The 141,589-nt window shown below is 52.1% G+C and overlaps 1 protein-coding gene and 1 long non-coding RNA gene across 4 annotated transcripts; both read left to right on the forward strand.

Moving 5' to 3' along the window:
- Nucleotides 1-809: 809 nt before the first annotated feature.
- LOC102451977 (ST14 transmembrane serine protease matriptase) lies at nt 810-51,724 on the forward strand. 3 transcript variants are annotated; one of them, XM_025183716.2, is made up of 19 exons: nt 810-1,240; nt 22,108-22,267; nt 23,023-23,150; nt 23,715-23,785; nt 25,132-25,292; nt 26,467-26,502; nt 27,124-27,361; nt 31,002-31,141; nt 31,523-31,620; nt 32,874-32,983; nt 35,773-35,903; nt 37,378-37,482; nt 40,401-40,508; nt 43,744-43,857; nt 44,223-44,345; nt 44,791-44,977; nt 46,948-47,222; nt 47,881-48,017; nt 49,179-51,724. In XM_025183716.2, exons 1-19 carry the CDS (start codon nt 1,142-1,144, stop codon nt 49,338-49,340), a joined length of 2,583 nt encoding a protein of 860 aa, XP_025039501.2. In that variant the 5' UTR covers nt 810-1,141; the 3' UTR covers nt 49,341-51,724. The 3 variants fall into 3 exon arrangements, with proteins under 3 accessions (XP_025039501.2, XP_075772494.1, XP_075772493.1); XM_075916379.1 differs by lacking the exon at nt 810-1,240 and adding an exon at nt 17,709-17,830; XM_075916378.1 differs by lacking the exon at nt 810-1,240 and adding an exon at nt 20,109-20,446.
- Nucleotides 51,725-125,029: 73,305 nt separating this feature from the next.
- Nucleotides 125,030-126,939, forward strand: LOC142824447 (uncharacterized). The gene is made up of 3 exons (XR_012899323.1): nt 125,030-125,133; nt 126,027-126,270; nt 126,756-126,939. It is a non-coding gene; the product is annotated as an uncharacterized LOC142824447 (long non-coding RNA).
- The last annotated feature ends 14,650 nt before the right edge of the window (nt 126,940-141,589 follow it).

The following is a 141,589-nucleotide window of genomic DNA, read 5'->3' on the forward strand; positions in this document are numbered from 1 at the left end:
CTCTCAGTTCATGCTTTTGTATTTAATGACCTCCTTTAATTCATTCATTTTTAAGAGACCCAAAAAAGAGGTGCTGAAGGCATTTGGATCCCTGAAACTGTTACCAAGTAAATGCCTTCCCTCAGCTCATCAGAGTTTAGCTGCACACAAAAGGGGTACTGCTTTAACAATTCCATTATTGTTAAACTGTACAACCTCCCTATTGTGGCTGCAGTGATATGAAGCTGTTTTATGCTGGCACAGCTCTTCTCGTACATGAAGGGGAGTCAGCTAAACAAGTCTAATTGGGGGTTTTCTCCTTTTTGCTCCACTCATCTGAAGAAATGGGTGCAATGAGTCTGGTTTAAAAAGTTACTCCTTACCAAAATAAGTGACACTGGTACAAAACACACTTGTGTGAGAGAGATCCACATATCCCCAGATTTGATAGGGTTTTGCGGAAGGTGGAAATAAAGTTTTTTCTGATGCTTTGATTTACTAGCTGGCTGGGTTCCTTTCTCATGCATAGGTGTTTACTTCTATGCTGCTGAAGGGGGTTGGTGTGTTCCTATACATCTAATTAATTGAGTAGCCAAGAACTTTTCTAGTTCTTGACAATCAATTATCTGCACCACTCCCCACCAGCGTGTGTGGTACCCCACAAGGCACTACCAGCTCCACGTGTGCCACAGGGATAGAGGCGCCAGCAGCAAGTCTGCAAGAGAAGGGAGCTGCGAAATGAGCCTGTCGCAGGGGCAGGGCCTCTCCAGCGGCTTTCACCTGCTGCCAGGAGGAAGGCGAGAGAGGGGAGGGGCCAAGGCGAGATAATCTCGTGTGATCGCAGAGAGAGAGACCTGGCCACACCTTGAAACTACCTGAGCCCAAGGGGGAGAGGAAAACTCCAGACAAACAAGGCAGGGAGGCGAAAAGGGGAACGACGGCCCAGGGCCCCAGTGGTGGGGTGATCGCAGGGGAAGGAAATACCCAAACCGCGGCCTCTCCGCTACTGGCCGCACCCGGCCTGCGAGTTTCAGTGACACCGATCGGCCCTGGGCCCTGGGCAACGAGGCCCGCAGGACGGACTTTGAACGCGGCACTAACTGCGCTGGGACCGAAAACTTCCACGAGTTCGGGGCCAACGTCACCCCCGTCTCCCGGGAGCATGCGGAGCTCTCGGCTCTCCGGAGAGAGAGACACGAACGAGTATCTGCCCTCCCCGGGAGCCGCGGACCCAGGGCTGAAGTACAACACTAGGAGAGAGGTGAGTCCGGGGCGGGCAGGCTCGTTCCAAGGGCGCCTGCTCCCCCGTGCAGCCAGCGTCCTGGGGGTTGTCTGAGCAGTGACTCGGCGCCACTGCTCCCCCGGCTGGCGGGGCGAGCGAGCCGCGACTAGGACTGGGAGGAGGGGCGGGAAGTGGCGGTCGCTATTGCAGAGTGACTGGCTGGCGGGGCGAGCGAGCCGCGACTAGGACTGGGAGGAGGGGCGGGAACTGGCGGTCGCTATTGCAGAGTGACTGGCTGGCGGGGCGAGCGAGCCGCGACTAGGACTGGGAGGAGGGGCGGGAAGTGGCGGTCGCTATTGCAGAGTGACTGGCTGGCGGGGCGAGCGAGCCGCCACTAGGACTGGGAGGAGGGGCGGGAAGTGGCGGTCGCTATTGCAGAGTGACCGGCTGGCGGGGCGAGCGAGCCGCCACTAGGACTGGGAGGAGGGGCGGGAAGTGGCGGTCGCTATTGCAGAGTGACTGGCTGGCGGGGCGAGCGAGCCGCGACTAGGACTGGGAGGAGGGGCGGGAAGTGGCGGTCGCTATTGCAGAGTGACTGGCTGGCGGGGCGAGCGAGCCGCGACTAGGACTGGGAGGAGGGGCGGGAAGTGGCGGTCGCTATTGCAGAGTGACCGGCTGGCGGGGCGAGCGAGCCGCCACTAGGACTGGGAGGAGGGGCGGGAAGTGGCGGTCGCTATTGCAGAGTGACTGGCTGGCGGGGCGAGCGAGCCGCGACTAGGACTGGGAGGAGGGGCGGGAAGTGGCGGTCGCTATTGCAGAGTGACTGGCTGGCGGGGCGAGCGAGCCGCGACTAGGACTGGGAGGAGGGGCGGGAACTGGCGGTCGCTATTGCAGAGTGACTGGCTGGCGGGGCGAGCGAGCCGCGACTAGGACTGGGAGGAGGGGCGGGAAGTGGCGGTCGCTATTGCAGAGTGACTGGCTGGCGGGCTTTGAGTGCTCTGCTCCGCCCGTGCCCGGGAGAGAAGCTGTCGCTTTTCACAGCAACACAATTGCTGCCCGTTTTTGGTCAGGGAGGCGGCGTGAGGAGGACTCGCAGGACAGTGTTGGAGGGCTGGTGGTGCTGACGGTGCCTCCTGGCTGCGTTAGCAGCTGGTGGATTGTGCTGTCTCGAGACTTCGTCTGAGTGAGATGGCAAGGCCTAAGTCCATGTAACCCTTCTAGGCTTCTTGGGCAGCTTGTTCAGAGGTGGTCAGGGCTCCAGCCAGCAGCCTCAATCACAGCTCGTTGTAGGAAAGATTGTGTTCATGAGCAAAACTTGGTGGCCTTGCCTCTTGTGGGAACTGTATGGCTTGTCCAACCCAGAGCTGAGGATGCTCTTCACCAGAATAATCCTCATGGGCCAGCAGCATGCAGGCATCTGGCTGGTAGCACAATTCCAGTCTCTCCATTCCAATGAACTTTGGGTTGTTTGGTGACCAATTCACTGCAGGTTTCTGCTGTGTCTGATTAGCAGCTGTTTCTGCTCCTTCAGTGTGTGACTTCAACATGGGGCTTGGTAAGGCTACTGTGCTGACAACATGCAGAGCCATAGTTAAACCTACTCTGAGCAGGACGATAGACCCAAGCAGACACTTGGACTCGGAAACATTACAGCCAGAAGGACCATCATGATCATCTTGTCTGACCCTTGTGCATATTGCGGGTGAGGCTCTGTGGCCTGCACACTCCTGAATTCTGGCTGAATCACTGGCGTTCTCAGATCATAATTTGAATCCACCATTGACTCTAGTTCAAACCTGCAGGAGACCCATGTCCCATGTTGCAGAGGTAGGTGAGACCCTTCCTGTGGTCTCCCCCAATCTAGCTTGGGGTGGGGGATTCCTTCCTGACTCCAAATATGGCTTTCAAAACTCATGAACCAAACTATTTGAGACCTTTGCTATGCAAAGGCAAATTGCTCTGTTTATGGCTGGAAATGACTAGGCAGTGTTGTGAATTGTATTGAAGTGAATGCATAGATTGTATTGGACCAAATTTTCACAAATACAGTAAAACTCCAATTGTCCGGCATCCAGTGGTACGGCACTCCTGATAGTCCAGCACCAACTGGAACCCAGAAGTGCTCCGGACAATTGAAGCTGCTGTGAGCCACATGGGCGCTCACGGCTGGAAAAGGGAAGGGGGGAAGAGGATTATACCCCTGTGACGGGTCTGCCAGGACCCACACTGTGACCGGGTGGGGGGTGGGTGGGGAACGGCTCAGAGAGGGGCGAACCCTCCGCCATTTTGCAGGAAGGCAGGGCAAGCCCCGTGCCGCTGCCGAGAGTTTCCGGGAGGGGAGCGGGCTCCTCGGACTGCAGTAGTTATTGTTGAGCAGAGGAGTGAGGGGTGGCGCTGCGGGATCAACCTGGCAGCACCCCAGCTGCTCTGCTCTGCAGCTTCCCCAAGTCCGCTGCTCCTCGGTTTCAGCAGCGGCAGCAGTGGACTTGGGGAAGCGGCGGGGCGGAGCAGCTGAGGGGCTTCCGAATTGGTCCTGCAGCACTGCTCCTCACTCCCCTGCTCGGCGATAACTGCTGCAGTCTTCTCCCGCCTCCCTGCAAAATGGCAGAGGGTTTGCCCCTTGCCGTGCCATTCCCTGCCCACCCCCTGGATGCAGTGCGGGTCCCAGAAGACCCGTCATAACCCCCCGCCAGAGTACCTCCCGATACTACGGCATATCTGATAATCTGGCACCACCTAGGTCCCAAAGGTGCCAGATTATCGGAAGTCAACTGTACTACTTGGTATTCAACCAGATCTGGGAAGTGCACGATTTTCATCCATTGAAGGGTTATAGAGACATATATTCACTGGCCTTTTGAGTGAAGTCTTGTCCAATAATATGAGATCAAGAAAATCAAGCGGAGACAAGTAGCTAATATGAAGACAACAGGATGGTTCAACCAACACACACATTTGCCCTCCCTCTTCTTTGTAGGCACGGAAAAGTTTGTGACTGAAAGAAGGTGTGCGTTTGCCAATGGTGTTGGCTGGTAGCAATCCAAGGTGTGTTAGGCTGTGCTTTCAAGGTAAAGAGTAGTCTATTCAGCAAAGAGATTAGGGGATAATGAAGGCACAAACTAGATCTTTTGGGGGTAGGACTAGTTTTAGTTAACAAAGCTCCATGCTGATTAACTCTGGCTCTATATTGCAAAGCTCACTTTTGTCAAAGATCACTGTGAAAAAAGTACACAGGAGTGATACAGGAAGGAAACTTAAAATGCAGATACCCAAAGGATCTTTTTCATCCAGGAAACTCTAAATCCTGAGTCCTTTCAGTACTAGTCTGACAAATTGTGTGCCTACTAGCCTTTGGCTACAGAGAAAATGTTTGTCCAACAGGAGCAGTTGGTTTTGGTGTTACCATGCCTATCTGCTTCAGAATCATGATCCCTTCTTGCCATTAGCATAAAAATTATAAATGGTAAACGTTTTTGAGAGAGAGATCTTTCTGTTTTTTCAAAACTTTAGGGTTCCCTTTCAAGCTTATCTCTGCAATAAGGGGGTCTTCTAATAGGTGGTCTGAATCACAGAATCCTAGAAATAGAAGGGATCATGAGATGTCTTCAAATTCAGCCCCCGTGCAGTGATGCAGCACCAAGTATACCTGGATCTTCCCTGACTGGTGTGTCCATCCTGTCCTTGGAAATCTCCAGTGATGGGGATTCCACATCCTCTCTTGGAAGCCTGTTCCAGAGTCTAGCTACCCTTGTAATTACACAGTTGTTCCTAACATTTAAACTAAATCTTCCTTGCTGCAGATTAAGCTTGTTACTTTGTGTCTTACTTTCACTGGATGCAGATAAAAATTGATTATGGTACTTTTTATAACAGTCCTTAATGTAGTTGAAGACTGTTATCAGGTGTCTCCTTAGCTCTCCGTTCTCAAGAATAAATGTGCCTGATTTTTTTTTAACTGTTCCTTGTAGATCAGGTTTCCTAAACATGACCTATCTCATGATCCCTTCCATGTCTAGGATTCTGTGACTCAAACCTGTCCTTTGGGCTCTCCAGTTTGTCCTCATCTTCCCTACTGTGGCACCCAGAGTGGACACAGTCTATGTGGGGCCTTACCAGTACTAAGTAGAGTAATAATTACCTCCTATATCTTATATACAATGCTCCTATTAGCACATCCCAGAATATTTAGCTTTGTTGCCACTGCATCACATTGTTGGCTCAGACTCAATTTGTGATCCACAGATCCTTTTCATCAGGATGAACACATTGCCAGCTATTCCACATTTTGTGGCTGTGCATTTGGTTTTTCCTTCCTCGTTGTCGTACTTGTCACTTCACTTTTTTGAATTTCATCTTGCTTCATCAATGCTCCAATTGGCCAGTCTTTTTTGAATTCTGATCCAGTTTCCCAAAATGCCTGCAACACTGATGCCGCCTGCAAATTTTCTAACTCCCTCTCCATTATACAAACTGTTAATAAAAAATGTTGAGTAGTAGCAGATGCAGGGCAGACCTCTGAGGGACCCCGTGAGATGCACCCTCCCAGTTTGACTGCAAACGATTGGTAACAATTTGTTTGGAAAGCCATCAGTTGTGTACCCATACAATAGTAACCTCATCTAGACTCCATTTCTCTAATTTGCATATGAGAATGTCATTGTGGGTCTGTGTCAAAAACCTTGCTAAAATGAAGCTGTATCACATCTGTTGCTTCCCTGGCCAGTTACCCCAAGAAAGAAGGAAATTGATTTGGCTTGGGTGATTGTTCTAGGGATGTATCAAGTCATTACAAAATGTAACCATGAACACTGCTAAAATCCTAGTGGTTACAAGGTTACACGGGCTATGGACTCTTCAGTGTAAAGCTTAAATACAGCCTTTATACTGCAGAGCCCACAATGCAGCCAGCTCCTTGGGAATGGGGTGAGCAGCCAATGAGCCAGCGTGTAACTAATGCGCAGGGGTCTCCAACCTTTTAAAGCACAAGATCGCTTTTTGAATTTAATTGCAATCCAGGATCTTCCTCAAACACCTCTGCCCCACCTCCTTCCTTACCCCTTCTCCGAGGCCTTGCCCCATCTCACTCAGTCCTCCCTCCCTCCCCCATTCTCCCTCCCTTTCACCCGGCAAGGACAGAGGATTGGGGCACAAGTTCTGGTCTTAGGCTAAGAGATTTGGAATGTGAGAGGGGCACTGAGCTGAACCTGGGGCAGGAGCTTGGGGTGCAGGAAGGGGTTCATGACTGGGGCAGGGGATCAGATTTGGCTCCAGCTGGACACTGCTTATCTCAGGTGGCTCCTGGGTGCAGTGGGGCTAACACAGGCTCACCCCTGCCTTGTGACCCTGCACTATTCCCAAGAGCAGCCAGCAAACCCCCTGCATCCCAAGCCCTGTTGTGCCACCCTCCGTTCTGTGAAGATACAATACAGGCAGTCCCCGGGTTACGTACAAGATAGGGACTGTGGGTTTGTTCTTAAGTTGAATTTGTATGTAAGTCGGAACTGGTACATATTGTAGGGGAAACTCTAGCCAAACATTTCTCCAGAGCTCAGTTTTGTTCTCCCTCACCTCACTTCCCTCAGTCCTTTATTCTCAAGCTGAGCTGTCTGCTGAGAAAAGCCGCTCTGTGTCTCCCTGGTCTGCTGGGGAAGGAGGGGGGCGCTAGCTTCGCGTCTCCCTGGTCTGCTGGGGGAGGAGGGGGGCGCTAGCTTCGCGTCTCCCTGGTCTGCTGGGGGGAGGGAGGGGCGCTAGCTTCGCGTCTCCCTGGTCTGCTGGGGGGAAGCAGCTAGTGCGGGGTTGCCTCACCCCGTTAGTAAGTAGGGATCCGATGTAAGTCGGATCCCTGTAACCCGGGGACTGCCTGTACAGGGTAGGAGCATCAATACATCAGTGCCCCCTCCTATCTTTTCCCTGCTCTGTACTATAGCAGGAGGCTCCCAGGGAGGGGCAGCTCCAAGGCAAAGGGCAGGAGATTTGCAGCAGTGGGGGGAGGGACAGCTGACGTGCTGCCCTTGATATCCTCTTGGCCAAACCCATCAGGATCACCTGTCAGAGGCTCTAGCATCTACCAGTAGATCCCAGTCTAATGGTTGGTGACCACTGCTGTAATGGAAACCAATAAACTGATGCTTATTAGTTAACTGTGTAACCAGTTACACTTTTACATTCCTAATTTGTACTTGATAAATCTGTATTGGCTAGAGTTATAATTCTATTCTCCTCTAGGTCAGTGGTCCCCAAGCTGCTTTTTTTTTGGTTTATTTGTGAGTGATACCTCTCCTCCTTCCCCACCCTCCCTCAAGAGCCATGGCCAGGAGGCAGTAGCAGAAGTTGGAGGGAAGTGGAGCAGAGTGGGATAGGATGGTGCTGTCTGCCTGCCCCCTATGAGTGTTGCCCTAGGTCAGGCACCACTGTGTCTCTGCCCCCCCCCCCCCCCCCCGAACATTCTGTTGGCCCCACAGCTTGGGGACTTGCAGATTGATTGATAGTTTCTTTTAGTATCTTTCTAGGTTCCAGGAGTTAGGCTGGCTGGATTATAATCCCCCCCCCCCCTCCATCCCCTTTAAGGATAGAGCAGAGAGTATCTGCTAAATTACCTGCCTTGAGGGGTTATTCTTTTTTTAATGACAAATTCTTGGGGGATGACACCAGATTGACTCAACTGTGTCCTTGGTGCTAGCCTGCTACAAATGATAATGGAGACTTTGCTATTGCTCTGAAAGCTACCATTTGAGCTAGTTCTATTGGGAACAGATTTCTTAAGTGTAAATCTCTGACAGCTGGTACAGATGGCACAAGGATAGAAATTCTATCTATTCTCTCTGGGTTGGTGTCTGATGCAAAGTGCTTGCATCAATCTTCTGCTGTTTGTATTAATGGATCTGAACTGGAACCTGGATACTTCCCTTTTAAAAAAAAATCTCTTTGGCAAAGTCTAGCCCTGACCTTCATTACTCATGGAGACCATTTCTAGGGATTGAATTGTTCTTTGTTTGGCAGTGCAAATGATCTGAACACCTAATCCGGATTGGCTGCTGTGTACATCTGTTGCCTTTTGTTACTGGTTAAATAGCATCCAGTGATTAATGGGGGAATATCATGAACATATTCTATCTTGGGGTGGGGTGGGGCACAACCAAGATTTATATTTATGCTTAAGAACTCGTAGAGGGTGCTTAGTGCGGGTCTCAACCAGGATGCTGCTGGTGCCCCCAGAAGCTTACATGAGAGCAGCATTTCCCAATTTTATTTGGCCACGGAACCTTTGGGGGGAAACTGGCCAATCCTCCCCCAAAAAAGTGAAAAAACTGTCAGCAAAGTAAATAAATAAATACAAACATGAGGGAAAACTGGTTGACCATTTGGAAAACACTACACTGTGTGCACCCTTTTAAAAAAGGCTCTCCTCCAACACTGCTGTACAAATATATTCCAACACAACTGTACAAACATATATTTGTACAGCAGTGTTGGAGAGCCTTTTTAAAAGGGTGCACACAAGTGTCTGGGCCTGCTGCAGACTTAGAGGTGTAAATTTGAGTTTTAAAGTTAAGGGCATTTCACTGAGTTAGATTGGAATCAGGATCATAAAGTGACCTTTTAATCTAAAGCATGTTGAAGCCTTATGCGAAGTTCTAATCACATGGCTAATGCAGCCACATCTGGGGTGCAGGGCCACAGCTAGCTGGCATGAAGCATGCTTACCAAAGACAGTTGAGTAGGTAAACCTGGCCTGGAGCACGAAAGCAAATCTTTAATGTCTATGCAGCACAGACTGAGCCCTTACCTTTGAAGTCTCTTCCATGAAAATCCTCCATGATGGGACGCAGTTTCTCATCTGACTCGGAAGGGCAATAAGGATGAACTGGCCATGTGGGGAAAAAGCAGCATCTAGGCATGGCACACTTGGTTCTTCTTACCAGATTTATACTTGTAGTGATTCTTACTATTCTATTTCCCCCTTTGCCAGGAAGGACAAGGATGCGCTCTCTTGTGTCCTGCAGTTAATTCCTTCCTTCAGTTAATCTCCATTTTATAAACTAATTGCCTTAACAAGGATTTGAGAAGGAAGAAAAAGTGTGACTGTCCTGAGGCTGTTAAGTTTCAGGTGTCCTATCTTCAAATGTGTTTGTTCTTATCAAAAGCCTATTCTAGCCCTGCATGAAAAGGACAGTAGATAACCTCTTGTGTTATCCTTTGATAACAGCAGACACAGTTTATGAAGGACCTGGGTGCTACCCTGTTATTGAGCTGGTAGTTTGCTCTGTGCTAACAGCTGTTAGGTTTGGGTTCTGTAAAAGGAAACTGACCTCCTTTCTAGAGCCCTGCAGATCCATGGGTATCTGCTTTATATCCATGGATCATTTTTGCAGATACAAATTTTGTACCTAGAACCCTGAAAATTTGTGGATATCCACTTCATATCTGATGGTGCAGATAGCCACAAATCATTTTTGCAGATGTGGCTGCAGATACCAATTTTGTACCTGTGCAGGGCTCTACCCATTTCACTCCCATAACCCCTGCTATAATGTACAGGTATCAGGACAATTCAGGGGGTGGTAGCCACTAGAGAAGCTGCTGGTGGCCGCAATTTGAGAAAGATAGTATTAAAGTCAATATGGGAACACTAGTGCTTGTGTGTGTGAAATTTAGACCATTTTAAGTTATTCGCCCATTTTGCACATGTAAATTTTGTTAGCTTTTGAATTTTTATCAAGTCTAGGGATATGTAGTGCATTTCTTGAAGCCATATAGTTGTCTGAGAATTTTTGTTCTTAAAAATGATAAAGCTGAGATGCTAGCCTCTGTAGTTACCAAGAAAAGCTTGAAAATGTGTCCTTAAAGGCTCAAAAACCAGAGAGTAAATAATACATTGGGGAAGGAGGTTATTACATTGGTTTGTTTTAAATGTCATGATTTCGGGGAGTCTCACTCGTGAAGTTGTTTTTTGTGGGACTGACTATTTTTTAAGCAGAACTCTCTGATTTCAAAGGCGAATTCTGAAAACTCACTTTGGGATGCAATCCAATGTGACTTAACCACTATTATTGTTATAATGTACAATATTAAATCTCATTGTAATGTTTTTCTGATTTCGACTGTAAAGCTGCAGGATAAGGTTTTTGTGCTGGGCCATGAAAACCAGATACACTGATTTCACTTTAATAGAACCATAGAACTGGAAGAGACCTCAGAAGGTCATCAAGTCCAGCACCCTGCTTTAGGCAGGACCAATCCCAACTAAATCAACCCGGCCAGGGCTTTGTCAAGCCGAGACTTAAATACCTCTAAGGATGGAGACTCCACTACTTCCCTAGGTAACCCATTCCAGTGCTTCACTACTCTCCTAGTGAAATAGTTTTTCCTAATATCCAACCTGGACCTCTCCCACCACAACTTGAGACCATTGCTCCTTGTTCTGCCATCTGTAACTACTGAGAACAGCCTCTCTCCATCCTCTTTGGAACCTCCCTTCAGGAAGTTGAAGGCTGCTATCATATCCCGCCTCACTCTTCACATCTGGAGACTAAACAGACCCAACTCCCTCAGCCTCTCCTCATAGGTCATGTGCTCCAGCCCCCTAAACATTTTGGTTGCCCTCCACTGGACCCTCTCCAATGCGGCCACATCCTTTTTGTAGTGGGGAGCCCTGAACTGGACACAATACTGCAGATGGGACCTCACCAGTGCCGAATAAAGGGGAATAATGACATCTCTGGATCTGCTGGCAATGCTCCTCTTAATGCAACCTAATATGCCATTAGCCTTCTTGGCTACAAGGGCACACTGTTGACTCATATCCAGCTTCTCATCCACTGTAACCCCCAGGTCCTTTTCTGCAGAACTATTACTTAGCTGGTTGGTCCCCGGCCTGTATCAATGCTTGGGATTCTTCCATCCCAAGTGCAGGATTCTGCACTTGTCCTTGTTGAACCTCATCAGATTTCTTGTGGCCCAATCCTCCAATTTGTCTAGGTCACTCTGGACCCTATTGCTGTCCTCCAGCGTATCTACCTCTCCCCCTAGCTTAGTGCCATCCGCAAACTTGCTAAGGGTGCAGATGAAATCCGTTCTTTCTTCTGGGAGGAAGATACACATGGCACACGCTGTGCAGGTAACAACAGCGGACCCATCACCATCCATCGCTGCTGTCCTGGAGAAGGGATTTAAAAAGAAAGGCAAGAGAACCTCCCGCCCTTCCCAACTCCCTCTCTAAACTCCGTTAGCACTCACCTGTTCGCAAGCTCCTTGATCACTTGCCCGCTGCCTTATAAAGCTCTGGAGTGCCTGAAAGCCCCTCCCCCTACCAAGGCTCAGCCAATCAGCAGAAACTTCTAGAATTCAAACTTTAATTAGAAGCCAACAGTTTCCACCTGCCAATCACAGGCAATCACACCCCCTACCAATCATAGCCAATCACAGCATAAACTCCATGAAGGAGAGAGGGAGGGGGCGTGGAAAAGCCTCACTCTCAAACACAGGGGAAAAAAAACAAAACCAAAAAACCACACATCAACCCTCACTCACAAACACAAGCTCAACACACAGTAATAAAGCCTCAATAACAACACACGCTTCCCTCAAGAGTCCTGTATCTGCTTCTCCTTTACCTGGAGAACTCCCTCTCTAAACTCCCTGTTAGCACTCACATGTTCGCAAGTGCACAGGTGCAGGGCTACTCAACATGCGGCCCACAGCCCATTTGCTGGTGGCCCGTGGTGCAGTTTGGGTTTACATGGGACTCAACACACAGCCTGCGGGTGGGATCCTGTGAACATGATTTCCACTGGAAACATGCTCCACAACAGTGAGCATCTCCCAGGTGAAAGGCGCAAGCGGACAAGCTGGCTGAAACTAGGGTTGCCAGATGGTTTCAACACTGGACACACTTGACATTACATCTTATTTAGAAAATACCAGACATTTATATTTTCTCATTTATATTTTCTCAATTTGTTTCCTGAACAGAAAGCTCTAATACTGGACTGTGCGGTTCAAAACCGGACACTTGGCAACCCTACCTCGAACAAACGGGTACAGGATGTTGGCGTTTCTAGCCCCTAGGGAGCAGGTTTCCGGAGTGCTGGGGGCATTGTGTGAAGAAGCTATTTGCATATATATTTTCACGTACATGCAACCACACTTAAGTTGCAGCCCTCAGCTCGTGCTGTGAGTATCATTGTGGCCCCTGGGACCTCCAAAGTTAAGTAGCCCTGCTTCAGTGGTTAGTTACTGACTAATCACTTCGCTTCCGGGCTCTGGGATGTAGCACTATAAGTGCACCTGTATAGGCTGCAGAGGATGAGCTATTTCAAAGGGATTGGGCTGCCTATTTCTCCTTCAAATGAATATGACTAGTTTAACTTGAAAATCATGCCCTTACTGGACCAAAAAGCCTGTTTCTGTTAGAATTGCTGACTCTGTGTGGGAGAAACCTTAGAGATAAAAATGCAGCTGTTACTCGACAAGTTATGGGAAGTTTCTTACTGCACATTTTGACCTGGTTGTCTAAAGTCTAATTCCTAGTAAAAACCAGGAGAGTGTTGCCATTGACTTCACTTGGAGCAGCACCAGACATTTGTGTTTCAAACACGGGCTTGGCCCTCATTTGTCTGGATGCGAGTCTTTTTGGAAATACTGTCTCTTGAGCATGTGTGTTAATTGGGAATTCAAGTGTGATCTGTTTCTTTAGTGGCTTGGCACATCCCAAGCCTGCCTGGGTTGGATGGCTAAGCGTTGAATGATGCAATGCTATTTTTGCCCCTTCTGACACCTGCCCCCGGTCAGGTCTGTATTACAGACTTCTGTCGGACCTTGATATGTTAGCGTGGGGTATGAGGAGATGCAATCCCCGACCGACATAGCTGTACCAGCCAAAGTCCTTAGTGCAGACACCATTGTACTGTCAGTTGTGCAGTTTGGCTTATACGAGCTGCATCCTCACTAGGAAAGCTTTGCCATTATCGCATACTAGCACAGCTGTGCCACCAAGACCTTCCAAGTGTAGATCTGGTTCTAGGCTGAATATCTGGTGTTAATTTTACCAACTGTTTTTAAACAGGAGTGATGTGGGTGCAGGCCCTTGGAGTCACTGGCTGAGAACTGGAGTTTAGAATTGAAAGCCTTATTTAGTAGATAACACACATCTTTCTTGAACAAATGGTCCTGAATCAGATGCCAGCTCCACTCCAGCAGTGCTGCTTGGTTAGGTGAGACCTGCCTTCTCCAGAGCTTTCAGCCAGGCCTCTGCCTTTCCACTCCTGATATGTGCTGGGCTCTCTCCTTGTCCAAACACCCTTGCCTTAGGGCAGGGCTGGTCAATACGTAGCCCACGGCGCATTTGTTTGCGGCCCGCGGTGCAGTTTGGGTTTACACGGGGCTCAACACCTGGTCTGCGGATGGGAGTCAAAACAAAAAGGAGTCAATATAATCTGTTGAAATGTGTTTTAAAAGTTAAAAATTCTTGGACTGTCATTGCTCATTAAAAGTGGTGGGTGGAAATTGGGGGGTAACTATTGCATTTTATTAATATCAGCAGAACTGACTTAAATGGAGCCTGTGTGTTGTGTAGTCTGGCCTTAATCTTTGCATTCATGTTCATCAGTGTAAAAGAAGCTGTTTGCATGTATATGCATAAGTTGCAGCCCTTGGCATGTGCTGAGAGTAACATTCCCCCCCCCCCCCCCCGGGCTTCCAAAGTCAGGTAGCCCTGCTTTAGGGGCTCTCTCGCTACATGCATTGCTAGCACCTCAGATGCTTGCAGCCATGTTCCTTGTAAACTGAGCATTAGTGCAGCCACTCAGGAGACATTCAAATGCCACCCAGCTGATTAGCAGAGTGCCAACAGCTAGGTTTTGTATCTACTGTATCTCCTTGCCTTTTGCCAGCGTGGATCTCATGTCTGTCCTCAGGCCTCTCTGCCTCCCTTGGGACATCACCAGCCACGTAGCTGGCCCTTATCAGAACTTTGGTGGGTGCTCTGCTGTGGTGCCGGGTTCATGGCTTGGAAATGCCATGTTCAGCTCCAGCTTGGGATTGGGGAAGAGGGACTTGTATAAAAATCCATATTCATTTAACTTCTCCTGTTCATGTTGTAAGAAGAGCTGGGGGAGGGGTGGCACGCAAAGACATGTCTCCTCCCCAAGTGTGGAGTCAGGGGGTGTCAGGAGCAGGTCCCCTACCAGCCTGGCATCACACACTAGGCAGCTGAATAGGTTATTGCATGTGTAGTGTCTATTCTTACTGTTGCTATGTCACATGGCCTAGCTGCTCAGAATTGTACAGGAACAGCTGGCTAGGACTCGCTGAGCCTTCCTTTCCTCAAACAGCCCTCTACCCACCTCAGCTAAAGAGAGTCCCCATTAGCTGCTGGCAGTATAGGGCTAATGTCACATAGTTGAGCACTTCTAATGCCATCCAGCAGAGGGCAGTGATGTGTGCAAACAAATGAGCCAGTTCATTTCCCAAACCTTGTGTAGGGGTGGGGCAGGGGGATCGTGTTTAAATCCCATTTGCTGTTAGGTCAGGTATTTGTCAAATTGTAGCAGCGTGTTGGCCCTAACATTGAGCAGTGGCTGCTTGCTCTGTGAGCATTCAACTGCGCTGCATACCCACCCATGGGTGGCCTGGCAGCTAGAGAGCTGATGCCTCTGATCTTGTACTTATCTGAGTCACCATAGAAAAAAAGCCTCATTCTCGAAATACAGCCTGAGTGGGGCATCCCGCTAACTCCCTGCCTGCCTGCGAGGGCGTCTCCTTTTCAATAAAACCTTCCTAGTTCCAGGACCTACCCCCTCTCCCTGCTGTCCAGGCTTGCGCAGCGTGAGTCACCGCTGGCTGCCCCTGAAGTTCTGGTTTTTCTAGACAGGCGACAATTCCTGTCTAAAAATACCTTGAGCAGCCAGATCTGGGAGAGGCTCGCTACTAAGGGAACCACATTCCTCCTCCTTGGTGCCTCATTTTACCAGCAATTGAATAGTTGTGCCGGGGGGAAGGGGAAAGCCCCTACCCTGCTGATGTTTCAGACCACAGCATGGTCCAGCACCCATCTCTGCTAGGGTGCACAGGGAATCGCATTTCCCTGCTTTCGGGTGTCTGAATGTAACTGCAAAGCTGGCTGGGCTTTCCTGGATGAGAATAGTGGCCAAGACAGCTGATGCAGCAGGTTGGTCTTGAGAGCTGGTTTCTCCAAAGAGAAACAGAGAGGGTCTTCAATCACTATTACAAACCGTTTACACTCCAATCCCTTTCCAAAGTGTGTGAGTCCCCTAATCTCCCACTTGGCCTTGGGGAAGCCTAAGCACAGAAGAAATGATTTGCCCAAAGCCACGGAGGGAGCTGATCAACCAAGACATAGAACCCAGGAGTCCTGACTGCTTTAATCACTAGGAGAGGGGGGCTGGAAGCCAGGAGGTTTTGACTCTGTCATATGTGCTGTAGTCAGTGGAGTTTACTCCAATCTCATAGTGCCCTGGGAACTCTACCACCAGAACCCTCTGCATTCCTGGGCCCCGTCAGAGACTCATTTCCTTCATTCTGAAGTTAGCACCAGGGAGAGGAATAAGCTACGTGAAAACTTTGTGGGAAAGTTCCCATAGAGATGGCGGGACTCTCCCTACTGGCACACCTCTTCTAGTCTAGACTAGGCAGGCCTCTAGAAACCTTGCAATGCAAATATGATTTATCTGGAAAGTGTTAACGTGATGGGCCTTAGAGGGGAAAAAGGGAAGATGAAATATACAGTAAGGAACAGTCTTTTGAGAATTTTAATCAAAGAGATGAGCCTTTTCCATCTCTGTCATCTAGCAGTTGTCTTCACATCTATCCTGTGTTCAGGAAAGGCTGGTTCTGACTAGTGGTGTTCCCAGGGACGGTGGTCAGCACTCTGAATGGGTTACTCCAGAATGAAGAGCAGGATTGGAAATGGCAATGCCAGCTGGGAAGATGGTCCCCCAAAGAGCTCAGAATGCAATCTGCATAGTTTGAATCCAAATTTCTTCAGGGTTTGGGACGGGGGAGGGTGTCTTCAGATAAAGGGGGTTGACTTGATCCAAGGCCTGCTGGGAGATGAGGTGAGACTCCCTAATTCACACCAAGACATGCGACATATAACCACCCCTGACATCTGGTTTTTCAATGACCTCTAATGTGTTAATATTCCTACAGTAGTAGGAGGATGTAAAGTACTAACAAAGTATTTTTAACTATCACATTGCACTAGTGTTAGTCTGCAATCAGATTTACATTTAGACTGGGGTGTTAGAGAGTGTGACAAAGAAGGGAGGTGGGTCAATGTGAGAAGTTGGAGGCGCTGGAATCATTGATGCCCAAAAGCCCTGTTTTTGCAGCTATAGAGTCCATATGTCCACTACTATGGAATTGTGTGAATCTTTGGGGTCTGGCACACTGAGTCCTTCTCCTCCCACAATTTTTCAGTTTGGCCTCCAAACCAAAAAAAGCAGTGATTCTCTCAGCTGTAATTTTGGGTGTTTAGTATTATTGACACCACCATTAGCATATACGAAGAAAGCTAGCATGATACCAGTATGATTTTCCTTGTTACAAAATCTGTTTTTCAGGGAAAGGAAAAATTGGGTTAGAAGACTTGGCTTGTGAGGGCTTTTTTTTGGGGGGGGGGGGCTAACTTGCTTTGATCTTGTTGAAATTTAATTTTGTGTGACCTCTTCCTTCCTGTTGAGGTAACGGAAAAGGAGGAGAAATTGTAGTTTTCTGCCTCCACAAAGAGGCCTGAAGCACCAAGTATGGATTAAAATGACAAATAGCCTTATGTCAGGGAAGTGGTGTGAAGGGTGAATAGGGCTTGGTGCCTTGCCAGGCTGCCCAGAAATTGACATGACACCCCACCAATGGCAGACCAATCCATCTATAGCGTGTCTAGCAGAATGTTCCCAGTCCTGTTAAAAGCTGAGTTGTCAGGTAGCATCGAGAAATCAGATCAAATGAAACCAGCCCACAGATTGCACAATAGCTACAGCGGACTTCTGACCATAAGCAGAGAGAGCTATAAAGCCAAGATTGGAACAGGAGAATCTGCTTCCAGTGCCTGAACTGAATGTACTTGGGGGGGGGGGGGCTAAAATCCTTCCATTGAGCATTCATTGCATGGGAGCTGGTGAAAGTGCCCCATCACAGTGTCTATAACATGAGGCACAGAAGTGCAAGCTGCTTCACCCCTGCCTTACCATTACATAAAAACAGCCAGACTGAGTCAGACCAAAGGTCCATCTAGCTCAGTATTCTGTCCTCTGACAGTGCCTGATTCCTTGTTCTGTTCACTCCCTCTGGGCATTTAAAATTGGGAAACACTGGTCTAGAGCAACAATGGGCAAGATATGGTGCATGGGTCAGATCTGGCCCCACAAGCCTTTTAATGCAGCCTCCCCCTCAAAGCGACTGGCTGCTCCTGTGGCTGTGTGCTGCAAGGGGAAGTGGGAGAGGCTTTGCACGCTGTTCCCACCCCTAGCCATAGGAGCTGAGCAATTTTGCTGGAGGCGGGGTTAGCATGCCACGCTTCCCCGCAGCACAGAGCCATGAAACAAAGCGGTCTGTGGCTGCTGGCAGGCAGGGAAGCCTGCTTGAGAGTGCTGCTGGCTAGGAGCTGCTTAGGTAAGCGTCTCCTGGCCAGAGCATGCCTCTGGCACCCCACCTGCTCCTGCACCCCAACTCCCTGCCATCCCTGCTACATCCCTCCCCCGGGCTAGAATCCTCTTCTGCAACCAAACCCCCTCCTGGACCCTGCACCTCAACTTCCTGCTTCTAGTCACTACCCCCTACTTCACTCAAACTTCCTCTGAGACCCCATACCCTCTCCTGCACCCCAGTCCCCTATCCCAAGCTCTCTTGCATCTGACCTCCATCACAGACCCCACACCCCCTCCATAGAAAAGTGTGGTCCTTAACCATTTACAAATCTTGGAGTGGCCTCCCCATCAAAAATTAATACCCACCCCAATCTAGACTGCAGGGCTAAGGCTTAGATCTCTTGCCATGCCCTCTGGAGTGTGCAGGCTTGGGTAGAGATCAGTATATAACAGGGAACACAGCAAGAGTAAAACCAGGCTCCTCCTTGCTTCAGTGGCTCAGCGTATGGAGTGGGTGCAACCTCCGCTTGACCTGGGGCTGAGGAGAAAGCGAAGCGAGATGCAGGACATAGCCCATGCCCACTTGTTCCTCTCTGTCCCCCTCTTTCTGTAATCTCAGAAGGAAATTCACAGGCTGTTTCAGGGCCCTTTGGTGGCCTGGCTGAGTTACTTCCTGCAGGTGCGTGGGTGAGACGAGCTGGAGGCAGGGAGTGTGAGAGTGAAACGCTCTGTGTATTACTGAAACTCTCCTGGTATGTGACACCAAGTTCAGCAACGCCTCTCTGCAGCCTTTCAGTTTCTGTCTATTCATGCTGCAGCTGAGTCAGGCCCCAGAGGTCTTCCATGTACAGGAACCTTTCTGCTCCTTGACCCTGCTCTGGCGTGCATCTGTGTGGCATTCCTTTGGCATGTGTGAACCCAAGAATGATTCAGCTGGTTTGCTGAGCTACTGTGGGGTGGGTTGCTCAAAGACTTGGCTTAAATGTAGGCTGAAAAAATTCATAGCTTAACTCTTGGTGTCCTCTTCTTGGGTAGGAGATCCCTGTATGAATATCTATCGGCAAATGGCAGAAACAGTGATGTCTAATGACTGGCACTGGGAGGGCTCAAATCACAGCCTTGCTATTGCCTGACAAGTCACATTGCCCCTCAGTGCCTTGGTTTCCCCAGCTAAGAGAGGGTGCAATATGCTAGCAAATTTTGCTACTACTAGTGCTCTTCTATTCTGCATCTGCTGCTATACATTCCTAGTGTCCCTGATAACCAGCTATGAATAACTAGCATCTGTCCTCTGGTCTCTTGTCTCTCTCATCCAGTTTTGTTTGGGGCTTGTTCATCCCCATGCAGCTCTGTGCGCATTGGAGGCGGCAGGCTGAAGAGTTGTGCCTGGAACTTGAAGCAGGAAGTGGTGAGGTTTGGGATAGTCCTTAATGCCCATGGGGGTTTGTTTTGCCATCTCAGTCAGGCCCCGGCGGAAGCTCTGTCTTCTGCACAGGCTGGTGGTGATTTTATGTGCAGGCTGGAAGCCGGAATGGAGACAGGATGAGAGTGCTCTGACTTCCTGCTATTACAGTGCAGCCTGCTCATATGGACAGAGCTCAAGGAACCACTCCGGCTCCATATGGCACCCACGCCCTAATGGAGTATCTGTCTACTGTGGTTCTGTGCTCTCGATTAGTGCGCTCCTTTGTGCTCTCCCAGCATCCCACATGAGTTCTTGTTGGAATTTATGGCATGAGTGTCTCTCTGAACCTAGAACATATTTCAAGACTGTAGTCTCTTTCAACCAAGAATTTCAAAGCACTTTACAACCATCTCTCTCAAACTCACGATGCTGTCGTGGCGATCCCATTGCCCGGTGAGTGTGAGTAACTTGCCAAAATCACTAAGAAAGCAGGTGACAAAGGCCAGGGATCCTACTCCTGGTTCCCTGTGGTAATCACTATTTTCACTTTTTTCCATCCCCCTCTGAGTGCTTTAGTGGTCACATGTATCACACCTTCTACATTTCTTTGGTCTCTCTTTGCACAACCACAGCTCCTGACTGATGGGTTCATACACTTGTTCTGGTTTCACTTTTGATTTCCTTGAATTGGCATTGGATAGACTTGAATTTTTGTGAATTCTGGAGCTTCTGCAACCCAAGAAGCACCTTGACTTTCCTGCTCCCGAGGAAGTGTTACAAGTTATTTATAGTTTGGTGCATATTGCAATATGCACCATGCTGTATGTGATGCAAGCATATTGCAAAATTGTTTTGCATAACTTCCTATTAGTTTCATTAGCTTGAAGACAAAGTTCTCATTTCTGTATATATTTTAGAACCACCTGTCTGTGTCTCTGCAAGTCCATTTGTTCAAGAACTTCTCCTAAACAGTAAGAGCTAGGACCACCAGTTTGGTATGCAGCTTCCCCTTCTCCTAACTTAAAGCAAGGTCAGGGTTTGGTTGTGCCAGGAAAATGGGAAGTGCCTGGAATAGCAGTTTTCCATAACATGGAAAGGGAAGGGGCAGAGAGGAGGGATGCGATAATGCACAGTCATGGCTGGGGGCAGTGAGCGCAGGGGACAGCTATACTGCAGAGTGACCACCCGGGGCAACCACACTAGGAAGCGAGTGCCAGCTGGGGACAGCAATGCCTGGTAAGTCTTCTAATACAGCTATAATGGAGTTAACTGCTTGATTTTCTGGCAGAGTGGATCTGATAGGGTATTCGTGTTCTCTTGGGCCCTAGTGGTTGTAGGCATATTTCAGCAAGGATCACGTCAATGTTATCCCTGCAGTGCTAGCGAGTGACCTTTTTAATGATGGGTTGTATTATTGCATGGGGGGTCCTTGAACTCTCCGCAGTAGTAGCACTGCTGCGACAAGATGGAGGATCTTGGGGAGAAAGTGCTGAGTGCAGAACAGAGCTCAGGTTTCCAGCATTGAGGTGGGCTAGGAGAGGAGGTTAAAATACACCCCCATCAGTGGTGAGGGAGCATTTTCCACAACTGCTGTGGCACTGCCCAGGGATCATTACTGAAATGAGATGTGGGGGGAAGGGTCCGAGAGAACACCGTATTGACCAGCGAGATCCAGGAATTATATTATTGTTTCCCTAGGTAGAACTGTTGGCTGTTGTAACAATTAATGCTTTGTCTGGTCTCTGTGTCAGTAAAGTTATCGACCTGTTGAAACTTCCTAATTAAAGACATTGGTTAATAAATAAATTAGAGAACAGGGTCTTCTAGTGCTTCACTGAGGCTCTGAGACAGTGGTGGACAACCTGTGGCCCATGGACCCCGTCTTCTCCCATGCACCTCTCGCACGCTGGGGCACCGGAGCCCTGTACTTCCTACTTCTCTTCCTAGCTAGGGTTGCCAGGTGTCCGGTATTCATCCAGACAGTCCGGTATTTTCACTTCCTGTCCGGTAAAAAAAAATTCAGAAAATACTGGACACCTAAGATGTCCAATATTTTCTGGTTTTTTGTTTTTTTGTTTTTTTTCTTCCTCCCCCATCCAGGAGGCGAAAATCTGGGCACCTGACAATGCTACAAACACTCAGCACCTGGCCGGCCCCCAACTCCTTCAGCCCCCGCGACCCCATGCTTACCTGATTCCGCAAGGCTGCTGGCATAAAATGGCTGCTGGCAAAAGACCATGGGGAAGCAATGACTCTGAGTCTTAGTGCTCAACCGCTCCCTTGTTCCTATCCCTGCACTCAGTCTTAAAGGGGACATGCTGTTTTATGCTAAATTTTTTTCTCAACTTTGGTCCCTCCCCCCCCCCCCCCTTTTTTTTTCTTCAACAGAATTTTTTCCTGGTGGCTTTTTTTGAGGGGGAGGGGGATGGGTGTTCGGTATTTTTGTTTCAACCATCTGGCAACCCTATTCCCAGCATTTGAGTACATTAATTGCCTGATTCATGCTCCATCTGCACTACTCCTGCTCCCTTAAAGAGCCTGTGCAACTGCACACAGCTGATTCACAATGTTCCAGCTCTGGGGAGGAGCAGGCATGGAGCACAAATCAGGTGATTTGCATCATTCCAAATGTGCTGGGAAGAAGCAGGAGGAGTCGGACGTGTGCGGCTCCAATGCCCCAGGGTGCAAGAGATGCATGGGGAAGAAGAGCACTGGGGGGGCCAAGGGCCCACTCTCTGTCTTTGGTTGCCCTTCACTTTTTCTGAGGGGAACCAGGACTAGAACCCACAGCTCTAGAGTTCCACTCCTGTCCCACTGCATTCAGAAGCTCTGGCAATGGGGCGTGGTGGGCCTGTAGCAATGGGCTCTCACCCTGTGTCTTCTGCTCCCCTTCCCAGGACATGAACGGCATGGAGGAGGTGGTGGAGTTCCTCCCCACCATGAATGCCAAGAAGGTGGAGAAGCGCGGCCCAAAGCGTTGGATGGTGGTGACTGCTGTGCTGCTCATCTTCCTGCTCATCTCCCTGATGGTGGGCCTCCTGGTGTGGCACTTCAAATGTGAGTGTGGGGCGTGGCAGCCCTGGATCTGAGGGCTTTAATTACCACACCTGCTCCTAAATGAGCTGCCCAGAGATGATGTTTGCTACTTTTTGGATCCAGGGGCCCCATTGTTTCGGCCCCTGCATAAACACCAAGGAAGAATCCGTGCTTGCAATCAAAGCTGGCCACCTCTCTGCTTGGTCTGTCCAGCACAACTCAGTTGCCCTGCCTGGGAGGCAGGTGCAGCAGCCGGTCCTGCCTGGCATTCCCCTCGTTGGTGGCTCCTTGGTGACTGACTCACGAGGTACTGTGGGTGAAAATGGGGGGCCATTCCGTGGGTATCTGGCACTGGAGCATCCCAGCCCCTCCTCTTTCCTGCCTCTGGCATGCAGCATTCGAGTCTCCTCTGGGCTGCACTTTGATGCCCATGTGGCTGTATGTGACTAAACGCCTGTTGTCAGACTAGATCATCTGGCGACGTTCTGGCCATAGCTCCATAGCTCAGCATGTGGTGGTTTTCCAGTGGTTAGAGTCAGAGGCTGGCTACCAGGACTCCTGGGTTCTCTTCCCAGCTCTGCCCCTGCCCTTTGTAAGCCCTGCTTCAGAATTTGGGCCAGACCCAAGAACCTCACTTCGTAAAACCAATTCAACCCACTGATGTGCCTGGGCTGCGAATTCCTTGGTGCAGGAAATGGGGGATACTCATCTCCCAGGCTCCCTTGCTCTGACTGCCACACAGACATCCCTTCTCTTTCTGACTTGGCGTTTCCCAGATCGGAGAGCTCCCATCCAGAAGGTTTACAATGGCCACCTCGTGATTCAGAACTGGAACTTCATTGATGCCTATGAGAACTCCAGCTCCCCACAGTTTGCTGCGCTCTCCAAGAAGGTGCAGCACACGGTAAGGGACTCACTCACTCAGCTCCACTGTCTTCCACCGCAGAACTTGTCTGTGGTGCTTGGTCCTGCACTATGCCCTGCAGCCCACGTGGCGCTTTCTACCCTGATCCTTTTGCCTGGCTTCAGTAACAGGCTTCTATGTGTCCACCCAAGCTCAGGGCTGTGGAAAGGGGTCATGGCGCCAGCTGTGTAGGACCCTGTTCCTCAGGTACCAACACCCCTTCCTCTACATCCAATTGTTGAAGGATCACCTCATACTGAAGTTCCTTTCTGAGACTTTGGAAGTGCCTAAATAAGGACTCTGGAGCCTTGTGTAGGTTCCCAGGCTTGCAAACTTTGGCTGTGAGGTTAGGTGCTTTGTTTTGTGTGTGTGTGTGTGTGGTTTGTTTGCTTGCTTGCTTGCTTGCTTGCTTGCTTGCTTGCTTGCTTGCTTGTTGGTTGGTTTAAACTGACTCTGTCCTTCTAATATCCAGACCTGCTAGGAATTGAATTGCTCCTGATTTGTTTCAGTGCTTTTCTCTGTTAATGTGTGTGTCTCCCCCTCCTCCCCCCCCTTTTTTTTTAGATTGAAGAGATTTATAAAAATAACCAAGACATTGGCCCTTATCACAAGGAGACAGTCATAACAGCATTCAGGTGGGTGCAGCATCCCTAGTGTTGGGTCCTGGGAGCAGGGAGCTGGTACGCTCTAGAAATTAGGGGGGAGGTAAAAACTCACCTTTCCTAGGGTATTGAGAGACAGCCCCACCTCACTGCAGCAATACCCCTGGGCTTCCCCCATGCCTAGACAGCAGGTCTCTGGTGCAGCTGCCTTTTGTTTTAGATTGAGAGCAAGAGTGGTTGTAACCCATTGCAATAAGTCGTCTTTCTAACACATTGCTTCTCAATTGGAGGCCTCAGGAATGTAGCACCAGACAAAATGAAGGGGCATTGGTCTGTGATGGGCCTAGTTGTGGTATTGAGGGGCAGACTCTCTACGGGGTGACTCACTCTGGCAGGGCTCTTCCCGGAACACATCTTCTGGCAAAGCCATATTCATCCTGTCTGTTCAGCTCACCACCTGCCCCAGGAGCCATAGAACCAGGCTGAGCAAGAGGTGAGCTGAGCACCCTCCTTCCCTGCAGCCTCCACTCCTGGGCTCTGAATTCAGACTGGTCCAGGTGTGGAGCAGGGCGAGCAGGATGATCGGGGAATGGAGAACCTCCCTAGGAGAGGAGACACGAGGAGCGTGGTTTGCAATAACTGAACTAAAAGAGCACTCACCATAAATACAGCAGAAGCTTAAATGCCAGTGAGGAGTTATTGAAGGTGAGCACCCATACTAGCACTAGAACAAATGGCTTTAAACTGGCCATCAGCAAGTGTAGACTTGAAGTTAGAGGAAGGTTTCTAACCATTAGAGAAGCAAGTTCTGGAACAGCATCCCAAAGGGAGCAAATAAGAGAAAACAGGCTCAAGACTGAGATTGCTGGCTTTGAGGGGATGGTGGGATGGTATGTAGCCAGCCTACAACTGCTGCTGGCAAATAACACTGGCTTCTGGAGATGGGACAGGAGTTTGGGAGATGCGGAGTTACTACAGGGAATTCTCTCTCAGGTGTCTGGCTGACGGGTCTCCCTCACATACTGGTCACTGTATTTGGGATGAGGAAGGAATTTTCCTGTGGGTTAGATTGAGAAACCCTGGAGGATCTTTTTCACCTTCCTCTGCAGAGTGGGGCCTGAGTCACTTGTGTGTTTAAACTAGAGTAAATGGTGGGCTCACAGTAACTTGATTTGAGGGTGTCAATACCTCAGCCAGACACCCTCTGTTACAGGAGGGTCTGTTACAGGAGCAGTTGTGTGACTCTGGCCCGTGACGTGCAGAGGGTCATGAGGGTCCCTTCTGACCTTAAAGTCAGTGAGCCTGAGTTTTTGGATCCTGTCCCCCTATTCCCTGGCATCTGCACACTGTCAGTATCTTTTCTCCCTTTCCCCCTGCAGTGAAGGCAGTGTCATCGCCTATTACTGGTCAGAGTTCATCATCCCGGCCTACAAGGCTGAGGCCTTCGACAAGGCCATGGCTGACAAGCAGAGCCTGATCCAAACAGTGGAGTACAAGTCACGGAACCTGATGCTGCAAGTCAAATCGATTGTTGCTTTCCGTGAGTCCTGCCTCCATTGCCCTTCTCCCCAGGGTCAGGGAACAGCCATATTCCCCTGGGGATTCTAGCTCTGCAGGCTTTTTTGGGAGGTGGAAGAGATCCATGCTTAGAGGCCTGGGAGTTGTTCTGCTCTGAGCTTTGCCATAAGCTTGCTGGGAGTGGGGGGAAGCACTCTTAAATGGGAGTTTATTTTTTGGCTTGAGAGCTCATGTTCCCTCGGCTGGGTGTGATGGGCCTGGGTACTGGGACTGGCTGGGACTCCCCCAACCCTAAGCAGGGTTAAACTGCATTTAATTTACTAATCGACGGAATTACCATCGGCTAGTCGATAAGGGGGGAAACTGCAGAGCCACAGTGGGGTTAGCTCTGGGAGCTAATCCTGTTGTGGCTCTATCTCTTTTAAATATATTAAGAGCTACCTGGCCCTTAATACATTTAAAAGGGTGAATCGCAGCAGGGGGACCAGGTATGAGCCAGGACAGTTGATTCCAGCTAATGTCCAGCCCCGCTCCTCCGTGCGTCTCCTTTTCAAATGTATTAAGAGCCTGGTGGTTAAGGCATGATTCCTGGCTCGTACCTGGTCCCCCCCACTATGCCTCTGCCTCCCCTGCCCTCCATGGAGATGGTGCTGGGAGGAACCAGCTCCTGTTCTCTCTCTTCCCTCCCCCCTCCCCACCATTGCTGTCTCTGATAGAGGCAGCAAGGGAGGGGGAAGCGACAAGTTGAGTCACTACTCATCTGTCTGATGAGCTTATGCTTATCAGATCGTCAACTAGTTGCTTACATCCTGAGGGCAGGCTCCAGGTTATGAAGGGGGAACCCCAGCTGGAATCAGGTGTTGCTTGCAGGGAAACCTAGCCCTTTCCCTTCTGCTGCTGGAGAGAGCTGGAGTTCCTCCTTCAGGACGAGACCTGGTGCATACATGCAGTGAAGTGCAAGGTCTCAGCGCTGAAGCATGTCACTTGGATTCTACAGCCGCCAGACCTGACCCTCACTCCTGTGATGTAAGGCACAATGCCAGAGTTGCTTGTTTTGGGGTCCGGGGACTACCTTCCCTGTCTCTTGCTGTCGGGGAAGATACTCTCCCCCTGTCAAACACAGGCTGGCTGGCTGCTTCTTGCTTGGCATCTGTGCAGTGAATGTGTTACTAATGAATTATGTTTTTCTCCTGTAGCTGCTGATCCGGATATAGTTCAATCTTCACGGGACAGTAAGTGTAACTCTTATTCTTTCCAGCATATATTGCCCCTGAATTGAGTTGTATGTGCTCCTCTTTTCCAGTAGGAGCATCCTGGTCTGGGCTGAAGAAGGTGGTTGTGTTTGCTAGGAGGGTTTAATTCACTGCCAGGAGAAACCTACAGATGCCTGTGATCCCAAATGCATGACTCCCTCTCCCCCACCCCTTTCCCTGTGAGTCTATCCAGGGGATTATCCAGAAGGAGCAAGTGGCCCTATCCTAAGTGGCAAGTTTTTTGCCATCGGTAGCCCAGTTTTTTCCTATTTATCTAGAACAGTAACAACTTGCACTCATCACTGTGTTCTCTCAGAACAATAGGCATCTCCTCTGTAACAATTTCCAGAGAAACTGGGCTGTACATGCCAGGGAGTCTTTAGAAATGTAAAGGTGCACAAAGAAAAGTTGTTGGAGCTTCCTGGCCTCTTATCCCATCCCTGAAATTAGTGGGGGCAAGAAGGAGGATGCTGATGCACCTTGGTGCTTCTCATCTCTTGCAGTTTAAAGCAAGAATTCCCAGTTTACAGTGTGTCTGCTTTCCCTTCTGCGATACATTCACTGACATCTGGGCCTTCTCCTCTGCCCTCCTCTCTGCAGATAGCTGCAACTTTGCCCTCCATGCCAAGGAAGGTGAAATCACCAGCTTCACCACCCCAGGCTTCCCCAACAGCCCGTACCCGAACAACGCTCGTTGCACTTGGGTTCTGAGGGCTGATGCAAACGCTGTCATCAGCCTAACCTTCAAGACTTTTGATGTGGAGCCGTGCAATGCTGGGATCGACGTCGTCAAGGTCTACAACTCCCTGAGCCCTGTGGACCCCCATGCCCTGGTGACGTGAGTGACTTTGGTGGGGCTGCCTCTTTCCGGAGGAGGGAAGGAAGGTGGTGTCCATTCACAGGCTTCTGAAGGGTGTCTACTTGGTGACTGGAATCCAGTGAAGTGCCCCAAGGGTTGCTTCTGGGTACAGTTTTGTTCAACATCTTTATTAATGACCTGGATGAGGGGATGGATTGCACCCTCAGCAAGTTCACAGATGACACTAAGCTAGGGGGAGAGGTAGATACATTGGAGGGCAGGGATAGAGTCCAGAGTGACCTGGACAAATTGGAGAATTGGGTCAAAAGAAATCTGATGAGGTTCAACAGAGTCCTGCACTTGGGACAGAAGAATCCCAAGCATTGTTACAGGCTGGGGACCGACTGGCTGAGCAGAAACTCTGCAGGAAAGGACCTGGGGATTCCAGTGAAGCTGAGAAGCTGGATATGAGTCAACAGTGCGCCCCTGTAGCCAAGAAGGCTAATGGCATATTAGGCTGCATTAGGAGGAGCATTGCCTGCAGATCTAGAGAAGTGATTATTCCCCTTTACTCGTCACTGGTGAGGCCACATCTGGAGTACTGCCTCCATTTCTGGGCCCCCCCGTTACAGAAAGGATGTGGATGCACTGGAAAAAGACCAGTGCAGGGCAACAAAAATGATTAGGGGACTGGAGCACATGATTTATGAGGAGTGCCTGAGGGACTGGAGATTATTTAGGCTGCAAAAGAGAAGAATGAGAGTGGGGTTTGATAGCAGCCTTCAAATACCTGAAGCAGGGTTCCAAAGAGGAAGGAGAGAGGCTGTTCTCAGTGACTGACAGACTGAGAAGCAATGGTCTTACGTTGCAGCGGGGGAGGTCTATGTTGGACATTAGGAAAAACTATTTCCCTAGGAGGGAGTGACGCACTGGGATGAGTTACCTAGGGAGGTGGTGGAATCTCCATCCCTAGAGGTTTTTAAGTCCTGGCTTGACAATGCCTTGGCTGGGATGATTTAGTTGGGGTTGGTCCTGCTTTGGGCAGAGGTTGGACTCAATGACTCCTGAGATCTCTTCCTATCCTATGATTCTAAATGCCAAGGAGCGAGAGGAATTGTTCAGGGTGCAGCAAAGGGGATAGGTAACAGTGATGCTGAACCATAGTAATCTTGTGCTGAATAACAAAGGAATTGTCCTGACAGCCCAAGCTGCTCTACTGGAATTAGCCTCTGAAGGAAAGTAGAATGCAGAGTCTTTAAGGCAGAGACTGAGTCTGGGACACAGTGGCGCTGCTGTCAGAGTCATCCCATAAGTCTGGAGTTCTGATTTAACAGAGTGTTGGGCTCAGCCCCAATACTAACTGAATGGGGTGAGGAAAGGGAGGGGGAGCAGAGAGTTTGCAAGGCGGAAACCAAGGTGGCAAGAGAGCTCTTGAATAAATAGGTCATTTGAAGCCTTCTTCCTGGGAGGATTAAGATAAGAATTGTGTTGAGGTGGCACTTAGAAGCCCCGGTTTGGGCTCTGCCCCATCTTGGCAGGCACTAGACAAACAGAACGAAGAGACAGCCCCAAGCTTCTTTTTAATGCATGTTCCAAAGGCAGCAGTGGGTTTTTGCCTGCTGAACAATCACGCTGCAGTTGTTTGCAACCTGAATATTATTACTGTAAGCCTCTGCAAGTGAAACTGGCTGTTTTGTTTTGGTCATTCAGGAGAATAACGCAATGAATGTGCAGGTACCTGGATTTATGTCGGCAGAGGCATGTAGATTAGACACAAAGGCAAAGTCAAATGAAGCCACGATTTAAATGATCGCGGCTTCATTTACATTTACATGGCTGCCGCGCTGAGCCGACAAACAGCTGATCAGCGCGCTAGTCTGGATGCTCCCCTGCCAACAGGGCTTTGATGTCGGCAGGGGAGCATCCAGACTAGCGCGCTGATCAGCTGTTTGTCGGCTCAGCGCGGCAGCCATGTAAATTTAAATGAAGCCGCGATCATTTAAATCGCGGCTTCATTTGACTTTGCCAAAACAACAAATCTACATGGCTCCGTCGATGGAGCCATATAGTTTAGACGTACCCTATTTGTCCAGCTTCGGGTGGTGAGTCACGCTTTCAGGCTTTCACTGAGCTCTTCTTCAGTGACAACTGCAGTTGCTCACAAGAGAAAGTGGCTTTTGTTTCTTTCAATGCTATTTGATGACCCAGAGGAAGAACTGACTCTTCCACTCCCAGTAATGGGTTCCATGTGTTGTGGGATAGTTCCCTTGTCCCTCACCCAGGGGGCAGAGAGCCCCTGGGCCTCCTGGCATCACACCCCATGTCTCCTGCAACACAGATATGGCTATACCCCAAAGCGCCTCTTCCCTGGGTGGTACAGCCCCCCCCCGGCCAGAATCTATAGCGGACACCCTGTTCAGCAGGGCAGTGTGGCTTACTGGCCAGAGTCTCTAGGAACGCCCCCTTCACCAGGGCAACGTGACCTAAGAGCCAAATCAGTAGTCCGGGATGGTGTCCCCTCCCTCTCCACAGGGTCCCAGTCCATGGCCCTGTCAGTGGTGGGCATGTCCCACCACTAGCTCAGTGGGGAGTCCACCCAAAATATGCTAAGCTCTCAGGGACTCCTGTTACCTTCCCTAGGCTACTTCCTACCCTGTCCAGGATTGCTGGCATCTTCCAAGCTGGGCCTTTCTATGTCCGGTCTCTGTTGACTGGCCTCTGCGGCAGCATCCGTCTGCTGCTCCTCCTCTGGCCGGCCGCCTGGTCTGGCCTCAGAGGCGGCTCGCCTGCAGGAGCTTGAGCAGCACGTCCTTCTTCCTCAGCAGACCACCCAGGCTAAGCCGCCTCCTAGACTTTTATACCTGGGCTGTCATCCGAGCATGCCCAGCAGGATGGTGGGGTCAAGACTTCTTCAGCCAGGTGAGCCTGGTTAGGCTCCGCTTTTGCAATGCAGGGCTGGTACACCCTGTCACACCCTAATTTAGGGAACCACTGTAATGGATGGGGCAGTATTGCCTAGTGGACACAGCTGGGGATTGGACCCAAAGGGTACGTCTAGACTACAGGCTTCTGTCGACAGAAGTTTTGTCGACAGTATCTGTCGACAAAACTTCTGTCGACAAAGAGCGTCTAGACTACATTGAGTTCTGTCGACAAAGCAGCTTGCTTTGTCGACATGGTAGTGTAGACGCAAAGGACAGTTTACATGCAATAACACCTTCTGTCGACAGAAACTCTGTCGACAGAAGGCGTTATGCCTCGTAAAATGAGGTTTACCAGCGTCGACAGAACTCAGCGGTAGTGTAGACGCAGGTATAGTTTTGTCCACAAAAGTCCACATTTGTCGACAAAACTCTGTAGTCTAGAGACACCCAAAGAGAGGTGGGTTCTCTTCCTGCCTTTTCTACAGACCTTGGATAAATTTCTCCCCTTTGTCCCAGCTTTGTGCTTCAGTGTCACCCACTGTAAAATGGGGATTACGATACGACCTTCCTTTTGGATATTATTATATGAATGAGCTAATGGTGTCTCTCTTTAAATCTGGGATTGCTTTTTCTGGGGTGGGGTTGGGACTAAACGAAGGGGAGTGCTGAGCTCTGAAAAGGGCATAATGTAGTGCTGGAGCTCTTGTCTCCACTCGGTTCTGTTGTGCAGCGCTCTCTGTGCTTCCTCCTCCCAGACTGTGTGGCAGTTACTTTCCATCCTACAACCTGACCTTCCTGTCCTCCCAGAACGTCATGCTGGTCACGCTGACAACTGACGCCAAGGGGCGGAACCCTGGGTTCAAGGCCGAGTTCTTCCAGCTCCCAAAGAAAGAAAGTAAGTGGGGGGCGGGGGGGGCGGCTCGGGAAAGTCCCATCTCATGAAGATGGGGGAGTGGGAGCAGGCCCTAGTCATGATGCTGCCAACTGCACGTGAGACCCTGACCCTTCCTGGCTCTCCGAAGCTCATGTTTTACCCACAATGCACTTGGATTCTTTAATGATGCCCCCTCAGGAAAAGAGGGGAGGAATTATGTTGGATTAGATGTGAAGACCACCTAACTGGTCTCCTGGGTCATATCCAGGCCTCTGGGATCTCCAGAGATCAACTTAACCTTGTTAAAGGTTGCTCTGCATGTCTGTTTCTGCCTTGGTAATAGCCCATCGCTGCCTTTGGAAGCCCCAGCATCTTGATTTCCCTTTCCCACTTCTCTTCTAGCCTGTGGTGGGACTTTGAAAGGAGGAAATGGGACCTTTACCACCCCTTATTTTCCGGCCCACTATCCGCCGAACTTGGATTGCATCTGGGACATAGAGGTGAGCGTGCTGGACAGACCTTTCTGCCTGTCATGGCTTGGTAGAGGCAGGAGGCCTGCTGGGGTCAGCTTAGCCCATTGTTTAAGCCACAGCAGGGAGGTCAGCTGGTGATCGCTGAGGCCAACAGGTTAGCAAGATGCACAGAGTTGACGCTTATCCTCTCCGCTGTGTTTTATGTGAACAATAGCATTGGCTGTGGCTTTGCACAGGGCATCAGAGACCTCAGGGAACAAGCCAGCCTCTGATTGCTGGGTTTGGGAGGTAATAAAAACCTCTCCCTGGGTAGATTTTTTTTTTTTTCCCCATTGTGGATGGTCCTGTACTTCTCTACCACACACCTGCTAGTGGCCACCCTCAGGGATGGGATGCTAAAGTAGATGGGTCCTGGCCTGACTTGATTTGTCCATTTCTATTTTGATTTCTCCTTCCTTCAATGTCTCCCTAATTTGCTTTGTTCAATCCTTGTTCTGAAGGACTTGGGGATGGGGGGTAGCTTCCCTGACCATGCATGTCTTTTCTCTGAAACTGAGCAGGTCAGCTGGATGATGGGGAACTCCTTAGCAGCAACTGGCTCCGTGTGGCTAGAACTAAAGATACGACTTACCTGGCAACTTGTGGGAATTATCCAGACCAGTAGTCCCCAACCTTTTGGGGCTACCGGGAGCCTGGGGGCGGGGCCGTGCATGTGCTGTGTGCCCAGGGCACAAGGTGCAAGAATGGCTCGGGTCAGCCCTGGTCACTAGGCGGCAGCACATAACTGCCCCGGCGGGCACCATGGTGGGGACCACTGAGCCAGAGCATACAGCTGGTAGACTGACTGTATGGCTGGCCAGGTCTCTGTGCATAAATACCTGAAATGCTCCCCCCTTTTGTAAACCCTCCCACTTCTGTGCAGGTGCAGTGTGTTCTCCTACCCACCTTCCTTATGGCCCAGCTCTGCTGTTGCGCTCCTGCCAGGGCCACTGCTTGCAGCCTGGTGGCAGAATCCTGGCTTCCACACAGTTGGCAGCTTGCACAAGAATTCAAAGACCTGCAGAGGCAAAAGAATGCCCCCCACTGAGACCCAGAGCACTGGGCAAATGCCCAAGAATGTTCTGCTTTGGCCTTTTGTCATGGACTCATGCTCCACCCCCTAAATCTTGTCCATCCTCCCACGCAAGTTGGTTGCTCCCTTTCTGTTTAGTCACTGTAGAAGGAAGGAAGAGAAACCAGTTCCCATGCTGACTTAACTGCCTTTTGTCTTGCCCTCTCAGGTCCCCTCTACAAAGAACGTGAAGGTGCGGTTCAACCTGTTTTATGTGTTGGAACCTGGCGTGCCTGTCAATACTTGTACCAAGGATTATGTGGAGATCAGTGGTGCAAAGTAAGTGCCGGGCACTGTGGCGTGACTCAGACACAGGTTGGGGTATGGTCAATGAAACTAATGGTGGCGAATGAAACGGGTCGAATGACAATCTTTTTCATGAAACGCATCATTAGACAATGGAACTCTCTGCCACAGGGTTATTGAGGGAAAAAATGATTCTAAATAGGATTGGGCATTTCTCTGGTTTACAAGAATATCCAGAGCTGTTACAAGCAGATCCTAGCAGACTTCAGAAGAGAGAGAACCTTTACTTCGGGGCTTAAGCCAGTAACTATTTAGGATTAGGGTGAGACCTTCTTGGGGGCAGGTTCTTACATCTTCCTAATGTTGGGCTCTTGCACTGTCCTTTGAAGCATCTGGCACTGGTCACTGTTGGAGATGGGATACTGGACTGCATGGACCTGCCTTTCCAATGTCCTGTGGAGAATGGTGGAGTTACACCAAGCCTGGGCGAAATACAGCCCGTGGGCCGCATCCGGCCCACCACGCCACTGGATCCGGCCCGCAGAGACAGTGGGGAGCCCCCCACACCACTTAGAAACACGGCTGCAGGGTGCTTTCTCTTTGAGTCTGGAGAGGAGGGGGGAAGATTCAGATGCTGCTCCCACCTCTAGCACAATCCTATTGGCCAATGGGAGCTGCCTGTTTGAATGACAGGCAGCCACTCTCCTGCTCATTCACTCAGGAGCATGGCCAAGCAGGCAGAAACACTCTGGAAGCAGGCTGATTTGGCTGCTAAGTGGTATGTCTCCTGGCCAGAACCTACCTCTTGCACCCCAGCCCCTCCTCTTGCAAACCTCTGTGCTCCACACTCCTGCCCTGCTACTCCACGTGCACCCATACCCCTCCCAGATCTGTTACCCCAATCTCCTGCCCTAGGTCACATCCCAAAACCTGCACCCCAGTTCCCAGCCCTAAGTCCACAACTTCCTCCTTCTACCCAAATTCCCTCCCAGATTCCATTCTCCCCCCTGCACCCCAGTCCCTTATCCCAAGCTCTCTTCTGCACCCAACCTCCATCCCAGACCCTGCACCTTCTCCATTAATACCATGGAAGAGTGTGATCCTCAAGGACTTTACAAAAATCTTAAGAGTGGCCCCCCTGTCAAATTATTACCCACCCCAGGGTTACACTATAGCTGCTGTGAAAATCTGGCTCCCAGACTGGTCACTATAGCTTGGTATCTCTAGTTGACTTTGAATATCAGATGCTGTCTACAAAGCTTAAGACTGTCAGATGCCAGTTAGGATCCAGATAGGATTGATTTTTATCACTCACAATGAACAGCCCTGTGCTTTCAACCTCAGTAAATGTTCTAAAAGGGAAAAAGCCCATTGCTATGATGAAGAGGAGGTGTGCTCTGTGTTTCTGTAACTAATACGCAATGGCAGATGAATAGAAATTTAAAGCACAGTGTGCCGAAAGCCAGACCAGCTGTATATGCCACAAGGACCACTTGGTTATGTTAAGTTTTCCATTATTTTGCTGATGGAATTGAAAGCAACACCTGCTTGCTGCTTTGCAGTGCCACATAACTGTCTGTTGAATGCTTGGGTCAGCTCGCTAAGGCTTTTGGAAATGTGTGGGGGATCAAAATCTAAACTTGGACCTAAATTGTACTGCTAGCCCTTGGGAACAGTTATATTGTGGGAGCATGCCAGCAGAGATTCAAATGCTGCCCTGCTGATTAGAAGAGTGCCCACAGTCTTTCACAGATGGCAGCATGTATTTATATTGGTGGTGCACATAGCATATACCTTGGTGCATGCAATAATTTTATTCTGCACATGGATGGAAAAATAAGAGCATTGCTGAGGTGTTCCTGCCATGGACCAGGAGCCCTTTGTGTCAGGTGCTGTATACACACGGGAAAAAGAGTCTGTGCCCCAAGGGGCTTACAATCTGAATATGAAAAAAGAGACAACAGGTGGCTCCAGCAGCCACTGGACCTCAAGAAAGCAATGTGATGACCATAGTGTTCAGTGGGAGGGGAAGAGGTGTGTCACACATCTGCTGCTAACAGTTCTCAAGATTTTTGCAGGCCTTATATCTCACGTGGGCCATATCACACAGGCCCTGGTCCCCACCTGCCACTGATGCAAGCATCTTGATTTTGAAATTCAAAGTTTCAGCTTTGCAGCTCTGCAGCTGGGGGAGAGGCATCTAAATTTGGCACCCTGCATGGAGCTATGGCCACCCCACTAATCCATACTGCAGTCAGCCTGGCTACGTCTACACTGGCCCCTCTTCCGGAAGGGGCATGTAAATTTCACTAGTCGTCGTAGGGAAATCCGCGGGGGATTTAAATATCCCCCGCGGCATTTAAATAAAAATGTCTGCCGCTTTTTTCCGGCTTTTAAAAAAGCCGGAAAAGAGCGTCTAGACTGGCCCCGATCCTCCGGAAAAAGTGCCCTTTTCCGGAGGCTCTTATTCTTACTTCGAAGTAAGAATAAGAGCCTCCGGAAAAGGGCACTTTTGCCGGAGGATCGGGGCCAGTCTAGACGCTCTTTTCCGGCTTTTTTAAAAGCCGGAAAAAAGCGGCGGACATTTTTATTTAAATGCCGCGGGGGATATTTAAATCCCCCGCAGATTTCCCTACGACGACTAGTGAAATTTACATGCCCCTTCCGGAAAAGGGGCCAGTGTAGACGTAGCCCCAGTGTTTAGAGTAAGTGGGAATGAAAAGAACCTGTTGGTGTCCTGGGCCAATGAGTGCGTGTGTGTCTCTCTTTCTCTCACTTCCATACTGTAACAGTTTCTAAATCTGTACTCTCCCCACCCCCAGGTACTGTGGAGAGCGCTCCAAGTTTGTGGTGGCAAGTACTAACAACAAAATCACAGTCCGGTTCCATTCAGACCAGTCATACACAGACACTGGCTTCTCCGCAGAGTTCCTGTCTTACGATTCCAGTGACCGTAAGTTGAAATCCACATGATGTAAACTTTCAGGGGAATTTGGTTTATTTTCTTAGCTACTGAGGAGCAAGTGACACAGTTGTGTTATTGCTCTGCCCTTTGACCTCTAGCAGGCATCTGTTTAATTGTTGCTTGGGCCATCAGTGAAATGAGTTTTGGGGCAGATGGGCTATCACAGCTCAGGGAGGACAACTCTTCACAGATTTGGCTTACTGCTGTAGTTGTCCTGTACATTGGGTAGCACACATTCATTGTTCACTGACAAAGCCCTGGGAATTCCCTAGGGATCTATTTTCATGTCCCATTTTTAAATAGTGCAGTTCTGAGGTACATGCAGGTTATTGTTAAAGATGGGCCTTGAACTGGACAGCCCCAAATGCTGGGAAGTACTGAGCCAGACTGAGTGTTGAGACTGTGAATGGGCTGAAGGAAACCCTGCTTGGAATTGAATGAGATCACCTCCGGTCGCCAGTGGGGCTAGAACACAAGACCTCAGGCGTTGGCAGTATTTCAGTGAAAGGATAGTCCCTGTTCACTGGGAGTAATTAGCAGATTGTAGTTGTCTCTGCACCCAGCACCAGTGGGAGACATAGAATCATGGAACTGTGGGAGTGTGAGGGACCTGCACTCAGTGCACTGACTCATTGAGCCCAGGAGGGACAGATACACTTGTGCTTTGTGGGAGCCTGAATCGGGATCCACTCTGTTGTTTGAATCTTGTCTCTAATGATGTTCTCACCTAATGTCTCACTTTGGCTTCTTCATGCCAAGTGTCCAGTGGGTGGAAACAGATGTGATGAAATGTAAGTATCAGGCTTACTCAACTGCTTACCAGGTAGCTGGTTGGATGGCCAGCCCGGGCAGGGAGGAGAAGCCCTGGCTGAACCCAGCTGGCCACGCTAGGGCTGGCAGACAATGCCACAGACCCAGCTTTTCTGACTCAGCCCATGCAGGTCAGAAGAACTTTGGCTCCAGCTGTGCTGGGGCAGGCAAGCAGGACTCCCATGCTAGTGCAGTCTGGATGACTCAGTGGGACCCCAGTCCTGGGTACATTGGGACAGACAGGTGGGACCCTACTGTCAGCTGTGCCAGGGTGAGCCGGTGGGACCTCAGCTGCTCTGGCTTGGCTTGGGTGGGCCGGTGGGGCCTCTGCCATGCCAGGTAAGCAGGTGGGACTCCATCCCCGGCTGTGCTGGCCTGGCAGGTGATGCCCCCGCTCAGACCACTCTGGGCTGGCGGAACCCTGGCAAACAGTTAACCAGTTAAAGGTTATAACTTTAGTTGTTTAACCAGTTAACTGTTTAAACTGTTGTTCAATCCCTAGAACACTCACCCATGTTAGTCCAGATGTGACCTCAGTGCAGCATGCATGGATAGAGAAATGGCCATGCCAAAAATCAAATGCTAGAAGAGCTGGTGGTGACTGGCAAGGCTCATGCATGTTGTACTTTTTCTTTTCCCCTCCCTTCTGCAGCCTGTCCTGGCAAGTTCACCTGCAAAACTGGCCGCTGCATTGACAATGCTATGCGCTGTGATGGCTGGGTGGACTGTACGGATGCCAGCGATGAGCGCTCCTGCAGTAAGTCCTTCCTTTCGATTCTCTTTGCAGGGCCCTGTGGTGGGAGGGAACTCTTGGTTTGCTCAGGGCTCCCCAACTGAGCAGAATGGGTTAATGCATCAGGGCTGGGGATTGATGGCCATGCTTGGTAGTCTAGCTGCAGGACTGGAAGTTGCCCGGATTGGGGTGTCTCTTAGCATCTGTGCATCCAAACCTGCAAGAATAAAGCCTAAGGAAGAGAGATCTTAGTGGGAAAATTCCTTTCTTCATTGCTAGGGCCAGCAATCATCTCATCAGAGCCACCATCCTGCTGGAGGTGAATTTAGACATGGGTACAAATCCAAGGCTGACTGGATGGCTCCAGCAGCCAATTATGTGGCCCATGGAGTGCACCCCCAGCAGATCCCACCCTCCAGGCTTCTGAGAGTTTGGGTAATTGCACTGTTGCAGTCTTAAAGTGATATACGCAAGCTGCTCCAGCTCTTTACATGCGTAGCAACTGATGCAAAGGTGTTGGTGCTGGGTCCTGTAATTCAACAGGACAGGAGTGAAAATGGACCTGGGTGCTGAAGTCCATAGAGCAGCTACTTTCATCCCACCGCCCAGCTGAGTGGGTTGATCTGAACATCTTGAACAGTGCAGACGTGGGATGTCCAAAGATCAGGGCTTCTTGGTGCTGTGGCTTTTTGTTTGGGTCAGACTTTTCGTCTTGTTTCCAAGAAGAAAAGTCAAGCCCTGCTGGCTTGGGGAACTGTATAACTGGGAAGAACCTCGAGATGTCATCAAGTCCAGTCCCTGCACTCATGGCAGGACCAAGCACCATCCCTGACAGATAACTATCTAACCTCTCTTAAATATCTGCAGCGATGGAGATTCCACAACCTACCTAGGCAACTTATTCTAGTGTTCAGGAAAAACTTCCTGTCAGGGTGGTTAATGTTCAACCTAATCCTCCCTTACTGCAATGTAAGCCCATTGCTTCTTGTCCTATCCTAAGAGGTTAAGGAAAATAATTTTTCTCCCTCCTGGTTGTAACAGCCTTTTAGTACTTGAAAGCTGCTTTTATCTCCTCTCTGTCTTTTTTCCAGACTAAATAAACCCTGTTCTTTCGGTCTTTCCTCAGAGGTCATATTTTCTAGACCTTTAATCATTTTAGTTGCTCTTCTCTGACTTTGTCCAGTCTCTCTCTGCTCTCTACATCTTTCCTGAAATATGGAGCCCAGGACTGGACACAATACTCCAGTTGAGGCCTAATCAGCACAGAGTAGAGAAGAGGAATTATTTCTCATGTCTTGCTCCCAACACTCCTATTAATGCATCCCAGAATGGTGTTGGCTCTTTTGGAAAGTGTTATATTGTGGGCTCTTATTTAGCTTCTGGTCAGCTAGGACCCCATGCCCCAACCAAATATCAGGAAGCTCCTGACGGAAACAGTTCCTCCCCCCAGCCCACTATAGACAAGGAAAAATCAGTGGTTTGATCAGTCTGGAATCCCCTTAAAGTTTGTGAGCCTCCATTTGTATGGTTATGATACTTCCTGCAACGAGCTAATGACGGGTGACTTCCATTCACTAGCTGCCCTCCCACCACTGCCCGTTGGGTGACTTCCTGCCATTTAATCCTCACTGATTCCATTTTGGGGTCCCAGTCACCTGGCATCTGCATGCCCTGGGGTCTGGCGTATCCTCATGCCCAGGGCACTGCAGTGTTCTTTATAGTTCCTTCCTGTTATGTGTGTTTGTGAATTGATTTTTCTCTTGGACTCATGGGTGATGGCATTAGCCATGGACTAAAGTCCAGGAGAGGAGATTGGAGCCTCTGGGTCAGGTGTCATTGTGTTAAATGACTAGACTCCACTGCCTTGGGAGACAAGTAGGGTCCTGTCAGCCCATGGATGCTCACTGCCACCTCTCTTTGGCTTGAGGGGATGAGTGGGTGTTGGGTGCTCTCTCAATCTGAGGCTCTTTTCAGGTGAATTTTTTTCTTATGTTGAAAAATCTGTTCTCCAGTTCTTCTCTGCTCCCTCCCACAGATCTGTCTGCGCTGCTGAGCTTGACCAGTTAGAGGCACAGCAGCGCTGCACGTGTTTACTGCCCTCTCAGGAACTATGGCCAGCTGAGTCTTGTTTAGTTTGAAACACAGTTGACTTTCTATAATGGGTTTGGTTGGTCTTGCTTCCTCCCAGCTTTTCCAGTGCATTCCAGAAAGCATTTCTCCTGGTGCTTCTGGTGCCCGTCGGCATGTGTGCCTGCTGGGCATTTGTTCCCATGTTGAGGCTCTATGGGATAGCTCTCTGAATTTTTCCCAGAATCCCCTAGGACAAACACTTGGCAGGTGAGGATGCCCAAACTGAGTGAAAGAAGTTGCATCCTGGGTGCCACTCAGTCCTGCTTCTCATAACTTGCTCAGATTAAGACGTTGTGAACAGGCTACATAAAATATATCTGTGTGGGTAGCCAGGCTTTGGGGAATTTTCAGGACACCAATTTCCTATGCTATCTGTGAGGCTGGTGCCAGGTGCTGAGCTGACTGGGATGGCCTGGTGTTGCAGAATTTTCCTTCTCAGCCCCAGACGTTTTAGCCAATCTTGTCCCTATCGGATGTTGCAGTGACTCCTGTTGCTCCTTCTTAAGGTTCTTTATCCTCCTGGGTGTTCCCTGACTCCGGGGGCTTCCTGTGCAGTCAGTTGTTCTGGCTTGTGTCTTTCTCAGGACGGGTCCCAGCATGGGAGGTTGCTGAGTACCTTCCACTCCCATGGGTACAGATACAGGAAGGACTCTGTAGCATGTAGGGCCTTGTCCAAAGTGTTCTGTGTGCATCTCCAATTTAGAAGGACCTGCTTAAAGGCTACTGGCTGAAACCCAACACCAGCCTGTAGCTGTGAATCTTCCAGGTGAGCAATGGCACCATGCATCATTTCGCTCCCCTTCCTTCCTCAGACTGCACCGAGAACCAGTTCCAGTGCAATAATGGCTGGTGCAAGCCACTCTTCTGGCTCTGCGATGGTGTGAACGATTGTGGGGACCACAGCGACGAACTGCAGTGCAGTAAGTGACTCACCCATTGCTTCACCCTGGCCATTAAATCACAGCATTTAACCTCAAAAGGTTAAACCAGAACACCAGAGGCCACCAGGTCCAGCACACAGCTGGGGGGGAAGTAGCACTGAGAACCGACTGCCCTCAGCCCCGCTTTCTGATGGTGTGGAGCCACCCCCCACACACACCTTGACCTGGAGTGGTGACCCTGGAGACAGGCAGAGGAGTCTGGCCAGGAGGGAGGGTGCAGGAGCTGGCTGGAGTCTTGGTGTGTGTGTGTGTGTGTGTGTGTGTGTGTGTGTGTGAAGAAGATGGGGGTACAAAGTCTGGGCATGAGAGGGATGTGAAAGCACCACCTCCTGATGCTTCCATTGACCTCAATTTGGCCAGTGGGAGTAGTGGAGAAAGCCTCTGGCAGTGTGTTCGTGCCCCTGGGGGCTTTCTTTCCCCACCAGCAGGAAGATGGCACTGGCGCTCCAGCCTCTGTGGTGGAGGAGGGGGTGTGTGAGTGGGACTCAGACCCATAATCCCATGTTCTGGAAGCTGATGCCTTATCCATTAGGGCAGTAGGCCCCACCAGAACATGGGGCTGATCTCCTGCCTATCCCAGGCTGCTAACATCTCCCCCTCCCACAAATCAGCAACCACAATTAGACCAAAATATTCTAGCCCCCCGAGAACAAGCAGGACCGAGACATGGATATGTGTGAACCACTGGTGGGCGGAGTGCAAGAGCTGATGAGGTGAGACCTTGATGTGACGAGGTGAAATTGGGGTGACTCTGACTTTAGTTTGAACAAAGAGAGGGAAAATCAGCTTTACCTACTCCCTCACCCCCTCAAATTAGTGTGACTGACTGGAGCTAGCTTAATATTTGCGCTTTTCCAACAAATAACTTCATTTAAAAAAATGAAGCTTTTCCTGTGTTCTGAGTGCCCTAACACAGTGGTTCCCAACGTTTTTTTACACCGTGGACCAGCAAACCCATTCACAAACTTTTGGTGGACCAGCAACTTTTATTTGCATATTCATTAAATAAAATGTTACCTATCTGCCAACCACTCACCCACTGACCCTGTCTTGTCACTGCATACCTATCCCTCTGCCTCCAACCCCAGAACCCTCAGACCCTGTCCAGCCAACCCTGGTACTCTGTGTGTCTGTATTATTAAACCTGCCAAACCCATCATCTGATATCCCCCATATGCCACAAAACCCATTACCTCAGAGGTCTGTCTTGCCAAGCCTGTCATCCCAGTGTCCACCATCTCCCGCTTCCCAACACCCTCTGCTGCCAACTTCCTTTTATCAGCCACCTCTGTCCTGCCTGGTGCCTGTCCTGCATCCGTTGTCACTTCCAATCTTGGCACACTGTGTCCCAGCGATCCCTGATTTAAATTGACAACCTCTCAATTCCCTGGATCCTGCCCTACCACTCCAAGTCCTCCCTAATCCTGTCCCAGTACCTGCAGTGCCCCTTGCTCCATAAACTCCATGCCTGCCTGTTGTGCCAAACCCTGATCCTGCCTCACTGCAACTGCCTGTTGCACAAGCTCTGAGGCCCCCTGACCCTGCTCAGACACCCTCAGCTCTGCTGCCCCCTGAGACAGAAGCACCAGCTGCACCACACCTGGCTCCAACCACTGACCCACTGCAACCCACCCCCTTTTGCCCTTTGACCTCTAATCCCTGCCCTCCCCCCTTAACTAAGCCTCAACCCAGCTCCTTGCTCCCCAGTGCCTAACACCCTATGCCCCGTACCCTTTGACCCTTTAAACTCTGACCTCTACATCCCATGCCAACACCCTCTTGACCTGTGACCCCACCACGCCCCCTCCCCACCCCCACACTACCCAGAGCAAGGCTGCCCCCTTTAGGGACCATGGTTGTTGCTGCCATGTGGGCAGGGGGAGTGGCCATTGGTGGTACGCATGCTCCTTCCTCCTTGCCTCTCCCTTCCCAAGTGCATCTCGTGCCCCCGTGGGTAGTGGCAAGGGTGAGGGGGAACATGGAGCCCTGGCCGGGCCACCATCTTTCCTGGGTGGGACAAAGGAGAAGGGGAGAGGTGCCGCCTCCTGCCACAGCCTCAGCCCCAGAACTGCCACCAGGTAAGATCAGCCACTAGAGTTGCTGGAGCTGAAGCCAGCTGCTGTGCAGTGGCGCTGCTATGGCCCAGTGGCCAGCAGTTCACAGCCTGGCACCAGTCTGTGAACTGGCCGTTGGGATCTGCTGTCCTAACGTAATTAATTCATATCATTTATACTATTGTATTAAGTCCCAGCAGTATTAAAATCAGTTCTATGGGAACTTTGTTGCCTGCCAGTCACTTGCCCTTTCTGATTTAGGAAGCACACCTTCAGCCTTCTTCAGAGACCCTTTTAAACCAAGAGCACCTGGAAAGTTGCCAACTATATAGGACAAAGTGGGAGTAATATATAGTGCTGTGTAATGAATAAACTGGCTTGGAAGGACTTGATTTTTGTAAATATCGGTTAATGTCAATTTCACCATACACACAAAACACAAACAACTGTTTCCATCAAGGATGATCAAAATGTACAGAGAGGCAAAGTAAGAGAAAATGGTGCTTGAGAGTGGTTTTAATTTAGAGTTTTGATTCAAGGGTGCATTCCTTTGTATATCATTTGACAGGAGATGGTGACAATTTAGTTGTTTTTTTTTTTATAAAGCTTTATCTTTTTGCATCTCAAAGTCTGTTATTCAAATAACTATTGTCCATCTCTGGCTTCCAGCCAATGAAAATTTCAGCTGATAAAAATAGAAGAAAAAATGCTTCAGAAAGTAATTTTGCACACCTGCGAAAAGCAAACTTGATAAAAAGCTTAAAAATAAATGTCTATTACCCATTGAAATGTGTGTGTGGGGGGGGGGGGGGTTGTTTTGTTTTGTTTTTAAATGACAATTGAATTTGGCCAAGCCTGAGGATAACATGATGCTTTGTAGAAAAGGGCAGAAAAAAAGAGCTTCTGGAGATAGATTCCTAGAAGATGATGGAGAAATACACAGGAAGGAACTAGAATAGATGTGCTGGGTTGGAAGAGTTAGTCTAAGCTTTAGGGAGCCACAGGGTCTGAGCAAGTCCTGTAGCCTCAGTAAGAAATCCCCTCTCTATTCCTGAAAGCATGGCCCTGCCTTCTCCATCATGTGGCTCACTTAAAGCCAGATCCTTGGCATTTTGTGCCCTCCTTGCCTTTTCTGAGCTGCTGCTTCCTCTCTCTTCCAGAATGTCCAGATATGCACTTCAAGTGCAGCAACGGGAAATGCATCCTTGAAACCCAGAAATGCGATGGCAGGGATGACTGCGGGGATGGGAGTGATGAGGGCAGCTGTGGCAAAGGTGAGACTAAGTGCAGAAGGAGACCCGTGAGAAGGGCACAAGACCTGCGTGAGATACCTGCAGGCCCCAGGAAGGGGCTGCGAACAGGGAGTTCTACAGAACCACGACAGTGTGTCCAGGTGGGGTTCTCTGAGCCATGATATGGCACCAGAGGTGGGATTCCCTTTTCCCACTGGGGTGGCAAAACCATGAAACAAAGTGAGGGGCTCATGTCATTCTGAGGCCCTTCTCCTGGGAAGGAGCCTAATGGACTGTCCCAGCCAACATTGCTCCCAGCCTCGCCTCCTCCCCCAGAGCTAGTGCCTGGCTGGTTCCCCCACACTGTGTAATCTGGAGCTAACACCTCTCCCTTCGACTGCCTGCAGCGGAGGCCGTCTCCTGCAAGGATTACACCTACAAGTGCCGCAACAACCTGTGTGTGAGCAAGACAAATCCTGAATGCGATGGGGAGAAGGACTGTGCCGATAACTCAGATGAGCAGAACTGTGGTAGGTGATGCTCCTTCTCAGTGTGGGTGGGAAACATTTCTAGCACTCCCTTAAATTAGGGCTTCACTCCCGTGAGACCTCCTAGTGATTATATGAAGCTGGAAAGGAAACATGGGATAGTTTGGGCTCCAAAACAGGTACACTGTACCTTTTGGAACTGATTTTGCTATTTTCATTTTGTTTGACTGATTTTTTTTATTTGTTTTTTAAAATTAAAAATAGTTCATGTAGGACCTACACAAATGCTTTTATTCGCCCACTGCTGCCTCTGCCATTGCAGTTTGTAAATACTTCTACTGCAATGATTGCTCCAGTGATCAGTAGCCAAATTGATTGGCCCATTAGATTCCCCAAGGGATGGGGAGGGAGTTGGATGAAATTGGCAGCAGGTAACTAACAGGAGTGGGGTTTCTTTTTCCTCTGGTCTTTCGCTCTCTCATCTCAGACTGTGGGATCCGCTCTTACAGCAAGCAAAGCCGAATCGTTGGTGGGTTGAACTCCGAAGTAGGCGAGTGGCCATGGCAGGTCAGCCTGCATGCGAAAGGCCAGGGGCACATCTGTGGGGCATCGCTGATATCGGACACGTGGCTGGTGTCAGCAGCACACTGCTTCAAAGACGATAGACAGATGAGGTTGGTGTGTGCAGTGGGACTGAGTCTCTGCTGCTGTCTAGGGTCGGACAGCCTGGGTGCCATGTCAGATGGGAAGATGTTAATCATGATGGCGGATCAGACCAATGGGCTCTTGGGTCCAATATCCTTCCACCAATGGAGGCCAGTAGCAGCTGCCACCTACCCATCTAGGTCAGTGGTAGGCAACCTGCAGCCCATGGGCCACGTGCAGCCCTTCGGGGTTCTATGTATGGCTTATGAGACATTTTGTGTACAACTGACCAGATTCTGCTGGTCTCCATCCATGTGTAGGGTTTTCTTCCCCTATGAGCAGGGCTCGACAAATCATTGAATCTACTCGCCCATGGTGAGTAGATTTCAGCAGGTTGCCACGGTCACCGGCGGTGCGTGCATGCGCAGTGCGGGGCTGGCGAGAGGATTTCGCTGCCGTTTGTCAAGCCCTGCCTATGAGTATTACTAAAGTGACGCACACCTAAAAGCCTGAACATGTGAAGTGAGGTGCATGCTGACTACACACAGCATTGACTGTGAGAACCGTGTGCTCTTTTTGCATCCACTCACAGCGCTGCTATGGTCCAACTGGCACACCCTGCAAATTGTAGGTTCCCAAGCTCAGTGAGCAAAAAAATCTTGCAGCCCATTGAGATGGAGGGACGCTCATGTTGTCTATTCACTAGCCTGGGTTTCCCATCGCTGGGCTAGGATGCTGACTCTGGGGTGGGGATGCTTTTTTTTTCCTTTCTAAATGTTGAATGGACACTTTACATCCTGGGCTGGGCCGAGTCCAAGTAATGGCTCCTGCCCTATTGTTCTCAGATGGAAGTTTCTATGGACTGCCCTCTAGGTCACTGGGGATGATAGGTACACTGCTGCTAGTCATGCTCAGTGGCAAGATCCTCTGCTGCTCTCCAGTGTCCCATTATGGTGGATCATTCTTGGCAAGAGGTGATTCTGCCATTGGTGTGGTAGGGGCTCCCACAATTAGTGTTCCCTGTAAACTGGGTGCTTGCGCGGCTACCAAGAGAGGTTCAAATGCCACTCAGCTGATTAGCAGAGTGCCCATAACCTGCAGCAGATAGCAAAACTTCTTCCACATATGGATAAAAAAATTAGAGGGAACATTGCCCACCATGCTTAGAAAACTGGAAGTGTGTGAGGTTTATCGTGTCGCTGGTCACTGCTGTTGAAACAGAGTCTTGGCCTTCCCTACCAAGTAGTTGATGACAGGAAAGCAGCAACTTGAAGAACTAGTCTGCCAAACAGCTGGGAGTCAGGACACCTGGGGTCTGTTTCCAACTCTGCACTTGACCATTAACGTGGGTGTGCCCACCAGGGAAAGAGGATATTACTCACACATGTGAAAAGCTCTGTGAAGTCTTAGGGTGAGATACTGTGGAAGCATATGGCATTGGTATTGTACAGTTCATATAATAGGGGGCTTTGCAGGGAAGCTCTGTGCTCTGCAGACTAGCCTGACAGCCCCAACAGTGCTTCATGGTATTGGTCAGAAAACGGGGCTTCTTTTCCCTTCAGAGAGAAGTTCAATTTTGGTGAAAAAATCAAAATGGAAAGTGGTGCTTCCTGGAGTTGTAGATTGGCTGCCATACACTCCTTTTTCTTCTAGGCTAGCCACCTTGATCAGACTACATCTCCCATGCTGCACCCCTCATCCTGAGAACAGTCTGTTGCATCATGGGAATCAGTGGCAGTAGTGTATTAATGGGAGATGTGGCTTGTCTGCTTCCAGGGGGCATCCTGACAGGATAGCTCAGAGTCCAGGTTCAGTTTTTAGTCACTCATTTGACTATAAAAATCAGAACTTTCCATGGAGAGTAGATGCTATTTTGTGGAAATGTGATTAGTTGAAAATCCAATTTCTTTTTTGTAATGGTTTTGATGGAAAACTTTTGTCCAATCTGAGCCCTACCCCAGAGCCGTCTCATTGTGCCCTATGGCATGTCTCTGTGCAGTTACTCGGATGCCATGTTGTGGAAAGCCTTCCTAGGGCTCCGCAACCAGGGCAACCAGAAAAACGAGAAGGTGCAAGAGCGGAGCATCAAACGCCTCATCCCCCACACCCAGTTCAACGAATACTCTTACGACTATGACATTGCCGTGCTGGAGCTACAGAGTCCTGTCACCTTCACCACCACCGTCCGGCCTATCTGCCTGCCTGATTCCACCCATGACTTCCCTGCTGGCAAGGAAATCTGGGTGACTGGGTGGGGGGCCACCATAGAAGGAGGTGAGGGGGTCCTCTGGGAAGGGGGGTCATCTGGGAAGGGGTGTAGGAGTTGGGTGCCTATGGGTGCACTGGATGCCACTTGGCTGATCAGAGGGTAGCCCAAGCAGGGAGGGGAAAACCCTACAAGGGCTTGGTAGATCCTTTTGGAAGCTCCTGCAACCCATAGGCCACTCTTGTGGGGGCCCTGTGCTCAGAGTGCAGGCATTTCCAGTGACACTGAGACAGGATGACATGGGACTGTGCAGAGGGAGTCCTGTGTCTGCTGCCGGACTCTCCCCCCTCAGTCTGTGCCACACATGCTGCCCCAGCCTTTGTAGCTGGTTTCAGATCCCACGAGGAGCCTGGGACACAGCTGTGGGAGAGGTTGAAGTGTAACTGCAGCTGGCTGTCAGTGGTGGCATTGAGTCAGAAGGGAAGTAGGGGGTGTCTGTGGGGCACTGCTGGGTTCTGATGGCTGGAGTTTGGGATGGAAAGGGGAATGTGGGTCTGGCTTTATGGGAGGGTGTGAAGGAAGCCTTTTGGGGAGGAGAGCAATTCTCACTCACAATTGTGTGCACACTGAGGATGAGGGGTTGGGGCAGGCGCTCTCCATCCCAGACTCTTTAGACATGGAGGGCTCTCCTGGCCTTAATGCTGCCCTCCCTGCTGGTCTTTGCAGGTCCTGGTGCCACAATCCTGCAGAAGGCAGAAATTCGAGTGATTAACCAGACCCAGTGCAACATACTGCTCACCGACCAGATAACGTCACGCATGCTGTGTGGAGGAGTCTTGACCGGGGGTACTGATGCCTGCCAGGTAGGGGCCTCTGGGATACCAGGTTGTGCTAAAACCCCAGGTGTGGGGGTTAGGCTGGGTCCAGCTTGGTGGCTTACTTCATATCTCCATAAGCCTTGGTGCACTCTGGGTTCATAGGGGCAGAAGGACATCTCTCTCCTTAGTGGAGATTTTATTTCCTTAGTGTTAATCAGAGGGAATCGCTGGTGTTTTGCTTTAACACTTGGTACTTTGGACGGGGTATGTGGGAACAGAGATGCTATTTGGCTTTGGATCCAGATTTCACAACATGAGTCTCCACCATGTGCTTGTCGGTTCCAATCCAGCCCCAGCTCCTTAGTGCTGGAAAGCTGTTGCTGTTTGCCCATCTCTCCTCGCCTACCTGCCCAGAACCCAAGTCTCTGCCTGCTACAGCCAAGAGTTCCCCCAGGCTAGAGCCAAGAGAGTGTTCATTGCTACTGCCTGGGCTGCGTGCAGGTTATGTTCCGGGTTACCAATTCATTGCAATTCACCAGCACAAACGTCACTGATTCCCATTCCCTAAACACCTGCAAAGTCACAAAGAGAAGAGAAATCAAAAGGGAAAGTTAAGGAGCTTTAAAGATACCACCATCACCCTAGCCAACCTTGGAAATACTCATGTGAAAACTTCCGTAGTGTGGAGTGAAAGTCAGCTACCCTCAGACCTCCTACCCCCCACCCCTAAACATACTTGGGTGGAACTCCTAGAGACATTCCACATCCCTTCCCAAATTCCTTGGCTGGGTAAATGACTCTACATGAGCATGTGGATATGCTGTTACACAGAGGGTGAGAATGAGGTGGTAGGGCAAAGAGCAAAGCCCTTCAACTCAAAGGAAATATGTTACTGTTCCCCCTAACAAGCCCTCATGTTGCCTTGCAGCCAGGACAGAATCCTGCCTCATGGCATGCCAGGAAGTAGGGCGGTGTTGTACGTGTGGGGAACAGAGTGACCGGTCATAAGTACTTCCGATGAGAAGGTGTTAGTGTGAATGACCATTGGTCTCTTCCACCTGGCCGGTTCGAAGGCTTGGGAGAGGGGCGTGAGCAATCCTTCCCCATATTCATGCCTTGTTCTTCAGGGAGCTGTCCCTAATGTGAAACTATGTGTTGGTCAGTGATCCCAAGGTGGGAGCTCTAACCTGTTCTGTTTCCATGCAGGGGGACTCAGGTGGGCCGTTAGTTAGCGTGGAGAAAAACAACAGGCTGTTTCTGGCTGGCGTGGTCAGCTGGGGAGACGGCTGCGCTCAACGGAACAAGCCTGGAGTATATACACGAGTCTCCAAGCTGCGGGACTGGATCAGGCAGCAGACCGGGATTTAGGAGGGCTCCAGTGAGGGGCTCTAGAGACCAATGGACATGCAAGGCAGCCGGCACCTCTCCAGTTCGGCTCTGGGTCTCTTTCAAGCCAGCAGTTGAAGATGCTCCCAGCTGATGTGAAGTGGATGAGTGGTTTTCTTCCTTCTCCCATCGTACTGGACCAGTGAGGCACCTGGCCGGTTTGAAGGCTTGGGAGAAAGGAGTGAGCAACTTGAATCCTTCGCCATATTCATGCCTCCTCTTCAGAGAGCTGTCTTAGTGAACCTAAGGGAGACCTAGGAATCTCACCTCCTCCCTGTCTCACCTCAGCATGAACTGTGAAGGACAGGCATTCTGGAGGGAGTAGGAAAAACCCCTGCTCATCGTACCCCAAAGAGTAGGGTTGGAGACAGCCACAGTGTGGTGCTGCACAAAAGACATGCTGGTCTGTATTTAAAGTAGGTCTGTATAAGTGTGCGTGTGCATGCGTGTGTGTGTTTCCAGAGGCAGAGTCAGAACTGTCTGACACCTGGCAGGTGACGTCACAGCTGAATCCTTTTTCTCCCTCCCTCAAATTGAGACGCTTGACAGACACAAGAAATTTCAATCTCCCATCTGCTCTAGATGGCCTGTTGGGTCTCGACACCTGCTGAGATGGCATGGGAGGGATATGCACCTTCCTCTCCGAAAAGGAGTACTTCTTAATCCTCCTAGACCTGCTTGGCAGCCCCCTGGTTCTGGCTATAGAGTTGTCAACTTTCTTGACTGGATGCTGTTTCTGCAAATGGCACCTAGTTGAAAGAATTGGCAACCCTAGGTTCGGATGGGCTTGTTTTTTAAACTGTGTCTAATTCTTTAGTTTCAGGAGCAGGTTTAATTGTTGAGGACCCCAATTCTCCCTGATGATAATGCTGCCTTGAGCTGGTTAGCTGTCGGGAGTGGTTGCCTGTTGTTGAATTATACCTGAGTGTCAGCAACTGACCCCGCTTGAGGACCACTAGACAGACCCAGCATGGGAGGGGATGGATCTAGATCCTGCAGCTCCTTTTGAGGCAGGCTGTGCCTAAAGCCTAAATTGGTGATTTGGCCCTCCAATTTCAGCCCGCTGCTCAGATCCACACAAGGCACTGCTTTCTGGGACTTGTCCCTCTGTGAGGTGGCTGACTCAGCTCCACAAGGAGCAGCGCTCTAGCATCTGGGGGTTGCATAGCAGAACTCCCTGTGGGCCAGTTGCTATTAAGCTGTGGTCTGAGCTCACCCCATTCCCCTGTTCTCCCTGCTTTTCACAAGAATAGCTTAAATGTAGCCACTGGAGAATGTGTGTGTGTGTGTGTGTGTGTGTGTGTGTGTGTGTGTGTGTGTGTGTGTGTGTGTGTGAGAGAGAGAGATCGAGATAGAGATCCATCTTCTGGCCTGTTTACAGGCCAGATTGGCATTGCCACAATGTGCCTTAACTGTAAGAAGTGAATTGTAACCTCGCTAACTGTCTGAAACCCCATTGCCCTATCTGCGGGACGTCAGTCCTTTAGCTGGCTGTTCTTTAGTCCTTGCGAGAGGCTGCATCCTTCGGTGACCCGGGAGATCATGGAGATGAAAGGTCCCATGTAGCAGTTGCTCTTCAGGTTATCCAAAGTTGGCCCCATGCAGCATTCTGAACATGGAGTCAACCCTGTAGCCCTTATGTTGACCAGTGGACATACTGGGTGATGCAGGTTCTAGCATGAAACCCGGTACCGGTAGTGCCTGTGAGCAGGGCATTGGCAGGGTATGGACGGGGGGCTCCAATAGGCTTTCTGACTCATGACTGCAAGCCCTGCTTTCTGTGTGTGTAGTGTAATGTAATAGAAGCTGTTCTGTGATTGGCTAGCATTGCTGTGGGGACTGGGTGGGTGTAGGTGCCTATGAATGGCCCCCTATGCATGTGTGCTATTTCCCTCTTTCTGCCAGTTCCAGGCCCCAATCCTGGAGCCCAGGGCACCCTGTTGGGACTGGGAGGGGCTGATAAGAATGTAAAAGCTCAGTTGCTTGTTTGAACAGCTTGGCGCAACCCTAAAGAGAGTGTTGCCATTTTAGGAAATGCCTCTGCCTGCCTTTGGCCCTCGAGACAAGCTGGGCTGAGGGAAGGAAAGGTTTTTTAATCTTGGGTTTTTTGTTTGTTGTTGTTGTTGGTTTTTTAAAAGAATGTTGCAAAATTATTTCAAATATGCTGATTGATCCATTTTTTCCTTCTGTATATACTGTGCCCTGTGATAGTGTTGTACATATGTCAGAGTGAAGCTGAGCAGGGGCAGCCTTTTTTGTCGTCTCTTCCTTCTGCACTTCTTTGTTGTAAAGTCATTTTTGTAAAGATCCAAATGAAATGGCAAGGCTTGAAGAAAATCCATATTAAACTGGGGATTTTTGTATGACTGAATGTTTCCTTCATTGATGCCCCCAGAGATCTCAAGGTTCTTTGTAAGCTTCATTTGTCTGATCTCAAGGCCCTCTGCAAGGGAGGGATTGTTGTGCCTGTGTCAAAGCGGAAGAAACCAAAGCACAGAACAGTGACTTGACCCAAGGTTGTGCAGGAAATGGGTGGCAGAATTTCAGACCTAACCTGATAATGGGTCCTAGAAAGGAAGCATGGTACAGTGATTGGGGTATTGAATGGAGACCTGGGTCAAGTCTCTCCTCTGCTACAAATTTTCTGTGTCCTTGGGCAAGTCACTTAATCTCTCTGTCCCAGTTTCCCAACTGCAAAATGGGATTGCAGCTCTGTCCTATATCAGAGGGTATGTCTACACTATAGTGTTATTTCGAAATAACGCGTCTACACACAAAATGCATTTTGAAATAGCGTTTTGCTATTTTGAAATAGCACGTCCACACTGAGTGGACACTGAATCACATTTAAGGCCGAATGGAATCAGGTCAGGAGTTACTTTGTGTGGCTGCTGCCTGAGGCTATCTGAGGCCTCAGCTTTCCCTGCTTGCTTGCCTACCTCGATGAGGGGGACAGCAAAGCATTTTGTCTCTGCATGCTCTGGTTGCCCTCACTGGTTGCAGACACCACAGCACTCTGCAACATGAAGCTGGAGCTGCCTGTGGGCACTCTGGTGCTTCTCTTCGACGTGTTGCTGCGAACCTGGCTGCACTTTCTGCAGGCTGCCATCCGGGAGGTCCATTGGGGGGCTGTCAGTATCCAGGAGGCCCTGCCGGGAGAGCTTCCACCCTGAGGAGCACGAACAGTCTCCCTGGTCTGCCCCACTGGGGGCTTGAGCCTCATTCCTCCCTCACATCCTTCCACTTATCTCCCCCCCCCCCCCCACCTTCTTGATGTAAAATAAAATACGCGTTTTTTCATAAACACAAACTTTCTTTATTTAACAGAACGGGGCGGGGGAATGAAACTCTGAGACTGGGGAAAGGAGGCAGGACAGGGGTAGAGGGAGGATGGGAGAGGGGAGGGGGAAACCTGGGAGGAGGGAGCTGGAAGGGGGAAGCTCAGGGCTCAAGGTTGGGGGTCTTGCTGAACCAACTTAATTTTCATGCAAACCTGCTCCTGGGTTCGTATGTGGCCTTTGGTGGCCAGGTTGGCAGCTATCCTGCCATAGACAACCGCATTCCTCCGTCTAGTGCAGAGATGACGAATGTTGGGGGCATCCCCCCCAAACCTGAATAAAATTCATGATCTCCACCCTAGTCCAGGAAGGCACTTGCCTTCTCCGGGCCCTGGCACGCTCCTGGGAGCTGGCAGACTGTGCGGAACTTCCTTGCACAGAGCAAAATGCAGTCGTTCATGCCCACTGACAAGATAACTTTCAGAAGCTCGTGCTCCATTTTGCTGCATGATCCCTCTTTTGAAAAGCGTTTTCAGCAAGACCAGTCGTGTTTATCACTGTGGTCGTTAGAAAACTGACTAGCTGCGTATAAAATTCCCCATTTCAGTTTTGCTTGTGAGACGCTTTTCCACACAGTGTCTTCAACTTGCTCAGAAATGAGTGAAAGTCCTGCCGTCAGTTCTACAAACCGCAGCAACTCAGTTTACATACAGATCAGCTCGAGACATTGGTACAGGAACCACAATGCTCATTATGTTTCAGGAGACGATTTTCTGAAGATCTAGCCCTGTAGGCAATGTCCCTCATAGAAGGAGTTGTTTTGAATTGATTTTTAGCTGTAGCTGAGATGTTTGCACCCTGGGCCATTTGAACACTGTGACCAGCTGCATACAACATTCCGCTAGATCAGTTCTGCTTACGAGACGCTTTCTCTCGAGGTTTCTGGTATTGCCTCAGAAATGTGTGAAAAGCCTTCCGCACGGTCTAGAGAAAGCAACAGCTCTGTTCAACTACATCTTTTGGGTGGGACTGTCATACATGGGGAGAATTTTTCCCGCAACTGAAAGCTTTCAAAAGCTCTGCATGAGCCCTCATCTGGAGACAAGTTCAGCAAACTGTACGGAGTTTGCCCATATGCGACTTAACAAACTGTGGCTAGCTAGAAACACTTCATTCAAGATTCCCCTACAGCACTTTTGATTACGAGAGGATTTTTCAAACCATTTTTTGCATTGCCTCGGAAAGGTGTGAAAAACTTGCCAGGCGCTACAGAAACCGCAACAACTCGGGTCAAGCCCATGATTTATATGGCACCTTCACGTAGAGAGAAAAAGTAAAGTTTTCATGCTTGCTGAGAGGAAAGTTGTCACAGGCACTACATGAGTCTTGATTCGGAGCCTTCTTCCAGCGAAAGGTATGGAATTTGGTCGAATGTACATTAAAACACTGTATCTAGCTGCGTACATTTACGTTAACATTCCCCTATGTCAGTTTTGGTTACGATTCCGTTTTTCCTCCCCCCCAATCACTTGAATACCTCAGAAATGTGTGAAAAGCCTTCCCCAGGTTCTGGCGAACACAACAACGCATCTCAGCTACGCTGTATGTGCGGAATTTGCTTGCAGAGAGCAAAATGCAGTCGTTCATGCCCACTGACCAGATGACTTTCACAAGCTCGTGCTCCATTTTGCTGCATGATCCCTCTTTTGAAAAGCGTTTTCAGCATGACCTGTCGTGTTTATCACTGTGGTCTTTAGAAAACTGACTAGCTGCGTATAAAATTCCCCATTTCAGTTTTGCTTGCGAGACACTTTTCCACACAGTGTCTTCAGCTTGCTCAGAAATGAGTGAAAGTCCTGCCGTCCGTTCTACAAACCGCAGCAACTCAGTTTACATACAGATCAGCTCGAGACATTGGTACAGGAACCACAATGCTCATTATGTTTCAGGAGACGATTTTCTGAAGATCTAGCCCTGTAGGCAATGTCCCTCATAGAAGGAGTTGTTTTGAATTGATTTTTAGCTGTAGCTGAGATGTTTGCACCCAGTCTTATTCTGGAGTTGCAAAAGCAACAGGGAGTCCTGTGGCACCTTCTAGACTTTCATCTTGCATGCGTCTGATGAAGTGGGTCTTTGCCCATGAAAGCTTATGCTTCAATCAAACTGTTAGTCTAGAAGGTGCCACAGGACTCTTTGTCGCTTTCGATTTTAGATTCTAAAGGACTGGCCCAGCGTGATCTTGTGGGTAAGATCCATAGGGGAAACTGACCAAGAATCTGTGGCTGGTTCTTTGGGACTGGAAAGACCCGTTCAGAGTAGCTGAGATTGGGTTCCATAACCCCTCACCTGTGTGCAGGCCCAGGGCTAATTGTGGCACAGGGAAAGCTGGGGTGTCTGAGGGGTTTTGTTCGTGAGGCTTCCTGCTGGCTGGATTGGCAGCCGAAGTGCTTGGTGTGACCGGATTGTGGCCTGTTTGGGAAAGGTCTCCAGTCTGGGGCTGTAAGGAGCCCTAGTTTTGAGCAATTTGCCCTGAGCGGACGCCCTCAGCTGTGCCCAGTCTGTCACAGAGGCCAAGGGGGTAACTGTTACCCAGAGTGCGAGCCCCCTGTCAAGGGTCCAAATCTGTCGGTGGGGGCACAAAGGCGGAGTGTAGAAGAGTTTTTATTTACAACTGCTGTAATTGTTTCATCTCTCCCTGCCAGCCCCTCCCTACCGTAGATCACGATCGACTGGTGGATCGCGAGGCCTTGACCAGTTAATCGCGAGGCATTCGGGTTCCCCCCACCCCCTATTTTCCCCCAACCCTGTGAAGCCCCACTACCTACCTCCAGCGTAGTATCAGCTTCCCGCGGGGTGGACGGAAGTCCTGCCTGCAGCTTCGCGCCAGTTCCAGAAGTGTGCTGGCTGCTCCCCTGCCACAGCTCTGTGGTGTGCTGCGCGCGCTGCGAGGGGGCGGCAGATCTTGGCTTGCCCTGTCATTTGAAAAGTGATCTTGGGTGTAAAAAGGTTGGAGATCCCTGCTCTAGCACATGGGGAAAAATGCAGCAAGCGCCTCACATGCAGCTGTGAGGAGAGTGTAGCGCATTGTGAAGATTTAAAAGTCTCAATCAATTACTACGTGATGTCTCATAACAGTTCAAGTATTTGTGTTATCTCTTGCAGTGTGTCCCTGAAATGCATTTCCCATCCTTCTAGCCCATTTTAATGGGAGCTTTGTTCCTTTAGAAATGTGATTTCCGTTGCAGGGATGCTCCTGGACTAGGGGATGGGAAAGGCCCCTCTGGATGAGAGGCAGGGTGTCCAGGCAGCCAAATGTGACAAGGTGAACTTCCATCTATCAGAATTGGCTTCCCGTCTCTGCTTGCATCAACAGCTAAAACCGTTAGAAGCCAGATCTGACCCCCACACGTGTCAGAAACCGCTACAGGGAGCCGATTGTGACGGCAGCTGTTTGTGATGTCACACCAGCCCCGCCCCGGGACTGGGGAATCATTGAGTAGCCGGTGAGAATTCACGAGGTCCGTCGACTGCTCCGTGAACCGATGTTGATCAGCCCCGCCCCCACCAGTTCTGCATTCCCTGGCCAGCACCCGTGCCTCAGTTTCCTGTCTCAACGCGTGGGCGTCCAGTGACGTTAATGGGCAGCTCTGTGGGCGAACGGCCTGTCACGAAGGGGCGTGTCTTTCCTGCGGGATCGGCCAATGAGCTTTCCGGAACGGACGTTAATAGACTGCTTTGTAGGCACGTGGGCAGTCACTATAGGGGCGTGTTCCGGCTCTGCTGGCGGCCAATAGGCTGTCCGGGGCATCTCCTGAATCTGAGGAGCCCAATAAGCTGACCCGGGATGGATCTTAATGGACTGGTCTGTCCGTGAATGGGATGTGACCGAACGGCGTGTTTGGAATCTGAGGAGCCCAATAGGCTGAGCCGGGTGGATCTTAACAGATGCTCTTTCCACGAATGGGCTGTGACTGAAGGGTGTGTCCTGACTCTTCAGAGCTCAATAGGCTTATCCGGATGTGTTTTAACGGATTGGTCTCCCGGCGAATGGGATGTGACTAAGGGGCGCGTCCTGACACTGCTGTCGGCCAAAGGCTGTCCTTGGTGGATCTTAACGGACTGCTCTGTCCGCCAATGGAGCGTGACTCAAGGGCATGTCCTAAAGCTAAGGGTGGCCAATAGGCTGTCCCGGACTGATCATAATAGACTGTTCTGTCCGAGAATGGGCTGTGAGTAAAGGGCGTGTTCTGAATCGGAGGCGCCCAATAGGCTGACCCGGCTGCATCTTAATGGACAGCTCTGTCTGCGAATGGGGTGTAACTGGGGGGCACGACCTGCCACTGCTCTCGACCAATAGGCTGTGTCGAAGGAAAAGCCTCACTCAGTTTATGCAGCTAAACAGAGTTTTATTGGCCAATAAAAGCACAGTGAACCAAACGTGGTCCCAGCAAAGCCGGGCCCAGTAAGGCTGGCTAATACAATCAATCCTAGTATCTTTATACCCTTAGCCAAATAGTCTGACGTCAGAGCATCCAATTACAGAAATCCTCAATTAAACTTGGAAAAACAAAGCCTTATCAACAAGATGGCGGACAGGTACGAGGGAGTGCATCTCCTGTCCTAGCCAGCTCAATTAACACGTACCAGTAGCTCATCCTGTAGGCCTCTTCTCACGGGGTGACAAAGTTCACTCTGGTCTACATGCTTGAGAGAAAAGCTGAAATGGTTTCTGTTATACAAGATGGCTTCTAGCTAAATATGAAAATGGTTTCTACAGCTTCTACAACTCCCCCTTTTAGCCTTTTAAAGGCTAACCTTGAAGCCATTTCATGCCTCTATTTTCATCAAAGTCTTCATATACATTTCTTGTTCATCATATTTTAACATCATGAGTTCTACATTCCCTTTGGTAGGGGTCTGTCTTGTGTTTTCCAGAATACAAGAAATACAGCAATAAGCACAAAAGTATATAGCCAATACTAAAACTACTCCTTGCAAAATCCAAGTTCTCACATATTCAAACCAGCCTCCCAACCAACACCAGAGGGTCCAGTTTTCCTCCTGTCTTAGGCTCTCCACAGCTGTCCGGGATGGATCTTAATGGACTGCTCTGTCCTCAAATTGTCTGTGACTGAGGGGCATTTCCTGGCTGTGTGCCAGCCAATGGGCTTTCGGAAGACAGAGTTGGCGGAGGATTGTGTCGCCCAGTGGGCTGTCAGCAAAGGGTATCCTGCCTCTGGTTCGGCCAATGGTCTCTCCCCAGGCGCCGGTAACGCACGGCCCTATCAGCGAATGGGCTGTCGCCGGGGAGCATTGGCTGACTGGGCGGCCGGCACCGCCATGACAGGAAGGTCCGAGGAGCACGCGGGGGCGCGAGCAAATCCTGGGTCCGAGTGCGAAGCTGCACCACCCCTTGGTGGTGTCTGGCCTGGGGGAAGAGGCAGCGCTAGGGAAGATGGGGGAGCTGGCTGGGGGTGGGGTGTCTGGCCTGGGGGAGGAGGGGACATGAGGGAAGGTGAAGGAGCAGGCTGGGGGTGGGGTGTCTGGCCTGGGGGAGAAGGAGGGGGGTGAGGGAGGGTGCAGGAGAGGGCTGGGGATGGGGTTTCTAACCTGGGGAAGGAGGGGGGCGAGGGAAGGTGCGGGAGCAAGCTGGGGGTGGGGTGTCTGGCCTGGAAGAGGAGGGGGGCGAGGGAAGGTGCGGGAGCAGGCTGGGAGTGGGGTGTCTGGCCTGGGGGAGGAGGGGACATGAGGGAAGCTGAAGGAGAGGGCTGGGGGTGGGGTGTCTGGCCTGGGGGAGGAAGGGGCGTGAGGGAAGGTGCAGAAGAGGGCTGGGGTGTCTGGCTTCGGGGAGGAGGCGTGAGGGAAGATGGAGGAGCAGGCTGGGGGTGGAGTATCTGCCCTGGTTGAGGAGGGGGCACGCGGGAAGGTGAAGGAGCAGGCTGGGGGTGGGGTGTCTGTCATGGGGGAGGAGGGGGGCGAGGGAAGATGTGGGAGCAGGCTGGGGGTGGGGTGTCTGGCCTGGGGGAGGAGGGGACGCGAGAGAAGATGGGGGAGCAGCCTGGGGGTGGGGTGTCTGGCTTGGGGGAGGAGGGGATGCGATTGATAAGTCGGTGGAATGTGCATTAAAACACTGTCTCTATCTGCATACGTTTAGGACAACATTCCCCTATGTCAGTTTTGGTTACGATTCCGTTTTTCCTCCCCCAATCACTTGAAGTACCTCAGAAATATGGGAAAAGCCTTCCCCAGGTTCTGGAGAACACAACAACGCATCTCAGCTACGAGCTATGTGCGGATCTTGCTTGCACAGAGGAACATGCAGGCGTTCATTCCCACTGACAAGACGACTTTCACAAGCTCGTGCTCCATTTTGCTGCATGATCCCGCTTTTGAAAAGCGTTTTTAGCAAGCCCAGTCGTGTTTATCATTGTGGTCTTTAGAAAACTGACTAGCTGCGTATAACATTCCCCAGATCAGTTTTCCTTCTAGACACTTTTCCACACAGTGTCTTCAGCTTGCTCAGAAATGCGTGAAAGTCCTGCCGTCCGTTCTACACACGGCAGCAACTCAGTTTACCTAGAGATTAGCTCGAGACATTGGTACAGGAGCCACAATGCTCATTCTGTTTCAGGAGACGATTTTTAGAAGATCTAGCCCGGTAGGCAATGTCCCTCATAGAAGCAGTTGGTTTGAATTGATTTTGAGCTGTAGCTGAGATGTTTGCACCCTGGGCCATTCGAACAGTGTGACCAGCTGTATACAACAGTCCGCTAGATCAGTTCTGCTTACGAGACGCTTTCTCTCGAGGTTTCTCGTATTGCCTCAGAAATGTGAGAAAAGCCTTCCACACGGTCTAGAGAAAGCAACATCTCTGTTCAACTACATTTTTTGGGTGGGACTGTCATACATGGGGAAAAATGAAAGCGGTCATTTTCCCGCAACAGAAAGCTTTCAAAAGCGCTGCATGAGCCCTCAGCTGGAGACAAGTTCCCAAAACTCTACGGAGTTTGCCCATTTGTGAGTTTATTTTGCTGCATGATCCCGCTTTTGAAAAGCGTTTTCAGCAAGCCCAGTCGTGTTTATCACTGTGGTCTTTAGAAAACTGACTAGCTGCGTATAACATTCCCCAGCTCAGTTTTCCTTCTAGACACTTTTCCACACAGTGACGTCAACTTGCTCAGAAATGCGTGAAAGTCCTGCCGTCCTTGCTACACACGGCAGCTACTCAGTTTACCTAGAGATTAGCTCGAGACATTGGTACAGGAGCCACAATGCTCATTCTGTTTCCGGAGACGATTTTCCGAAGATCTAGCCCGGTAGGCAATGTCCCTCATAGAAGCAGTTGGTTTGAATTGATTTTGAGCTGTAGCTGAGATGTTTGCACCCTGGGCCATTCGAACAGTGTGACCAGCTGTATACAACATTCCGCTAGATCAGTTCTGCTTACGAGACGCTTTCTCTCGAGGTTTCTCGTATTGCCTCAGAAATGTGAGAAAAGCCTTCCACACGGTCTAGAGAAAGCAACATCTCTGTTCAACTACATCTTTTGGGTGGGACTGTCATACATGGGGAAAAATGAAAGCGGTCATTTTCCCGCAACAGAAAGCTTTCAAAAGCTCTGCATGAGCCCTCATCTGGGGACAAGTTCACCAAACTACGGAGTTTGCCCATATGTGACTTAACAAACTGTGAATAGCTAGGAACACTTCATTCAACATTCCTCTATAACACGTCTGATTACGAGAGGATTTGTCAAGCCATTTCTTGTATTATCTCTGAAAGGTGTGAAAAACCTGCCAGACGCTAGAGAAACCGCAAAAACTCGGGTCAAGCCCATGATTTATATGGCACCTTCATGTAGCGAGAAAAAGCAAAGTTTTCATGCTCGCTGAGTATAACGTTGTCACAGGAACGACATGAGTATTGATTTGGAGCCTTTTTCCAGCGAAGGGTACGGTATTCGGTCGAATGTACATTAAAACACTTTATCTAGCTTCATACATTTAGGTCAACATTCCCCTATGTCAGTTTTGGTTACGATTCCGTTTTTCCTCCCCCAATCACTTGAAGTACCTCAGAAATATGAGAAAAGCCTTCCCCAGATTCTGGAGAACACAACAACGCATCTCAGCTAGGAGGTATGTGCGGACCTTGCACAGAGCAACATGCAGGCGTTGAAGCCCACTGACAAGATGACTTTCACAAGCTCGTACTCCATTTTGCTGCATGAGCACGCTTTTGAAAAGCGTTTTCAGCAAGCCCAGTCGTGTTTATCACTGTGGTCTTTAGAAAACTGACTAGCTGCGTATAACATTCCCCAGATCAGTTTTCCTTCTAGACACTTTTCCACACAGTGTCTTCAACTTGCTCAGAAATGCGTGAAAGTCCTGCCTTCCGTTCTACACACGGCAGCAACTCAGTTTACCTAGAGATTAGCTCGAGACATTGGTATAGGAGCCACAATGCTCATTCTGTTTCAGGAGACGATTTTCCGACGATCTAGCTAGTTGGTTTGAATTGATTTTGAGCTGTAGCTGAGATGTTTGCGCCCTGGGCCATTCGAACAGTGTGACCAGCTGTATACAACATTCCGCTAGATCAGTTCTGCTTACGAGACGCTTACTCTCGAGGTTTCTCGTATTGCCTCAGAAATGTGAGAAAAGCCTTCCACACAGTCTAGAGAAAGCAACATCTCTGTTCAACTACATTTTTTGGGTGGGACTGTCATACATGGGGAAAAATGAAAGCGGTCATTTTCCCGCAACAGAAAGCTTTCAAAAGCGCTGCATGAGCCCTCATCTGGAGACAAGTTACCAAAACTCTACGGAGTTTGCCAATCTGTGAGTTTATTTTGCTGCATGATCCCGCTTTTGAAAAGCGTTTTTAGCAAGCCCAGTCGCGTTTATCACAGTGGTCTTTAGAAAACTGACTAGCTGCGTATAACATTCCCCAGATCAGTTTTCCTTCTAGACACTTTTCCACACAGTGTCGTCAACTTGCTCAGAAATGCGTGAAAGTCCTGCCGTCCTTGCTACACACGGCAGCTACTCAGTTTACCTAGAGATTAGCTCGAGACATTGGTACAGGAGCCACAATGCTCATTCTGTTTCCGGAGACGATTTTCCGAAGATCTTGCCCGGTAGGCAATGTCCCTCATAGAAGCAGTTGGTTTGAATTGATTTTGAGCTGTAGCTGAGATGTTTGCGCCCTGGGCCATTCGAACAGTGTGACCAGCTGTATACAACATTCCGCTAGATCAGTTCTGCTTACGAGACGCTTTCTCTCGAGGTTTCTCGTATTGCCTCAGAAATGTGAGAAAAGCCTTCCACACGGTCTAGAGAAAGCAACATCTCTGTTCAACTACATTTTTTGGGTGGGACTGTCATACATGGGGAAAAATGAAAGCGGTCATTTTCCCGCAACAGAAAGCTTTCAAAAGCGCTGCATGAGCCCTCATCTGGAGACAAGTTACCAAAACTCTACGGAGTTTGCCAATCTGTGAGTTTATTTTGCTGCATGATCCCGCTTTTGAAAAGCGTTTTTAGCAAGCCCAGTCGCGTTTATCACAGTGGTCTTTAGAAAACTGACTAGCTGCGTATAACATTCCCCAGATCAGTTTTCCTTCTAGACACTTTTCCACACAGTGTCGTCAACTTGCTCAGAAATGCGTGAAAGTCCTGCCGTCCTTGCTACACACGGCAGCTACTCAGTTTACCTAGAGATTAGCTCGAGACATTGGTACAGGAGCCACAATGCTCATTCTGTTTCCGGAGACGATTTTCCGAAGATCTTGCCCGGTAGGCAATGTCCCTCATAGAAGCAGTTGGTTTGAATTGATTTTGAGCTGTAGCTGAGATGTTTGCACCCTGGGCCATTCGAACAGTGTGACCAGCTGTATACAACATTCCGCTAGATCAGTTCTGCTTACGAGACGCTTTCTCTCGAGGTTTCTCGTATTGCCTCAGAAATGTGAGAAAAGCCTTCCACACGGTCTAGAGAAAGCAACATCTCTGTTCAACTACATCTTTTGGGTGGGACTGTCATACATGGGGAAAAATGAAAGCGGTCATTTTCCCGCAACAGAAAGCTTTCAAAAGCTCTGCATGAGCCCTCATCTGGAGAAAAGTTCACCAAACTCTACGGAGTTTGCCAATATGTGAGTTTATTTTGCTGCATGATCCCGCTTTTGAAAAGCGTTTTCAGCAAGCCCAGTCGTGTTTATCACTGTGGTCTTTAGAAAACTGACTAGCTGCGTATAATATTCCCCAGATCAGTTTTCCTTCTAGACACTTTTCCTCACAGTGTCGTCAACTTGCTCAGAAATGCGTGAAAGTCCTGCCGTCCTTGCTACACACGGCAGCTACTCAGTTTACCTAGAGATTAGCTCGAGACATTGGTACAGGAGCCACAATGCTCATTCTGTTTCCGGAGACGATTTTTCCGAAGATCTAGCCCGGTAGGCAATGTCCCTCATAGAAGCAGTTGGTTTGAATTGATTTTGAGCTGTAGCTGAGATGTTTGCACCCTGGGCCATTCGAACAGTGTGCCCAGCTGTATACAACATTCCGCTAGATCAGTTCTGCTTACGAGACGCTTTCTCTCGAGGTTTCTCTTACTGCCTCAAAAATGTGAGAAAAGCCTTCCACACGGTCTAGAGAAAGCAACATCTCTGTTCAACTACATCTTTTGGGTGGGACTGTCATACATGGGGAAAAATGAAAGCGGTCATTTTCCCGCAACAGAAAGCTTTCAAAAGCTCTGCATGAGCCCTCATCTGGGGACAAGTTCACCAAACGCTACGGAGTTTGCCCATATGTGAGTTTATTTTGCTGCATGATCCCGCTTTTGAAAAGCGTTTTTAGCAAGCCCAGTCGTGTTTATCACAGTGGTCTTTAGAAAACTGACTAGCTGCGTATAACATTCCCCAGATCAGTTTTCCTTCTAGACACTTTTCCACACAGTGTCGTCAACTTGCTCAGAAATGCGTGAAAGTCCTGCCGTCCTTGCTACACACGGCAGCTACTCAGTTTACCTAGAGATTAGCTCGAGACATTGGTACAGGAGCCACAATGCTCATTCTGTTTCCGGAGACGATTTTCCGAAGATCTAGCCCGGTAGGCAATGTCCCTCATAGAAGCAGTTGGTTTGAATTGATTTTGAGCTGTAGCTGAGATGTTTGCACCCTGGGCCATTCGAACAGTGTGACCAGCTGTATACAACATTCCGCTAGATCAGTTCTGCTTACGAGACGCTTTCTCTCGAGGTTTCTCGTATTGCCTCAGAAATGTGAGAAAAGCCTTCCACACGGTCTAGAGAAAGCAACATCTCTGTTCAACTACATCTTTTGGGTGGGACTGTCATACATGGGGAAAAATGAAAGCGGTCATTTTCCCGCAACAGAAAGCTTTCAAAAGCTCTGCATGAGCCCTCACCTGGGGACAAGTTCACCAAACTCTACGGAGTTTGCCAATGTGTGAGTTTATTTTGCTGCATGATCCCGCTTTTGAAAAGCGTTTTTAGCAAGCCCAGTCGCGTTTATCACAGTGGTCTTTAGAAAACTGACTAGCTGCGTATAACATTCCCCAGATCAGTTTTCCTTCTAGACACTTTTCCACACAGTGTCGTCAACTTGCTCAGAAATGCGTGAAAGTCCTGCCGTCCTTGCTACACACGGCAGCTACTCAGTTTACCTAGAGATTAGCTCGAGACATTGGTACAGGAGCCACAATGCTCATTCTGTTTCCGGAGACGATTTTCCGAAGATCTTGCCCGGTAGGCAATGTCCCTCATAGAAGCAGTTGGTTTGAATTGATTTTGAGCTGTAGCTGAGATGTTTGCACCCTGGGCCATTCGAACAGTGTGACCAGCTGTATACAACATTCCGCTAGATCAGTTCTGCTTACGAGACGCTTTCTCTCGAGGTTTCTCGTATTGCCTCAGAAATGTGAGAAAAGCCTTCCACACGGTCTAGAGAAAGCAACATCTCTGTTCAACTACATCTTTTGGGTGGGACTGTCATACATGGGGAAAAATGAAAGCGGTCATTTTCCCGCAACAGAAAGCTTTCAAAAGCTCTGCATGAGCCCTCACCTGGGGACAAGTTCACCAAACTCTACGGAGTTTGCCAATATGTGAGTTTATTTTGCTGCATGATCCCGCTTTTGAAAAGCGTTTTCAGCAAGCCCAGTCGTGTTTATCACTGTGGTCTTTAGAAAACTGACTAGCTGCGTATAATATTCCCCAGATCAGTTTTCCTTCTAGACACTTTTCCACACAGTGTCGTCAACTTGCTCAGAAATGCGTGAAAGTCCTGCCGTCCTTGCTACACACGGCAGCTACTCAGTTTACCTAGAGATTAGCTCGAGACATTGGTACAGGAGCCACAATGCTCATTCTGTTTCCGGAGACGATTTTCCGAAGATCTAGCCCGGTAGGCAATGTCCCTCATAGAAGCAGTTGGTTTGAATTGATTTTGAGCTGTAGCTGAGATGTTTGCACCCTGGGCCATTCGAACAGTGTGACCAGCTGTATACAACATTCCGCTAGATCAGTTCTGCTTACGAGACGCTTTCTCTCGAGGTTTCTCGTATTGCCTCAGAAATGTGAGAAAAGCCTTCCACACGGTCTAGAGAAAGCAACATCTCTGTTCAACTACATCTTTTGGGTGGGACTGTCATACATGGGGAAAAATGAAAGCGGTCATTTTCCCGCAACAGAAAGCTTTCAAAAGCTCTGCATGAGCCCTCATCTGGGGACAAGTTCACCAAACTACGGAGTTTGCCCATATGTGACTTAACAAACTGTGAATAGCTAGGAACACTTCATTCAATATTCCTCTATAACACGTCTGATTACGAGAGGATTTGTCAAGCCATTTCTTGTATTATCGCTGAAAGGTGTGAAAACCCTGCCAGACGCTAGAGAAACCGCAAAAACTCGGGTCAAGCCCATGATTTATATGGCACCTTCATGTAGCGAGAAAAAGCAAAGTTTTCATGCTCGCTAAGTATAACGTTGTCACAGGAACGACATGAGTATTGATTTGGAGCCTTTTTCCAGCGAAGGGTACGGTATTCGGTCGAATGTACATTAAAACACTTTATCTAGCTTCATACATTTAGGTCAACATTCCCCTATGTCAGTTTTGGTTACGATTCCGTTTTTCCTCCCCCAATCACTTGAAGTACCTCAGAAATATGAGAAAAGCCTTCCCAAGATTCTGGAGAACACAACAACGCATCTCAGCTAGGAGGTATGTGCGGACCTTGCACAGAGCAACATGCAGGCGTTCAAGCCCACTGACAAGATGACTTTCACAAGCTCGTACTCCATTTTGATGCATGAGCACGCTTTTGAAAAGCGTTTTCAGCAAGCCCAGTCGTGTTTATCACTGTGGTCTTTAGAAAACTGACTAGCTGCGTATAACATTCCCCAGATCAGTTTTCCTTCTAGACACTTTTCCACACAGTGTCGTCAACTTGCTCAGAAATGCGTGAAAGTCCTGCCGTCCTTGCTACACACGGCAGCTACTCAGTTTACCTAGAGATTAGCTCGAGACATTGGTACAGGAGCCACAATGCTCATTCTGTTTCCGGAGACGATTTTTCCGAAGATCTAGCCCGGTAGGCAATGTCCCTCATAGAAGCAGTTGGTTTGAATTGATTTTGAGCTGTAGCTGAGATGTTTGCATCCTGGGCCATTCGAACAGTGTGACCAGCTGTATACAACATTCCGCTAGATCAGTTCTGCTTACGAGACGCTTTCTCTCGAGGTTTCTCGTATTGCCTCAGAAATGTGAGAAAAGCCTTCCACACGGTCTAGAGAAAGCAACATCTCTGGTCAACTAAAATCTTTTGGGTGGGACTGTCATACATGGAGAAAAATTAAAGCGGTCATTTTCCCGCAACAGAAAGCTTTCAAAAGCTCTGCATGAGCCCTCATCTGGAGACAAGTTCACCAAACTCTACGGAGTTTGCCAATATTTGAGTTTATTTTGCTGCATGATCCCGCTTTTGAAAAGCGTTTTCAGCAAGCCCAGTCGTGTTTATCACTGTGGTCTTTAGAAAACTGACTAGCTGCGTATAACATTCCCCAGATCAGTTTTCCTTCTAGACACTTTTCCACACAGCGTCGTCAACTTGCTCAGAAATGCGTGAAAGTCCTGCCGTCCTTGCTACACACGGCAGCTACTCAGTTTACCTAGAGATTAGCTCGAGACATTGGTACAGGAGCCACAATGCTCATTCTGTTTCAGGAGACGATTTTCCGAAGATCTAGCCCGGTAGGCACTGTCCCTCATAGAAGCAGTTGGTTTGAATTGATTTTGAGCTGTAGCTGAGATGTTTGCACCCTGGGCCATTCGAACAGTGTGACCAGCTGTATACAACATTCCGCTAGATCAGTTCTGCTTACGAGACGCTTTCTCTCGAGGTTTCTCGTATTGCCTCAGAAATGTGAGAAAAGCCTTCCACCGGGTCTAGAGAAAGCAACATCTCTGTTCAACTACATCTTTTGGGTGGGACTGTCATACATGGGGAAAAATGAAAGCGGTCATTTTCCCGCAACAGAAAGCTTTCAAAAGCTCTGCATGAGCCCTCACCTGGGGACAAGTTCACCAAACTCTACGGAGTTTGCCAATATGTGAGTTTATTTTGCTGCATGATCCCGCTTTTGAAAAGCGTTTTCAGCAAGCCCAGTCGTGTTTATCACTGTGGTCTTTAGAAAACTGACTAGCTGCGTATAATATTCCCCAGATCAGTTTTCCTTCTAGACACTTTTCCACACAGTGTCGTCAACTTGCTCAGAAATGCGTGAAAGTCCTGCCGTCCTTGCTACACACGGCAGCTACTCAGTTTACCTAGAGATTAGCTCGAGACATTGGTACAGGAGCCACAATGCTCATTCTGTTTCCGGAGACGATTTTCCGAAGATCTAGCCCGGTAGGCAATGTCCCTCATAGAAGCAGTTGGTTTGAATTGATTTTGAGCTGTAGCTGAGATGTTTGCACCCTGGGCCATTCGAACAGTGTGACCAGCTGTATACAACATTCCGCTAGATCAGTTCTGCTTACGAGACGCTTTCTCTCGAGGTTTCTCGTATTGCCTCAGAAATGTGAGAAAAGCCTTCCACACGGTCTAGAGAAAGCAACATCTCTGTTCAACTACATCTTTTGGGTGGGACTGTCATACATGGGGAAAAATGAAAGCGGTCATTTTCCCGCAACAGAAAGCTTTCAAAAGCTCTGCATGAGCCCTCATCTGGGGACAAGTTCACCAAACTACGGAGTTTGCCCATATGTGACTTAACAAACTGTGAATAGCTAGGAACACTTCATTCAATATTCCTCTATAACACGTCTGATTACGAGAGGATTTGTCAAGCCATTTCTTGTATTATCTCTGAAAGGTGTGAAAACCCTGCCAGACGCTAGAGAAACCGCAAAAACTCGGGTCAAGCCCATGATTTATATGGCACCTTCATGTAGCGAGAAAAAGCAAAGTTTTCATGCTCGCTAAGTATAACGTTGTCACAGGAACGACATGAGTATTGATTTGGAGCCTTTTTCCAGCGAAGGGTACGGTATTCGGTCGAATGTACATTAAAACACTTTATCTAGCTTCATACATTTAGGTCAACATTCCCCTATGTCAGTTTTGGTTACGATTCCGTTTTTCCTCCCCCAATCACTTGAAGTACCTCAGAAATATGAGAAAAGCCTTCCCAAGATTCTGGAGAACACAACAACGCATCTCAGCTAGGAGGTATGTGCGGACCTTGCACAGAGCAACATGCAGGCGTTCAAGCCCACTGACAAGATGACTTTCACAAGCTCGTATTCCATTTTGCTGCATGAGCACGCTTTTGAAAAGCGTTTTCAGCAAGCCCAGTCGTGTTTATCACTGTGGTCTTTAGAAAACTGACTAGCTGCGTATAACATTCCCCAGATCAGTTTTCCTTCTAGACACTTTTCCACACAGTGTCGTCAACTTGCTCAGAAATGCGTGAAAGTCCTGCCGTCCTTGCTACACACGGCAGCTACTCAGTTTACCTAGAGATTAGCTCGAGACATTGGTACAGGAGCCACAATGCTCATTCTGTTTCCGGAGACGATTTTTCCGAAGATCTAGCCCGGTAGGCAATGTCCCTCATAGAAGCAGTTGGTTTGAATTGATTTTGAGCTGTAGCTGAGATGTTTGCATCCTGGGCCATTCGAACAGTGTGACCAGCTGTATACAACATTCCGCTAGATCAGTTCTGCTTACGAGACGCTTTCTCTCGAGGTTTCTCGTATTGCCTCAGAAATGTGAGAAAAGCCTTCCACACGGTCTAGAGAAAGCAACATCTCTGTTCAACTAAAATCTTTTGGGTGGGACTGTCATACATGGAGAAAAATGAAAGCGGTCATTTTCCCGCAACAGAAAGCTTACAAAAGCTCTGCATGAGCCCTCATCTGGAGACAAGTTCAGCAAACTCTACGGAGTTTGCCAATCTGTGAGTTTATTTTGCTGCATGATCCCGCTTTTGAAAAGCGTTTTTAGCAAGCCCAGTCGCGTTTAACACAGTGGTCTTTAGAAAACTGACTAGCTGCGTATAACATTCCCCAGATCAGTTTTCCTTCTAGACACTTTTCCACACAGTGTCGTCAACTTGCTCAGAAATGCGTGAAAGTCCTGCCGTCCTTGCTACACACGGCAGCTACTCAGTTTACCTAGAGATTAGCTCGAGACATTGGTACAGGAGCCACAATGCTCATTCTGCTTCCGGAGACGATTTTCCGAAGATCTAGCCCGGTAGGCAATGTCCCTCATAGAAGCAGTTGGTTTGAATTGATTTTGAGCTGTAGCAGAGATGTTTGCACCCTGGGCCATTCGAACAGTGTGACCAGCTGTTTACAACATTCCGCTAGATCAGTTCTGCTTACGAGACGCTTTCTCTCGAGGTTTCTCGTATTGCCTCAGAAATGTGAGAAAAGCCTTCCACACGGTCTAGAGAAAGCAACATCTCTGTTCAACTACATCTTTTGGGTGGGACTGTCATACATGGGGAAAAATGAAAGCGGTCATTTTCCCGCAACAGAAAGCTTTCAAAAGCTCTGCATGAGCCCACATCTGGGGACAAGTTCACCAAACGCTACGGAGTTTGCCCATATGTGAGTTTATTTTGCTGCATGATCCCGCTTTTGAAAAGCGTTTTTAGCAAGCCCAGTCGTGTTTATCACAGTGGTCTTTAGAAAACTGACTAGCTGCGTATAACATTCCCCAGATCAGTTTTCCTTCTAGACACTTTTCCTCACAGTGTCGTCAACTTGCTCAGAAATGCGTGAAAGTCCTGCCGTCCTTGCTACACACGGCAGCTACTCAGTTTACCTAGAGATTAGCTCGAGACATTGGTACAGGAGCCACAATGCTCATTCTGTTTCCGGAGACGATTTTCCGAAGATCTAGCCCGGTAGGCAATGTCCCTCATAGAAGCAGTTGGTTTGAATTGATTTTGAGCTGTAGCTGAGATGTTTGCACCCTGGGCCATTCGAACAGTGTGACCAGCTGTATACAACATTCCGCTAGATCAGTTCTGCTTACGAGACGCTTACTATCGAGGTTTCTCGTATTGCCTCAGAAATGTGAGAAAAGCCTTCCACACGGTCTAGAGAAAGCAACATCTCTGTTCAACTACATTTTTTGGGTGGGACTGTCATACATGGGGAAAAATAAAAGCGGTCATTTTCCCGCAACAGAAAGCTTTCAAAAGCGCTGCATGAGCCCTCATCTGGAGACAAGTTCCCAAAACTCTACGGAGTTTGCCAATCTGTGAGTTTATTTTGCTGCATGATCCCGCTTTTGAAAAGCGTTTTCAGCAAGCCCAGTCGCGTTTATCACAGTGGTCTTTAGAAAACTGACTAGCTGCGTATAACATTCCCCAGATCAGTTTTCCTTCTAGACACTTTTCCTCACAGTGTCGTCAACTTGCTCAGAAATGCGTGAAAGTCCTGCCGTCCTTGCTACACACGGCAGCTACTCAGTTTACCTAGAGATTAGCTCGAGACATTGGTACAGGAGCCACAATGCTCATTCTGTTTCCGGAGACGATTTTCCGAAGATCTAGCCCGGTAGGCAATGTCCCTCATAGAAGCAGTTGGTGTGAATTGATTTTGAGCTGTAGCTGAGATGTTTGCACCCTGGGCCATTCGAACAGTGTGCCCAGCTGTATACAACATTCCGCTAGTTCAGTTCTGCTTACGAGACGCTTTCTCTCGAGGTTTCTCGTATTGCCTCAGAAATGTGAGAAAAGCCTTCCACACGGTCTAGAGAAAGCAACATCTCTGTTCAACTACATCTTTTGGGTGGGACTGTCATACATGGGGAAAAATGAAAGCGGTCATTTTCCCGCAACAGAAAGCTTTCAAAAGCGCTGCATGAGCCCACATCTGGGGACAAGTTCACCAAACGCTACGGAGTTTGCCCATATGTGAGTTTATTTTGCTGCATGATCCCGCTTTTGAAAAGCGTTTTTAGCAAGCCCAGTCGTGTTTATCACAGTGGTCTTTAGAAAACTGACTAGCTGCGTATAACATTCCCCAGATCAGTTTTCCTTCTAGACACTTTTCCTCACAGTGTCGTCAACTTGCTCAGAAATGCGTGAAAGTCCTGCCGTCCTTGCTACACACGGCAGCTACTCAGTTTACCTAGAGATTAGCTCGAGACATTGGTACAGGAGCCACAATGCTCATTCTGTTTCCGGAGACGATTTTCCGAAGATCTAGCCCGGTAGGCAATGTCCCTCATAGAAGCAGTTGGTTTGAATTGATTTTGAGCTGTAGCTGAGATGTTTGCACCCTGGGCCATTCGAACAGTGTGACCAGCTGTATACAACATTCCGCTAGATCAGTTCTGCTTACGAGACGCTTACTATCGAGGTTTCTCGTATTGCCTCAGAAATGTGAGAAAAGCCTTCCACACGGTCTAGAGAAAGCAACATCTCTGTTCAACTACATTTTTTGGGTGGGACTGTCATACATGGGGAAAAATGAAAGCGGTCATTTTCCCGCAACAGAAAGCTTTCAAAAGCGCTGCATGAGCCCACATCTGGGGACAAGTTCACCAAACGCTACGGAGTTTGCCCATATGTGAGTTTATTTTGCTGCATGATCCCGCTTTTGAAAAGCGTTTTTAGCAAGCCCAGTCGTGTTTATCACAGTGGTCTTTAGAAAACTGACTAGCTGCGTATAACATTCCCCAGATCAGTTTTCCTTCTAGACACTTTTCCTCACAGTGTCGTCAACTTGCTCAGAAATGCGTGAAAGTCCTGCCGTCCTTGCTACACACGGCAGCTACTCAGTTTACCTAGAGATTAGCTCGAGACATTGGTACAGGAGCCACAATGCTCATTCTGTTTCCGGAGACGATTTTCCGAAGATCTAGCCCGGTAGGCAATGTCCCTCATAGAAGCAGTTGGTTTGAATTGATTTTGAGCTGTAGCTGAGATGTTTGCACCCTGGGCCATTCGAACAGTGTGACCAGCTGTATACAACATTCCGCTAGATCAGTTCTGCTTACGAGACGCTTACTATCGAGGTTTCTCGTATTGCCTCAGAAATGTGAGAAAAGCCTTCCACACGGTCTAGAGAAAGCAACATCTCTGTTCAACTACATTTTTTGGGTGGGACTGTCATACATGGGGAAAAATAAAAGCGGTCATTTTCCCGCAACAGAAAGCTTTCAAAAGCGCTGCATGAGCCCTCATCTGGAGACAAGTTCCCAAAACTCTACGGAGTTTGCCAATCTGTGAGTTTATTTTGCTGCATGATCCCGCTTTTGAAAAGCGTTTTCAGCAAGCCCAGTCGCGTTTATCACAGTGGTCTTTAGAAAACTGACTAGCTGCGTATAACATTCCCCAGATCAGTTTTCCTTCTAGACACTTTTCCTCACAGTGTCGTCAACTTGCTCAGAAATGCGTGAAAGTCCTGCCGTCCTTGCTACACACGGCAGCTACTCAGTTTACCTAGAGATTAGCTCGAGACATTGGTACAGGAGCCACAATGCTCATTCTGTTTCCGGAGACGATTTTCCGAAGATCTAGCCCGGTAGGCAATGTCCCTCATAGAAGCAGTTGGTTTGAATTGATTTTGAGCTGTAGCAGAGATGTTTGCACCCTGGGCCATTCGAACAGTGTGACCAGCTGTTTACAACATTCCGCTAGATCAGTTCTGCTTACGAGACGCTTTCTCTCGAGGTTTCTCGTATTGCCTCAGAAATGTGAGAAAAGCCTTCCACACGGTCTAGAGAAAGCAACATCTCTGTTCAACTACATCTTTTGGGTGGGACTGTCATACATGGGGAAAAATGAAAGCGGTCATTTTCCCGCAACAGAAAGCTTTCAAAAGCTCTGCATGAGCCCACATCTGGGGACAAGTTCACCAAACGCTACGGAGTTTGCCCATATGTGAGTTTATTTTGCTGCATGATCCCGCTTTTGAAAAGCGTTTTTAGCAAGCCCAGTCGTGTTTATCACAGTGGTCTTTAGAAAACTGACTAGCTGCGTATAACATTCCCCAGATCAGTTTTCCTTCTAGACACTTTTCCTCACAGTGTCGTCAACTTGCTCAGAAATGCGTGAAAGTCCTGCCGTCCTTGCTACACACGGCAGCTACTCAGTTTACCTAGAGATTAGCTCGAGACATTGGTACAGGAGCCACAATGCTCATTCTGTTTCCGGAGACGATTTTCCGAAGATCTAGCCCGGTAGGCAATGTCCCTCATAGAAGCAGTTGGTTTGAATTGATTTTGAGCTGTAGCTGAGATGTTTGCACCCTGGGCCATTCGAACAGTGTGACCAGCTGTATACAACATTCCGCTAGATCAGTTCTGCTTACGAGACGCTTACTATCGAGGTTTCTCGTATTGCCTCAGAAATGTGAGAAAAGCCTTCCACACGGTCTAGAGAAAGCAACTTCTCTGTTCAACTACATTTTTTGGGTGGGACTGTCATACATGGGGAAAAATGAAAGCGGTCATTTTCCCGCAACAGAAAGCTTTCAAAAGCGCTGCATGAGTCCACATCTGGGGACAAGTTCACCAAACGCTACGGAGTTTGCCCATATGTGAGTTTATTTTGCTGCATGATCCCGCTTTTGAAAAGCGTTTTTAGCAAGCCCAGTCGTGTTTATCACAGTGGTCTTTAGAAAACTGACTAGCTGCGTATAACATTCCCCAGATCAGTTTTCCTTCTAGACACTTTTCCTCACAGTGTCGTCAACTTGCTCAGAAATGCGTGAAAGTCCTGCCGTCCTTGCTACACACGGCAGCTACTCAGTTTACCTAGAGATTAGCTCGAGACATTGGTACAGGAGCCACAATGCTCATTCTGTTTCCGGAGACGATTTTCCGAAGATCTAGCCCGGTAGGCAATGTCCCTCATAGAAGCAGTTGGTTTGAATTGATTTTGAGCTGTAGCTGAGATGTTTGCACCCTGGGCCATTCGAACAGTGTGACCAGCTGTATACAACATTCCGCTAGATCAGTTCTGCTTACGAGACGCTTACTATCGAGGTTTCTCGTATTGCCTCAGAAATGTGAGAAAAGCCTTCCACACGGTCTAGAGAAAGCAACATCTCTGTTCAACTACATTTTTTGGGTGGGACTGTCATACATGGGGAAAAATGAAAGCGGTCTTTTTCCCGCAACAGAAAGCTTTCAAAAGCGCTGCATGAGCCCACATCTGGGGACAAGTTCACCAAACGCTACGGAGTTTGCCCATATGTGAGTTTATTTTGCTGCATGATCCCGCTTTTGAAAAGCGTTTTTAGCAAGCCCAGTCGTGTTTATCACAGTGGTCTTTAGAAAACTGACTAGCTGCGTATAACATTCCCCAGATCAGTTTTCCTTCTAGACACTTTTCCTCACAGTGTCGTCAACTTGCTCAGAAATGCGTGAAAGTCCTGCCGTCCTTGCTACACACGGCAGCTACTCAGTTTACCTAGAGATTAGCTCGAGACATTGGTACAGGAGCCACAATGCTCATTCTGTTTCCGGAGACGATTTTCCGAAGATCTAGCCCGGTAGGCAATGTCCCTCATAGAAGCAGTTGGTTTGAATTGATTTTGAGCTGTAGCTGAGATGTTTGCACCCTGGGCCATTCGAACAGTGTGACCAGCTGTATACAACATTCCGCTAGATCAGTTCTGCTTACGAGACGCTTACTATCGAGGTTTCTCGTATTGCCTCAGAAATGTGAGAAAAGCCTTCCACACGGTCTAGAGAAAGCAACATCTCTGTTCAACTACATTTTTTGGGTGGGACTGTCATACATGGGGAAAAATAAAAGCGGTCATTTTCCCGCAACAGAAAGCTTTCAAAAGCGCTGCATGAGCCCTCATCTGGAGACAAGTTCCCAAAACTCTACGGAGTTTGCCAATCTGTGAGTTTATTTTGCTGCATGATCCCGCTTTTGAAAAGCGTTTTCAGCAAGCCCAGTCGCGTTTATCACAGTGGTCTTTAGAAAACTGACTAGCTGCGTATAACATTCCCCAGATCAGTTTTCCTTCTAGACACTTTTCCTCACAGCGTCGTCAACTTGCTCAGAAATGCGTGAAAGTCCTGCCGTCCTTGCTACACACGGCAGCTACTCAGTTTACCTAGAGATTAGCTCGAGACATTGGTACAGGAGCCACAATGCTCATTCTGTTTCCGGAGACGATTTTTCCGAAGATCTAGCCCGGTAGGCAATGTCCCTCATAGAAGCAGTTGGTGTGAATTGATTTTGAGCTGTAGCTGAGATGTTTGCACCCTGGGCCATTCGAACAGTGTGCCCAGCTGTATACAACATTCCGCTAGATCAGTTCTGCTTACGAGACGCTTACTATCGAGGTTTCTCGTATTGCCTCAGAAATGTGAGAAAAGCCTTCCACACGGTCTAGAGAAAGCAACATCTCTGTTCAACTACATTTTTTGGGTGGGACTGTCATACATGGGGAAAAATGAAAGCGGTCATTTTCCCGCAACAGAAAGCTTTCAAAAGCGCTGCATGAGCCCTCATCTGGAGACAAGTTCACCAAACGCTACGGAGTTTGCCCATATGTGAGTTTATTTTGCTGCATGATCCCGCTTTTGAAAAGCGTTTTTAGCAAGCCCAGTCGTGTTTATCACAGTGGTCTTTAGAAAACTGACTAGCTGCGTATAACATTCCCCAGATCAGTTTTCCTTCTAGACACTTTGCCAGACAGCGTCGTCAACTTGCTCAGAAATGCGTGAAAGTCCTGCCGTCCTTGCTACACACGGCAGCTACTCAGTTTACCTAGAGATTAGCTCGAGACATTGGTACAGGAGCCACAATGCTCATTCTGTTTCCGGAGACGATTTTCCGAAGATCTAGCCCGGTAGGCAATGTCCCTCATAGAAGCAGTTGGTTTGAATTGATTTTGAGCTGTAGCTGAGATGTTTGCACCCTGGGCCATTCGAACAGTGTGACCAGCTGTATACAACATTCCGCTAGATCAGTTCTGCTTACGAGACGCTTTCTCTCGAGGTTTCTCGTATTGCCTCAGAAATGTGAGAATAGCCTTCCACACGGTCTAGAGAAAGCAACATCTCTGTTCAACTACATCTTTTGGGTGGGACTGTCATACATGGGGAAAAATGAAAGCGGTCATTTTCCCGCAACAGAAAGCTTTCAAAAGCGCTGCATGAGCCCACATCTGGGGACAAGTTCACCAAACGCTACGGAGTTTGCCCATATGTGAGTTTATTTTGCTGCATGATCCCGCTTTTGAAAAGCGTTTTTAGCAAGCCCAGTCGTGTTTATCACAGTGGTCTTTAGAAAACTGACTAGCTGCGTATAACATTCCCCAGATCAGTTTTCCTTCTAGACACTTTTCCTCACAGTGTCGTCAACTTGCTCAGAAATGCGTGAAAGTCCTGCCGTCCTTGCTACACACGGCAGCTACTCAGTTTACCTAGAGATTAGCTCGAGACATTGGTACAGGAGCCACAATGCTCATTCTGTTTCAGGAGACGATTTTCCGAAGATCTAGCTAGTTGGTTTGAATTGATTTTGAGCTGTAGCTAAGATGTTTGCACCCTGGGCCATTCGAACAGTGTGACCAGCTGTATACAACATTCCGCTAGATCAGTTCTACTTACGAGACGCTTTCTCTCGAGGTTTCTCGTATTGCCGCAGAAATGTGACAAAAGCCTAGAGAAAGCAACATCTCTGTTCAACTACATCTTTTGGGTGGGACTGTCATACGTGGGGAAAAATGAAATCTGTCATTTTCCCGCAACAGAAAGCTTTCAAAAGCTCTGCATGAGCACTCATTTGGGGACAAATTCACCAAACTCTACGGAGTTTGCCCATATGTGAGATAACAATCTGTGACTAGCTAGGAACACTTAGGGTTCCACAGTCGGGTCACCGTTTTAGGTTTCAAAACTCGATTTTGGACATGGCGGCCCAGAGGGAAGTTTTTGGGCTCCAGATGTGGATTTCTGGCTCCACAGACCAGGGTCGCCATTTTCGGCTTCAAAAGTCGATTTCGGCCATCGCGGCCCGAGCAGGGCATTTTCTATCTCTGGACGTGGATTACTGGTTCCGCAGCCGGGTCGCCATTTTCGGCTTCAAAAGTTGATTTCGACCACCCAAGGGGAGTTTTTAGGCTCCGGACAAGGATTTTGGCCTCTGCAGCACGGGTACTCATTTTAGGCTTCAAAAATCTATGTCCAGCACCACAGCCCGAGAGGGAGTTTTCAGGCTCCTGACAAGGATTTTGGCATCCGCAGCCCAGATCGCCGTTTTCGGCATCAAATGTCGATTTCGGCCATCGTGGCCGGGGGGGGCCGTTTTCGGGCTCCGGACCTGGATACCCACCTCCGCAGTCCGGGTTGCCCTTTTCGGCTTCAAAAGTCGATTTCGACCACCATGGCCCCAAGGGGAGTTTTCAGGCTCCGGACAAGGATTTTGGCCTCTGCACCATGTGTACCCATTTTAGGCTTCAAAAATCAATGTCCACCACCACGGCCCGAGAGGGAGTTTTCAGGCTCCAGACGTGGATTTTTGCCTCCGCAACCTGGGTCGCCATTTTCGGATTCAACTGTCGATTTTGGTCGTCGTGGCCCGGTGGGGGGAGTTTTCGGGCTACAGACGAGGATTTTTGCCTCTGCAGCCCAGGTCACCCTTTTTGGCTTCAAAAGTCGATTTGGGCCATCGCGTCCCGAGCGGGGTGTTTTTGTGCTCCGAACGTGGATTTCTGGCTCCACAGTCGGGTCACCGTTTTAGGCTTCAAAAGTCGATTTTGGACATGGCGGCCCAGAGGGGAGTTTTTGGGCTCCAGATGTGGATTTCTGGCTCCACAGACCCGGGTCGCCGTTTTCGGCTTCAAAAGTCGATTTCGGCCATCGTGGCCCGGGGGGCCGTTTTCGGGCTCCGCACCTGGATATCCACCTCCGCAGTCCGAGTTGCCCTTTTCGGCTTCAAAAATCGATTTCGGCCATCGTGGCGCGAGCGGGGCATTTTCTATCTCTGGACGTGGCTTTCTGGTTCGGCAGCCGGGTCGCCATTTTCGTCTTCATAAGTCGATTTCGGCCACCGTGGCCCCAAGGTGAGTTTTCAGACTCCTGACAAGGATTTTGGCCTCTGCAGCACGGGTACCCATTATAGGCTTCAAAAATCAATGTCCACCACCACGGCCCGAGAGGGAATTTTCAGGCTCCTGACAAGGATTTTGGTATCCGCAGCCCAGATCGCCGTTTTCGGCATCAAATGTCGATATCGGCCATCGTGGCCCGGGGGGCCGTTTTCAGGTTCCGGACATGGATATCCGCCTCCGCAGTCCGGGTTGCCCTTTTCGGCTTCAAAAGTCGATTTCGACCACTGTGGCCACAGGCGTTTTCAGGCTCCGGACAAGGATTTTGGCCTCCGCAGCACGGCTCGCCATTTTAGGCTTCAACTATCAATGTCCACCACCACGGCCCGAGAGGGAGTTTTCAGGCTCCAGACGTGGATTTTTGCCTCCGCAACCTGGGTCGCCATTTTCGGATTCAACTGTCGATTTTGGTCGTCGTGGCCCGGTGGGGGGAGTTTTCGGGCTGCAGGTGAGGATTTCTAGCTCCGCAGCCTGGGTTGCTGTATTCGGCTTCAAAATTCAATTTCGGCCATCGCAGCCCGATTGGCGCTTTTTCGGGGTCCAGACGTGGATTACTAGCTTTGCAGCCCGGGTTGCTGTATTCGGCTTCAAAAGTCAATTTCGGCCATCGCAGCCCGATTGGCGCTTTTTAGGGGTCCAGACGTGGATTACTGGCTTTGCAGCCCGGGTCACCGTTTTCGGCTTCAAAAGTCGATTTCAGTCATCACGGCCCGACCGAGGCGTTTTTGGACTCCGGACGTGGATTTCTGGCTCCACAGCCGGGTCGTTTTCGGCTTCATAAGTCGATTTCCACCACCGTGTCCCCAGGGGTTTTCAGGCTCCGGACAAGGGTTTTGGCCTCTGCAGCACGGGTCGCCATTTTAGGCTTCAAATGTCGATTTCATCCATAGCGGCCCGGGGGGAGTTTTCCTGCTCCAGATATAGATTTTGGCCGCCGCAGGGGCAGATTTTTCGGGCTCCAGATGTGGATTTTGGCCTACGCAGCCCGGGTCACCGATTTCAGCTTCAAATGTTGATTTCCACTACCGCGGCCCCGGGAGTAGTTTTCATGCTGTGGACAAGGAAACTTCATAAGTCGATTTTGGCCATCGGGGCCAAGGGGGGCTTTTTCGGGCTCCAGACGTGGATTTTGGCCGTCGCGGCCCAAGGGGGAGTTTTCGGGCTCCAGACGTGGATCTTTGCCTCTGTAGCCCGGGTCGTCGTTTTCTGCTTCAAAACTCCATTTAGGCCATCGCAGCCCTAGCGGGGCATTTTCTAGCTCAGGACGTGGATTTCTGGTTCGGCAGCCGGGTCGCCATTTTCGGCTTCATAAGTCGATTTCGGCCACCGTGGCCCCAAGGTGAGTTTTCAGACTCCTGACAAGGATTTTGGCCTCTGCAGCACGGGTACCCATTTTAGGCTTCAAAAATCAATGTCCACCACCACGGCCCGAGAGGGAATTTTCAGGCTCCTGACAAGGATTTTGGTATCCGCAGCCCAGATCGCAGTTTTCGGCATCAAATGTCGATTTCGGCCATCGTGGCCCGAGCGGGGCCGTTTTCAGGTTCCGGACCTGGATATCCGCCTCCGCAGTCCGGGTTGCCCTTTTCGGCTTCAAAAGTCGATTTCGACTACCGTGGCCCCAAGGTGAGTTTTCAGACTCCTGACAAGGATTTTGGCCTCTGCAGCACGGGTACCCATTTTAGGCTTCAAAAATCAATGTCCACCACCACGGCCCGAGAGGGAGTTTTCAGGCTCCAGACGTGGATTTTTGCCTCCGCAACCTGGGTCGCCATTTTCGGATTCAACTGTCGATTTTGGTCGTCGTGGCCCGGTGGGGGGAGTTTTCGGGCTGCAGGCGAGGATTTCTAGCTCCGCAGCCCGGGTTGCCGTATTCGGCTTCAAAAGTCAATTTCGGCCATCGCAGCCCGATTGGCGCTTTTTCGGGGTCCAAACGTGGATTACTGGCTTTGCAGCCCGGGTCACTGTTTTCGGCTTCAAAAGTCAATTTCGGTCATCACGGCCCGAGCGAGGCGTTTTTGGACTCCGGACGTGGGTTTCTGGCTCCACAGCCGGGTCGTTTTCGGCTTCATAAGTCGATTTCGAGCACCGTGGCCCCAGGGGTTTTCAGGCTCCAGACAAGGATTTTGGCCTCCGCAGCACGGGTCGCCATTTTAGGCTTCAAATGTCAATTTCCACTACCGCGGCCCCGGGAGTAGTTTTCATGCTGTGGACAAGGAAACTTCATAAGTCGATTTTGGCCGTCGCGGCCCAGGGGGGAGTTTTCGGGCTCCAGACGTGGATTTTTGCCTCTGTAGCCCGGGTCGTCGTTTTCGGCTTCAAAACTCCATTTCGGCCATCGCAGCCCGAGCGGGGCATTTTCTAGCTCAGGACGTGGATTTCTGGCTCCGCAGCCGGGTCAACGTTTTCGGCTTCATAAGTCAATTTCGACCACCGTGGCCCCAGGGGTTTTCAGGCTCCGGACAAGGATTTTGGCCTCCGCAGCACGGGTCCCCATTTTAGGCTTCAAATGTCGATTTCATCCATCGCGGCCCGGGGGGAGTTTTCCTGCTCCAGATATAGATTTTGGCCGCCGCAGGGGCAGATTTTTTGGGCTCCAGATGTGGATTTTGGCCTACGCAGCCTGGGTCACCGATTTCAGCTTCAAATGTCGATTTCCACTACCGCGGCCCCGGGAGTAGTTTTCATGCTGTGGACAAGGAAACTTCATAAGTCGATTTTGGCCATCGCGGCCCAAGGGGGGCTTTTTCGGGCTCCAGACGTGGATTTTGGCCGTCGCGGCCCAGCGGGGAGTTTTCGGGCTTCAGACGTGGATTTTTGCCTCTGTAGCCCGGGTCGTCGTTTTCGGCTTCAAATCTCCATTTCGGCCATTGTAGCCCGAGCGGGGCATTTTCTAGCTCAGGACGTGGATTTCTGGCTCCGCAGCCGGGTCAATGTTTTCGGCTTCATAAGTCAATTTCGACCACCGTGGCCCCAGGGGTTTTCAGGCTCCGGACAAGGATTTTGGCCTCCCCAGCACGGGTCGCCATTTTAGGCTTCAAAAAGCAATGTCCACCACCACGGCCCGAGAGGGAGTTTTCAGGCTCCAGATTGGATTTTGGCCTCCGCAACCTGGGTCGCCATTTTCGGATTCAACTGTCGATTTTGGTCGTCGTGGCCCGGTGGGGGGAGTTTTCGGGCTGCAGGCGAGGATTTTTGCCTCTGCAGCCCAGGTCACCCTTTTTGGCTTCAAGAGTCGATTTGGGCCATCGCGTCCCGAGCGGGGTTTTTTTGTGCTCCGAACGTGGATTTCTGGCTCCACAGGTGGGTCACCGTTTTCGGCTTCAAAAGTCGATTTTGGATATGGTGGCCCAGAGGGGAGTTTTTGGGTTCCTGATGTGGATTTCTGGCTCCACAGACCAGGGTCGCCATTTTCGGCTTCAAAAGTCGATTTCGGCCATCGCGGCCCGAGCAGGGCATTTTCTATCTCTGGACGTGGATTACTGGTTCCGCAGCCGGGTCGCCATTTTCGGCTTCAAAAGTTGATTTCGACCACCCAAGGGGAGTTTTTAGGCTCCGGACAAGGATTTTGGCCTCTGCAGCACGGGTACTCATTTTAGGCTTCAAAAATCTATGTCCACCACCACGGCCCGAGAGGGAGTTTTCAGGCTCCTGACAAGGATTTTGGCATCCGCAGCCCAGATCGCCGTTTTCGGCATCAAATGTCGATTTCGGCCATCGTGGCCCGGGGGGCCGTTTTCGGGCTCCGGACCTGGATATCCACCTCCGCAGTCCGGGTTGCCCTTTTCGGCTTCATAAGTCGATTTCGGCCACCGTGGCCCCAAGGTGAGTTTTCAGACTCCTGACAAGGATTTTGGCCTCTGCAGCACGGGTACCCATTTTAGGCTTCAAAAATCAATGTCCACCACCACGGCCCAAGAGGGAATTTTCAGGCTCCTGACAAGGATTTTGGTATCCGCAGCCCAGATCGCCGTTTTCGGCATCAAATGTCAATTTCGGCCATCGTGGCCCGGGGGGCCGTTTTCAGGTTCTGGACCTGGATATCTGCCTCCGCAGTCCGGGTTGCCCTTTTCGGCTTCAAAAGTCGATTTCGACCACAGGCGTTTTCAGGCTCCGGACAAGGATTTTGGCCTCCCCAGCACGGCTCCCCATTTTAGGTTTCAAAAATCAATGTCCACCACCACGGCCCGAGAGGGAGTTTTCAGGCTCCAGACGTGGATTTTTGCCTCCGCAACCTGGGTCGCCATTTTCGGATTCAAATGTCGATTTTGGCCGTCATGGCCCGGGGGGGGGGGGTGTGAGTTTTTGGGTTCCAGACGTGGATTTCTAGCTCCGAAGCCCGGGTTGCCGTATTTGGTTTCAAAAGTCAATTTCGGCCATCGCAGCCCGATTGGCGCTTTTTCGGGGTCCAGACGTGGATTACTGGCTTTGCAGCCCGGGTCACCGTTTTCGGCTTCAAAAGTCGATTTTGGCCATCGCGGCCCGAGTGGGGCATTTTCTATCTCTGGACGTGGATTTCTGGATTTTCGGCTTCAAAAGTCGATTTCGACCTTTATGGCCCCAAGGGGAGTTTTCAGGCTGCGGACAAGGATATTGGCCTCTGCAGCACGGGTACCCATTATAGGCTTCAAAAATCAATGTCCACGACTACGGCCCGAGAGGGAGTTTTCAGACTCCGGACCTGGATATCCACCTCCGCAGTCCGGGTTGCCCTTTTCGGCTTCATAAGTCGATTTCGGCCACCGTGGCCCCAAGGTGAGTTTTCAGACTCCTGACAAGGATTTTGGCATCCGCGGCCCAGATCGCCGTTTTCGGCATCAAATGTCGATTTCGGCCATCGTGGCCCTGGGGGCCGTTTTCAGGCTCCGGACCTGGATATCCGCCTTCGCAGTCCGGGTTGCCCTTTTCGGCTTCAAAAGTCTATTTCGACCACCGTGGCCACAGGCGTTTTCAGGCTCCGGACAAGGATTTTGGCCTCCGCAGCACGGGTCGCCATTTTAGGCTTCAAATGTCGATTTCATCCATCGCGGCCCGGGGGGAGTTTTCCTGCTCCAGATATAGATTTTGGCCGCCGCAGGGGCAGATTTTTTGGGCTCCAGATGTGGATTTTGGCCTACGCAGCCCGGGTCACCGATTTCAGCTTGAAATGTCGATTTCCACTACCGCGGCCCCGGGATTAGTTGGCTTCAAAAGTCGTTTTGGGCCATCGCGTCCCGAGCGGGGTGTTTTTGTGCTCCTAACGTGGATTTCTGGCTCCACAGGTGGGTCACCGTTTTAGGCTTCAAAAGTCGATTTTGGATATGGTGGCCCAGAGGGGAGTTTTTGGGCTCCAGATGTGGATTTCTGGCTCCACAGACCAGGGTCGCCATTTTCGGCTTCAAAAGTCGATTTCGGCCATCGCGGCCCGAGCGGGGCATTTTCTATCTCTGGACGTGGATTTCTGGTTCCGCAGCCGGGTCGCCATTTTCGGCTTCAAAAGTTGATTTCGACCACCATGGCCCGAAGGGGAGTTTTCAGGCTCCTGACAAGGATTTTGGCCTCTGCATCACGGGTACCCATTTTAGGCTTCAAAAATCTATGTCCACCACCACGGCCCGAGAGGGAGTTTTCAGGCTCCTGACAAGGATTTTGGCATCCGCAGCCCAGATCGCCGTTTTCGGCATCAAATGTCGATTTCGGCCATCGTGGCCCGGGGGGCCGTTTTCGGGCTCCGGGCCTGGATATCCACCTCCGCAGCCCGGGTTGCACTTTTCGGCTTCATAAGTCGATTTCGGCCACCGTGGCCCCAAGTTAGTTTTCAGACTCCTGACAAGGATTTTGGCCTCTGCAGCACGGGTACCCATTTTAGGCTCCAAAAATCAATGTCCACCACCACGGCCCGAGAGGGAATTTTCAGGTTCCTGACAAGGATTTTGGTATCCGCAGCCCAGATCGCCGTTTTCGGCATCAAATGTCGATTTCGGCCATCGTGGCCCGGGGGGCCGTTTTCAGGTTCCGGACCTGGATATCCGCCTCCGCAGTCCGGGTTGCCCTTTTTGGCTTCAAAAGTCGATTTCGACCACCGGGGCCACAGGCGTTTTCAGGCTCCGGACAAGGATTTTGGCCTCCGCAGCACGGCTCGCCATTTTAGGCTTCAAATATCAATGTCCACCACCACGGCCCGAGCGGGAGTTTTCATGCTCCAGACGTGGATTTTTGCCTCCGCAACCTGGGTCGCCATTTTCGGATTCAACTGTCGATTTTGGTCGTCGTTGCCCGGTGGGGGGAGTTTTCGGGCTCCAGACGTGTATTTCTAGCTCCGCAGCTCGGGTTGCCGTATTCAGCTTCAAAAGTCAATTTCGGCCATCGCAGCCCGATTGGCGCTTTTTCGGGGTCCAGACGTGGATTACTGGCTTTGCAGCCCGGGTCACCATTATCGGCTTCAAAAGTCGATTTCGGTAATCACGGCCCGAGCGAGGCGTTTTTGGACTCCGGATGTGGATTTCTGGCTCCACAGCCGGGTCGTTTTCGGCTTCATAAGTCGATTTCGACCACCGTGGCCCCAGGGGTTTTCAGGCTCCGGACAACGATTTTGGCCTCTGCAGCACGGGTCACCATTTTAGGCTTCAAATGTCGATTTCATCCATCGCGGCCCGGGGGGAGTTTTCCTGCTCCAGATATTGATTTTGGCCGCCGCAGGGGCAGATTTTTCGGGCTCCAGATGTGGATTTTGGCCTACGCAGCCCGGGTCACCGATTTCAGCTTCAAATGTCGATTTCCACTACCGCGGCCCCGGGAGTAGTTCTCATGCTGTGGACAAGGAAACTTCATAAGTTGATTTTGGCCATCGCGGCCCAAGGGGGGCTTTTTCGGGCTCCAGACGTGGATTTTTGCCTCTGTAGCCCGGGTCGTCGTTTTCGGCTTCAAAACTCCATTTCGGCCATCGCAGCCCAGCGGGGCATTTTCTAGCTCAGGACGTGGATTTCTGGCTCCGCAGCCGGGTCAACGTTTTCAGCTTCATAAGTCAATTTCGACCACCGTGGCCACAGGCGTTTTCAGGCTCCGGACAAGGATTTTGGCCTCCCCAGCACGGGTCACCATTTTAGGCTTCAAAAAGCAATGTCCACCACCACGGCCCGAGAGGGAGTTTTCAGGCTCCAGATTGGATTTTGGCCTCCGCAACCTGGGTCGCCATTTTCGGATTCAACTGTCGATTTTGGTCGTCGAGGCCCGGTGGGGGGAGTTTTCGGGCTGCAGGCGAGGATTTTTGCCTCTGCAGGCCAGGTCACCCTTTTTGGCTTCAAAAGTCGATTTGGGCCATCGCGTCCCGAGCGGGGTGTTTTTGTGCTCCGAACGTGGATTTCTGGCTCCACAGTCGGGTCACCGTTTTAGGCTTGAAAAGTCGATTTTGGACATGGCGGCCCAGAGGGGAGTTTTTGGGCTCCAGATGTGGATTTCTGGCTCCACAGACCCGGGTCGCCTTTTTCGGCTTCAAAAGTCGTTTTCGGCCATCACGGCCCGAGCGGGGCATTTTCTATCTCAGGACGTGGATTTCTGGCTCCGCAGCCGGGTAGCCATTTTCGGCTTCAAAAGTCGATTTCGACCACCATGGCCCCAAGGGGAGTTTTCAGGCTCCGGACAAGGATTTTGGCCTCTGCAGCACGGGTACCCATTTTAGGCTTCAAAAATCAATGTCCACCAGCACGGCCCGAGAGGGAGTTTTCAGGCTCCAGACGTGGATTTTTGCCTCCGCAACCTGGGTCGCCATTTTCGGATTCGAATGTCGATATTGGCCGTCGTGGCCCGGGGGGGGGGGGTGAGTTTTCGGACTCCAGATGTGGATTTCTAGCTCCGCAGCCCGGGTTGCCGTATTCGGCTTAAAAAGTCAATTTCGGCCATCGCAGCCCGATTGGCTCTTTTTCGGGGTCCAGACGTGGATTACTGGCTCCACAGCCGGGTCGTTTTCGGCTTCATAAGTCAATTTCGACCACCGTGGCCCCAGGGGTTTTCAGGCTGCGGACAAGGATTTTGGCCTCCGCAGCACGGGTCGCCATTTTAGGCTTCAAATGTCGATTTCATCCATCGTGGCCCGGGGGGAGTTTTCCTGCTCCAGATATAGATTTTGGCCGCCGCAGGGGCAGATTTTTCGGGCTCCAGACGTGGATTTTGGCCTACACAGTCCGGGTCACCGTTTTCGGCTTCAAAAGTCGATTTCCACTACCACGGCCCCGGGAGTAGTTTTCATGCTGTGGACAAGGAAACTTCATAAGTCGATTTTGGCCATCGGGGCCAAGGGGGGCTTTTTCGGGCTCCAGACGTGGATTTTGGCCTCCGCAACCTGGGTCGCCATTTTTGGATTCAACTGTCTATTTTGGCCGTCGCGGCTCAGGGGGGAGTTTTCGGGCTCCAGACGTGGATTTTTGCCTCTGTAGCCCGGGTCGTCGTTTTCGGCTTCAAAACTCCATTTCGGCCATCGCAGCCCGAGCGGGGCATTTTCTAGCTCAGGATGTGGATTTCTGGCTCCACAGCCGGGTCGTTTTCGGCTTCATAAGTCGATTTCGACCACCGTGGCCCCAGGGGTTTTCAGGCTGCGGACAAGGATTTTGGCCTCCGCAGCACGGGTCGCCATTTTAGGCTTCAAATGTCGATTTCATCCATCGCGGCCCGGGGGGAGTTTTCCTGCTCCAGATATAGATTTTGGCCGCCGCAGGGGCAGATTTTTCGGGCTCCAGAGGTGGATTTTGGCCTACGCAGTCCGGGTCACCGATTTCAGCTTCAAAAGTCGATTTCCACTACCACGGCCCCGGGAGTAGTTTTCATGCTGTGGACAAGGAAACTTCGTAAGTCGATTTTGGCCAAGGGGGGCTTTTTCGGGCTCCAGACGTGGATTTTGGCCTCCGCAACCTGTGTCGCCTCTTTTGGATTCAAATGTCGATTTTGGCCGTCGCGGCTCAGGGGGGAGTTTTCGGGCTCCAGACGTGGATTTTTGCCTCTGTAGCCCGGGTCGTCGTTTTCGGCTTCAAAACTCCATTTCGGCCATCGCAGCCCGAGCGGGGCATTTTCTAGCTCAGGACGTGGATTTCTGGCTCCGCAGCCAGTTCAACGTTTTCGGCTTCATAAGTCAATTTCGACCACCGTGGCCCCAGGGGTTTTCAGGCTCCGGACAAGGATTTTGGCCTCCCCAGCACGGGTCGCCATTTTAGGCTTCAAAAAGCAATGTCCACCACCACGGCCCGAGAGGGAGTTTTCAGGCTCCAGATTGGATTTTGGCCTCCGCAACCTGGTTCGCCATTTAAGGATTCAACTGTCGATTTTGGTCGTCGTGGCCCGGTGGGGGGAGTTTTCGGGCTGCTGGCGAGGATTTTTGCCTCTGCAGGCCAGGTCACCCTTTTTGGCTTCAAAAGTCGATTTGGGCCATCGCGTCCCGAGCGGGGTGTTTTTGTGCTCCGAACGTGGATTTCTGGCTCCACAGTCGGGTCACCGTTTTAGGCTTCAAAAGTCGATTTTGGACATGGCGGCCCAGAGGGGAGTTTTTGGGTTCCAGATGTGGATATCCACCTCCGCAGTCCGGGTTGCCCTTTTCGGCTTCATAAGTCGATTTCGGCCATCGCGGCCCGAGCGGGGCCTTTTCTATCTCCGGACGTGGATTTCTGGCTCCACAGCCGGGTCGTTTTCGGCTTCATAAGTCGATTTCGACCACCGTGGCCCGTGGGGCCGTTTTCAGGTTCCGGACCTGGATATCCGCCTCCACAGTCCGGGTTGCCCTTTTCGGCTTCAAATGTCGATTTCATCCATCGCGGCCCGGGGGGAGTTTTCCTGCTCCAGATATAGATTTTGGCCGCCGCAGGGGCAGATTTTTTGGGCTCCAGATGTGGATTTTGGCCTACGCAGTCCGGGTCACCGATTTCAGCTTCAAATGTCGATTTCCGCTACCGCGGCCCCGGGAGTAGTTTTCATGCTGTGGACAAGGAAACTTCATAAGTCGATTTTGGCCATCGTGGCCCAAGGGGGGCTTTTTCGGGCTCCAGACGTGGATTTTTGCCTCTGTAGCCCGGGTCGTCGCTTTCGGCTTCAAAACTCCATTTCGGCCATCGCAGCCCGAGCGGGGCATTTTCTAGCTCAGGACGTGGATTTCTGGCTCCGCAGCCGGGTCAACGTTTTCGGCTTCATAAGTCAATTTCGACCACCGTGGCCCCAGGGGTTTTCAGGCTCCGGACAAGGATTTTGGCCTCCCCAGCACAGGTCGCCATTTTAGGCTTCAAAAAGCAATGTCCACCACCACGGCCCGAGAGGGAGTTTTCAGGCTCCAGATTGGATTTTGGCCTCCGCAACCTGGGTCGCCATTTTCGGATTCAACTGTCGATTTTGGTCGTCGTGGCCCGGTGGGGGGAGTTTTCGGGCTGCAGGTGAGGATTTTTGCCTCTGCAGCCCAGGTCACCCTCTTTGGCTTCAAAAGTCGATTTGGGCCATCGCGTCCCGAGCGGGGTGTTTTTGTGCTCCGAACGTGGATTTCTGGCTCCACAGTCGGGTCACCGTTTTAGGCTTCAAAAGTCGATTTTGGACAAGGCGGCCCAGTGGGAAGTTTTTGCGCTCCAGATGTGGATTTCTGGCTCCACAGACCCGGGTCGCCGTTTTCGGCTTCAAAAGTCGTTTTCGGCCATCGTGGCCCGAGCGGTGCATTTTCTATCTCTGGACGTGGATTTCTGGTTCCACAGCCGGGTCGCCATTTTCGGCTTCATAAGTCGATTTCGGCCACCGTGGCCCCAAGGTGAGTTTTCAGACTCCTGACAAGGATTTTGGCATCCGCAGCCCAGATCGCCGTTTTCTGCATCAAATGTCGATTTCGGCCATCGTGGCCCGGGGGGCCGTTTTCAGGTTCCGGACCTGGATATCCGCCTCCGCAGTCCGGGTTGCCCTTTTTGGCTTCAAAAGTCGATTTCGACCACCATGGCCACAGGGGTTTTCAGGCTCCGGACAAGGATTTTGGCCTCCGCAGCACGGGTCGCCATTTTAGGCTTCAAAAATCAATGTCCACCACCACGGCCCGAGAGGGAGTTTTCAGGCTCCAGACGTGGATTTTTGCCTCCGCAACCTGGGTCGCCATTTTCGGATTCAACTGTCGATTTTGGTCGTCGTGGCCCGGTGGGGGGAGTTTTCGGGCTACAGACGAGGATTTTTGCCTCTGCAGCCCAGGTCACCCTTTTTGGCTTCAAAAGTCGATTTGGGCCATCGCATCCCGAGCGGGGTGTTTTTGTGCTCCGAACGTGGATTTCTGGCTCCACAGTCGGGTCACCGTTTTAGGCTTCAAAAGTCGATTTTGGACATGGCGGCCCAGAGGGGAGTTTTTGGGCTCCAGATGTGGATTTCTGGCTCCACAGACCCGGGTCGCCGTTTTCGGCTTCAAAAGTCGATTTCGGCCATCGTGGCCCGGGGGGCCGTTTTCGGGCTCCGCACCTGGATATCCACCTCCGCAGTCCGAGTTGCCCTTTTCGGCTTCAAAAATCGATTTCGGCCATCGTGGCGCAAGCGGGGCATTTTCTATCTCTGGACGTGGCTTTCTGGTTCGGCAGCCGGGTCGCCATTTTCGGCTTCATAAGTCGATTTCGGCCACCGTGGCCCCAAGGTGAGTTTTCAGACTCCTGACAAGGATTTTGGCCTCTGCAGCACGGGTACCCATTTTAGGCTTCAAAAATCAATGTCCACCACCACGGCCCGAGAGGGAATTTTCAGGCTCCTGACAAGGATTTTGGTATCCGCAGCCCAGATCGCCGTTTTCGGCATCAAATGTCGATTTCGGCCATCGTGGCCCGGGGGGCCATTTTCAGGTTCCGGACATGGATATCCGCCTCCGCAGTCCGGGTTGCCCTTTTCGGCTTCAAAAGTCGATTTCGACCACTGTGGCCACAGGCGTTTTCAGGCTCCGGACAAGGATTTTGGCCTCCGCAGCACGGCTCGCCATTTTAGGCTTCAACTATCAATGTCCACCACCACGGCCCGAGAGGGAGTTTTCAGGCTCCAGACGTGGATTTTTGCCTCCGCAACCTGGGTCGCCATTTTCGGATTCAACTGTCGATTTTGGTCGTCGTGGCCCGGTGGGGGGAGTTTTCGGGCTGCAGGCGAGGATTTCTAGCTCCGCAGCCTGGGTTGCTGTATTCGGCTTCAAAATTCAATTTCGGCCATCGCAGCCCGATTGGCGCTTTTTCGGGGTCCAGACGTGGATTACTGGCTTTGCAGCCCGGGTCACCGTTTTCGGCTTCAAAAGTCGATTTCGGTCATCACAGCCCGAGCGAGGCGTTTTTGGACTCCGGACGTGGATTTCTGGCTCCACAGCCGGGTCGTTTTCGGCTTCATAAGTCGATTTCGACCACCGTGGCCCCAGGGGTTTTCAGGCTCCGGACAAGGATTTTGGCCTCTGCAGCACGGGTCGCCATTTTAGGCTTCAAATGTCGATTTCATCCATCGCGGCCCGGGGGGAGTTTTCCTGCTCCAGATATAGATTTTGGCCGCCGCAGGGGCAGATTTTTTGGGCTCCAGATGTGGATTTTGGCCTACGCAGCCCGGGTCACCGATTTCAGCTTCAAATGTCGATTTCCGCTATCTCGGCGCCGGGAGTAGTTTTCATGCTGTGGACAAGGAAACTTCATAAGTCGATTTTGGCCATCGTGGCCCAAGGGGGGCTTTTTCGGGCTCCAGACGTGGATTTTGGCCGTCGCGGCCCAGGGGGGAGTTTTCGGGCTCCAGACGTGGATTTTTGCCTCTGTAGCCCGGGTCGTCGTTTTCGGCTTCAAAACTCCATTTCGGCCATCGCAGCCCGAGCGGGGCATTTTCTAGCTCAGGACGTGGATTTCTGGCTCCGCAGCCGGGTCAACGTTTTCGGCTTCATAAGTCAATTTTGACCACCGTGGCCCCAGGGGTTTTCAGGCTCCGGACACGGATTTTGGCCTCCCCAGCACGGGTCGCCATTTTAGGCTTCAAAAAGCAATGTCCACCACCTCGGCCCGAGAGGGAGTTTTCAGGCTCCAGATTGGATTTTGGCCTCCGCAACCTGGGTCGCCATTTTCGGATTCAACTGTCGATTTTGGTCGTCGTGGCCCGGTGGGGGGAGTTTTCGCGCTGCAGGCGAGGATTTCTAGCTCCGCAGCCTGGGTTGCTGTATTCGGCTTCAAAATTCAATTTCGGCCATCGCAGCCCGATTGGCGCTTTTTCGGGGTCCAGACGTGGATTACTGGCTTTGCAGCCCGGGTCACCGTTTTCGGCTTCAAAAGTCGATTTCGGTCATCACGGCCCGAGCGAGGCGTTTTTTGACTCCGGACGTGGATTTCTGGCTCCACAGCCGGGTTGTTTTCGGCTTCATAAGTCGATTTCGACCACCGTGGCCCCAGGGGTTTTCAGGCTGCGGACAAGGATTTTGGCCTCCGCAGCACGGGTCGCCATTTTAGGCTTCAAATGTCGATTTCATCCATCGCGGCCCGGGGGGAGTTTTCCTGCTCCAGATATAGATTTTGGCCGCCGCAGGGGCAGATTTTTTGGGCTCCAGATGTGGATTTTTGCCTCTGCAGGCCAGGTCACCCTTTTTGGCTTCAAAACTCCATTTCGGCCATCGCAGCCCGTGCGGGGTGTTTTTGTGCTCCGAACGTGGATTTCTGGCTCCACAGTCGGGTCACCGTTTTAGGCTTCAAAAGTCGATTTTGGACATGGCGGCCCAGAGGGGAGTTTTTGGGCTCCAGATGTGGATTTCTGGCTCCACAGACCCGGGTCGCCGTTTTCGGCTTCAAAAGTCGATTTCGGCCATCGTGGCCCGGAGGGCCGTTTTCGGGCTCCGCACCTGGATATCCACCACCGCAGTCCGGGTTGCCCTTTTCGGCTTCAAAAGTCGATTTCGGCCATCGCGGCCCGAGCGGGGCATTTTCTATATCTGGACGTGGATTTCTGGTTCGGCAGCCGGGTCGCCATTTTCGGCTTCATAAGTCGATTTCGGCCACCGTGGCCCCAAGGTGAGTTTTCAGACTCCTGACAAGGATTTTGGCCTCTGCAGCACGGGTACCCATTTTAGGCTTCAAAAATCAATGTCCACCACCACGGCCCGAGAGGGAATTTTCAGGCTCCTGACAAGGAATTTGGTATCCGCAGCCCAGATCGGCGTTTTCGGCATCAAATGTCGATTTCGGCCATCGTGGCCCGGGGGGCCGTTTTCAGGTTCCGGACCTGGATATCCGCCTCCGCAGTCCGGGTTGCCCTTTTCGGCTTCAAAAGTCGATTTCGACCACCGTGGCCACAGGCGTTTTCAGGCTCCGGACAAGGATTTTGGCCTCCGCAGCACGGCTCGCCATTTTATGCTTCAAATATCAATGTCCACCACCACGGACCGAGAGGGAGTTTTCGGGCTCCAGACGTGGATTTCTATCTCCGCAGCCCGGGTTGCTGTATTCGGCTTCAAAAGTCAATTTCGGCCATCGCAGCCCGATTGGCGCTTTTTCGGGGTCCAGACGTGGATTACTGGCTTTGCAGCCCGGGTCACCGTTTTCGGCTTCAAAAGTCGATTTCGGTCATCACGGCCCGACCGAGGCGTTTTTGGACTCCGGACGTGGATTTCTGGCTCCACAGCCGGGTCGTTTTCGGCTTCATAAGTCGATTTCCACCACCGTGTCCCCAGGGGTTTTCAGGCTCCGGACAAGGGTTTTGGCCTCTGCAGCACGGGTCGCCATTTTAGGCTTCAAATGTCGATTTCATCCATCGCGGCCCGGGGGGAGTTTTCCTGCTCCAGATATAGATTTTGGCCGCCGCAGGGGCAGATTTTTCGGGCTCCAGATGTGGATTTTGGCCTACGCAGCCCGGGTCACCGATTTCAGCTTCAAATGTTGATTTCCACTACCGCGGCCCCGGGAGTAGTTTTCATGCTGTGGACAAGGAAACTTCATAAGTCGATTTTGGCCATCGGGGCCAAGGGGGGCTTTTTCGGGCTCCAGACGTGGATTTTGGCCGTCGCGGCCCAAGGGGGAGTTTTCGGGCTCCAGACGTGGATTTTTGCCTCTGTAGCCCGGGTCGTCGTTTTCTGCTTCAAAACTCCATTTAGGCCATCGCAGCCCTAGCGGGGCATTTTCTAGCTCAGGACGTGGATTTCTGGTTCGGCAGCCGGGTCGCCATTTTCAGCTTCATAAGTCGATTTCGGCCACCGTGGCCCCAAGGTGAGTTTTCAGACTCCTGACAAGGATTTTGGCCTCTGCAGCACGGGTACCCATTTTAGGCTTCAAAAATCAATGTCCACCACCACGGCCCGAGAGGGAATTTTCAGGCTCCTGACAAGGATTTTGGTATCCGCAGCCCAGATCGCAGTTTTCGGCATCAAATGTCGATTTCGGCCATCGTGGCCCGAGCGGGGCCGTTTTCAGGTTCCGGACCTGGATATCCGCCTCCGCAGTCCGGGTTGCCCTTTTCGGCTTCAAAAGTCGATTTCGACTACCGTGGCCCCAAGGTGAGTTTTCAGACTCCTGACAAGGATTTTGGCCTCTGCAGCACGGGTACCCATTTTAGGCTTCAAAAATCAATGTCCACCACCACGGCCCGAGAGGGAGTTTTCAGGCTCCAGACGTGGATTTTTGCCTCCGCAACCTGGGTCGCCATTTTCGGATTCAACTGTCGATTTTGGTCGTCGTGGCCCGGTGGGGGGAGTTTTCGGGCTGCAGGCGAGGATTTCTAGCTCCGCAGCCCGGGTTGCCGTATTCGGCTTCAAAAGTCAATTTCGGCCATCGCAGCCCGATTGGCGCTTTTTCGGGGTCCAGACGTGGATTACTGGCTTTGCAGCCCGGGTCACTGTTTTCGGCTTCAAAAGTCAATTTCGGTCATCACGGCCCGAGCGAGGCGTTTTTGGACTCCGGACGTGGGTTTCTGGCTCCACAGCCGGGTCGTTTTCGGCTTCATAAGTCGATTTCGACCACCGTGGCCCCAGGGGTTTTCAGGCTCCGGACAACGATTTTGGCCTCTGCAGCACGGGTCGCCATTTTAGGCTTCAAATGTCGATTTCATCCATCGCGGCCCGGGGGGAGTTTTCCTGCTCCAGATATAGATTTTGGCCGCCGCAGGGGCAGATTTTTTGGGCTCCAGATGTGGATTTTGGCCTACGCAGCCCGGGTCACCGATTTCAGCTTCAAATGTCGATTTCCGCTATCTCGGCGCCGGGAGTAGTTTTCATGCTGTGGACAAGGAAACTTCATAAGTCGATTTTGGCCATCGTGGCCCAAGGGGGGCTTTTTCGGGCTCCAGACGTGGATTTTGGCCGTCGCGGCCCAGGGGGGAGTTTTCGGGCTCCAGACGTGGATTTTTGCCTCTGTAGCCCGGGTCGTCGTTTTCGGCTTCAAAACTCCATTTCGGCCATCGCAGCCCGAGCGGGGCATTTTCTAGCTCAGGACGTGGATTTCTGGCTCCGCAGCCGGGTCAACGTTTTCGGCTTCATAAGTCAATTTTGACCACCGTGGCCCCAGGGGTTTTCAGGCTCCGGACACGGATTTTGGCCTCCCCAGCACGGGTCGCCATTTTAGGCTTCAAAAAGCAATGTCCACCACCTCGGCCCGAGAGGGAGTTTTCAGGCTCCAGATTGGATTTTGGCCTCCGCAACCTGGGTCGCCATTTTCGGATTCAACTGTCGATTTTGGTCGTCGTGGCCCGGTGGGGGGAGTTTTCGCGCTGCAGGCGAGGATTTCTAGCTCCGCAGCCTGGGTTGCTGTATTCGGCTTCAAAATTCAATTTCGGCCATCGCAGCCCGATTGGCGCTTTTTCGGGGTCCAGACGTGGATTACTGGCTTTGCAGCCCGGGTCACCGTTTTCGGCTTCAAAAGTCGATTTCGGTCATCACGGCCCGAGCGAGGCGTTTTTTGACTCCGGACGTGGATTTCTGGCTCCACAGCCGGGTTGTTTTCGGCTTCATAAGTCGATTTCGACCACCGTGGCCCCAGGGGTTTTCAGGCTGCGGACAAGGATTTTGGCCTCCGCAGCACGGGTCGCCATTTTAGGCTTCAAATGTCGATTTCATCCATCGCGGCCCGGGGGGAGTTTTCCTGCTCCAGATATAGATTTTGGCCGCCGCAGGGGCAGATTTTTTGGGCTCCAGATGTGGATTTTTGCCTCTGCAGGCCAGGTCACCCTTTTTGGCTTCAAAACTCCATTTCGGCCATCGCAGCCCGTGCGGGGTGTTTTTGTGCTCCGAACGTGGATTTCTGGCTCCACAGTCGGGTCACCGTTTTAGGCTTCAAAAGTCGATTTTGGACATGGCGGCCCAGAGGGGAGTTTTTGGGCTCCAGATGTGGATTTCTGGCTCCACAGACCCGGGTCGCCGTTTTCGGCTTCAAAAGTCGATTTCGGCCATCGTGGCCCGGAGGGCCGTTTTCGGGCTCCGCACCTGGATATCCACCACCGCAGTCCGGGTTGCCCTTTTCGGCTTCAAAAGTCGATTTCGGCCATCGCGGCCCGAGCGGGGCATTTTCTATATCTGGACGTGGATTTCTGGTTCGGCAGCCGGGTCGCCATTTTCGGCTTCATAAGTCGATTTCGGCCACCGTGGCCCCAAGGTGAGTTTTCAGACTCCTGACAAGGATTTTGGCCTCTGCAGCACGGGTACCCATTTTAGGCTTCAAAAATCAATGTCCACCACCACGGCCCGAGAGGGAATTTTCAGGCTCCTGACAAGGAATTTGGTATCCGCAGCCCAGATCGGCGTTTTCGGCATCAAATGTCGATTTCGGCCATCGTGGCCCGGGGGGCCATTTTCAGGTTCCGGACCTGGATATCCGCCTCCGCAGTCCGGGTTGCCCTTTTCGGCTTCAAAAGTCGATTTCGACCACCGTGGCCACAGGCGTTTTCAGGCTCCGGACAAGGATTTTGGCCTCCGCAGCACGGCTCGCCATTTTATGCTTCAAATATCAATGTCCACCACCACGGACCGAGAGGGAGTTTTCGGGCTCCAGACGTGGATTTCTATCTCCGCAGCCCGGGTTGCTGTATTCGGCTTCAAAAGTCAATTTCGGCCATCGCAGCCCGATTGGCGCTTTTTCGGGGTCCAGACGTGGATTACTGGCTTTGCAGCCCGGGTCACCGTTTTCGGCTTCAAAAGTCGATTTCAGTCATCACGGCCCGACCGAGGCGTTTTTGGACTCCGGACGTGGATTTCTGGCTCCACAGCCGGGTCGTTTTCGGCTTCATAAGTCGATTTCCACCACCGTGTCCCCAGGGGTTTTCAGGCTCCGGACAAGGGTTTTGGCCTCTGCAGCACGGGTTGCCATTTTAGGCTTCAAATGTCGATTTCATCCATCGCGGCCCGGGGGGAGTTTTCCTGCTCCAGATATAGATTTTGGCCGCCGCAGGGGCAGATTTTTCGGGCTCCAGATGTGGATTTTGGCCTACGCAGCCCGGGTCACCGATTTCAGCTTCAAATGTTGATTTCCACTACCGCGGCCCCGGGAGTAGTTTTCATGCTGTGGACAAGGAAACTTCATAAGTCGATTTTGGCCATCGGGGCCAAGGGGGGCTTTTTCGGGCTCCAGACGTGGATTTTTGCCTCTGTAGCCCGGGTCGTCGTTTTCTGCTTCAAAACTCCATTTAGGCCATCGCAGCCCTAGCGGGGCATTTTCTAGCTCAGGACGTGGATTTCTGGTTCGGCAGCCGGGTCGCCATTTTCAGCTTCATAAGTCGATTTCGGCCACCGTGGCCCCAAGGTGAGTTTTCAGACTCCTGACAAGGATTTTGGCCTCTGCAGCACGGGTACCCATTTTAGGCTTCAAAAATCAATGTCCACCACCACGGCCCGAGAGGGAATTTTCAGGCTCCTGACAAGGATTTTGGTATCCGCAGCCCAGATCGCAGTTTTCGGCATCAAATGTCGATTTCGGCCATCGTGGCCCGAGCGGGGCCGTTTTCAGGTTCCGGACCTGGATATCCGCCTCCGCAGTCCGGGTTGCCCTTTTCGGCTTCAAAAGTCGATTTCGACTACCGTGGCCCCAAGGTGAGTTTTCAGACTCCTGACAAGGATTTTGGCCTCTGCAGCACGGGTACCCATTTTAGGCTTCAAAAATCAATGTCCACCACCACGGCCCGAGAGGGAGTTTTCAGGCTCCAGACGTGGATTTTTGCCTCCGCAACCTGGGTCGCCATTTTCGGATTCAACTGTCGATTTTGGTCGTCGTGGCCCGGTGGGGGGAGTTTTCGGGCTGCAGGCGAGGATTTCTAGCTCCGCAGCCCGGGTTGCCGTATTCGGCTTCAAAAGTCAATTTCGGCCATCGCAGCCCGATTGGCGCTTTTTCGGGGTCCAGACGTGGATTACTGGCTTTGCAGCCCGGGTCACTGTTTTCGGCTTCAAAAGTCAATTTCGGTCATCACGGCCCGAGCGAGGCGTTTTTGGACTCCGGACGTGGGTTTCTGGCTCCACAGCCGGGTCGTTTTCGGCTTCATAAGTCGATTTCGACCACCGTGGCCCCAGGGGTTTTCAGGCTCCGGACAACGATTTTGGCCTCTGCAGCACGGGTCGCCATTTTAGGCTTCAAATGTCGATTTCATCCATCGCGGCCCGGGGGGAGTTTTCCTGCTCCAGATATAGATTTTGGCCGCCGCAGGGGCAGATTTTTTGGGCTCCAGATGTGGATTTTGGCCTACGCAGCCCGGGTCACCGATTTCAGCTTCAAATGTCGATTTCCGCTATCTCGGCGCCGGGAGTAGTTTTCATGCTGTGGACAAGGAAACTTCATAAGTCGATTTTGGCCATCGTGGCCCAAGGGGGGCTTTTTCGGGCTCCAGACGTGGATTTTGGCCGTCGCGGCCCAGGGGGGAGTTTTCGGGCTCCAGACGTGGATTTTTGCCTCTGTAGCCCGGGTCGTCGTTTTCGGCTTCAAAACTCCATTTCGGCCATCGCAGCCCGAGCGGGGCATTTTCTAGCTCAGGACGTGGATTTCTGGCTCCGCAGCCGGGTCAACGTTTTCGGCTTCATAAGTCAATTTTGACCACCGTGGCCCCAGGGGTTTTCAGGCTCCGGACACGGATTTTGGCCTCCCCAGCACGGGTCGCCATTTTAGGCTTCAAAAAGCAATGTCCACCACCTCGGCCCGAGAGGGAGTTTTCAGGCTCCAGATTGGATTTTGGCCTCCGCAACCTGGGTCGCCATTTTCGGATTCAACTGTCGATTTTGGTCGTCGTGGCCCGGTGGGGGGAGTTTTCGCGCTGCAGGCGAGGATTTCTAGCTCCGCAGCCTGGGTTGCTGTATTCGGCTTCAAAATTCAATTTCGGCCATCGCAGCCCGATTGGCGCTTTTTTGGGGTCCAGACGTGGATTACTGGCTTTGCAGCCCGGGTCACCGTTTTCGGCTTCAAAAGTCGATTTCGGTCATCACGGCCCGAGCGAGGCGTTTTTTGACTCCGGACGTGGATTTCTGGCTCCACAGCCGGGTTGTTTTCGGCTTCATAAGTCGATTTCGACCACCGTGGCCCCAGGGGTTTTCAGGCTGCGGACAAGGATTTTGGCCTCCGCAGCACGGGTCGCCATTTTAGGCTTCAAATGTCGATTTCATCCATCGCGGCCCGGGGGGAGTTTTCCTGCTCCAGATATAGATTTTGGCCGCCGCAGGGGCAGATTTTTTGGGCTCCAGATGTGGATTTTTGCCTCTGCAGGCCAGGTCACCCTTTTTGGCTTCAAAACTCCATTTCGGCCATCGCAGCCCGTGCGGGGTGTTTTTGTGCTCCGAACGTGGATTTCTGGCTCCACAGTCGGGTCACCGTTTTAGGCTTCAAAAGTCGATTTTGGACATGGCGGCCCAGAGGGGAGTTTTTGGGCTCCAGATGTGGATTTCTGGCTCCACAGACCCGGGTCGCCGTTTTCGGCTTCAAAAGTCGATTTCGGCCATCGTGGCCCGGAGGGCCGTTTTCGGGCTCCGCACCTGGATATCCACCACCGCAGTCCGGGTTGCCCTTTTCGGCTTCAAAAGTCGATTTCGGCCATCGCGGCCCGAGCGGGGCATTTTCTATATCTGGACGTGGATTTCTGGTTCGGCAGCCGGGTCGCCATTTTCGGCTTCATAAGTCGATTTCGGCCACCGTGGCCCCAAGGTGAGTTTTCAGACTCCTGACAAGGATTTTGGCCTCTGCAGCACGGGTACCCATTTTAGGCTTCAAAAATCAATGTCCACCACCACGGCCCGAGAGGGAATTTTCAGGCTCCTGACAAGGAATTTGGTATCCGCAGCCCAGATCGGCGTTTTCGGCATCAAATGTCGATTTCGGCCATCGTGGCCCGGGGGGCCATTTTCAGGTTCCGGACCTGGATATCCGCCTCCGCAGTCCGGGTTGCCCTTTTCGGCTTCAAAAGTCGATTTCGACCACCGTGGCCACAGGCGTTTTCAGGCTCCGGACAAGGATTTTGGCCTCCGCAGCACGGCTCGCCATTTTATGCTTCAAATATCAATGTCCACCACCACGGACCGAGAGGGAGTTTTCGGGCTCCAGACGTGGATTTCTATCTCCGCAGCCCGGGTTGCTGTATTCGGCTTCAAAAGTCAATTTCGGCCATCGCAGCCCGATTGGCGCTTTTTCGGGGTCCAGACGTGGATTACTGGCTTTGCAGCCCGGGTCACCGTTTTCGGCTTCAAAAGTCGATTTCAGTCATCACGGCCCGACCGAGGCGTTTTTGGACTCCGGACGTGGATTTCTGGCTCCACAGCCGGGTCGTTTTCGGCTTCATAAGTCGATTTCCACCACCGTGTCCCCAGGGGTTTTCAGGCTCCGGACAAGGGTTTTGGCCTCTGCAGCACGGGTTGCCATTTTAGGCTTCAAATGTCGATTTCATCCATCGCGGCCCGGGGGGAGTTTTCCTGCTCCAGATATAGATTTTGGCCGCCGCAGGGGCAGATTTTTCGGGCTCCAGATGTGGATTTTGGCCTACGCAGCCCGGGTCACCGATTTCAGCTTCAAATGTTGATTTCCACTACCGCGGCCCCGGGAGTAGTTTTCATGCTGTGGACAAGGAAACTTCATAAGTCGATTTTGGCCATCGGGGCCAAGGGGGGCTTTTTCGGGCTCCAGACGTGGATTTTGGCCGTCGCGGCCCAAGGGGGAGTTTTCGGGCTCCAGACGTGGATTTTTGCCTCTGTAGCCCGGGTCGTCGTTTTCTGCTTCAAAACTCCATTTAGGCCATCGCAGCCCTAGCGGGGCATTTTCTAGCTCAGGACGTGGATTTCTGGTTCGGCAGCCGGGTCGCCATTTTCGGCTTCATAAGTCGATTTCGGCCACCGTGGCCCCAAGGTGAGTTTTCAGACTCCTGACAAGGATTTTGGCCTCTGCAGCACGGGTACCCATTTTAGGCTTCAAAAATCAATGTCCACCACCACGGCCCGAGAGGGAATTTTCAGGCTCCTGACAAGGATTTTGGTATCCGCAGCCCAGATCGCAGTTTTCGGCATCAAATGTCGATTTCGGCCATCGTGGCCCGAGCGGGGCCGTTTTCAGGTTCCGGACCTGGATATCCGCCTCCGCAGTCCGGGTTGCCCTTTTCGGCTTCAAAAGTCGATTTCGACTACCGTGGCCCCAAGGTGAGTTTTCAGACTCCTGACAAGGATTTTGGCCTCTGCAGCACGGGTACCCATTTTAGGCTTCAAAAATCAATGTCCACCACCACGGCCCGAGAGGGAGTTTTCAGGCTCCAGACGTGGATTTTTGCCTCCGCAACCTGGGTCGCCATTTTCGGATTCAACTGTCGATTTTGGTCGTCGTGGCCCGGTGGGGGGAGTTTTCGGGCTGCAGGCGAGGATTTCTAGCTCCGCAGCCCGGGTTGCCGTATTCGGCTTCAAAAGTCAATTTCGGCCATCGCAGCCCGATTGGCGCTTTTTCGGGGTCCAGACGTGGATTACTGGCTTTGCAGCCCGGGTCACTGTTTTCGGCTTCAAAAGTCAATTTCGGTCATCACGGCCCGAGCGAGGCGTTTTTGGACTCCGGACGTGGGTTTCTGGCTCCACAGCCGGGTCGTTTTCGGCTTCATAAGTCGATTTCGAGCACCGTGGCCCCAGGGGTTTTCAGGCTCCAGACAAGGATTTTGGCCTCCGCAGCACGGGTCGCCATTTTAGGCTTCAAATGTCAATTTCCACTACCGCGGCCCCGGGAGTAGTTTTCATGCTGTGGACAAGGAAACTTCATAAGTCGATTTTGGCCGTCGCGGCCCAGGGGGGAGTTTTCGGGCTCCAGACGTGGATTTTTGCCTCTGTAGCCCGGGTCGTCGATTCGGCTTCAAAACTCCATTTCGGCCATCGCAGCCCGAGCGGGGCATTTTCTAGCTCAGGACGTGGATTTCTGGCTCCGCAGCCGGGTCAACGTTTTCGGCTTCATAAGTCAATTTCGACCACCGTGGCCCCAGGGGTTTTCAGGCTCCGGACAAGGATTTTGGCCTCCGCAGCACGGGTCCCCATTTTAGGCTTCAAATGTCGATTTCATCCATCGCGGCCCGGGGGGAGTTTTCCTGCTCCAGATATAGATTTTGGCCGCCGCAGGGGCAGATTTTTTGGGCTCCAGATGTGGATTTTGGCCTACGCAGCCTGGGTCACCGATTTCAGCTTCAAATGTCGATTTCCACTACCGCGGCCCCGGGAGTAGTTTTCATGCTGTGGACAAGGAAACTTCATAAGTCGATTTTGGCCATCGCGGCCCAAGGGGGGCTTTTTCGGGCTCCAGACGTGGATTTTGGCCGTCGCGGCCCAGCGGGGAGTTTTCGGGCTTCAGACGTGGATTTTTGCCTCTGTAGCCCGGGTCGTCGTTTTCGGCTTCAAATCTCCATTTCGGCCATTGCAGCCCGAGCGGGGCATTTTCTAGCTCAGGACGTGGATTTCTGGCTCCGCAGCTGGGTCAATGTTTTCGGCTTCATAAGTCAATTTCGACCACCGTGGCCCCAGGGGTTTTCAGGCTCCGGACAAGGATTTTGGCCTCCCCAGCACGGGTCGCCATTTTAGGCTTCAAAAAGCAATGTCCACCACCACGGCCCGAGAGGGAGTTTTCAGGCTCCAGATTGGATTTTGGCCTCCGCAACCTGGGTCGCCCTTTTCGGATTCAACTGTCGATTTTGGTCGTCGTGGCCCGGTGGGGGGAGTTTTCGGGCTGCAGGCGAGGATTTTTGCCTCTGCAGCCCAGGTCACCCTTTTTGGCTTCAAGAGTCGATTTGGGCCATCGCGTCCCGAGCGGGGTTTTTTTGTGCTCCGAACGTGGATTTCTGGCTCCACAGGTGGGTCACCGTTTTCGGCTTCAAAAGTCGATTTTGGATATGGTGGCCCAGAGGGGAGTTTTTGGGTTCCTGATGTGGATTTCTGGCTCCACAGACCAGGGTCGCCATTTTCGGCTTCAAAAGTCGATTTCGGCCATCGCGGCCCGAGCAGGGCATTTTCTATCTCTGGACGTGGATTACTGGTTCCGCAGCCGGGTCGCCATTTTCGGCTTCAAAAGTTGATTTCGACCACCCAAGGGGAGTTTTTAGGCTCCGGACAAGGATTTTGGCCTCTGCAGCACGGGTACTCATTTTAGGCTTCAAAAATCTATGTCCACCACCACGGCCCGAGAGGGAGTTTTCAGGCTCCTGACAAGGATTTTGGCATCCGCAGCCCAGATCGCCGTTTTCGGCATCAAATGTCGATTTCGGCCATCGTGGCCCGGGGGGCCGTTTTCGGGCTCCGGACCTGGATATCCACCTCCGCAGTCCGGGTTGCCCTTTTCGGCTTCATAAGTCGATTTCGGCCACCGTGGCCCCAAGGTGAGTTTTCAGACTCCTGACAAGGATTTTGGCCTCTGCAGCACGGGTACCCATTTTAGGCTTCAAAAATCAATGTCCACCACCACGGCCCAAGAGGGAATTTTCAGGCTCCTGACAAGGATTTTGGTATCCGCAGCCCAGATCGCCGTTTTCGGCATCAAATGTCAATTTCGGCCATCGTGGCCCGGGGGGCCGTTTTCAGGTTCTGGACCTGGATATCCGCCTCCGCAGTCCGGGTTGCCCTTTTCGGCTTCAAAAGTCGATTTCGACCACAGGCGTTTTCAGGCTCCGGACAAGGATTTTGGCCTCCCCAGCACGGCTCGCCATTTTAGGTTTCAAAAATCAATGTCCACCACCACGGCCCGAGAGGGAGTTTTCAGGCTCCAGACGTGGATTTTTGCCTCCGCAACCTGGGTCGCCATTTTCGGATTCAAATGTCGATTTTGGCCGTCATGGCCCGGGGGGGGGGGTGTGAGTTTTTGGGTTCCAGACGTGGATTTCTAGCTCCGAAGCCCGGGTTGCCGTATTTGGTTTCAAAAGTCAATTTCGGCCATCGCAGCCCGATTGGCGCTTTTTCGGGGTCCAGACGTGGATTACTGGCTTTGCAGCCCGGGTCACCGTTTTCGGCTTCAAAAGTCGATTTTGGCCATCGCGGCCCGAGTGGGGCATTTTCTATCTCTGGACGTGGATTTCTGGATTTTCGGCTTCAAAAGTCGATTTCGACCTTTATGGCCCCAAGGGGAGTTTTCAGGCTGCGGACAAGGATATTGGCCTCTGCAGCACGGGTACCCATTATAGGCTTCAAAAATCAATGTCCACGACTACGGCCCGAGAGGGAGTTTTCAGACTCCGGACCTGGATATCCACCTCCGCAGTCCGGGTTGCCCTTTTCGGCTTCATAAGTCGATTTCGGCCACCGTGGCCCCAAGGTGAGTTTTCAGACTCCTGACAAGGATTTTGGCATCCGCGGCCCAGATCGCCGTTTTCGGCATCAAATGTCGATTTCGGCCATCGTGGCCCTGGGGGCCGTTTTCAGGCTCCGGACCTGGATATCCGCCTTCGCAGTCCGGGTTGCCCTTTTCGGCTTCAAAAGTCTATTTCGACCACCGTGGCCACAGGCGTTTTCAGGCTCCGGACAAGGATTTTGGCCTCCGCAGCACGGGTCGCCATTTTAGGCTTCAAATGTCGATTTCATCCATCGCGGCCCGGGGGGAGTTTTCCTGCTCCAGATATAGATTTTGGCCGCCGCAGGGGCAGATTTTTTGGGCTCCAGATGTGGATTTTGGCCTACGCAGCCCGGGTCACCGATTTCAGCTTGAAATGTCGATTTCCACTACCGCGGCCCCGGGATTAGTTGGCTTCAAAAGTCGTTTTGGGCCATCGCGTCCCGAGCGGGGTGTTTTTGTGCTCCGAACGTGGATTTCTGGCTCCACAGGTGGGTCACCGTTTTAGGCTTCAAAAGTCGATTTTGGATATGGTGGCCCAGAGGGGAGTTTTTGGGCTCCAGATGTGGATTTCTGGCTCCACAGACCAGGGTCGCCATTTTCGGCTTCAAAAGTCGATTTCGGCCATCGCGGCCCGAGCGGGGCATTTTCTATCTCTGGACGTGGATTTCTGGTTCCGCAGCCGGGTCGCCATTTTCGGCTTCAAAAGTTGATTTCGACCACCATGGCCCGAAGGGGAGTTTTCAGGCTCCTGACAAGGATTTTGGCCTCTGCATCACGGGTACCCATTTTAGGCTTCAAAAATCTATGTCCACCACCACGGCCCGAGAGGGAGTTTTCAGGCTCCTGACAAGGATTTTGGCATCCGCAGCCCAGATCGCCGTTTTCGGCATCAAATGTCGATTTCGGCCATCGTGGCCCGGGGGGCCGTTTTCAGGTTCTGGACCTGGATATCCGCCTCCGCAGTCCGGGTTGCCCTTTTCGGCTTCAAAAGTCGATTTCGACCACAGGCGTTTTCAGGCTCCGGACAAGGATTTTGGCCTCCCCAGCACGGCTCGCCATTTTAGGCTCCAAAAATCAATGTCCACCACCACGGCCCGAGAGGGAATTTTCAGGTTCCTGACAAGGATTTTGGTATCCGCAGCCCAGATCGCCGTTTTCTGCATCAAATGTCGATTTCGGCCATCGTGGCCCGGGGGGCCGTTTTCAGGTTCCGGACCTGGATATCCGCCTCCGCAGTCCGGGTTGCCCTTTTTGGCTTCAAAAGTCGATTTCGACCACCGGGGCCACAGGCGTTTTCAGGCTCCGGACAAGGATTTTGGCCTCCGCAGCACGGCTCGCCATTTTAGGCTTCAAATATCAATGTCCACCACCACGGCCCGAGCGGGAGTTTTCATGCTCCAGACGTGGATTTTTGCCTCCGCAACCTGGGTCGCCATTTTCGGATTCAACTGTCGATTTTGGTCGTCGTTGCCCGGTGGGAGGAGTTTTCGGGCTCCAGACGTGTATTTCTAGCTCCTCAGCTCGGGTTGCCGTATTCAGCTTCAAAAGTCAATTTTGGCCATCGCAGCCCGATTGGCGCTTTTTCGGGGTCCAGACGTGGATTACTGGCTTTGCAGCCCGGGTCACCGTTTTCGGCTTCAAAAGTCGATTTTGGCCATCGCGGCCCGAGTGGGGCATTTTCTATCTCTGGACGTGGATTTCTGGATTTTCGGCTTCAAAAGTCGATTTCGACCTTTATGGCCCCAAGGGGAGTTTTCAGGCTGCGGACAAGGATATTGGCCTCTGCAGCACGGGTACCCATTATAGGCTTCAAAAATCAATGTCCACGACTACGGCCCGAGAGGGAGTTTTCAGACTCCGGACCTGGATATCCACCTCCGCAGTCCGGGTTGCCCTTTTCGGCTTCATAAGTCGATTTCGGCCACCGTGGCCCCAAGGTGAGTTTTCAGACTCCTGACAAGGATTTTGGCATCCGCGGCCCAGATCGCCGTTTTCGGCATCAAATGTCGATTTCGGCCATCGTGGCCCTGGGGGCCGTTTTCAGGCTCCGGACCTGGATATCCGCCTTCGCAGTCCGGGTTGCCCTTTTCGGCTTCAAAAGTCTATTTCGACCACCGTGGCCACAGGCGTTTTCAGGCTCCGGACAAGGATTTTGGCCTCCGCAGCACGGGTCGCCATTTTAGGCTTCAAATGTCGATTTCATCCATCGCGGCCCGGGGGAGTTTTCCTGCTCCAGATATAGATTTTGGCCGCCGCAGGGGCAGATTTTTTGGGCTCCAGATGTGGATTTTGGCCTACGCAGCCCGGGTCACCGATTTCAGCTTGAAATGTCGATTTCCACTACCGCGGCCCCGGGATTAGTTGGCTTCAAAAGTCGTTTTGGGCCATCGCGTCCCGAGCGGGGTGTTTTTGTGCTCCGAACGTGGATTTCTGGCTCCACAGGTGGGTCACCGTTTTAGGCTTCAAAAGTCGATTTTGGATATGGTGGCCCAGAGGGGAGTTTTTGGGCTCCAGATGTGGATTTCTGGCTCCACAGACCAGGGTCGCCATTTTCGGCTTCAAAAGTCGATTTCGGCCATCGCGGCCCGAGCGGGGCATTTTCTATCTCTGGACGTGGATTTCTGGTTCCGCAGCCGGGTCGCCATTTTCGGCTTCAAAAGTTGATTTCGACCACCATGGCCCGAAGGGGAGTTTTCAGGCTCCTGACAAGGATTTTGGCCTCTGCATCACGGGTACCCATTTTAGGCTTCAAAAATCTATGTCCACCACCACGGCCCGAGAGGGAGTTTTCAGGCTCCTGACAAGGATTTTGGCATCCGCAGCCCAGATCGCCGTTTTCGGCATCAAATGTCGATTTCGGCCATCGTGGCCCGGGGGGCCGTTTTCAGGTTCTGGACCTGGATATCCGCCTCCGCAGTCCGGGTTGCCCTTTTCGGCTTCAAAAGTCGATTTCGACCACAGGCGTTTTCAGGCTCCGGACAAGGATTTTGGCCTCCCCAGCACGGCTCGCCATTTTAGGCTCCAAAAATCAATGTCCACCACCACGGCCCGAGAGGGAATTTTCAGGTTCCTGACAAGGATTTTGGTATCCGCAGCCCAGATCGCCGTTTTCTGCATCAAATGTCGATTTCGGCCATCGTGGCCCGGGGGGCCGTTTTCAGGTTCCGGACCTGGATATCCGCCTCCGCAGTCCGGGTTGCCCTTTTTGGCTTCAAAAGTCGATTTCGACCACCGGGGCCACAGGCGTTTTCAGGCTCCGGACAAGGATTTTGGCCTCCGCAGCACGGCTCGCCATTTTAGGCTTCAAATATCAATGTCCACCACCACGGCCCGAGCGGGAGTTTTCATGCTCCAGACGTGGATTTTTGCCTCCGCAACCTGGGTCGCCATTTTCGGATTCAACTGTCGATTTTGGTCGTCGTTGCCCGGTGGGGGGAGTTTTCGGGCTCCAGACGTGTATTTCTAGCTCCTCAGCTCGGGTTGCCGTATTCAGCTTCAAAAGTCAATTTTGGCCATCGCAGCCCGATTGGCGCTTTTTCGGGGTCCAGACGTGGATTACTGGCTTTGCAGCCCGGGTCACCATTATCGGCTTCAAAAGTCGATTTTGGTAATCACGGCCCGAGCGAGGCGTTTTTGGACTCCGGACGTGGATTTCTGGCTCCACAGCCGGGTCGTTTTCGGCTTCATAAGTCGATTTCGACCACCGTGGCCCCAGGGGTTTTCAGGCTGCGGACAAGGATTTTGGCCTCCGCAGCACGGGTCGCCATTTTAGGCTTCAAATGTCGATTTCATCCATCGCGGCTCGGGGGGAGTTTTCCTGCTCCAGATATAGATTTTGGCCGCCGCAGGGGCAGATTTTTCGGGCTCCAGATGTGGATTTTGGCCTACGCAGCCCGGGTCACCGATTTCAGCTTCAAATGTCGATTTCCACTACCGCGGCCCCGGGAGTAGTTCTCATGCTGTGGACAAGGAAACTTCATAAGTTGATTTTGGCCATCGCGGCCCAAGGGGGGCTTTTTCGGGCTCCAGACGTGGATTTTTGCCTCTGTAGCCCGGGTCGTCGTTTTCGGCTTCAAAACTCCATTTCGGCCATCGCAGCCCGAGCGGGGCATTTTCTAGCTCAGGACGTGGATTTCTGGCTCCACAGCCGGGTCGTTTTCGGCTTCATAAGTCGATTTCGACCACCGTGGCCCCAGGGGTTTTCAGGCTGCGGACAAGGATTTTGGCCTCCGCAGCACGGGTCGCCATTTTAGTCTTCAAATGTCGATTTCGGCCATCGTGGCCCGGGGGGCCATTTTCAGGTTCCGGACCTGGATATCCGCCTCCGCAGTCCGGGTTGCCCTTTTCGGCTTCAAAAGTCGATTTCGACCACCGTGGCCACAGGCGTTTTCAGGCTCCGGACAAGGATTTTGGCCTCCGCAGCACGGCTCGCCATTTTATGCTTCAAATATCAATGTCCACCACCACGGACCGAGAGGGAGTTTTCGGGCTCCAGACGTGGATTTCTATCTCCGCAGCCCGGGTTGCTGTATTCGGCTTCAAAAGTCAATTTCGGCCATCGCAGCCCGATTGGCGCTTTTTCGGGGTCCAGACGTGGATTACTGGCTTTGCAGCCCGGGTCACCGTTTTCGGCTTCAAAAGTCGATTTCAGTCATCACGGCCCGACCGAGGCGTTTTTGGACTCCGGACGTGGATTTCTGGCTCCACAGCCGGGTCGTTTTCGGCTTCATAAGTCGATTTCCACCACCGTGTCCCCAGGGGTTTTCAGGCTCCGGACAAGGGTTTTGGCCTCTGCAGCACGGGTTGCCATTTTAGGCTTCAAATGTCGATTTCATCCATCGCGGCCCGGGGGGAGTTTTCCTGCTCCAGATATAGATTTTGGCCGCCGCAGGGGCAGATTTTTCGGGCTCCAGATGTGGATTTTGGCCTACGCAGCCCGGGTCACCGATTTCAGCTTCAAATGTTGATTTCCACTACCGCGGCCCCGGGAGTAGTTTTCATGCTGTGGACAAGGAAACTTCATAAGTCGATTTTGGCCATCGGGGCCAAGGGGGGCTTTTTCGGGCTCCAGACGTGGATTTTGGCCGTCGCGGCCCAAGGGGGAGTTTTCGGGCTCCAGACGTGGATTTTTGCCTCTGTAGCCCGGGTCGTCGTTTTCTGCTTCAAAACTCCATTTAGGCCATCGCAGCCCTAGCGGGGCATTTTCTAGCTCAGGACGTGGATTTCTGGTTCGGCAGCCGGGTCGCCATTTTCGGCTTCATAAGTCGATTTCGGCCACCGTGGCCCCAAGGTGAGTTTTCAGACTCCTGACAAGGATTTTGGCCTCTGCAGCACGGGTACCCATTTTAGGCTTCAAAAATCAATGTCCACCACCACGGCCCGAGAGGGAATTTTCAGGCTCCTGACAAGGATTTTGGTATCCGCAGCCCAGATCGCAGTTTTCGGCATCAAATGTCGATTTCGGCCATCGTGGCCCGAGCGGGGCCGTTTTCAGGTTCCGGACCTGGATATCCGCCTCCGCAGTCCGGGTTGCCCTTTTCGGCTTCAAAAGTCGATTTCGACTACCGTGGCCCCAAGGTGAGTTTTCAGACTCCTGACAAGGATTTTGGCCTCTGCAGCACGGGTACCCATTTTAGGCTTCAAAAATCAATGTCCACCACCACGGCCCGAGAGGGAGTTTTCAGGCTCCAGACGTGGATTTTTGCCTCCGCAACCTGGGTCGCCATTTTCGGATTCAACTGTCGATTTTGGTCGTCGTGGCCCGGTGGGGGGAGTTTTCGGGCTGCAGGCGAGGATTTCTAGCTCCGCAGCCCGGGTTGCCGTATTCGGCTTCAAAAGTCAATTTCGGCCATCGCAGCCCGATTGGCGCTTTTTCGGGGTCCAGACGTGGATTACTGGCTTTGCAGCCCGGGTCACCGTTTTCGGCTTCAAAAGTCGATTTCAGTCATCACGGCCCGACCGAGGCGTTTTTGGACTCCGGACGTGGATTTCTGGCTCCACAGCCGGGTCGTTTTCGGCTTCATAAGTCGATTTCCACCACCGTGTCCCCAGGGGTTTTCAGGCTCCGGACAAGGGTTTTGGCCTCTGCAGCACGGGTTGCCATTTTAGGCTTCAAATGTCGATTTCATCCATCGCGGCCCGGGGGGAGTTTTCCTGCTCCAGATATAGATTTTGGCCGCCGCAGGGGCAGATTTTTCGGGCTCCAGATGTGGATTTTGGCCTACGCAGCCCGGGTCACCGATTTCAGCTTCAAATGTTGATTTCCACTACCGCGGCCCCGGGAGTAGTTTTCATGCTGTGGACAAGGAAACTTCATAAGTCGATTTTGGCCATCGGGGCCAAGGGGGGCTTTTTCGGGCTCCAGACGTGGATTTTGGCCGTTGCGGCCCAAGGGGGAGTTTTCGGGCTCCAGACGTGGATTTTTGCCTCTGTAGCCCGGGTCGTCGTTTTCTGCTTCAAAACTCCATTTAGGCCATCGCAGCCCTAGCGGGGCATTTTCTAGCTCAGGACGTGGATTTCTGGTTCGGCAGCCGGGTCGCCATTTTCGGCTTCATAAGTCGATTTCGGCCACCGTGGCCCCAAGGTGAGTTTTCAGACTCCTGACAAGGATTTTGGCCTCTGCAGCACGGGTACCCATTTTAGGCTTCAAAAATCAATGTCCACCACCACGGCCCGAGAGGGAATTTTCAGGCTCCTGACAAGGATTTTGGTATCCGCAGCCCAGATCGCAGTTTTCGGCATCAAATGTCGATTTCGGCCATCGTGGCCCGAGCGGGGCCGTTTTCAGGTTCCGGACCTGGATATCCGCCTCCGCAGTCCGGGTTGCCCTTTTCGGCTTCAAAAGTCGATTTCGACTACCGTGGCCCCAAGGTGAGTTTTCAGACTCCTGACAAGGATTTTGGCCTCTGCAGCACGGGTACCCATTTTAGGCTTCAAAAATCAATGTCCACCACCACGGCCCGAGAGGGAGTTTTCAGGCTCCAGACGTGGATTTTTGCCTCCGCAACCTGGGTCGCCATTTTCGGATTCAACTGTCGATTTTGGTCGTCGTGGCCCGGTGGGGGGAGTTTTCGGGCTGCAGGCGAGGATTTCTAGCTCCGCAGCCCGGGTTGCCGTATTCGGCTTCAAAAGTCAATTTCGGCCATCGCAGCCCGATTGGCGCTTTTTCGGGGTCCAGACGTGGATTACTGGCTTTGCAGCCCGGGTCACTGTTTTCGGCTTCAAAAGTCAATTTCGGTCATCACGGCCCGAGCGAGGCGTTTTTGGACTCCGGACGTGGGTTTCTGGCTCCACAGCCGGGTCGTTTTCGGCTTCATAAGTCGATTTCGAGCACCGTGGCCCCAGGGGTTTTCAGGCTCCAGACAAGGATTTTGGCCTCCGCAGCACGGGTCGCCATTTTAGGCTTCAAATGTCAATTTCCACTACCGCGGCCCCGGGAGTAGTTTTCATGCTGTGGACAAGGAAACTTCATAAGTCGATTTTGGCCGTCGCGGCCCAGGGGGGAGTTTTCGGGCTCCAGACGTGGATTTTTGCCTCTGTAGCCCGGGTCGTCGATTCGGCTTCAAAACTCCATTTCGGCCATCGCAGCCCGAGCGGGGCATTTTCTAGCTCAGGACGTGGATTTCTGGCTCCGCAGCCGGGTCAACGTTTTCGGCTTCATAAGTCAATTTCGACCACCGTGGCCCCAGGGGTTTTCAGGCTCCGGACAAGGATTTTGGCCTCCGCAGCACGGGTCCCCATTTTAGGCTTCAAATGTCGATTTCATCCATCGCGGCCCGGGGGGAGTTTTCCTGCTCCAGATATAGATTTTGGCCGCCGCAGGGGCAGATTTTTTGGGCTCCAGATGTGGATTTTGGCCTACGCAGCCTGGGTCACCGATTTCAGCTTCAAATGTCGATTTCCACTACCGCGGCCCCGGGAGTAGTTTTCATGCTGTGGACAAGGAAACTTCATAAGTCGATTTTGGCCATCGCGGCCCAAGGGGGGCTTTTTCGGGCTCCAGACGTGGATTTTGGCCGTCGCGGCCCAGCGGGGAGTTTTCGGGCTTCAGACGTGGATTTTTGCCTCTGTAGCCCGGGTCGTCGTTTTCGGCTTCAAATCTCCATTTCGGCCATTGCAGCCCGAGCGGGGCATTTTCTAGCTCAGGACGTGGATTTCTGGCTCCGCAGCTGGGTCAATGTTTTCGGCTTCATAAGTCAATTTCGACCACCGTGGCCCCAGGGGTTTTCAGGCTCCGGACAAGGATTTTGGCCTCCCCAGCACGGGTCGCCATTTTAGGCTTCAAAAAGCAATGTCCACCACCACGGCCCGAGAGGGAGTTTTCAGGCTCCAGATTGGATTTTGGCCTCCGCAACCTGGGTCTCCCTTTTCGGATTCAACTGTCGATTTTGGTCGTCGTGGCCCGGTGGGGGGAGTTTTCGGGCTGCAGGCGAGGATTTTTGCCTCTGCAGCCCAGGTCACCCTTTTTGGCTTCAAGAGTCGATTTGGGCCATCGCGTCCCGAGCGGGGTTTTTTTTGTGCTCCGAACGTGGATTTCTGGCTCCACAGGTGGGTCACCGTTTTAGGCTTCAAAAGTCGATTTTGGATATGGTGGCCCAGAGGGGAGTTTTTGGGTTCCTGATGTGGATTTCTGGCTCCACAGACCAGGGTCGCCATTTTCGGCTTCAAAAGTCGATTTCGGCCATCGCGGCCCGAGCAGGGCATTTTCTATCTCTGGACGTGGATTACTGGTTCCGCAGCCGGGTCGCCATTTTCGGCTTCAAAAGTTGATTTCGACCACCCAAGGGGAGTTTTTAGGCTCCGGACAAGGATTTTGGCCTCTGCAGCACGGGTACTCATTTTAGGCTTCAAAAATCTATGTCCACCACCACGGCCCGAGAGGGAGTTTTCAGGCTCCTGACAAGGATTTTGGCATCCGCAGCCCAGATCGCCGTTTTCGGCATCAAATGTCGATTTCGGCCATCGTGGCCCGGGGGGCCGTTTTCGGGCTCCGGACCTGGATATCCACCTCCGCAGTCCGGGTTGCCCTTTTCGGCTTCATAAGTCGATTTCGGCCACCGTGGCCCCAAGGTGAGTTTTCAGACTCCTGACAAGGATTTTGGCCTCTGCAGCACGGGTACCCATTTTAGGCTTCAAAAATCAATGTCCACCACCACGGCCCAAGAGGGAATTTTCAGGCTCCTGACAAGGATTTTGGTATCCGCAGCCCAGATCGCCGTTTTCGGCATCAAATGTCAATTTCGGCCATCGTGGCCCGGGGGGCCGTTTTCAGGTTCTGGACCTGGATATCCGCCTCCGCAGTCCGGGTTGCCCTTTTCGGCTTCAAAAGTCGATTTCGACCACAGGCGTTTTCAGGCTCCGGACAAGGATTTTGGCCTCCCCAGCACGGCTCGCCATTTTAGGTTTCAAAAATCAATGTCCACCACCACGGCCCGAGAGGGAGTTTTCAGGCTCCAGACGTGGATTTTTGCCTCCGCAACCTGGGTCGCCATTTTCGGATTCAAATGTTGATTTTGGCCGTCATGGCCCGGGGGGGGGGGTGTGAGTTTTTGGGTTCCAGACGTGGATTTCTAGCTCCGAAGCCCGGGTTGCCGTATTTGGTTTCAAAAGTCAATTTCGGCCATCGCAGCCCGATTGGCGCTTTTTCGGGGTCCAGACGTGGATTACTGGCTTTGCAGCCCGGGTCACCGTTTTCGGCTTCAAAAGTCGATTTTGGCCATCGCGGCCCGAGTGGGGCATTTTCTATCTCTGGACGTGGATTTCTGGATTTTCGGCTTCAAAAGTCGATTTCGACCTTTATGGCCCCAAGGGGAGTTTTCAGGCTGCGGACAAGGATATTGGCCTCTGCAGCACGGGTACCCATTATAGGCTTCAAAAATCAATGTCCACGACTACGGCCCGAGAGGGAGTTTTCAGACTCCGGACCTGGATATCCACCTCCGCAGTCCGGGTTGCCCTTTTCGGCTTCATAAGTCGATTTCGGCCACCGTGGCCCCAAGGTGAGTTTTCAGACTCCTGACAAGGATTTTGGCATCCGCGGCCCAGATCGCCGTTTTCGGCATCAAATGTCGATTTCGGCCATCGTGGCCCTGGGGGCCGTTTTCAGGCTCCGGACCTGGATATCCGCCTTCGCAGTCCGGGTTGCCCTTTTCGGCTTCAAAAGTCTATTTCGACCACCGTGGCCACAGGCGTTTTCAGGCTTCGGACAAGGATTTTGGCCTCCGCAGCACGGGTCGCCATTTTAGGCTTCAAATGTCGATTTCATCCATCGCGGCCCGGGGGGAGTTTTCCTGCTCCAGATATAGATTTTGGCTGCCGCAGGGGCAGATTTTTTGGGCTCCAGATGTGGATTTTGGCCTACGCAGCCCGGGTCACCGATTTCAGCTTGAAATGTCGATTTCCACTACCGCGGCCCCGGGATTAGTTGGCTTCAAAAGTCGTTTTGGGCCATCGCGTCCCGAGCGGGGTGTTTTTGTGCTCCGAACGTGGATTTCTGGCTCCACAGGTGGGTCACCGTTTTAGGCTTCAAAAGTCGATTTTGGATATGGTGGCCCAGAGGGGAGTTTTTGGGCTCCAGATGTGGATTTCTGGCTCCACAGACCAGGGTCGCCATTTTCGGCTTCAAAAGTCGATTTCGGCCATCGCGGCCCGAGCGGGGCATTTTCTATCTCTGGACGTGGATTTCTGGTTCCGCAGCCGGGTCGCCATTTTCGGCTTCAAAAGTTGATTTCGACCACCATGGCCCGAAGGGGAGTTTTCAGGCTCCTGACAAGGATTTTGGCCTCTGCATCACGGGTACCCATTTTAGGCTTCAAAAATCTATGTCCACCACCACGGCCCGAGAGGGAGTTTTCAGGCTCCTGACAAGGATTTTGGCATCCGCAGCCCAGATCGCCGTTTTCGGCATCAAATGTCGATTTCGGCCATCGTGGCCCGGGGGGCCGTTTTCAGGTTCTGGACCTGGATATCCGCCTCCGCAGTCCGGGTTGCCCTTTTCGGCTTCAAAAGTCGATTTCGACCACAGGCGTTTTCAGGCTCCGGACAAGGATTTTGGCCTCCCCAGCACGGCTCGCCATTTTAGGCTCCAAAAATCAATGTCCACCACCACGGCCCGAGAGGGAATTTTCAGGTTCCTGACAAGGATTTTGGTATCCGCAGCCCAGATCGCCGTTTTCTGCATCAAATGTCGATTTCGGCCATCGTGGCCCGGGGGGCCGTTTTCAGGTTCCGGACCTGGATATCCGCCTCCGCAGTCCGGGTTGCCCTTTTTGGCTTCAAAAGTCGATTTCGACCACCGGGGCCACAGGCGTTTTCAGGCTCCGGACAAGGATTTTGGCCTCCGCAGCACGGCTCGCCATTTTAGGCTTCAAATATCAATGTCCACCACCACGGCCCGAGCGGGAGTTTTCATGCTCCAGACGTGGATTTTTGCCTCCGCAACCTGGGTCGCCATTTTCGGATTCAACTGTCGATTTTGGTCGTCGTTGCCCGGTGGGGGGAGTTTTCGGGCTCCAGACGTGTATTTCTAGCTCCTCAGCTCGGGTTGCCGTATTCAGCTTCAAAAGTCAATTTTGGCCATCGCAGCCCGATTGGCGCTTTTTCGGGGTCCAGACGTGGATTACTGGCTTTGCAGCCCGGGTCACCATTATCGGCTTCAAAAGTCGATTTTGGTAATCACGGCCCGAGCGAGGCGTTTTTGGACTCCGGACGTGGATTTCTGGCTCCACAGCCGGGTCGTTTTCGGCTTCATAAGTCGATTTCGACCACCGTGGCCCCAGGGGTTTTCAGGCTGCGGACAAGGATTTTGGCCTCCGCAGCACGGGTCGCCATTTTAGGCTTCAAATGTCGATTTCATCCATCGCGGCTCGGGGGGAGTTTTCCTGCTCCAGATATAGATTTTGGCCGCCGCAGGGGCAGATTTTTCGGGCTCCAGATGTGGATTTTGGCCTACGCAGCCCGGGTCACCGATTTCAGCTTCAAATGTCGATTTCCACTACCGCGGCCCCGGGAGTAGTTCTCATGCTGTGGACAAGGAAACTTCATAAGTTGATTTTGGCCATCGCGGCCCAAGGGGGGCTTTTTCGGGCTCCAGACGTGGATTTTTGCCTCTGTAGCCCGGGTCGTCGTTTTCGGCTTCAAAACTCCATTTCGGCCATCGCAGCCCGAGCGGGGCATTTTCTAGCTCAGGACGTGGATTTCTGGCTCCACAGCCGGGTCGTTTTCGGCTTCATAAGTCGATTTCGACCACCGTGGCCCCAGGGGTTTTCAGGCTGCGGACAAGGATTTTGGCCTCCGCAGCACGGGTCGCCATTTTAGTCTTCAAATGTCGATTTCATCCATCGCGGCCCGGGGGGAGTTTTCCTGCTCCAGATATAGATTTTGGCCGCCGCAGGGGCAGATTTTTCGGGCTCCAGACGTGGATTTTGGCCTACGCAGTCCGGGTCACCGATTTCAGCTTCAAAAGTCGATTTCCACTACCACGGCCCCGGGAGTAGTTTTCATGCTGTGGACAAGGAAACTTCGTAAGTCGATTTTGGCCAAGGGGGGCTTTTTCGGGCTCCAGACGTGGATTTTGGCCTCTGCAACCTGGGTCGCCTCTTTTGGATTCAAATGTCGATTTTGGCCGTCGCGGCTCAGGGGGGAGTTTTCGGGTTCCAGACGTGGATTTTTGCCTCTGTAGCCCGGGTCGTCGTTTTCGGCTTCAAAACTCCATTTCGGCCATCGCAGCCCGAGCGGGGCATTTTCTAGCTCAGGACGTGGATTTCTGGCTCCGCAGCCAGTTCAACGTTTTCGGCTTCATAAGTCAATTTCGACCACCGTGGCCCCAGGGGTTTTCAGGCTCCGGACAAGGATTTTGGCCTCCCCAGCACGGGTCGCCATTTTAGGCTTCAAAAAGCAATGTCCACCACCACGGCCCGAGAGGGAGTTTTCAGGCTCCAGATTGGATTTTGGCCTCCGCAACCTGGGTCGCCATTTTCGGATTCAACTGTCGATTTTGGTCGTCGTGGCCCGGTGGGGGGAGTTTTCGGGCTGCTGGCGAGGATTTTTGCCTCTGCAGGCCAGGTCACCCTTTTTGGCTTCAAAAGTCGATTTGGGCCATCGCGTCCCGAGCGGGGTGTTTTTGTGCTCCGAACGTGGATTTCTGGCTCCACAGTCGGGTCACCGTTTTAGGCTTCAAAAGTCGATTTTGGACATGGCGGCACAGAGGGGAGTTTTTGGGCTCCAGATGTGGATATCCACCTCTGCAGTCCGGGTTGCCCTTTTCGGCTTCATAAGTCGATTTCGGCCATCGCGGCCCGAGCGGGGCATTTTCTATCTCTGGACGTGGATTTCTGGCTCCGCAGCCAGGTAGCCATTTTCGGCTTCAAAAGTCGATTTCGACCACCATGGCCCCAAGGGGAGTTTTCAGGCTCCGGACAAGGATTTTGGCCTCTGCAGCACGGGTACTCATTTTAGGCTTCAAAAATCTATGTCCAGCACCACGGCCCGAGAGGGAGTTTTCAGGCTCCTGACAAGGATTTTGGCATCCGCAGCCCAGATCGCTGTTTTCGGCATCAAATGTCGATTTCGGCCATCGTGGCCGGGGGGGCCGTTTTCGGGCTCCGGACCTGGATATCCACCTCCGCAGTCCGGGTTGCCCTTTTCGGCTTCATAAGTCGGTATTACATGGGAAGATTTAAATAGCTGTAATAGAAAGTGATCCAGGGTTTTTTTCGGTGGGAGGTGGGGTCAAAACTCATTATTAGAGACACTGTCTCGTGGTTCAGCTGGGAGTGCGAGTGGGGCTCCGTCTAGACTGCAGGCTTCTTTCAGAAGAAACTTTTCCGGAAGAGATCCTCCGGATAACGTCTTCCGAAAGAGAGCGTCTGCACAGCACAGAGAGCTGTGTGGTCAGTGTAAAGATACTGTCCGCACTGAACGGACGCTCTCTCCCGTGTAAGCTGGGATTGCTATGGATGGAGTGGTCACCAGGGCACCTGGGCTTCTTCCTCTTTCCTCTTGTGAAAGAACTCCCTCTTCCCCGCCCACACACGCCTTTATGCAACAGAGCTCTTTCGGAAAAGGGCTTCTTCCTCGTAGAAAGAGGATTTCCAATGTCAGAAAAACCTCTTTGTTTCGATGATTTAAAAAAAAAAAACACAGCTGCAATGTAAATGTAAATGAAGATTTTTTCAGAAAAATGGCCATTAAAAAAAACACCCTCTGCAGTGTAGACACCCTGAGAGAGACAGAGCCATCCCTTCCAGTGCCTCCCGACCTGCGCCTCCCCTCATTTGGGGCAGGGGCTGTGCTCAACAGCTGTGGGGGCCAGAGTGTGGGGGGGGGGCAGTCCCAGGGCTGAAGGGGAGGCAGATAGCAGGGGCCCCAGTCTGCTCTGCTCGCCAGGCTCCTAGAAGCATGACTTGGGGAAAGGGCGGAGTCACCCCCTCACACACACACCCCCTGGTCGCTGGTACCAAGAAGCAGTTGGGAACTGGTGGAGCCATGTGGTCTGGGGAGGGGTCGCTTCGCTGCTGGTTACTAAGGGGGCAGGCTTGACTCCTGCTGCTGTTCTGGTGCTACTAAGCCCCCAGGCCATTTCAATTGGGGGAAAGTGGTGGAATGGGGGCAGGAAGGGTGAAGAAATGGGGCCAAGATGCTGGGGAGCTCAGCATCCCCCAGTAACGGCCCTGCTGGGTGCAGCTTGTAAGAGGTCAGCTGGAGCTGGGGCTACCATTTACGTGCCATGTGGCTGCCTAGAGCACCATGAAATCAGGGGCAATTTGGTGCCACAGGTTTCGTGGTGCCCCACATGGCTGTGTAGCTTGCGTATTGGTAGGGGTGGCCCAGGAGAGAGGGAGGGGGAAGGAGAGATGCAGGTCAGGGCTACACGTCCTGTAGGCCACATGTGGCCCGCAGCCTGTTTGTTTGTGGCCCGCAGTGTAGTTTGTGTTTACGCAGAGCTCAACGTGTGGCCCACAGGAGGAAGCCAGAACAAAGAAGTAATCGATGTCATGCTGTTCTGCAGCTGCGCATTTTCGGAGTTAAATTCCTGGACTGTCATTGCTCAGTGAAGGTGCTGCCATAGGGGTGGAAATCGGGGAATTGTTGCATTTTGTTCATATCAGCAGAACTGACTTAACTGGGGCCTGCGTGTTGTGTAGTCTTTGTGTTCATGCCTGTCGGTGTGAAAAAAGGGATTTGCATGTCTATGAACCACGCTTAAGTTGTGGCCCTCAGCATGTGCTCGGAGCATCACTGTGGCCCCCAGGGCTTCCAAAGTTGAGTAGCCCTGATGTAGGGGGACGGATGGAGGGAGGGTCTACATGGGGATTGCCAGGCTCACAGCCCCATAATTCTGGTGCTGGACTTGATGACGACTTGGACATGAGAGAACATTCTGGTCACCAGGTGCCTGTCACACTCCCTGCAGGAGGCCCTCCAGGACCTGACGCAAGGCCCCTCTCAGCTCTGGGTGGGACTGTCCCACCCCTCCCCGGAGAAGGCCTGGACCTGGCTGGATGGATCCCGGCTGGATCAGACCCGGTGAGAGATTCCTTGAGTCACTTTCCCTGTGTGGGCAGAAGGGGACAGGGACGGGGAGGGCAGAGGAGGAGTAGGGATGTTCAGGGTGAGGTGACGCTGAGGTTGTCCATTGACAGTCTGTGGAGGGAGCAGAGCAAAGGGGTGAGGCCGGAGCCTTGGGGATCCCCAGAGAGGGGGGCAGGAGAGGGGCAGACATGGACCAGCCAGAGGCAGGAGGGGACCAGGAGGGGCAGCGTCGGCACAGCCCGGCAAGGAGGAGCCGTGGGGCAGGAGAGAGATGGGCAGGGCCTAGCGCAGCAGGGAGGAGGGAGCTGGAGCTGGGCTTGGGCCAGGGAGAGGCCGTTAGAGTCCCTGGGCTGGCCCTGGCAGTGGTGGGGAGGGGCAGCCCCAGGGCAGAGCTGGACGGGAGAACAGGGCAGCTGCGGATCCTGTTAGCACAGGGAAGAGCCGCTGCCGAGTGAGTGTGATGGGCCCACAGGTGCTGACAGGGGCCTTTCCTGTGTGTCGCAGGCTCCCGGTGTCAGGCCCAGCTGAGGGGAACAGCTGTGGGATGATGAAGGGGAATCAGATTCATTCACAAGGCTGCAGCTCTGCACATCAGTGGATTTGCCAGCGAGACGCCGTCCCCCTCTGAGCAGGGTACGGAGGAGACCTCAGAGCACGGCTCCATTATCCCCGTGTCACACCTGGGGAAACCGAGTCACAGACACTCACCTGCCCAAGATCACACCGAGAATTGGTGACAAAATGGAAAATGGAACCCAGGAGTCCTGGCTCCCAGCCCTCCCTCAGTCTGTAGAAGCGAGTCCAAGCTCCGGTTTTGTTGTTCCAACAGGGCTAGGCTGAGGGGTGTCACGCTGTGCTGAGCCTTGGGGACGGTTATCTCTAGTCCTCTCCCCTAGTACTGGGGAGAGAAGAGTCTGCCCCAGATCCCCAGCTCACGTAAATCAGCCCAGATCCAGAGTGTCCCAGCTGGGCATCTGGCCAGTGACTCCAGGGGAGCTTCGGCTCCATTGGCACCAGCTGGGGATCTGGGTTTTCCCCTCTATTTCACCCCTTTTCATTTCCTGGCACCTCTGTCAGGTCCCACTCTCAGCTCTGTTCCCCGGCCCCTCCATTGCTGCCATCAAGCCTGTGACCTGACACCCCTCTGCCCATCCTGCCCTAACCGATCGTTAACTCCTGTCACTAGGCTGCTGGATAGGATGCTAAACACCTGCTGGGTGACTAAGACACTTTCCCTCTCAGTGCCTCAATTTCCCCATCTGTGAAATGGGGATAATCAAACTGACCTGGCTGCAGCATTTCAAGATCTCCTGCAGCAGCCCCTCAGTCAGCAAGAAGCCATGAGGGGCAGGGTGTTTTCACAGGCAGGCCAGCTTTGGGACTCTGCAGTCCAAGGGCCCAGCCCCACCCTTTCAACACACCCAGCTCAGAGCTGGAGGGAACATTTTTAGGTTTAAACTTTGTGAAACTTCAGAGCCAGAAGGGAAAGTAACAACCCAACCTATCCCCCACCCCACTCCAGCAGCCACAGGGTGCATCTACATGGCAGGGTTTTTATGCAAAAACAACACTTACGTCCACACTGCAATTGCGTTCTTGTGACAGGTAGAACAGAGGGTTTTTTCTGACAGTAGTAAACCTCATTCCAGAAGGAAGACGCCTTTTTCAGAAAACGACGTGTGTGGACAAGGAAGAGGGAGTTTTTTTGAAAGAAGAGGTCTCCAGGAAAAAGCATAGGTGCCCTGGTGGCCACCCCGTCCACAGTAATCAATGCGAGAGTGTCCAATCAGTGTGGATGCTCTCTGTTGAAAAATCAGATGGTTGTTTTGATGCACTTTGGCCATGTGGACCCGCTCTTTTGAAGAACACATTTGCGCCGTAGGTCTAAATCAGTGTTTCTGAAACTTTTTAAGACCGAGAAACATCAATCATTTTTTTTTATGAGGAACACCAAGATCTGCAGGAAAATATGCAAATGAGATTGTGGCTCATGCAAATGAGTCCCTTAGTAGTATATTTTTTGCAGAGAAAACTCGTAGTGTAGACATGGCCACAGTGTATGTGTCTGGCTTTATAAAGCAGATGCTCACTGCTTCTCTAGTATATTCTCAATTAACACAGTGTGTTGCCTTCTCCCCTGAAAAAGATCCCGTGTGCTTCTTATAAGCATAACTAGCTTCATCCGCTGACACCCCTGCTCCCTCTGTGCTGTTGGTTTGTATTGTGGGAACAGGTCAATCCCACTTCTCTAGCCACGTGTTTCTGCACCTTTCGTTTTTTGCTAGACGCCCCTCAGATCCCTTGGTAGCTGCCTCGTCCCTAAGCTGGGCAGCCTGATGCTCTTAGTTGCTCCTCCTATGAACCCATTGCCTGGGCTTTGTCATCCCTGGTCCCTGGCTCTGAATGTTTTCCTGTTCCTCCAGGGCCCTTTATTATAAGTCACCAGCCTCTAGATGCTGAAGAACCCATGCTGAGAGGGACACTAATATGGTACTTCCTGATCGAGGGGTACATGTCCAGCCCTGGATTGGGATTCAACAGACCTGGGTCTACCACTTTCCAGTGGGGTGACTTTGGGCAAGACACTGTCCCTTTCTGTGCCTCAGTTTCCCCCTCTGCAGAATGGGGATAATGAACCTTCTTTCCTTTGGAAAGTAGGTTGAGTGCTGCTGATGAGACAAGCTAGAGGTGCTTTGCCAATGTATCAACTGTTGTTAATGCGGGGGAAGGAAAAAACTATCAGGGAGTCGGTCCCACCTGTGTGAAAGAGTTTCTAGCAGGAGCTGATTCCAGCTCAGGACCAACATTAAAGACTAGGAAGAGAAGGGTCCTTTATAGTGTCCATGCTAGTGCTTACACCAGTCCTGTTAACAATTCCCCCCTCCCCCAGTTACAGTGGCCTAACGTCTGAGGTGCTGAGGGAGGGGCAACCTTTACTGACCCACAAATGGGCTTGTCTGGCCTTGCACTCTGCTAAGGACCGACAAGCTGGGTGGGGCCGAGGGAGCAGCCCCTGGGGCATTAGTGGCCAGCCCGCTCGGCCCCAGACCCAGCTGCCATTCAGTGGGGCTCCAGGGGAACCCCTCAAACACCCAGAGGGGCCGGCCAGGGCCAGGTCATCAGCCTTGCAGGGGAGGGGGAGGTGGAGCAAAGGCCTGTGGCAGGACCTCAGCCTATCGGGGACAGGGATGACCTCACAGAGAGACTCTGACAACAGCCACTCAGGACAGAGGCGCAAGGCCGGGGCAAGCTCAGAGATTCCCGCGGTTTGGCAGCAGCGTGGCCCCTTCCCAGGGTCTCTGCGGGGGCCAGATGGAGAATTGGGACCGAGGGGCGGGGGCAAGAGGAGCCTCATCGGCGTTTTCTACTTCCCTGCGGCCGGCAGTGCCGGACCCGGAGAGACAGTGGGAGCCTCAGAGAGGTTTGGAGCCTGCTCAGTTTGGTTCCCCTTTGCCCCCTCCCCTCCCTCTGTCTCGCCTTTTTCTGCGTCTTCCCCCCTTTCCCTGCCCCACCAAGCACGGTGGGTGGGTGTTGGGGCGGTCGGAGGCCTCACTCAGAGCTGAGCTGGCAGAGCGCTGGGAGCCGGAGGTGACCTGGCCCGTCCTTTCGGACATCTGTTGAGCCCTCTCCCCTCCCCCTGCTGCCTTGGAGCTCCAAGTCTCGCTGCGGATTGGTCGAGTGGGTGGTTACTGACAGGGGAGACTCGCGGCCTTTTGTTCTCTTTAAAACTGTTCTCGGTGAGTCGTTATTAATGGTTCCCAGCCATGCTGGAAGGGCCTAACACGTGGGGCTCTGCAGGGGTCTGTTCTGGGACGGCTCTGTTCAATCTCCATCAGTGATTTAGATATTGGCATGGAGAGGGCGCTTATTAAGTTTGCAGATGACACGAAGCTGGGAGGGGTGGCAAGTGCTTTGGAGGAAGGGTCAGAATTCAAAGTGATCTGGACAAACTGGAAAAATGGTCTGAGGTAAATAGGATGAAGCTTAATAAAGACAAATGCAAAGTGCTCCACTTCGGAAGGGACAATCCACGTCACACACACAGAACAGGAAGTGACTCTCTAGGAAGGAGTCCTGCAGAAAGGGATCTAGGGCTCAGAGTGGACCACAAGCTAAATAGGAGTCGAAAGTGTGACACTTGCAAAAAAAAGCAACCGTGATTCTGGGAGGCACTAACAGGAGTGTGGTGAGCAAGACAGGAGAAGTCAGAATTCCGCTCTGCTCTGCGCGGATTAGGCCTCACTTGGAGTCGTGTCTCCAGCTCTGGGCACCATGTTTCAGGAATGAATTGGAGAAATTGGAGAAGGCCTGGAGAAGAGCAACAAAAATGTGGAACAGTTTAGAAAACATGAGAGTGAAAGAACTGGGCTTGTTTAGTCTGGAAAGGAGAAGACTGAGAGGGGACATGAGAGCGGTTTTCACGTATCTAAAAGGGTGTCCCAAGGAGGAGGGAGACAAACTGTTCCCCTTGGCCTCTGAGGACAGGACAAGGAGCAATGGGCTGAAACTGCAGCAAGGGAGGTTTAGGTTGGACATTTGGAAAATGTTTCTGCCTGTTGGGAAAACTTCCTGTCAGTGTTGTGAAACACTGGAACAAATTGCCTGGGGAGGTTGCGGAATCTCCATCACTGGGGATATTTCAGAGCAGGTTGCACAGACACCTGTCAGGGATGATCTAGACGGAGCTGGGTCCTGCCGTGAGGGCAGGGAACTGGACTTGATGGCTTCTCAATGTCCCTTCCCATTCTACTGTTCTGTGATTCCAGACCAGACGGATCAGTCCCAGACCAGCAGGGCTTGCGGGGGAGGTGTGTGTGTGTCGGCAGGAGGTGGTGCTCAAGCTGTTTCTCTCCCTACCTGTCTCTGGGCAGTTCCCGAGTCTCTCTAAGGGGCAGGGCTGCTCACACACTTGCTGACGGTGCCCATGAGCAGTGGTTGGGCTGTGGCTGGTTGTACAGCTCTGGGCTCTGATTGTCCAAGTGTCCCAAGGTGCTGGCTGGGGGCAGGACACCAGCCGTGTGGGGGGAGGGGAGGTTTCCCAGCGGTGACCCCGTCTCCTCTTCCTTTGCAGGCTCCGCACGGCGGGGTCTGGCCTCGGGCCGGCCCTGCGGGGGGACCTGCGGGCAGAGCCCCACACGGGCGCTCAGACAGCGGGGAGGTGAGCATGGGCGAGCAGGGGGAGGCTGTTTTCCTTTAGCACTGGGGGTGGGGGCGGGGAAGGGGAGACTGGGGACCCTTGGGCAGGGCTGTGTTGGGCCCTTCCCCCTCCAGGGTCAGGGCTGGGAGTGGAAGTTGATCTCAGGGCCTGGCTGGTTCTGGGAACAAGAACCTCAAATCCCATCCCCTCCCCCTCACAACTTCCCCCTCCCCCTCTATGGGATCCATCCACATTGCCCTAGTCTGGAGAGACAAGGCCCTTCCCAAGAGCCAGGCCCCATGGATCCGACTCGCTCCCCTGAGCACCAGGGCCCAGCCCCGGGGATGGGGATGGGGGCTCATTGGCACAGCCTGGGCTCGGGTCTATTGACCTGCCCCCCCCCTCCTCCCAGCGTGTCAGCTCCTGCATCGCACCCAGAGTGTCCCAAGGGAGCCAAGGCCCCAGGGAGCATCAGAGCCCGGTTGTAATTGCCCCCCCGCACCCGGCATGGGAGGTGAGTGACCTCTGAGCCTCTCTGGCCCCGGGGTGAGCAGGCGGCTCCCACAGGCTGCAGGGCGGCAGCGGCAGGGCTGTGGGCTGGGAGTGACCCCTGGGGAGGACAGAGTCAGAGCCGGGCCTGAGCCAGATTTGGGTCCAGCTCATCTTCTCCTGGCTCAGGGGAGACCCGGGGACGATAAGGTTCCTTTCTGGCCATGGGCCCCTCCTTGTCCCCTGGTAGGGTTACCAGATGGGTTTGAAAAACCTCCCAGACACACGTGATCTCAGAACGGGAAGGGGGGACTGGCTGGGAGGGGAGTGAGGCTGGGATGGGGCTGGGGGAACGGGGCTGGTGCTGGGAGATCGGGGGTGGGGGAGACCGGCCAGCGGGAAGCAGGGCTGGCTGGGAGGAGGTTGGGAGGAGCAGGGCTGATGGGGGGGGGGAGAACTGGGAGCAGGGAGGGGGGGAAGGGACCAGCCGGCGGGAAGCAGGGGCCTAGCCGGGATGGAGTTGGAGGGAGCGGGTCTGGCCAAGGGGGAAGGGGCTAGTGGGGAGGGGGCTGGCCTGGGCGCATGCAGATCCCGGGGCGCTGCCTGTCCTGCACACGGTCCCGGCGAAAGACGAGAGAGTCCGGCCCCAGGATTCCCTCTCTCCCCGGACCCCCTCCCCCCCGCTGTGTAGCTACGTGCTGCCTGGCTGGTACTGCCCAGTCCAAACCCTGCAAAACCAGCTGGGGGTGCAAGTCCCCATGGAGGGCCCTGCCCACCGCCCTTCGCCCCAGGAGCTGGGGGGCCCATTAGCTCCTCTCCCCAGTGGCTCCAGCAGGGGGACGTGGGGAGGGGGGCTCCTGACCCAGGGGGGTTGGGAGCAGAACGCTGATGGGCCCCGTCTCCTACCTTCCATCCTAGCTCAGCACAGCCCCCCTTAGGGAGCTCGGGGCCCAGCTGGGACGGTCCCTCGGGGGCCCAGCCGAGGACACCGGCCGGCCGGCCAGGGAGGGGGCTGACCCCTCTGCCCACTGCTGCTGCGCCAGAGGTGAGGGACCCCGCTGGGCAATGGGCCGCTAGAGCAGACACCGGCAGATGCCAGGCCGGGGGCCCTGTGGAAATGACCCGCCCAGGCTCCCACCCGCAATGGGAGTAGGGTTACCAGGTGAGAAAAAAATATTGGACACACTTGATCTCAGATGAGGGTGGGGGGCCGGGACAGGAGGGAGGCAGGGCTGGCCGGGGGAGGGAGGGGGTTTGGGGCGGCCAGTGGGAAGCAGGCCTGATGGGGGGGAGAGGGGAACAGGTGAGGGACAGCGGGACTGGACGGGGGGCCAGCCGGAAAACCAGAAAGTCCCGACATTGCTCATGTCCGGTGAGTTCTGACTGTTCTCACTGGGCAGGAGGCCCAAAAACTGGACTGTCTGGTCGAACACTGGACACCTGGGACCCTGAATGGGAGCCCTGGGGCAGCCGGATGCTTTGGGGGAACAGCTGGCATGGGGGGGGGAGGCGGTAGCAGCTCCTGCAGTGATAGGCCAGAGGGGTCTGGCCCTGGGGGCCCTAGAGAGGCGCCGCCCAGGGCCAAGCCCCCACTGCCCCCTGGGTCCCGGGCCCCGCATATGACAGGCCCTTGCTGTCTTGGGACAGGAGGAGCCCGGTCACGGGGATGCACGAGCTCCCCCACCCCCAGCTTGGCTCCAGGGCCGGTGTTGCCTGCAGGGAAGGAGCTGCCAGCGGGAGTAGGAGCATCAGTCGGAGCTTTTCCTGCTCACGCCTGGACTGGAGCCATGGACCCGACCCGGCCCTGGACCGGGCACCAGGGGAGAAGGAGGAGCTGCCCCCCCCCCCCCCCCCCCGCGGGGGAGAGAACCTCCCCTCCCCCATCTCCTGTCCCTGGACAGGGACCTGCACAGCCCAGTGAGTCAGGGCCAGCTTATGGACTGTAGCCATTGGGCTGCACTGCCCTGACTAAAGGGGCAAGGTACCGACACTGGCCATTGGGCCACACTGGTTGGACTAAAGGGGCAAGAAACTGACCTTGGCCATTGGGCCAAACTTCCCTTAGAAAAGGGGCAATTACTGACACTGGCCATTGGGCCACACTGCCCTTAGAAAAGGGGCAATTACTGACACTGGCCATTGGGCCAAACTGCCCTTAGAAAAGGGGCAATTACTGACACTGGCCATTGGGCCACACTGCCCTTAGAAAAGGGGCAATTACTGACACTGGCCATTGGGCCACACTGCCCTTAGAAAAGGGGCAATTACTGACACTGGCCATTGGGCCAAACTGCCCTTAGAAAAGGGGCAATTACTGACACTGGCCATTGGGCCACACTGCCCTTAGAAAAGGGGCAATTACTGACACTGGCCATTGGGCCAAACTGACCTGAGAAAAGGGGCAATTACTGACACTGGCCATTGGGCCACACTGCCCTTAGAAAAGGGGCAATTACTGACACTGGCCATTGGGCCACACTGCCCTTAGAAAAGGGGCAATTACTGACACTGGCCATTGGGCCAAACTGCCCTGAGAAAAGGGGCCAGTACAGACTCTACCCACTAGGCCGCCCTGCCCTAAGGCAAGCTCTGCCAGAGGGAAGGTGGGAGCCTGCAGGCTTTGCTGCGGGAGAAGCTGCCGTCCCCTCGGAACCAGGCGCGGGCTGGACCCAGTGACCCGACGGAGACGATTCCAGCCCAGAGACGGGGAGTGTCATGGTGCAGACTGAAGACTGAACAACCCGCCCAGCAGCCAGGACCAGGCGAGGTCACACACAGGACCAGGGAAGCGGAGGAGGAAACCGGCCGGCCAGGGCAGAGAGGGACCTGCTGAACCTCGGGGACCTGCTGTAGCTGGATCAGACCAAGGGGCCTCCCCGTCGCACCGCTTCCCCCAGAGCCTGAACTCAGGCTGCCGGTGCCCTTCAGCCAGGACGCCGGGTACAGAAGCCCCAGCAACTGCGGCGCCTTGAAGCCCTGCCCTGGGCGTCGGAGGCCTGGCCAGGCCCTTCCCAGGGAGACTCCCATCCAGTGCAGATCCCTACGGCGGGGGTGGGGAACCTCAGGCGTGGGGGCCGGATGCAGCCCCGGCTTGCGGGGATCCGGCTCCTGAAGGTCGGGGCTCCCCCCTGCACTGGGGGCCCACGCTGGGGAGAGGAGGGGGGCTGTTTCTCACTTGTGTGCAGCCCCCCATAGATTTCTCTGTGGGTCAGTGGCCCCGACCCAGCAAAGGTTCCCCACCCCTGCTCTGTGGGGGGTAAAGGGCCCTGGGAACCTGACTAGGGCCCCACCCATTTCACAGATTAGAGTTCCCCACGTGGCGAGGGGCCTGGGGCGTCAGCTGCTCCCTGACCAGGCTGGGATGGGACAGGAGCTGTCCTGCCCCAACACGGGCACTCTTGGAGGGGGCAGATCAGAGCCACCCTGAGGAGCAGGGAGAAGTGAGGGTGGAACGGCTCAAGCTCTGCCCCACAGGCTGCTGGGAAGTGAAATTGGCACTCTTGGGACGCCCCCACCCCCATTGCACACTATCCTAGTTTGGGCCAGGACCCAGCCGGTCAGAGAGCCGGGAAATTTCCCAGGGAAGCCCCCGGGAGTGTGCCAGGGAGCAGCGTGGACACGGTCTGGCTGTGAAATGGGCGAGGTTGCAGGGGGACGCGACGGGGCCCTAGTTCCGGCGTATTCCCTGGAAGTTGTGGGAAAGGGTCTGCCAGAAACTCCTGGCCCTGTTGGTCTCCAGGGTCATTGGGGAATCCCCTAGTGCAGCCTTTCTCCAGCTGGGGCTCCCCACCCAAAAGGGGGTCCCAGGGCCAGGGGAGGGGGCTCGCGAGCAGGGTCACTGGCCGCCTGGGTTTTCCCAGCCATGACCTCGTCTTCAGGCCCCAAATCTTCCTCTGGGCAGATGTTTGGAAATATTAAAAACTGTCGGATTTCTCCCGGCTTTCCCAGCTGAGTGGCTGGAGAGCAGCGGCTACTGTCTGGCCATCCGGCTTGGGGGCAGCCCCATTGACAGCAGCAGCACAGGAGGAAGGGAGGCCAGGTCCGGTGTTGCCACCCTTCCTTCTGCACTGCTGCTGGCGGGGGGGCTGCCTTTCCATCTGGGTGGCTGCAGAGCAGCGGCCCCTGGCAGGTCACCCAGCTCAGAATTCAGCGCCAGCACCAGCTGCAGCGCAGAGGGAAGGGGGCATGATAAGGTCTTGCCTCCTCCCCTTCTGCACTGCTGCAGGGTGTGGGGCTGCCTTCTGACCCGGGTGGCTGGAGAGCAGTGGCTGCTGGCCAGGGGCCCAGCTTAGACGACGGCGCCCTGCCAGCAGCAGCACAGAAGCAGGGTGGCGCCGTGTTGTGTCACTCCTACTTCTGCACCACTGCTGGCGGGGGCCCTGTCCTCCGAGCTGGGCGCCCCAGGAGCAGCCACGACTCTCTGGTCACCCGCTCGGCCGTCAGTGCTGCCCCAAGAGCGGTGCAGCAGGAAGTGCAGGAGGGGCGGGATTGCAGCACTTCCTTCAGCACCGCGGCGGGTGTCAGCCCTGCCTCCCACACCGGGTGACCAGAGAGCGGGTGCCACTGGCCAGGGGCTACCTCAGAGGGCAGCGCCGATACCAGCAGCAGCACAAACTAGGGGTGTCAACGTGTGTAGCTGGCTACACGATTAACCGATACGTCTGGGCTTATTGGTTAATCCTGTCGCCTCCACACGCCCCTCCCCCGGCTGCCTCAGGAACAGAAGCAGCAAGATGGGGGGAAGGTGGGAGCTGGTGTCTGCGGGGATCCAGCTTTTAAGCTGCCTCCCCATGAGCACCAGATCCCATGGAGCTGCCTGGCCCGCACCATGGGCTGCTGCCTCTCATAGAGATGCAGCAACACGGAGGGTGAGGGAGTCAGGCAGGAGCTGGTGCACACGGGAAGCAGCTTTTAAGACAGCTCCCCATGTGTATCAGCTCCTGTGGAACCACGTCTCACCCATCCCCCTCCACTGCTGCCTCCCTTTCAGCGTGGGGGCAGGGCAGACATGAGATGAGATGTTCGGGGAACTATCTTCTAAGCCGGCTCTCCACACAGGCCAGCTCCATGGAGCCCCCTTTCCTCCCTCGCTGTCTCACATAGAGGCGAGGGGGATGGGGGGTTGCTCGAGGGGAGCTGACTTAAAATCTAGTTCTCCGTGAGCACCAGTTCTGCGGAGCTGCCTGCTCCTGCCTCTCACGCTCCAGAGGAGGCTGCTGCAGAGCAGCCTCTGTCCGGGGCTGGCACAAGCTCTCGTCACACAGAGGCTGCTGTGTGGGATGCTGGTGCAGCCTCTGTCTGCTGTGTGGGATGCCGGTGCAGCCCCTCATTGCTGACTCAGGCACCAGGGACTATCGAATAATCGTGGAATTGCTACAGTTTGATGCAGTGACATGATTGTTCAGTGACTCCCTGTCTGACATCCCCAGCAAACAGGGAGGGGGGCCCTGGACGGTGCTCCCCTCGTCCTTCTCTGCCATCGCTGGCAACAGCGCCGCCACTCCCGCCGGGCAGCTGGACAGTCCGTGCTGTCTCCGGTAACAGTGCAGAAGGCAGGTGGGCTGCTGCAGCTTTGCCTCCCTGCCTTCCGCGCCGCTGCTGCTGGGTAAGGATGTTAAATAACGATTCATGGACAAGTTTAGGAGTTGATGGACTGACTCGGCTTTACAAGGGTCCTTCTGCTTTGAAAGGCTCAGGATCCTGGAGGCTCTTGTGCATTTCTGAGTGGAAGCACCTGCATGGAGCCTGGAGTCAGCAGGGGACTCAGACCCCTGGCAACCCCGAGGTCCATGCGGCGCTGCTCCTTTGGAGAACCCCCTTTTCACACCTTTTCCCATGAGCAGGCAGCGCCAGCACCACCAGCAGCGCAGAAGGGAGGGTGGCCTGGTGTGGCGGTGCCTCCCTTCCCTCTGCACTGCTGCGGGTAGAGGCTCTGCCTACTAATGGGGAGGCTGAGGAAGTTATAAGGGGTCAGGTGCCCAACCTGGATGGCAACCCCACCGCCAGCAGCAACGCAGGAGGGAGGGGAGCTGGTCTGGTATCGCCACCCTCCCTGCTGTGCCGCTGCAGGCGGTGGCGCTGCCTTTGGACCTGGGCGGCAGCAGAGCAGCGGCTGCTGTTGTGGGGCCCAGATCGGAGGGGCCCCACTAGCAGCGAGTGAGGGGTGGTCACTGACGGGTCCCCCAGCTCAGAAGTCAACGCCGCCCCAGCAGCAGCGCAGAGGCAGGGTGGCCTGGCATGTTGTTGCCACCGTTCCTTCCGCACTGCTGCTGGCAGGGCTGCCTTCTCCGCTGGGGGACCACAGAGCAGGGGCCACAGGGGAGGTGCCCAGCTCGGAGGGCAGCTCCGCTCCCAGCAGCAGCGCAGAAGGAAGGGGGAGTGGCTGCCATTGCATCCTTCCCTCTTCCCCCTGCTGGGGGCATCGCTCCCTTCCAAGCTGGGTGGCCAGAGCGAGCGGGATCCCAGCTGTGGGGTCAGTGCCAGCAGCAGCAGCAGCGCAGAAGTGGAGGCAGCGATGCCGTTGCCACCCGTCCGTCTGCGCCGCTGCTGGCCAGGTTGGGGGCAGAGAGCAGCTGCCCCTCCAGCCGCCCAGCTGGGGAGGCCAGGAGAGATCAGGGACATTTCTTCTTATTTCCAAACTCCGCCGGGATGGGGACCTGGGGACTGAACACGAGGCCACGGCTGGGAAAGCCCAAACGTCCGGTGCCCCCGTGAGCGACCCTCCTGCCCTCGCCTTGCCGCCCCCTTCTGGGCAGGGACCCCCAGGGGGAGAAACGCTGCACTAGGGGATTCCTCTACGACCCCGAGGGCCCCCACGGCCAGGAGTTCCCGGCAGCCCCTTTCCCACCACTTCCACGGAGGAGGCGGCAGGTTCTCAGGGGAGGATTCCCCAACTCAGAGATCTGCCTGGATGGAGAGTGGAGGAGCAAAGGGAGGGCCTGGCCAGGAACGCCCAGGGCCAGGGCAGGGCTCACACGGCAGCACCCACGGCAGGGAGTGGCCAGAGACTCCTGGCAACAGACGGGTGTGAAAAGAAACCTGCTGCTCTGCCAGGCCCAAAACTCTGTGTCTGCTGGCCACTGGGGCCAGCCCAGATGTATCCAGCCTCCCGCTGACTCTGGAGTCCCTGCTGCCTTCTCCTGCATTGCCGGGAAGAGGAGAAGTGATTCGTGGTGTCCGAGAGATGCTCCTTCAACGCCAAAATCTCCACCCACCTCAGGGGTAGCAACAGCAGGAGCCAAGTAAAAAAATTGTGAGACTGGTTTAAAATAAAGAGATTGAAGAGAAATCAACCAATAATGGATTGTATGAGCTTTGATTTCTGGGCCTTAAGCGCACGCGCGGGTGGGTCTCAGCCATTCCCTGCAAACCGAAGGACTTGAAACACTTTTCCCATGACAGCCGAGGGGGCGGCTACACCCCAGGGCCTGTGGGGCAGAGCGGTGCCAGCAGAGCCCCTCACTGGGATGCAGCCCACAGGCACAGCCCCCTCCCCATGCAAAGCCCTCCCAGACTCCTGGCTGGAGCAGTCATGCCTAGGAGTCAGAGCAGGGGCTGTGGGTCAGAGCTGGGGTCAGGAGTCCCAGAGCAGCCCAGAGGCCGGTCTCATGGGCTCAGACTTGAACGGTCAAAGGAACCATCATGAGCATCTGGTCTGACCCCCTGCACCTTGCAGGCCTCAAAACCTCCCCCACCCCTCCGGCCCCAGCCCCACTTGCCCTCCAGCCCCACTTGCCCTGGCTGTTACTGACGCCCTCACGTCACGGCTCAGCAATGGCAAGGGATGGAGAATCCCCCATTGCACGTCTTGGTCTCTGCAGAGGGAGGCAGCCGCATCCACCCAACCCCTACGGGCTCTGCACATCTGACCCCTTGACAAGCCCTTCCCCCCCCAACACGGGGTCAGTCGGAGCAGGCGTGTTCTGGCCGGAGCCCCCAGCCACACGGCGGGGAAAGAATTGTCTGAGCAGCTCAGCACCGGGGAGCCCACGTTTCCCTATGCGGAGCGCGGGGCAGCCGGTCCAATTCCTCCCACCCATGTCAGTCCAAGGGCCGCCGATGGGAGCTGGCAGCACAAACACTCCCATTCCCGCCCCGTCGCCTGAGCCCCCGTGTCCCTGGGCCCAAGCCCTGGGCCCTGCTGGCCGAGGAGCAGGGACTCCGACCACCACACGCTGAGCCCCCAGGAACAATCCCCGCCCTGGGCCCCTTCCTAGCAGCCCTGGCGTCTCTCCCCTCACACGGCCTGTGGGCACGGCCCGTCCGAGGGCCTCCCTGGCCACGGCTGCTGCTGGAGGCTCCTGCCCCCTCGGCGCCCCTGGGCCCGGAGCTCCCTGCGCATCCTCCTCCTCCTGCAGTCGGCCCGGCCTGAGCGGCTCCAGAGGCTTTTCTACTCCGCACCCTCGGGGGGCAGGCCCAGCAGGACTGGGGGGCTGATTCTCTGGGCAGGGTTGATGCCCCCCAGCCCCCGGTCATCTGAAGCAGGGGGCTGAGCCCGCCAAAGCTCATGATCCTCTTGCATAAATTGCTGGTTTCGTCCCCTTGGAGGCTAGTCTGATTTACCCCAAGAAGAGAGTCACACTTTCAGGCTGGGTCCAACTCATGTTTATTGGTTGCAACCAAGGTACGGCTAAGGAACTCAATGTTCAAAGCAGAGCCGACCCCCAACATCTCATAGGCAGGGGTTTTTATAGGGTTCACATCTTTCCTGGTTTAGGTGCCTTAACATGATAGGTTACTTCATCTTTGACATTTAGCATTCCTATAGGTCAGGTTAATTTTCCAAATGAGGTTAAATACAGTGCCTACTTGCTGACTTTGCAGTTACAGCTGTGTTATATTCATTCACTTTTGCTGAACAATGGGCGAGCCATACTTCCCTTTTCCCTTTCCTGCTTGAGCCGGTCACAAGTTTAAAGGATGTGGAATCTATCCATATCTCTACTTAACAGAAGACTGGTTTCACTTCCCCTCGTCTCCTTATTATAAGTTATTACCTGTGACAGGCCTTGACCTTTGTCATGTCTTACTCCTATACAAATAGCAAATATATCTAAGCATTAGCAATGTATGTATATTGTACGTGCCCCTCATAGGGGAATCAATGGCTCCGGGGGATTTGACTTCCCTTTTACACATCAATTCCCCCCTCAAGAGGCTTTCTCTTTCTTATACCTCATCAGTTTCTTCTTTGGCTAATCTTTGGTAATGTACAAGCATTTCACGGTTGACAGTAGTCAATACAGTGCGACATATAGAGGCAATTATACAAGGTATAAAACAGGGCATTAAGCATAATATAATCAAAACAAAACTAAACAGGAATGTGTACCAACATAGCACAACAAGAGTTTTCCTCTTTTTCTTTGAAACAGTCGTGGTTCAGCATCATGCAGGGGAGAGGTTACTAGCACATCACCCTGTAATATTTCGATTCTTCTGGTGTCCAACAGGTGGGAAAGCAGGACCAGAAGAGAGAGGCTTATCAGCAGTCGGGGTAGGATCATTTTGCAATGGGAAGCATTGGCTAACAGTCAGTTCTTGGCACTTCACAGCGCTGATGGACATAAGAGTCTTTATTCTCTGAGCCAAAAGCCAGCTAGCTCTTTTGGAACCAAGGTTATTTCCTAGGAATAAAGCAAACCATAAAAACAATCCCACGCGGTTGCTTGATACCGGCCTTATCAAAGTGAGGCCTTTTTGGCATGTGGTTGCCAGGGGAACCAGGGTCGCAGTTACTGCTGTAGCATACGCTTCTCAGGCTGACTTAATGATTTGAGTTTGTCAGTCCTTAGCAAGATACCATGGACTGCCTCAGTTTACTCCTATAGTTCTTTTCTCTTGACTTTGGGGTTCTTCTTAATCTACTAGGTTAAATACAACAATTTAAGGGATTTTAATTTACTCTGGAAGTGCTGGTACAGCACTATCATTATTATAAATGTTAAAATCAAAACTCTCTACATAATTTGGCAAACACTATTCAAATCCATCCCCAAGATATTTCGTCGCCTTACTGGCACTGCCCATGATTATAGGTTTGACCTCTACTGCCTGGTTGAGTGCTGCAGAGATAGGTGTTTGGCATGGTCCACGGTGTTTCCCTATCTGTGTGTACCTCAGACGGCTAGCCCCAATATATCTTTGGGCATTGGCCACCAACTTCTTGATCTTTGCCTGCAGGGCCAGTAAACCCTCCTCTTGGTACTTACTTCCGCCATGCCACTCAGCATCTCATGTGTAGTTATCTCCACTACCAAAGTGCGATAGAGCCACATTCTATTGACGGTCAGGCCGCTTGATGAGGGACTGTTATGCACACAGACGGATATACAGAGGGGCAGGATGGAGTGATCTGTCTGGGTAGTCAAACACCAGTAGGTACCGTTCATTTGGACCAGCTCGATGTTCATTTGTTTTTCTATGACAACCACATCAAGCCTAGGCAGATTCGTCATGATGTTAAATGGGCAGGTACATAAAATTTCCTTATCAAAGTGGGTGCAACAATCCCTAGGTATAGGGAGGCTCCCACACCTTCAGAATAAGCAATGCCTTCTATTCTATCTATATGCCCTTGCTTTGGTACAAGCAGGGAGGTTACCATTCTGATCTGATCTGAGTGAGGAATCCTCAGAGGGACCAAAAACAAATGGTTGTACTATGCCCTGTCCAGGTGGGCCTTTGGGTCCTCATGGATTCTCTCTTTCCCTACTCCCATGGGTAGGCACAGGGGAGATTGGGGACTCACCACCATAAGAACTAAGTGGTAGTGGCTAAAGCTTACCTTATTCTTCAACACTGGCCTTCTAATTTCTTTATTTTACTTCTAATCCAATTAGCTTCTGGTCCAAACATCAGGTTAGGTCTACAGAGCTGGACAGATCCTTCAAACTATTTAGGATCAATTGATTAGCTTGGCTGGTGTGTAGGCCTTTACGGGCACTGGATATTACTGCATTTACAAGTCTGGATTCTCATACAATTTCTGGGCTATGACATAAGTGTTGCTGATAGGGTTACCAGGCTCAAACCAATCTGCGATGGTATCTGCTAAGCCTTGTCATTGCCTAATCAGGCATTTGCCAATTTGATTAACCAGTCTAGCACACAGCTGGTCTGTACCAGTGTGGAACATCATCAAGGTAAGGATCAGTGACAGTTGTCCTTGTTCTGGAACAGGGGCCTGTTCAGGGCATGGTGCACAACTGGGAGGCTCCATTTTGTCCTTAAAGTCCTGGTTGATGATATCCAAATGAGGGCAAGTTAGCAATGGCCATTAAAGCAAAACTAGTCTGGTGGGAAGGAGCTAGTCCTGTCTCCCATCCTTCTGTTCACGTGATGTACTCCTTGCTTCCTTCCAGTTCTTTTTGTTCACCTGTGGAGACATTGTTAACATTCTCCTAGCCTAAACAATTTTCTATTCACAACAATTGCAATACGTATTACAATTAAGACACACAAGACAAACTTGGACAGAACACAAACTCATTATGTCATGACACAGAACCATGGCATTTTGTTGTTGTTTTTCTTCAACTGGCACCAGCGCTTTCTGATGATCTGAAAGACAAGAAAACATTTCTCCCCCCCCCATCGGGGTGGCCTATTATAACTTAAAATACTGCCTAAGATCTGTTAGGGGACCGGGTTACAGCTAGTTCCTTACCATTTTCATGTGCAAGTGAGCTGCAATTTTCTGAGAACAAGAGCGCTTCATCGGTACTCGTGACCTTCCACTCCCTTGAATTACCTTAGAGTTGCTAGCCCTCCCCAACAGTGGCATGGTTCTGTTTCCCTCTCGTATTGCAGACCGGGCTCTTTTTTTTTCCTCTTATGATCTGTCTTGATCCTGCTAAATTACTTTTCTTAATTACACAGATTTGTCTAGCATTAATTTGGTAAGGAGAGTGGGCTTTCTAATTAGCCCCCACACTTCCTAATTCTTTTCAGTATATGATTTTCATAACATCCAGGCTGCAGCAGTTGAGTTATGCTGCTGGCTCTGGGGTGAATCACTTGCTCATGTTCTGTAAGGAGATTTATGTTGCAGAATGTGTCTCCTTGTTAAGGCAGATTTAGTTTTTAGTGATTACATCTTCACATTCAATTTCTACTGGTTGACATCTGGGTGGCTTTTAAGTTACCTTCCCCCACGCCCTCAAGCCAATTATAACAACGTGTGAGGGAAAGGTTTTAACTGCTTGTTATGTTTTTTCCTCTGGATGGCCCCCACTCATATGTTGTGAAACATCTTTGGGTTGCCTGCGTTTCTAGCCGTAGAGGCTGTCATTATCTATTTGCTAAGAAGGGCTTGAGAATTTCCTGAAGTTGCTTGGATTCGATCCTTGCTCAAAGCCCGCATTCCCTTTTCAATCTCATAGCTTAGGAAGGTGCATATTTGGGCCTTCTCTTGTGAAACTTTATATCCCTTCTTCCTTAGGGCATTTAACAGGGGCTCCGTTGCCCTTTTTCCCTTTTGCATATCAGGACTGGTAATCAACAAATCATCAATATACTGGAGGAGAGCTACCTCAGGGTGCTGCCCCCTCCAGTCTTCTAAGTCTTTTTGCAATGTCGTCCCAAAAATATGGGGGGATGACACAAAACCCTGGGGCAACACAGTCCACAACAGCTGGGTTTTGTGATGGGTGTCCGGGTCTTCCCATTCAAAAGCAAATAATTTCCAACTATCTTTGTGTAAAGGTATAGAAAAGAAAGCATCTTTCAAGTCTAATACCATAAACACTGTTGTGTCTGCTGGAATTTGTGTTAAGATAGTGTGTGGGTTGGGGACCATAGGCTGGTCTACAAGAACTTTCTTATTTATTGCCCGTAAGTCTTGCACGAGTCTATGAGACGCTATCCGGTTTTGGCATCCCTAAAATAGGGGTGTTGAAGGGAGAGGAACTTTCTACTACCTAGCCATATCTTTTGAATTGTTCGATTAATGGCTTTAAGCCTATCCAGGTGGCTCTTTTTTCTCTCTCAGGGGATATGGCTTTACACCCACAGAGCCTTCTCCTTCAATGAGAGGAATTCTTACTGGAGTCACAAACTTTGCTCGGGCAGGGGTCTCATCTGCCCATACACATGGATTGACTCCTTCTAAGACCTCAGTCCCTTTTGTCTCTAACAGCATCTCAGCTGCACAGAGAGCCATCTGGTAATTTGAGCCCTGTTTCACTGGCAGCTGCACTACATTCTGATCACTACGGAAGAAAATTTTAGCTTGCAGCTTAATTAGCATATCTCGCCCTAGCAGGGCAACTGGGCATGCAGATGAAACAACAAAGGCATGCTCTAGCATAATTTTTTTCTAATCTTCGTGAGGAGGGGTCTACATACGGGTAGCCTGCTTCTCTTTCCCTCAATTCCTTCTATCGTCACATGCTTTCCACTTTCTTTAGCTGAAGGGGGTTTTATGGGGATCATAGAGAACGTGGCTCCAATATCCACCAGAGCCTCATAGTCCCTGCCACCCACCCTTATTTTTACCATGGGATCCTTTCGAGCTTTAGCTCGTAGGGTGGTGGCCTTAGATTCCCATCCCCTTCAACTAGATTCTTCTCCGGAGGATTCTGCCCGCATCTGGCGGTTCTCCGGTTGTCTTTTCTTCCCCTTTGCCTTCAATTTTTGGGCAGTCTCTCTTCCAATGTCCTTTTTCCCCATCAGTGCACACATTCATCAACTGCTACCCGTCCCTTTCCTTTCTGAGGGGGCCCCTTATGGTCCGGCCTCTGATTGCTGGAGAGTGCTGCAGCCAGCACTGCCATCTGCTTCTGCGCTCTCTTATCTTCCCTCCTCTATTACTTCTCTAAGGGGGTACTGATGGTATGATGATCCCGGATCTGATGGGCCTTTTCGCAAGAAGTACCTTTTTTTTTTTTTTGCCCGAATGGAGTAGTCCACCTTGTTGGCTCAGCCCCCCTCACTTCAGCCTCTGCAGGGGGGGCTGAAGTGAATCTAGGACCAGCAGGAGTCTGATGGGGGGGGGGGTAACTTTTCAGATGTAAGTTCACTTATGATTTCAGAGTTACTGTTTCCTCCTGAAGTGGCAGGAGAGGAACAATTCTCATTCTCTCTAATAGGGCTAGACCCTCCTGAAGAAGAAGGGGGTTTCCTCTTTCTTTCCATAGGGCTCAAATTCCTCATCACTAGAGGGAGCCAGTATTCCAGGGCTTTTACCTCTCAAGGTCTTTGCTTTTGCAGCCATGACCTTACACACACCCATACTACATTTTAATATCCATTTTGTCCGATCCTGGACGTGGAATAACCAACAATCAATATATGGGAAGTGATCCCACTGTCCGTCCCGCGTCACAACGCTATGTGTTAGGGATACCAGGTTTACATCAAAGGAGCCCGTATCTGGCCATCCGACACCAAAAGTAGGCCACTCAAGTTGACAAAATTTAATTAACTCATCTTTTGCCATTTTTACTCTATAGTCACTTTTAAAATTACTAAAATTCTGTAACATGCATCCCAATGGGGTTGCGGAGTTTTCTATCCGGGAACTTCCCGAACCCATGTCTATATATTTATTATACACACACACATGCAGGCAACAAGCTTTCACCACGGCTCCGTGTGTCGATGGAATGACACCACACCAGCTTTTAGCGTCCGAACCCAGAGGGTCCAGCGCTTGGCTGTCTCACTAGAGACACCGGTGTGCCCTTGTGGAACCGTGACACTTAAGACAGGTCTATTAGACAGCAACAAATATAGACAAACAGAGGGCTTAGAGACTCGCTGGGTCACGAGGTTCGGCTGACCCCCCTTGCAATCAAGAAATCCTGGTCATCGGGTTTCCCCTTGCAGGATTCTTGGGGCGGCTGGAGTCAGCTTAAGTCTCAGACCTGGTCAGCGACAGTCATGCTTACACACAAACCTGTGGTTTCACAATTTAGGTTTCCAACAAATCATTAAAACAAAGAACAAGAGTACTCCTACTAAAAACAAAAGCAATCCACTGGAGTTTTCCTAACTCCTCATAACTTCCCCACGCAACCCACGGGTTCATGGTGTTCCTTCTGGGGCTTACAGAGGCTTTTACCATTCGGGTGCGACCCGCCTACCCTATACGTGTTTTCCTACCGGATACACCGTGTTTATTCGAAGTTCCTACTGTCCTCGAAGGACAGTTCTCGAATTACCAACACTACCCAAAACACAGGGAATTATCGGTATACTCACTCTGTCTCTGCCCCGGCGCCTTCTCTTCGGACCTCACAGCCTAGTTGACTCATTCAATAGAGACTCCTTTAACTTTCCGGATGTCCTGACTCACGCTTTCGGTGCCGTGACGGACTCAAACAGTCCGGTGCGCACTTCACAGTCACCTACGGCGAATCTTGTTGTCCGACTCCGGAGTAGTCCAAGGGAGGTCCCATCTGGGTCGCCAATTTGTTGCATAAATTGCTGGTTTCGTCCCCTTGGAGGCTAGTCTGATTTACCCCAAGAAGAGAGTCACACTTTCAGGCTGGGTCCAACTCAAGTTTATTGGTTGCAACCAAGGTACGGCTAAGGAACTCAATGTTCAAAGCAGAGCCGACCCCCAACATCTCATAGGCAGGGGTTTTTATAGGGTTCACATCTTTCCTGGTTTAGGTGCCTTAACATGATAGGTTACTTCATCTTTGACATTTAGCATTCCTATAGGTCAGGTTAATTTTCCAAATGAGGTTAAATACAGTGCCTACTTGCTGACTTTGCAGTTACAGCTGTGTTACATTCATTCACTTTTGCTGAACAATGGGCGAGCCATACTTCCCTTTTCCCTTTCCTGCTTGAGCCGGTCACAAGTTTAAAGGATGTGGAATCTATCCATATCTCTACTTAACAGAAGACTGGTTTCACTTCCCCTCGTCTCCTTATTATAAGTTATTACCTGTGACAGGCCTTGACCTTTGTCATGTCTTACTCCTATACAAATAGCAAATATATCTAAGCATTAGCAATGTATGTATATTGTACGTGCCCCTCATAGGGGAATCAATGGCTCCGGGGGATTTGACTTCCCTTTTACACATCAATCCCACCTGCATGTTTTATTGGTCTGTAAAGTGCTCCCAGGCCATTTGTTGTGTGACCAGAGCGAGGGCTGAGGAGGAAGGTCCGGCCTGGGGCTCACAGCCGGTTGTGCTGGGGGTGGGTGAGGCAGAGGATGCAGGCCAGGCAGAGGCCTAAGAGGGTCTCTCCATGGCCAGAGGGGATCCCAAGGAGCGACTGTCTCGAGTTGCAGCTGGGGAGCTCTGGGGTGGGTATTAGGGGAAACGATTTCACTGAGGCTGGTGAAACGCTGGAGCGGGAGGCCTGGGGAAGGGGGGAATCTCTGTCCTGAGAGGATTTTAAGGCCAGACCTGACACAGGCCTGGCTGGGGTGAGTGAGTTGGGCTGGGCCCTGCTCTGAGCAGGAACAGGACGAGCTGACTCCTCAGGGCCCTTCCAGCCCAGTGATTCTAGGACTCTGC

This window comes from Pelodiscus sinensis, unplaced genomic scaffold (genome assembly GCF_049634645.1).
Source record: "Pelodiscus sinensis isolate JC-2024 unplaced genomic scaffold, ASM4963464v1 ctg35, whole genome shotgun sequence".
NCBI classification, from domain to species: domain Eukaryota; kingdom Metazoa; phylum Chordata; order Testudines; family Trionychidae; genus Pelodiscus; species Pelodiscus sinensis.

Coding starts and splice junctions, on each gene's coding strand:
- LOC102451977 (XM_025183716.2), top strand. CDS start 1,142: ATGCGGAGCTCTCGGCTCTCCGGAGAGAGAGACACGAACGAGTATCTG. Junction 1,241..22,107: donor AGTACAACACTAGGAGAGAG/GTGAGTCCGGGG, acceptor TCCCCTTCCCAG/GACATGAACGGCATGGAGGA. Junction 31,621..32,873: donor ATTGCATCTGGGACATAGAG/GTGAGCGTGCTG, acceptor TTGCCCTCTCAG/GTCCCCTCTACAAAGAACGT.